We start from the raw sequence: 144,179 nt of genomic DNA, 5'->3' as shown, positions 1-144,179 counted from the left end.
CCCTTTTTGTGCACTATGCCTCGTTGGCGTACCCGAGCCGCCCGGATCCATGACACAAAATCCTTTTTGGAATTTCTTCAAAACTGGTTAAATGTCAAAGATAATCTTAATATTTTCAAGATGTTAAACTTGGTGTTGTCATGTAGGACAAAAAAGATGTAATATACAATAGTATAATTTTAATGGCCGAACAATTTTGTCATAGGAGCAGATTCTATGGGTCCAAACCATTATATGTAGCTTTCATGAATGAACTCTTGAATTTTGAAAAAACATTGAAATATATAAAAACTAAACAAGCCTTGTTTGTTTTCCAGTTCTTGCATAATTTATTGTATGAATAGGCCCCCTTTTATCTTTTTCCTTTATTTTTATTTACTTTTATTTCACTTTAGGTATCTCTTTATTTTTTGTTCATTATTTACTTTGGTCTATTTGTACCTTATTAAGATGGCATATTCTATTTTCAGATCTTTGTATATGCTCAGTTATGTGATGTAATATTATACTTGAGAAATTTGTAAGCTATATTGGGTTGTTCAATAAAGTTTTCTAAAAAATATATATATATATGTATACTTGCTGTAAACACGCTTATGCATCATGGTCGCCATGTGTATTTTGCATTTGTTTGGTGCGTAGGTTGTGCACATCATCAATAATTACACCTGCGTCTGCAAGATGCAATTTTGACATGAATGCTAGGGGTGGTCATGTGACCATGATGACAGGAGACCTCCAGTGTCATGCGTAGTTGTGCGTAGTGCTGTAGCAAGTATCTGTTCGCGACGCAGCCGGTTGTGTACGTGTACGCTTGCCTTAGAGGCTCATACTAGCTCTTGTCTGTGTGCTTTAGTGGTATTATGTTACTTAGTTCATGTAAATGCTGCTTAACGCATCAAAAAATACAGGAGAACCTTGTGTTTTGACTGGTTGCTTGTGTGTATTGACACTACGTAGTTAGTGCACACCCGCCTGTAAAGCAGTTTAATGCTACTGACAGCTTGCTTTGAATTTTCCAACTCGAAACATGTATTTCAACTACGATGTTTTCTCTCATCTTTAGTTCAAAATACAATTTCAATCTGCACAAACTGATTATACATATAGAGAGAAATTAGAATTTAAATGTGTTCTGTTTTGTTACTTTATCCAAACTCTGTTTCATCACTTGATGGTAGGGGTCTTTGGATTGCAGATACCCTCAGTAAGACTTGTTCTCTGTCCACAGAACCAGTGGTAAGCTGGGGCCAGTAAGACAATGTGATACTCCCTCCTAGTTATTGCTAGACTATACTGACTCATATACAGCATCAGTAAAAACATAACCTAGTCAGGAACAGAGGTGGATGGAGATATATTTGATTTGCAGTCTGTAAATTCCAATCAAACGAGAGTCACAAGGGCTGAGAAATAACGGCTCATCCTGTTCATAGACTCTACACTGGAGCATTCTTCCACTGTTCTTCCTCACAGAAACAACTGAAACAACAAGATGTTTCTTTTAGCATAAATATGTTGTTGGGATAATTTAGACAAAATGCATCTTACTTAGTTTGTCTGCTTTTGGTTTGAATTAAAACTCTGTTCTCCTTTTCACAACTGGAGTAAGAGGACGTCTTCCAGGGTGAATTAGTTCTTTAGGCTCCTGTTGAAAGTTTTCAAAACTAAAGGCACTGCAACTATCCAAACATCCAAGTTCTTTTACATCAAAGAGTGGACATTGTACACCAAGCCTTCCCTATATAAAAATTGCCCTTTTTCCACAAAAAACACAAATAATTTTTGCACATACGAACTGTAGCACTGAGTAAATCTTGGTGAGACAAGCATGCATAGAGCTACTGTACACTAAAGGCCCTGAAATGCTCGAACAGCTGGTCTGGAAGAATTCCTTTAAGAACCACCTTTCCTGTGTACAAAGCAAACTGGCGAAATTCTGTTACCTTCCATCTTTCAAGTTCTTCCAAACCACGTGGCTTCCTTGCAAAACATCATGGCATAGCACTCCTTAGCTGATTTAATCTATGACTAACTTTTATCTGCACAGGACAGACAGTCTTACTGTGGAATGGCCTCTCGTTCACAGGAACAGCAATTTTCTTCTCTGAAAGTCATCAGTCTGCAGCTTCAGATTTGTCACCACCTGATATGTCATTCTACCAAGCCATCTTCCCCTTTGTGTACATCTATCACAGCCATAATAACCAGAGTACTGCTTTATACATTTCACCATGGCCTTTGCCGGGGCATCACAAATAATGCACCAAAGGTGTACTGCTAGATTTCTCCCTTCCAACTTGATTCCAGTTTCTTATAAATTAGCCAGATCACGAAATGTATCACTAATGAAGTCCATAGATATAGGTTTTGATGAAGTCACTGCAAGCGATAATGGAAAGACAGACACTGGATCAAGAATTCAAGATCAATAGAGCAGAAAACTGGCCAGAGGGCTCAGTTGTTGTTTTTAAACAGTGGTAGCCCATCCACATTTAAAGAAATATCCAAAGTATTCAAGGACTTTAGCATGGCTGAAGGGTCAGACTGCAAATGCTCCAGGATTCTTTCTGTGACATCAAACTTAACATATTCTACCCCTGACACATTTTGTATTTGAATTGCCTGTGTGTTTCCCATTAATGTTCTTGCGGTGGTAGGCAGATCAGAATGTCCATGTTTTACCAGTACTTTCAGAAGAGAGTCAACTGCATTGTGCTTGACATTAAACATAGCCACCCATCAGGCTAATTCTTCCCTCAGAGAACTACTGCCTGAATAATGTCCTTCACTTAATGGTTCTGAATCGCTCACATCTGCAACATTATGAACTTGATCTTGAGAAGGAAAATCATGACAAGAAGCAGTTTCTAAGGTACTACTGTCAGAAATGCAGTAAGCATGTATGGGTCCTGAAACAAATCCAGCTGTCCTTCACCTAGTTCACCATCACAAATCTTGAGAAGAAGGAGGTTAACAAAGAGGTCAAAAGAGCCATAAAAAATGCCAAGCTGATGTACAAGAACAAGGTGGAGGAGAAATTTGGTCAAGGATGCCTCCGCTCAGCCTGGCAAGGAATTAAGAATATGGCCGCGGTGAACACTGCCCCCACCCCCCCACCCACCCAGGTGGCAGGCAGCAGCCCAACATCCCTCCCCAAGGACCTCAACTCCTTCTTCTCCAGGTTTGAGACAGACAACACCTCCTGCCTCAGTGTGGTCACCTCCTCCCTACAGCCTACTGGAACAGATCTCACTTTCTCCATCGAGGAGGTTGTGAGAGCCCTCAAGAAGACCAAGGAGAACACAGCACCGGGCCCAGACAATATTAGTGGCCGTGTTCTACGTCATTGCGCAGAGCAGCTGAGGGGTGTGTTTAAGCTCCTGTTTCAAACATCAGTAGAGAGCTGCACAGTTCCCCAGCTATGGAAGCATTCCACAGTGGTCCCCATCCCCAAGAAGTGCTCAGTCAGGGCTCTCAATGACCTTAGACCTGTGGCTCTGACCTCACTTGTGATGAAGACCATGGAGAGGGTCATAAAGAAGAACATCGTCAAGGTGACTAATGCTCTGATGGACCCTCTCCAGTTTACATACCAGGCAGGTAGAGGGGTTGATGATGCAAAACTATTCATCATGGACACCATACACAGGCACCTTGAACGCCTTAACACCTCAGCTAGACTTCTGTTTGCTGACTTTTCATCAGCATTCAATACTATGCAGCCACATATCCTTGCAGAGAAACTATCCTCCCGCTTCCACCTGGATGACCAGCTACTTCTGTGGATCCTAGATTTTTTAACCAACAGAACACAGAGAGTGCTGGTTAACAACATCTTCTCCGACCTCTCCTTCTCCTCCACTGGCTCTCCTCAAGGCTGTATCCTCTCACCTCTACTCCTCATCCTCTACACAGATGACTGCAGGTCTTCCCACCCTGACTGTTATCTGATCAAGTATGCGGATGACACTGTTCTTCTGTCTCTCCTCTCTGGTCCTTGTCACCACCATAATGCAATGCTCCACAAGTTTGTGGAGTGGTGTGACCACGCCTCACTAGAGCTGAACGTGGAGAAGACAAAAGAGATGTTGGTGACCTTTTCCAACAAGCAGAGGGAACTGGCAGCTGGAGACACTAGCACAATCCATGGGAAGACTGTGGAGCTTGTGGAGGAGTACAGATACCTGGGCACTATCTTTGATAGTATGCTCAGGTTTGCCTCCAACACTGAGGAGATTTTAAGGAGATGCCAGCAACGGCAGTATCTCCTGAGGAAACTCAGCAGCTTTGGAGTCAGCAAGAACATATTGAGGACATTCTACTACTCCTTCATTGAGAGTGTCATAACATTCTCAATAACCTGCTGGTTCCATGCCACCACTATGCATGACAGAGCCCACCTGCAGAGGACAGTCAAAGTGTGCTCTAAAATAATTGGATCACCAGTCAGAACTCTGTCCTCCTTCTGTGAGCTGCAAACACTGAGAACAGCACGCAGAATCCTACAGGACTCTTCACATGTGCTGTTCCCAGCATTTGAGTGGCTTCCTTCTGGGCGCCGAATCCGCTGCCCGGACTGCAGGACTCAAAGGAGAAGAGCCACTTTTGTTCCAAGGGCTTTTCAACTTTTGAACTCGAAGCCACTATTACCCTCTGCCTCTATGCACTAAACCCCATAAAGCTATAACACATTTCATTCCCCACTACCTACTGACCTCCCCATTTTTGCACCATATGTTAATCTGTTAATTTAATTACTTGCACCTTATGTATATATTGAGAACTGTATATTACGTATTTCTTTATTTTTATTATTATTATTACTTTATTCTGATTTTAAAATTTTTATTTATTTGTTCTATTTCTTTAATGTCTGGTTCTTTGTCTATGCAACACTGCTCTACGTGCCTCAAATTGCCCCTCGGGGACAAATAAAGTTTTTTGATTTGATTTGATCAACATCATGGTTGCTTCCACAGTCAACAAAGTTATTTCTTCCATCTGAAGTGCGCACAAAGTGGGTTTTTTATGTGATCGAGACACTCTTGCCCAAACCCGATTATATTGTCGTTTCTTGTCTATGGTTGGAAGGAAACAGACCTGAATATTTGTCTCTGAAAAAAATGACATTACTACCACATAAGAAATTTAGTAATAGCAGTAATTAAATCATAAGAATACATTTTAATAAATGTTAATGTTTTTAAAAGCTTTGCTTTTCATTTGTAAATATGATTGTAATGAAAAATAACTTACATTCTCAGCACTCATTTTCTCCTCAAAATGTGTCTATATGTAGAGAACTTTACAGTCTAACATAAAAAAGAGACACAATAAATACATAAAAATGGCCCCACATTGCAATATCCTTAAATAAAAGGTTATCTATTGCAGTTCTATTGAGCCATTTTCAGCATGCCTAGTATACTTTTACACGAGATGGGTCAGATGTGGTGAAGCATTCAATAAACCCAATTTGTGCTCTATGTGTGTGTGTGTCTGTGTGTGTGTGTGTGTGTATATATATATATATATATATATATATATATATATATATATATATATATATATATATATATAGATGCATTTCTGCAAGAAAATGCCGTGACTGCTCAAGTTATGTAGCGATAAATTAAGAAAATTAACACATCCTGAGAAGTGTCCTGCGACTGGGAGTAACCAACAAATACGAATAATGATCAATTGATTTTACCTGAACGACAGTGAATTTATGATTTATTTATAGTGCCCATGACATACAGTATGTTTACAATTCTTTATTAAATCTGGCTAGCAGATTGATCTTTTGGCTTCACAGAATAAAAAACGATGTGGTGTTGTCCCGCTAGTAAGTGCTGACAAGTTTCACCCTGGGCCCCAGCAATATTAGACAGAAGTACATCGTTTATGGAACAAATTTTCTGATGCAGAAATATGGAGACACATGCAAAAATGCATTTAATGTACCTGACATACAACAATAATTCTGCTCAGTTTTCCTCCACTGCATCTCTTTTCCCAGTATATATATACTTCGGCTTATCTCCTAAGTTAGCGCCAGTGTTCTGTCATAAAATCCTACCTATCAAGACGTGCTATCGAGCCTTTCTGCGGCATGTGCAGTTCCACTGTCTTGGGATTAGGGTTAGGTTTTATGGGTTAGGGTTAGGGTTAAGGTAAGGGTTTTATGGGGTTTTGGGGGGGTGTTAGGGTTAGGGCTATCTATTAGCACTACGGTAGCATATATCGACAGAACATATTCGTCAGATGAATAATATAATTAATTTCATCATTGGCATTACCGCATATTTTAGTCACATTTTTGTTTCAGTTATCATCACGGCAGGCCATAGCTTCGTCAAAGAAATTAAACTCAAGGTGATAACAGGTATCACAAACAGACTTGAGTGCAAGCAAATGGGCTCCATGGAAACTGTACAATTTTACTTTCAAATCTGTAAATTCCTTAAGGTTTTTCCTTAACTAAGGGAACCATTTAATGGATTCTGTGCAACACCCTTAAATAAATCCCTTAGCTAAGAGAAATTATACCTTAAGTGTCATATTTAAGGGGAAAACTTAAGGTGTTTTGCGCAACCGGCCACTAATCTTAATCTAGCTGTCTATCGATGTAATAATTACATGTGCATGACATGCGATGTTGGTATTAATATCGCACATCATCCAGCCCTATAATATATTACAGTAATTTTTCAAATTCAGTGCAAAATACCGTGCCTTGCGTTGTGACGTCATTCGGACCAGTAGCAGTTTTTTGCCAGTGGATATACCAACACCTTAAAGTACTGTATTTTTGGTACCTTCTTGAAGCCCCAGAAATATGGTACCTGGGGCGATAGAATAGCGCCCTTTAGTTAAACAGTGTATTGGACAGCTTTACAGCGCTGTACATTTTGTATGTGCTGTACATCCTCTGCTATGATCCAAGCTTCTTCTGTTAACAAGTGTTGTAAGATTTCATGCTACCTATTGAAACGTCCTACTGTGAGGTACTGCGCATGCGCACAATGAAAACACTCCCCTTCTCTTGTGCGTTAAGCACTGTTCATCGATCCATCCTACCTTGCATTGCAGTTAGAGCTGTCTTGTGTGATTTATCTTATTTGTGGGTTTTTCAACATTCATACATTTTCAATAATTTATTAAATTAATTTAGCACACTTTACTAACAGTATCATACTGATTTACTATCAGTGTTTTGTAGGCTGTATGTCAAATTACCTGCCATGAGTTCTGTATATAATGTGTCAGTACTGCTCAAATATTTATGACAGCCGGGCAGGTCAGGTCAGGTTGGAGAGCATGCGCTGATGCAGCATGTTGCCGCACCCACCACATGGTGAAACTCCTCAAGATCCCAGCTGGCGACCCCCCCAGGCAGATACACGGTCCACTCCCACACAAATGGCCTGACCTCAGCAATGAGGATCCTGCAAGTCGGATCACCCTCAGGGAAACGCGCCACATAGCCGTAGTGCCGTAACTGACAATGCAGGTAATGTGCCTCATTCCGGACTCCTCTAGCAAATTCTCATTCAACAGAAAGTCAAACCAGCGGTACCTAAGGATTCTCTGAAGAGACACTGTACCGGAGTCCAGTCTTCATCTCAGCTCACTGGATAGCGTCCATGTCTCACAGCTATACAGCAAGACAGGGAGCACCAGGACTCAAAAGACTTGGACCTTTGTCCTCTTACAAAGGTATTGGGAGCACCACACACCCCTTTCCAGTGACCTCATGAGCCCCCATGCTCTCCCATTCTGTCTGCTGACTTCATAGAAAGAGTCACCAGAGACATGAATGCCGAGGTAAGTAAATCTCTCAACAAGGTCGACATTCTCCCCACAGACAGACACACTACTGATGGCTGTGCCTAAGAAGTCATTAAATGCCTGGATCTTGGTCTTTATCCAGGACACCCGCAATCCCAGACACTCAGACTCCTCACTCAGTCTCTTGAGAGCCCTAATCAGAGCCTCCATTGACTTCGCAAAGATCACAGCATCGTCGGCAAAGTCAAGATCAGTAAATCTTCACCAACAGATCCCCCACAATTGCTGGACCCCACGACCCTGTCCAACATCCAGTCCATACAAGCATTGAACAGAGTAGGAGCAAGAACATACCCCTGGCAAACCTGGGAATTAATTGGGAAGAAGGTGGAGGTTCTCCCTCCACTCTGCACTGCACTCACAGTACCAGTGTACAGGTCAGCCACTTCTGGGGGATCCAGCAAAGTCTCAGGATGTCCCACAAGGTAACTTGGGCGTAAAACCAGACTGCTCTAGTTGCCGACTATGGAGGGCTAAGAGTGCCAAAATTAAATAAATAAATACACCAATAATTAATTCATTAAATGTGCCATGAATTGTTTAAAATGGGAAATATAAAGATAAATTATTACTTAAATGTGTCATGAATTATTTAAAATGGGAAATAAAAATATCCTTAATTAAATGTGCCATGTATTATTATCTACCATTAGAAATAAAATCATTATTAATTAATTACATGTGTCATTTACAATTATTTCGTTATTTATTTAATTTTGCCACTTTCACCACATCATGCATTAATTTTATCTGTCACTGCGGGTCGTCAACCGAGAGTAACATCTGATTGGTTACCCTGTACAGCAAGTCAAAACAAATAGATCCCAGATAATGGATCAGTACGGGACCCGTCAACATACTCTGAGACAATAGATGACAGTATTTGTTTTTACATTGCTACCTATAATAATCAAGAAGAAGAAGAATTTCACAACGGCCTTAATTGAGCGATATAGGTAGGGGTGTCACTACCGAAAATATTACACCTACCGAAAATGTAACTTCCGCTACTACGCATGCGCACGCTGGAATCGCATCACATTTCATCGTTTGTTGATTTTTGGTGATAATGTCGACAGAGAGGAAAGAGAATTAACAGGATAATGATGGAGTCCTTCGACTTTAAAAGATTTTATTTCGCATTAGGCCTTTAATGCCAAATGTGCTTCAGAAGGAGCGACGTTAAAATACAGGGTATGGCCATCAATTTTACAGTCAAAGGTGACATTACTTTAATGTTACCCAATTCGATGTGCTGTGAAGTTACTTAAACTAAGCCTGCTTTTTTTTCTCCTTAGTCATTTCTTTTTTTAATTGTATCAGTGTAATTACTACACACTCGTGTCAGTTATGGCAGCTGTGTCTTGTGGTGCTAAATGAAGCAAATTATATTTGTTTCTGATAGACGACCGATTGTTTTACAGTGTCTTGGGCCAAACCGCACAACATAAACATTGTTTATGTTGTGCAAATAAAAGTTCTTAACTATTATTTTGGTGTGATTTTTTTTTAGAAAATGTTGTACATATATCACAGCCCCTTGATAAGCAATATGGGTACACAAGATTGATATACACCCCAATTTTATTACAATTTCTAAAGAAAAGGCATCTATTCAGCAATACCATTGGGAAAAACCTTATGTAAGATTACTGTCAGGCACTAATAGCAACGCGCACACAGATGCAAATATTACAATCGGCAGAGCAATATGGTTTAAATACCACAATAAAGTGACGGCTGACCTACAAATATAAACATCAATGACCCATCTCACAATACGTGACCAATGAGTGATGATACACGACATGGCTGGCAGATGAAATTTAACATAGACAAATGTAAGGTACTCCATGTAGGGAGCAGAAATATAAAGTACAGGTATTTTATGGGACCTACTGAAATAAAGGTAGCTGATTATGAGAAAGACCTTGGTGTGTATGTTGATGCTTCCATGTCTCATTCTCGCCAGTGCGGGGAAGCAATAAAAAAGGCCAATAGGATGTTGGGGTATATCTCCAGGTTTGTGGAGTTTAAGTCAAGGGAGGTAATGCTAAGATTATACAATTCCTTGGTGAGACCTCACCTAGAATATTGTGTACAGGTTTGGTCACCATATCTTAAAAAGGACATTGCGGCCTTAGAAAAGGTGCAGCGTAGGGCCGCAAGAATGATTCCTGGTCTTAGAGGAATGTCATACGAGGAAAGGTTATTTGAGCTAAATCTGTTCAGCCTCAAGCAAAGGAGACTGAGGGGGGACATGATCCAGGTCTATAAGATTCTAACAGGTTTGGATGCTGTTCAAATCTTCAGCATTATTTCAAATACAAGAACTCGTGGCCATAGGTGGAAATTAGCGGGAGAACATTTCAAACTGGATTTAAGGAAGCACTTCTTTACACAGCGTGTAGTCAGAGTATGGAATAGTCTTCCTGATAACGTAGTGCAAGCTGAATCCTTGGGTTCCTTTAAATCAGAGCTAGATAAGATTTTAACAACTCTGAGCTATTAGTTAAGTTCTCCCCAAGCGAGCTCGATGGGCCGAATGGCCTCCTCTCGTTTGTATAGTTCTTATGTTCTTATGTTCTGTTCTTATGACATCCATGCCCTGAATCACGGTCTGCCGCAAAATGTGAATACATGCGCCGTATTGGGCCTGGTCCATGATTGGTAGCGCCATGTTGGAAATGACACAGCTTCAGACCAAAACAATCGGCTGCACAAGATCCAGATAGATCATTGTTTGTCCCGCCTACTGACTTTGATGGGTCACACTGACAGATAAAATTAATTCATGATGTGGTGAAAGTGCCAAAATTAAATAAATAGTGAAATAATTGTAAATGACACATGTAATTAATTAATAATGATTTTATTTCTAATGGTAGATAATAATTCATGGCACATTTAATTAACAATATTTTTATTTCCCATTTTAAATAATTCATGACACATTTAAGTAATAGTTTCTCTTTATATTTCCCATTTTAAAGAATTCATGGCACATTTAATTAATTAATTATTGGTGTATTTATTTATTTAATTTTGGCACTCTTAGCCCTCCATAGCCGACAAGCAAACAAGTGATCATGGATCCTGTTAAGGATGCCCTTTTATGACGCCACATCCTTATAAAGTATTTTAGTCTATCGAAATTGACTACCCATGTATTTTGTTAAGGTAAGATGCTCTGGGATGAGTGTCCTAAAGCCTTCTTAACGTTACGTCGTTTGTAAGTTCATTGTTAAAAGATAGAACTTTTAACAGCATTAAGAAGACTTCAGGAAACACAATCCAGATAAATTATTTCATTCTATTGAGATGTGCTACCTGTAGGACACTGTTAATACAACCTCATAAAGTATTTCAAACTGTTATACTATAGGCCTACATGCCCTAGTAAATCTATTCTCAGTCGCATTATCTGGGTGTCTTAGTCTGACTAAGAGAAATACGATTTAGTACGATTTCAGTCAGGCTAACATGTTTACATATACTATAAAAGTACAGTTTTAGTCTAACACAATAATTAAATTTTCTTAACGTGCATGTAAATGTAGTGATTGGTTAAACTATGAATAGGCCTGTCCATTAATTCCTGACAGAAGCAAAAGTTTATTAGAAAGAATTAAGGTGAAGGGTAATAAAAGTAATTAGTCACACTAATATTTTGCTTGTTCTTCTGTGTTGCCATACAGTGTTACAGTACTTTGGCTTGTCTGATGTAAGTGAACAGGTACTATGAATTTAATAATGGCATCAATGTGCAGTGCAGTTTTAAGTGTTAACTGCTCAAGAAAAACAACAACTTGGCACAGTAAGGTGCGTGTTTTAGGGTATCCCCTATATAATTTTCGATGTCCGTCTCACCCTCAGAGACTGTGCAGCACAAGCTCCTAGAAAAAATGCGGTATTTAATGTATGTACAATAACAGTTTCTGTTGCCCCTAATTTAAAAAAATAGTAATTGTTTTTACGCTTTTCCTAAATTACCTTAATATTTTTCATTGACATTATTGGTTTAAATCACGTATTTAAAAATAAGTTGCTCACATTGTTATGGAAACTTTCCCTCTCGTCTTATAGTGCTTTTGAATAACAGTGATTGAAATGACATCTGCTGTCAGGAAGGGTCTCAAGGCACTGGGTCCAGAGTATAACCACCCTTTTTATTCCAAATGTAACTTTTTTTTCTGTAGGTGTGCTGTATTTGGTTCCAGTTAATCATTGTCAAGAAGATACACACTGGCCACACAGTTGCAGCACATTTGTCTGCTGTACCCTCATGCAAATCCATCCATCCATCCAAATCTCCCATTCCATCACATTCCATAGGTGCTCTATTGAAATTTAGTGACTGTGGAGGCCATTTGAGTACAGTGAACTTATTTTCATGCTCAAGAAACCAGTCTGAGATATGAGCTCTGTGACATGGCACGTTACCCTGCTGCAGTAGCTATTAGAAGCTGGGTACACTGTGGTCATAAAGGGATGGACATGGTCAGCAGCAATACTCAGGTAGGCTGTGGCATTTAAACATTACTCAGTTGGCACTAAGGGCCCCAAAGTGTGCGAATAAAATATTCTCCACACCATTATACCACAACCAGTCTGAATTGTTGATACAAGGCAAGATGTATCAATGGTTTTATTTGGCTTACACCAAATTCTGACCCTACCATCTGGATGTTGCACCTGGTGTGGTCTTCTGCTGCTGTAGCCCATCTGCTTCAAAGTTGGATGTTGCCTTTCTATCACCTAGAGCCAGTCTGTCCCAGACCATCAACAAGGCATTTTTTCACAGAGAACCACAGCTCACTTGATGTCTTTTTCTTTTTCGGCCCATTCTCTGTAAACCCTAAAGATGGTGAAAATACCAGTCGATCAGCATTTTCTGAAATACTCATACCAGTCCATCTAACACCAAGAACAATGTGACCTTCAAAGTCACTTTAATCACCTTTCTTCCCCATTCTGGTGTTTGATATGAGCATGACTTTGATCTGCATGATTTTATACATTGTGCTGCTGACATACAGACAGGTGAGCAGGTATACCTAAAAAATTGGCCAGTGAGTGTATTTCCAGTCTATCTGTTCATTTACTCTGTAGTTGGTGGTGCAATCTGCCAGGGGTCCAGTGATCTTCCCAGTGTGGGTTACCACAGCAGCAACAAAGTTTTCTCTGAGGTGCAGGAGAAGGTGCTGGCAGAATATTTGACTCAGGCGGCAGACCTGTATTATAGACTGACAGTATCTGGGCCCACCAAGCCTGTACTCCAGGGTTACCAAGATTCATTTGTCAGCATTGTGACCAATTAAGAATACACACACACATTATTTTTATTTGACTTGGATGTTTTTTTGCTCAGATGCAATGTAGTAGAGTATTGATTAAGCATACATACCATTAAGAAAGTTTGTTCTAGCACACTAGTGGATATATGAGTTATGGTCGGTCTTCAAAAACTTCTTTTTGAACCATATAGCACAGTGTGGCCAGTGTTTTTGCTTCTTTTGTCTAACTGTTACAATTTACTGCAGCACGTATTACATCCTACCCATGTAGTGGGGCAGGTTGTAACAAAGGAACACCATGTATTTGTCATGAACTCACCAGGTCTGTGATATTCTTGCAGAGGTTTGACTTGGTGCAGTTTGTAGCAGACAAATGTGGGTACTTAATATAAACATGTAAATCTCTAGCTCAAAAATTCAGGTATAGCTGGTAAAGCAAAAAGTGTTACAACCATACCCGGTCTCCCCTACGCATTCCCCGTACACGCGCGGCAATTCCTTGTTGTAGCAGCGCAAATGCCTATTTATTTTATGTGCGTCCACGCTGTTATGACGAAAAATTACCCTGCATTTTAACATTTATGTGGCTAATTTGTAGCTAAAATGCACAGTGAGCCGATCGCGGCCGAAAGTCGCCGACGACCTGCATAAGATCGTATTGTCTGTTATGGTACGAATGGGCATCCGTGACAACAGCTTGATTACTTTTGAATCACATGTACTTCTTTTCTCAAACTTCTTTCCAGCGCTTTAACGAGTGGCTGTGTTTTGACGTCTTCTAAAAACACTTCTAAAAAATGGAGAGAAACGAAATTAAAGTCATCAAGATCAAAATAAAAATAACAAGCAAGGAAACGGAAAGGATAGATCAGACGCGGAGGAAGTGTTACATGCTGAAGGTAAAGCCCTAGATTAAGAGACTATTAGAACACTTGAGTTAGAATATAACATGTGTTATGCAGAAAAAGGCATCCCTGCCGTAGAATGCATGCCAGTGTTCTGACAAGTTGAGCTTTTAGGGTTTTTTTGGGGTTAGAGTTAGGGTTTTAGTGGTGTTTTGGGGGTTAGGGTTTTACGGGGTTTTTTGGGGATTAGGGTAAGGGTTAGGACTATTGATTAGCAAAAAGTGTTACAACCATACCCGGTCTCCCCTACGCATTCCCCGTACACGTGCGGCAATTCCTTGTTGTAGCAGCGCAAATGCCTATTTATTTTATGTGCGTCCACGCTGTTATGACGAAAAATTACCCTGCATTTTAACATTTATGTGGCTAATTTGTAGCTAAAATGCACAGTGATTTCTTGTCATAACAGCGCGAATGCACATAAAATAAATACTACGTACAAGACATTGCAGCGCGTATAGCTTTAGACAGCGAATGATCGAGTTGGCGTTGGCGAAGGATTTTGAATTCGAGACAAGTCTATACACGTATAGTATATGTATACAACAGTTTTATTACCTTGAAAACCCTGCAGACTATATATTTACAAACTGCCCCAACGCTTTTCATGTAGCCAGTTTTAGGTTTAAAATGGATTAATTTAATAGATATTCGCCGTAAGATTTCTTGCTGTGAGCGTTTCAGTTTGAAAGCGTGAGTGTCACGCCAGATGCGTCAGAGTTGGCAACCCTGCTTACGGCCGAATCGGACCTACGACCGGTCAGTCGGAGCCGATCGCGGCCGAAAGTCGCCGACGACCTGCATAGGATCGTATTGTCTATTATGGTACGAATGGGCATCCGTGACAACAGCTTGATTACTTTTGAATCACATGTAGCCTACTTCTTTTCTCAAACTTCTTTCCAGCGCTTTAACGAGTGGCTGTGTTTTGAAGTCTTCTAAAAACACTTCAAAAAAATGGAGAAAAACGAAATTAAAGTAATCAAGATCAAAATTTAAATTAATATCAAAATAAAAATAACAAGTAAGGAAACGGAAAGGATAGATAAGACGCGGAGGAAGTGTTACATGCCGAAGGTAAAGCCCAAGCCCTAGATTAAGAGACTATTAGAACACTTGAATTAGAGTATAACATATGTGTTATGCCGAAAAAGGCATCCCTGCTGTAGAATGCATGCCGGTCTTGGGTTTTTTTGGGGGTTAGGGTTTTAGCGGTATTTTGGGGGGGAGGGGGGGGTTAGGGTTTTAGGGGTGTTTTGGGGGTTAGGGTTTTACGGGTTTTTTGGGGATTAGGGTAAGGGTTAGGTATATCGATTATTACTACGGTAGCCTAACTCGACAAAGTAGCTCAATTCGTTTCATATCAGCGACCAATCGGTCATTTACAGACAGGCATGCATTCTAGGACAGGGATGCCTTTTTCGGCATAACACCTGTCAGTGTGGCGGGAAGGTCGAATGGTGCTGGTCGCGGTCAGTAGGATCGCCGCCGGTGAAGATAGTTAGTGGGGGAAATATAGGTAGACGCCTTGTGGATTCATTAATGCGACACAATTGCCGGCGTGTCAGACCATTTTTATTGTGGGAAGGATTTGGTTCACGGCCGTGCTTTGTGGACTATGGCAAAACTCTCTCTGCCAGTTAGCTGACCAGACTCTATCGGTGGCTCTCGTGGAAGATGGGGAAGTGCCCTTTTTAAAGTTCTTTGTGTATGTATGTGTGTGTTTGTTTTAGGATGGATATTTGGGCTCGTGCAATATGGCGTGCTAAGGGAGGGGGCTGGACGGAATCGTATATGCTGCGGCTTAGGAGGAGGGGGAGGTGTTTCGCATACACTACAGTGTGAATTAGGACTATTGCTGGCTTGCTTGTGGATATGCCTGTAATATCCACAGAAGTTCAATACAATATCAATAACCTTTCCTTGTCTTTAAACAGAATACTAATGGGCTATGGCCAGGGACGGCGAGGCACGGACTTCGAAGGCTCCGGTGACCGGCGACCTGAAAGGGGCCAGGGGCAGCCTCAGCAATCCGCCAGGAGTAATGGATTAATAATAGGCTATGGCCGGGGACGGCGTATTAATAGAGATGTCGTTTAAGTGTTGGTAGGTAAGTTAGATAAGCTAAGGTAGGTAAGTTAGATAAGTTGACTCTTCCTGCCGGCCCCTGGAGGATGGGCTCCCCCTTTGAGTCTGGTCCCTCCCAAGGTTTCTTCCTAATAGGGAGTTTTTCCTTGCCACTGTCGCCTATGGCTTACTCATTGGGGGCTTTGGGTGGGGATGCTGTAAAGCGCTTTGAGATGGTGTAATATGATATCGCGCTATACAAAAATAAATTTGTTTGTAGATATGCTAGGATATGAGTTTTACAATAAAACGTATATTTAATATTTAACTGTGTCTTTGTCGTCTCTTTTGTGCTGTGTCCGTCTTGGTTTGAAAATCTTGCATCGTTAATTTATGTTTGGCACTCTCCTAAACGTCAATAAGAGGAGACAGAGGAGTGGGAGGAAGGAACGGTTAAGTAAAAAACAAACAAAAAAAAGTATCAAAATAAGTGTTGCCTTATTTTAATTTCAGCTTTATTACCACCTATGAGTTAATGGCTGCCAATGTTTGTGTTAAAAGTGTGTAAATAAGTTTAACTTCGGTATATTACTGAAAAACGCGCCGGCTTCTGCTTGCTGTCATTCGGCAACATATAGGTGTCATGATTGCGGGCGGCTCGGGCACGGGAGCGAGGCATCAGGCACAAAAAGGGGCAGACGACCCACTGGCGGCTCCGAGAATTTAAAAAAAAAAAAGGGGTTTATTAAATAAAACAGAAAACACTACAAACACAAAACCAAAAGGACCACGAGGGGTCAAACACTAAAAGGGGATTAACAAACACTAAATAACAAAACCTAAATACACATCTAAAACTGGGAATCTCTGACATAACAACCATCAAACGCAATCAATACCAACCAACCAACAACAATGAACCACTGAAGAACTAAACAGAAGCAGGAACTAAAATACTAAAGGGGTAACGAGACTAACACAGGACAGGTGAGACTAATTAACAAAGACCAGGGAAACAGGGCACAGGTGAAACTAATAAACTCAAAGGAACTAAAAACAGGGAAACTAAGAACTAACCAAGGACACAGGGAAACAGAAACCAACACTAGGGAATTTAAACAGGTAAAGACACAAGCAGGGGCACAAGGAACAAAACCAACTACAAAATCAGACACAAGAACTAAAGAAACTCAAATGAAACACTAGGGAGCAAAATACAAAAACAGGAGGTGGGATTCAAACACAGGACAGAAGGGTACACAGACAACCCCATGCTCAACACATTGAGCCATATGACCAGACAGGTAACAGGGGAGAACAAAGACTGACATAAAGGACGGGATGACCAGCAACACCTGCTGGTCAAACGGGGAAGGGACACGGTAGGACCACAGCAGGGGCTGACCCTTTCTATAGGCGACTCTTCTGGTAAGTAACAGGTAAAGTTGTCATTTAAAGTAATGCTAACGTGCATTGCCAGTTAGTAATATTTTTACTGTGTCACCTTACGTCCTTTATAGTTGTAGTACAGTGCATTCTGAATCCATCCTAGCTATAGCTAATGTGAACATGAAGCAGTACTGCCTTCCAGCTTGGGGATTCCCACCCCAGTCCACAGCCAGTTTTCTGCTGGGGCTTTTGCGGAGGGGTTGGTTGCAAATGCAAACGATTCCTTCATGTTCGTCCGTTGTGTTCAGATGTTAAAATAAAAGATAACTATCAAATTCAATGTTTATGTCCTATTATACAAGATAAGACTGTAAAATAATTTGCCATGCATATACTGTATGGATGCCATGCAATCAGAGCATGATCAAGACAGGGTGTGAGTGGAAAAAACACAAATGTAACAGTATTTGAGGGAAGAGTGGGAAGGAGGGATATGTATGGAGAAGGAGGTTCCTCGGAGCTCCGAGATGAGTTTTGCTGTAATAAATCTGGAATATAGCTATATAACATAGTTTTTGATAACCCCAGCATTTGTTTTTTAGGCAAGAATGGCAAGCAGATCAGAACTGGCCAGATTTGATGCTGCAGCTTTTATTGAAAGACAAAACTAAATTGAAAAGTGCTGAAGTTTGAATGACTGTGTTTATTTCAGTTATTTCATACCGAGCTCAAAGATTGGTTTCATCATACAAATACAACACACATAATGTTCACTTGAAATTACTGAAAAGTGATAGCAGAATCAGAGGGTCAATAAGCTTTTAAGTAATAATGTGGATTGTGCTCGGGATAGAAGCTGCACTTTGTGTTGAAGAAAAGTGTAGATTTTCATTTTACAAAATATGCAAATTAATTGTAATAATATTAGATGACATTAATTGCATGACTAATAATACTTTGAGAAGAAAGTTTTGCCATTATTATTTTGCCACTATCATTGCTTCTTTCAGTAAATTATTCTTGATGCCCCCAGTCGGTAGCCCGTGTATGTAAATATGTGGGTAGGATGATGGTTAAAACCCCCCGATTCATGTGCAGCATTTGATCACAGCTGATCGCATTCATGCTGGAAAGAGTCATCCCATCTTAGCAGAGTCGCTGCTGAAGCTGTGTGTGAGCTTATTCTCCAGGTCTGGCTAGTTTTCGTGTGGCACCCCACACTTCTGTCACAGTAGATAGTCCTGCCTGACCTGCAGCTTAATCAATGAAGCAGCTCTTTCCTTGCATCTAATTAATGTAGCAGCTGTTTACTTGCATCTATCACTGAAGCAGCTGCTTCCTTCTATTTGATCTACTATAGTAATTTATATATAGTGTTTCCTTTGCTTTTGTCAGTCTCTGCCCTAATTCCCAAGTTTCTTGTGCAGTTTTTCCTGATATCTCTGCCACAGCTTCAGCTGCATTTTTTGCAGCCTCTCCTACACTGTCTGCTCTGGCTGCAACTTTGGCTCCTTCAACCCCCCTCCTATAGCTCCTGCTGCAGCCAAACCCCCCGCAGCTGCACCCACTATTCCTACTACTGCTCCTACACCTAATGCCCCAACTGCCCCAGCTTCTGCAGCTGCTGCCCCTAATGCCCCAGCTCACTCTCTCTCTTGCTCGTCTCCTGATCTCTGACTCCTCTGCTTTCTCTCCTCTCTGCTCCATCTCTTCTTTTTCACCTCCATTTCTATAGCGTCTGCTATTACCTGACACCCTTCCAGTCATGGAACAAGGCTGGCCTTTGGTCTGTCTCACCTGTTTATTTTATGGTTTTATTTAATCTTTAGCTTTTGGTCTATCCTGCTTGTGTCTTGTGTTTTCTGTGATAGCATGACATGGCACAGACAAGGAAGAGAGTAGTATAAAGTCCAAATTCCTAGCATTTCGGTTTTGATTTTTTTGTCAGGTGAAAGTCTTTATGACCAGATATGTCTGTGAGAAATTTGATCATTATTGGTGACTGTTTTGGTACATTAAGTTGCGTTAAGCCTTTTTACATTAAGCCTTTTCCTTATAATGAGCATCAATGGAGGGGAAAACGCTTAACGTAGTATAAGGTCCATATTCCTAGCATTTCGGTTTTGATTTTTTGTCAGGTGAAAGTCTTTTGACCATATATGTGTGTGAGAAATTTGGTGATTATTGGTGGTTGTTTTGGTACTGTGATGAAGACTGTGATCAAGTACCTGTACAGACTCTGTTTTGGAAGGGGGGTGGTTAATTGATGCTGCATTCACTCACTTGGAGATAATGAGACTGAAGTTTTAATGGGGGGAGGGCTGACGTTCAGGGGAACGTGCCAGAGAAAAGGAAGCAGCTTGCGGGCCGCTGGGTTAGAGAATCTGTGGATCGCTTTGTGGCGTTCGCGGTTGGCTAGCACCACCGGCACCGAAGAATCCGGGGATCACTTATTGACTGGGAGGAAGATAGTGGGGGGGGGAGCTTCTGTAGGTAGCCGGGAGAGAGTAGACGAACACCAGCGGAATTACCTCACCTGCTTGGTGCTTACATTGGGCGTACGCGTTGCAACCAACACTGGCTTGGGACCTGCTCTTCAGCGAGACGGCGGGGGACGACAGGGAAGTTTTTAATTCCTTCTGTATTGTTTGTGTGTGTCGTGTGTGGGTGGGGGGCTGTAGCGTCGGCCATCGCGGCTGCAAGGGTTTTCTATACATTTCAGAAGTCTGTCTTTTATCACATGTGTATCTTCCTGGTCAGGATTGCGATGTTGATTGATGTGTAGACTTTCTTATTGGTGCCGTAATGCTCGAAGGGGGAGAAGTATTGGACTAATTTAATGCTGAAACCGGTAGATCTGAGAAATGTGTTTATTTATTGTTTCTATATTTTTATACAGTGTTATTCTTTTTATTTTCTATATTTTACTATTTTGACTACTCATGCTTTTATATTCTGCCTCATATCATTGCTTATTGTACTTTCTGCTTTGTCTTGCTTTGTAAAGCGCATTGAATGACCTCTTGTATATGATAATGTGCTATATAAATAAACTTGCCTTACCTTGTGCTGTGATGAGCTTGAATGATTTATTGAGAGCGGTCAGGCTGTCCTAGCAATTTCAGCCCAAGAGCAGACCCCAAGATGCTGAAATAAGTCTCCAAAAATCTTAAAATGTCATCACGGGACATACAGGAATCTCTTGCCACATTTGATGTCAAGGTACATGCATCTACCATCAGAAAGAGACAGCACAAGTTTGATTTACATCGGAGATGTGTAAGAAGGAAACCCTTGCTGTCAAAAAAAGAAATATCAGGGCACGACTGAAGTTCGCCAGAGACCACCTAGAGAAAGACCAGGACTTCAAATTGAAATTGTATTTGTCACATGCATCATCATACATAATTCAATTGGAATGCTTAATACTTGTACAATTTGCTTTGGACAGGTCCATCTAAAGTTGAGTAATGTGGACACAGTAACACAGGACATGTTAGGTGTAAACCAAAGACAAGTTTTGAGCAAAAGAACCTCATACCAACTGTGAATCATGGGGGTGGAAATGTCATGGTTTGGGGCTGCTTTGCTACAGCAAGACCTGGCCAGATGTTTAGCAGCATAAGTTAAAGTAATAAATAAGAAAAAAAGAACAAAACACAAAAAGAAACAGCCATCCTATTACGAGTGTCTGAGTACAATGAGTACAATATGTCAGTCTGAGGTACTGTGTGTTTAATGGCCTGCACTAAGCATAGAATTGCATAAAAGACAGCCATTCAGGGGGGTGGGGGATGGGCGCATTTGGCTGCCTGTGGGTAAAAGCTTTTGTTCAGTCTCTTTGTTCTTGCTCTGGTGGACCTGTAGCATCTGCCAGAGGGGAGGGGGGAGAAGAGGTAGTGTCCAGGGTGTGAGGAGTCTTTGATGATGTCTGCCGGTGTAAATATCCTTGAGGGGGGGGTAGTGCCATTCCGATCACCCGCTCTGCCGCCCTAAGTACCTGCTGCAGGTTCTTCCTGTCTTCCTCAGTGCAGCTACTGAACCACACTGTGCAGCAGCAGGTCAGGAGGCTCTCGATGGTCGAGCGGTAAAAATTGATCAGCAGTTGTTGAGGGAGGTGGGCCTGACGCATCTTCCTGAGGAAGTACAATCTTTTTTGTGCCTTTCCCACCTGGTGAGAGATGTATCTGTACCAGGTGAGGTTCGCAGAGATGTAGACCCCTAGGAACTTAATTGAAGCTATTTATTTATTCATTAATTTAAGACTAAAAGCTAACATTAATCCACTATGAATTCATCGTATCAAAGGGTGCTTGATGACAATGTGAGATCATCTGTCCAGAAACTGAAGCTGAAGTAGGGGTGGACCCTGCAACATGACGATGACCCAAAACATTCCAGTAAATCTACCAAGAAAAGATGTTGAAGAAAGAAATGGAGAATTCTGGATCAGCCAAGTTAAAGCCCTTATCTGAATCTTATTGTGATTGTGATACTGTGGGGTGATTTGAAATGGGCCGTGCACGTGAGACACCTTTCAAACATCACATATCTTAAGGAATTCTGCATTGGAGAGTGGGGAAAATTTTCTGCCAGCGATGACAGAGATTGATATATGGTTTCGGAAATATCTTATTGAGGTTATTTCAGCCAAAGGGGGACATACTAGCTACTGTATTAGGGCATAGGGTGTCCTAACTTTTTCTTGAGTAGGAATTGGCATCTGTTAATTTCTTTTATTAAATAAGTGAATTTGTTTCTTGTTTTTGCATAGGTGATGCAATTACATCACCTTTATCTACACATATAACTTGAAACAAGATTTAATATGAATATGTTGATCTTTCTTAATAAAGTACTAAATATTTAATGGGTGTCCTAAATTTTTCACTTGACTGTATACAATATGATTATACTGTAAAACTGATAGCTAAACGTTCATACGGCAATCGCAGAGATAAACTAGTTGTTTTAGCGCTTTATTTGCACACTTTTACTTACACTTTACATAGCACCCATCCTCTGATTCAGGAGCACTGCAATCTGCAAGCACAGTACACAGGGATTAGCCTTTTCTTTCGCAATAAATAAGTGCATGTCTGACATACAATTAAAAACAAATTCAAATGGAGCCCGAAATCCCTCATCCTCTGATCCACTCTCAAAGATGGATTTAGTCAAAACAGAATGAAGCGCTACTGCCTCAGCAACTTCATGATATTCCCTGGAAAGGATCCGGGGGGCTGAACTTGTCCAAGGAATTCATCACTGTTCTCCGTGTACCAGGAGTAGGCAAAACTGACTTTCTTCATGATCATCGGTTCCTTTTTAAAATGAAATGGAGAAATACACAGTGTGCAAAATTCAATCTGTGTTTTTATAATCATGTTTATAAGCACTCTATATTTCGTGATCAGCTACAAATTGACCAAACGGCACAATCTTATATTGTTCAAATACACTCTGAGAGAGACAGTGATCAAGTACGTGTTTAACGTATTGTACCGCGGGTGCTGTGCAGGTTGGTCTCCACTTTTGCATAATCCTCCTTGTTATATGGTGAAGTGCACAGTGTAAAAGACCGCAACCTGTAGCAAACAGGGGCGAGTGTAGAAGGGGGGCATGGGGTGGCACCCGCCCCGAAATATGCTTGGCCCCCCTGGTGTCCCCCATAATGCCATTGGTGAAAAATACCGTCCATCCCCAGCATCATTTTATCAGAGCGCTGTCATTCACTCCCTGGCAACTTAACAATGTCGGTCATTGGATCAGAGCGCTGTCAATCATTCCCTGGCAACCTGACAATCCTGGTCATTGGATTTGGGCGATATCGCTATCTGCATGTTTTAAAGAGCGGACTTTTTTTCAAACAGCAGGGACACAACTTCACTACAGATATGCAGTATGTACAATCTCAGTTTTAAAGTTCTAAATATATGAATATGTGAGTCGTCCTTTTTCCATGTTGCAAAATTATGTGCGTAAAGGTGACTCTGATGCGTATAATAGCTTATAAAGCTGAGCTCCTAAGAGAGACACGTTGAATATGTAGGTAATTTGCTAACTTCTGCAGTCTAGTGAAGAGCGCTGTAACTTTATTGTTTAAAAGATTAAAGGTATAATCGCTTTTCCCAAGAAAGCTACAAATAAAGTGGTAGACATCGAAAGGTGAGGTTTGAGAATGTTATCTTAGCGATCTAACTGCATTTTAAAATACATTTGAAGTTGAGAACAAATGAAGAACACACTGCAATGTTTGTTACAAATAAATACTGTTAAATGAATCATTCATGCCAGAGATTTTTTTAATAGGCCTATATATAAAATTGTTCAGTTCTGTCCATGCATCCATCCATCCATCTCCTACCTCTTTTCTGGTTCGGGTCACCGAAAAAGACAATCAGGAGAGCAGTGTCTTGGAGTAACATCAGTTGAGCAAAAACACAGCTGCCTGGGACAAATACAGCAGGTACAAGAAATGTCTGTGGGGAGAGATGGCTTGCTGATTATGTTGATATTCTCACTGAGAATATGAAATATGGTATCAACAACAGACCTTTCAAATTTGGGGATGGTCATTGTAGTGTTTTCCATTACCCATCCATCAATTATCATGACCACTTATTCCCCACTGGGGTCACAGGGCCTATCCCGGGAGGCACAGGAGGTGCAAGGTGCACACACTCACAGGGCCAATTCACATATGCCAATTAACCTATACTGCATGCTTTTGGACTGTGGGAGGAAACCAGAGGCCCCAGCTAAAACCCACACAAACATGGGGAGAGCATGCAAACTCCACACAGAAAGGACCTGGGATCCAACCCACTCTACCAAAAACCACTGCACCATCACGCTACCATAGCTTTCTGTTAGTAAAGTAAAAATTCCTGCAAAACAGTGGCACAATTAGGTGCCAAATAAAGAGGGTGTCCCAGTAGACATTCCCTTACGTTTAAGTAAAACATCAGTAAAAAAGACAGATACTATTGTAGACTTTAGAAATGGGGAACCATTACAGCTTCAGGTCACATCCTCGGGACGCTACTGTATCATAACAGTAAGATAACAGTACTGTATCATAACACTATCATAACAGTAACATAACAGCCAACGAAAGCCCAGAGCGTGATGATAATGTACTAATAATCAACATAGAGAATTTGGTAGCTCTTGAAAAGCAAAAGGTCTTACTCAAGCATCATAGGCAGTTTGGCCATGCCTCAGCTGAAAAGCCACACAAACTGCTTTTGAGTGCGGGCAACAAATATCAAGAAAGTGTCACCATTCTGTTAGACATTGTAAAAAGTGTGAAACGTGCATTAACTATGGTAAACCTAAATCTAGACCTACTGTGGGGCAACCAAAGGCATTCAGTTACAATTAAACTGTGCCTTTATACTTGTATGAGCTGGAGCCAAATGTGTGGTATCTGCACATAACAAATCCAGTGAGATTGTAAAGCATTTAATTTATTCCTGGACTCCTGTTCTTTTGGTGATAATGGAGGATAATTCAGTAATGAAGCATTTAGAGACATGTCTGAGAACTTTACTGTTGAAGTGAAAACCGCTGCTGGCCACAGACCCTGGAGAAATAGTCTTTTAGAATGACACAAGCAGACTTTGAGTGAAATGATACTTAAAGTGAAACAGAGCAACCAATGCAACTTGGAGACAGCTCTAGATTGGGCATCGATGGCAAAGAACTCTATGTACAGTATGTGTATGGGTACAATCCATATCAGCTTGTATTTGGCCAAAATCCAAATCTTCCTTCAGCACTGACGGACAAACCACCTGTACTTGAAGGAATGACTAAAAGCAGTGCTACATGCCACAAGGAAAACTTTAACACAGGTTGAATGCTCTGACAGGATTTGTAGAGCTCTGTGGAGACAACAGACACAGATGACAAATATGAGACAGGGGACAAGGTTTATTATAAACGAATGGACTGTCCTGAGTGGAAAGGACCTGGGCTGGTAATAGGACTAGATGGTACTGAGCTTTATATCAGACATAGGGGTTCCTATGTGAGAGTACATTACACAAAACTGTAAAGTGAGTGTAAAACAAAATGGAAAAGATGTCACGAGTCAAGAACAGGCCACAGAACAGCACTGGAAATACTCAGTGTGATAGTACCATGAGATTGATAATTAGCAGGTGATGGAGGTCCAGGGAAATGAAGGCCGTAATGACAGTGAACTGAAGATGGGCATATTACAAACCAGCCAGTATCGCTGACACAAGTGCATCAGCAAACCTATCTCAGTCTGGTAATCTTCATACTGAGCCCCACGATACAACAAAGTAATATTCACAGGATCAGGAGAATGATGTAATGTTTGTAATGCATCATTTGATGCAGCAAAACTGAACTTGATAATTGGAAAAGCAATGCTATGTTTGCTGATGTCTCTGACAAAGGCTAGAAGTGTGTCTGCACCAGATGGGTATGTATTCTAAAAGAAACTGCAGATGGCATTGTACCCAAGGCAAGGGCTGCTGCAAGAGGTTTTGAAGAAATGCACACTAGTGAGATTCCAACAGACTCACCTACATGTGCATCAGAATCACTCTGGATGCTAATGGCTGTTATATGCCAAGAAGAATGGATGTAAGATCTGCAGGGTAAATAACTGACACATGATGTCTTCATTTGACTACTACCTGAAGCCAACAGAGATGGTTTTTTGTAGAAGCTAAAAAATGGGTCTGAATTGGCCGATGCCTCTTTGTACTGATAAAATAAAAATAGAGATTAGAATGTCACCAGTAGACCCTGCAGTGCTTTACTCGTTGGATGATGACTGTACAGTGACTGGAGTGATTATCTGTGATGTCGATGAATTTGTGTTCACAAGGTATTTCTTTCATTCATCCATTGTCAACTGCCCCTGTTATACTGGACCGTTTTGGACATTTTTCGTAGTGTTTATTGTTTAGTGTCGATTGTTAGAGTTGTACTTTACGATTGCTGTCAGGGAGCTTTGGGAGGGCTTTGTGCATGTGATTTTGTTACATTGTGTTTTTATACATCTGCATTGTTGTTTAGAGTATGTGAACATTATCGTTTTTCAGTAATAGGATCTTTTGAAATTACATGAATGAAAATATAACCCCAATATGGGTGCACTCTACAAAAAAAAAATCTAAATTCTTATTGTGAATGTTCAAGTCTTGGTCTGGATTAGGTCTTGATTAAAGGTTTTGATCATGGTCTTGGTTGGGATGGGTCTTGATCTTAACTTGGTCTTGGGAAGGATGTGTCTTGATCTTGTCTTGACCTCGAAACAGAACACATCTTTGACACTTTTTTAATTATGTCTTTGAATTACAGTTTCATGACTTTAGTAATTGTCATTGTTTATGACCAGTAGGTAAATAAGAGAGATTTGGTTGTCCTAAATAATTGTTTTGGGACATTAAGCCTTTAGCCTTTTCAGCTTATTTGTTTTCATCCAATGGCCAATGAAAATATTTTGTAGATCATTAAATCCATGTTCAGTAAAGTGATAAAAATGTTTTTCAGCACATTTTACAGAGATGCCTTGAGTACAAACTGCATCAAGAGAAACAGCTTGTTCAATATCACATTTTAATCTCAATCTCTTTCAATAAAAATGCAATACACAAGACCCTCACAAAATATCACAGTTATTTAGCCCTGCTGATAAAACATTTAATTCATAAAAATTGTCTGCTTGTTAGACAACATGTTTAATACCGATTCACCCAGAAATTCATGAAGACTCACCTGATTTATTACTGTATGAATTATTATGCAGTATATGCGCGAATCGTAACAAAAACATTACCAAAAAAAATCACATTAATTTTTAAAATTAATATCACTTAATTTTATGCAGGGAGGGGAGGGGTGCAAGTCTACAAGTGTGTGCAGTTTGCATGTTCTCCCCATTTTGTTATGGGGTTTCCTCTGGGTACTGCAGTTTGCCACCCCAGTCCAAAAACATGTTAAGGTGAACTGGAGTTACCAAATTACCCGTAGATGTGAATGTGTGAGTGAATGATGTGGCGTGCCCTGCGATGGATTGGTGCCCCCTCCCAGTGTTGGGAAGACTACTTTGGAAATGTAATTCGTTACAATTACAAGTTACTCTATTTAAAATGTAATAGTAGTGTAACTATTTCAATTACTATATGAAAGTAATGTACCTGATTACATTTGATTACTTTTTGATTACTTTTCTAAATTATGAATGAATATTCTCAACTGTTAGCCATGATTAACATGATTATAATTGATCAATTTAATAAAGATACCAAACATACCATATAATGATCTTAAACAACGGGTAAGAATAGATCCTCGCTTCATACTCAGTGAAAAACCAGATTCCCTCAGTGTAACAAGTCATAACATTAATGTTACATAAAATATACCTAAAATGTCAAAAAAAAATGTTAAAACTCAGCCTTCAGTTATTAAATTCTAATGTGTGTTCATAATATAAACTTTTTGGGAGTCAAAACAAGATAAACTACGAGTGATTTGACCACTCTGTGACGTTTCAGGATTACATTATGATACAAACATTTTATGTACTTGCGAAAATAAATGGTTACATTTTACTTCTGATCTGAACAGTTCTTGCATCAGACAGGATATGAAATTTCAGCTGATTGTGTAATCACAATTACTCTGTCTATGTCCATTTTTTCCAATCACAAATCACAGAGTAGCCTAAAACAGTGTTTTCGCAGCACCGTAAAATAAAATGGGTTAGCAGAGTGGTAAGGCTGAATCGCCCAGGGGCTAGCTATAGTTAGTGAATTTTCAAAACTCAACACGACATAGCATGTCGGGAGTGCTAATAAGAGACCTAACATAAATTACCAATAACATTAGCATATTGAAGGAGGACGGTACATTTTCTGTCAACGGGATCAGAAGTGCCAGTGTGGCTTTAAAGCGCGGTACACACTTCGCGATTCATTGTGGGGTTTACGCATGCTGTCGGTGTTTACATTTTGTTTTGTTGTCCTATGCGCCGTATCTTATGATATGGACATGGACTGTTTAGATGTCGACAACATCTTTACAGCCGGTAAACACGCACTGCACTGCACAGTTAAATTTGTGCCTTTTTCTGTAATGTATCGGAACTGTTTTTTTATATTTCCAGCAATGGAATGCATTCCTTTCCTTGTCTGCCACCGCCTGCAACAGAAACTCAGACCGCTCCGGCAAGTTAATTAGCAGAATTGGCTGCATATGTAGACGCCACAGGATAACCAACCATAAGCATCGAATAGGGGGATTCAAACTTTCGGCTGTGGAGGGAAATAGAAAGGGAGGATGTTTTGCATAAGAAAAACATGAAAAACAATAAAAAAAACTGTTATTAAAGTATTAGCAAGATTTTGCATACAATCTTATGATGTAACTAAAATTGTAATCATGAATATTTCCATAAGTAACTGGTGTGTATTCGGGTTTTCGCTGCAACGCCCTAATTAGATCACTAATTAGAGAACTGATTGGCTGAAGAGTCCTCACACCTGGGTTTGAACAGCTGACTTACAGGTTATCCCAAAAACCTGCATACACACCGGCCCTTGGCGGATAAGATTGGCCACCCCTGACCTAGATGGTACTGCATCGATCCAGTCACACAATTTTTGGGAATGTTTCAGTTTTTAGTTATGAGAAGATAAGCTTTTTTTTCTATTTTCGCCCAGGCTGAGATGTACGTTGTAAATCGGTTTTTCTTTTGACACTCGACGCTGGTGGTATTCATCCGATGCTGTTTTGTCGTTCTCCTCATCAGAGGTGGAAATTTCAGGTCCTGAAAGTAAAAATCCAGACCATGATTTTGTTCCAACCAATCAGTTGAGTACTGTACTCTGTGACTATGGTTCTTTATACGCAACTGGTTGGTTGAAACAAAATTTTGATCTGGATTTGTACTTTCTGAACCTGAGCTTTCCACCCTACTCCTCATCTGCCTCTCCCCAATTTCACAAACAAATGGAAGTTAAAAAAAACTTAACAAACTAACATTACCTCTATCTGGTACGGTAGTCAAGGAATGTGGATGTGAGTGTCAGACTGACAGCCGAGGCGACTGCTAGGTAATAAGGTAAGCGGTCATATTTCTGCTACCAATCATTTAAAAGTATAGAGATGGCCTATCTTTATATATACTGGATACTGTTTTACCGTTTACAGACAGAATTGGACATATAAACGAAATTATTTTATTTTTAAAAGAACAACAGTGGGGGAGGTTTTATTTGAAACTATGCAACTCAAAATTAGAAGTACATTTTCACAAAAAAAAAATAAAGAAAAACGGGACAGGTGGCAAGCCTATGGATGGATGGATAAACTTTACCGCGTTACGAATCATCAACGGCGTCGGAGGGTGCTGGCAACTGCTCATATATAAAGGTCTATTTATTGGGCGGGTGAATGAATGAAGCCAAATTTAATACTGGGGATACACAACCTCCTCCCCAACAGTGAAAAAGTGCGCAGTGTCGACAATGACCTTCTTCAAGTGTTGCGCACTGCCGCCGTCTGGCGATTGCTTGAACTCATTACAACAATATGCAGTTCTACTAGCTTTGATATGGAGCGCAGTCTAGAGTTGCAATCATTCCTTTAAAAAGATTACGGTTGAACCGAGCGAGTGTAAATACGTTTAGAGTGTGCATGGTGATATGGGAAATACGAGGTGGAATACATCCTGAGGAATTTATTAGATACATGGAAGTGAATTTTGCATATTATAATGACAATTTCACTTGTTTACTTTACAACCACTTATCCAGGTCGTAAGGTGGAGTGGTTCTGAAGTGTATCACAGGAACCAGGGCACAAAGCAGAGGACATCCTGGATAAGAATTCCATTACTGTGCACACAACACACACAAACTGGCAATTTAGAAAGATCAGTTCATCTAATCACATATGAAACCATAATTTGCAGGGGAATCATGCAAAAAACATGCAAACCTGACACACAATGCCTGAGGTGGGAATTGAATCCAAACCCTAAGAGCTGTGAGTATTCAGTGCCCAAGACATTTGTGAGTGTCAAATTTGAGAAACGGGGCATCAAAATGAACACAGAATTGCACCACTCACAACACTTGTGCTACTACAAGTGTATGACCTTTCACACAAAGCTGGAGCTGGGGGGGGGGGGCAGGACATATTTTAGGGAAAAATTAAGGTTGTGAGAACAAGGACAACTCCGTTCAGAAGATCAGGTTGTACTGGGATGGTGAGAAGTTAATGGGTCAGAAGGACTTAACGTCATACTTTATTTAAGCTCTTTAAACTTTACAGGTGTTATCAGACACACTTCAGTTACTCAGTACTGCAGCAGTGCAACAATGGTTAATCAATTAAACATGCAACCTTAAGGTCACACTATAGATTCCAGTTGATAACTATTGCGTGTTATATTAACATCTAATTTTCATTCTTTCTTAATAAAAAAAAAAAAATTAACATTCATAAGACATTGAAAATATTCAGAGTATTACAGTGGTTAAGTCAATATAATTTCTCTGTCCACATGATTTCATCAGTGTCAGTGTCTAAGTGTTAGTGTCCTCCAGCTAATTAGCAACACTTTTTCCCTCTCTTTCTTCTGTCTCTGTCTCTCTGAGAGTTGAAGTTGACAGTGTCTTTCTCTCTCTCGCGCTCCCTCTCCACACGGATCTGACTCTGTTTCTTCGCCCTCAGGACCATATGAGTGAACGCCATGAACATCTGGAAATACACAGAAACACAAAAACAAAGTTTTTTACATAACAAAGTGCTTTACAGACATTTAGAATAATGGAATCAAAGTAAGCATACAAATAAGCACAGAAAATTAAAAATAGAATCAGTTTTTTTTTTATTATTAAAACTAAACCAACCAACCAACAACATTTAATAATAATACCAAAAATGTGGGACTAACCATCCAGGGGACTTTAGACCACCCTCCCTGGTCTCCGTAGGGGACCACCCTCTCTAGCCCTTACCTCACTGGGGACTCTAGCCCCTACCTTCTCCCAAATAAATGAATAAAATAACTTTATTATAATACATACATAAAATAACTGATTATTCTAGATTATTATATGCAATGTGGAAGAGAAATCAACCTAGTTTTGAAAGTACAAAGAAATTCAGTAGCTCTCATGTTTTCTGGGAGAGAGATCCAGAGTTTGGGACTATAGTGACAAAAAAAAAAAAAAACTTCATGTCACTGCTGTAAAACTTATGGCAAATACCCAGAATCCTGTGTGTAAACAAAATGGTTTTGTTCTAATACGTTTTCCCTTTAAAATAGTTAGGAAAATACAAATCACAAGACATATATGCACAAGCTCCTTCTATGCAACGCTGCAGTCATGAATGGCCCTTTTGGAAAATAAGCTGTAAGCGGCTTGTAAGAAGACAGATGTCATCACCATTTCCCCAGGAGTAACATTTCAGTTACCGTTGTATATGCTATGCATAAGGTTTTGATAAGGAGATTAATAAATGCTATGACTGCTTAATCAAGGCTCACCTCAACTTCACATCTGTTCTTGAACACTGCTGTGCACAACAGAATTTTTATTCACAGGCCTTAGCAACCTAATATTTTGTGATCTTATTTTCTATATTATAACTATATAAGGCTGTATTTTTGTATTTCTTATTTTTTAAATGTAATAGCAAGTTCTGGAGGGAAAAAAATACTTATGTAGGTCAGATAAGCCTCCCTTTAATACTGCTGATATAAAACAACTGACTGGCAGATCACTGAATGATGGGTTCAGTGGTAAAGCCACACCTGAGGACAAGATAACTGCGGTGGCGGGGGCCCGGGTACCTGGCCGCTGTGGGGATCCCAGGGCGGTGTTGTTGTGGCCTCGCACACACACTGGGAATCATTCCATGTTAACCTGCACACTCATACATACACTCACAGCACACAAACATACACACATACACATATGCGTACACACACGTATGCGTACACACACACATACACGTATGCGTACACACACACACACATACACGTACATATGCACACGCACACACACACACACACATACACACACTTTCATATCAACACACATACACTTAGAATGCACACACACACATAGACATGCGCGCGCACACACACACACACACACACACACACACACACACACACAGGAGAGCCTAGGGCTCTCTTCCCCTATTTTATCCCTCTTTCCCCTTGTCTGGGTGTGTGTGTGTGTGAAAGTTGGTGTGTGGCTTCCACTCCCTCCTCTCAGATGCAGATACGGGTACGACGATATTTAGACAGTGTTCCTGGTGGTCTGCTTATGCATATATATTTATTTTCTTTCGTTGGTATTAACGTATTTAATTCCAGAAGTAGATACTGGCACAAGCACATTCCCATGTCATAATGGTACCACTGGTTTCTTTGTGTGTATACTGTTTGTGTGTGTCCCTGGATCTTATCTTTCAGATACAGCAGCTGGTGTGATGATACGGTGTAAAGCAGCAAGATGCAGAAGCTGTCCTCTTATTACTCTTTCCTTTTTGTTCTACTGTTTGTTATGTATTATTTGTCTCTCTCTCTCTCTCTGACCCCCCTCCTTATTTTATTTTTATTATGCATTTATTTATTTTTCTACTTCCTCTGTCTCTCACCCCTTTCTCTCCTTTCTCACTTTCTCTATCTCTTTCCCACTAACCCCCCCTGTCAGCTCCGGCTTTGTGGCGCATTGACATAAAAATGATTACTAAAGAGTATACCTCAAGTAACAAGAGGAGCTTAAATCCGAAGCTCCACTTGTTCAAATAAAAGTGTTGGCACAATAAGGCACCCAGACTAACATCCTGCTTGCTAAACTGCCGGACACGACAAGGGGAAAAAAATAAAAATAAAAAAATAACTGCAGAAACCAACTTACTTCTTCTACATTAATGTTTTCCTTGGCGCTTGTTTCAAAGACTCTCACACCAACAGATTCCCCAAAGCGCTGAGCATCCTGGGAATCCACCTGCCTTTTTGAAGGGTCATCATTCTTGTTTCCCACTTAAAAAGCAAGCAAAAAAAAACACACTGAATTTTCTAGAATAATCCCTTCTTTTCAGATCAATACATTATATTTCAAAAGCAAAAGCTGATTAATGTCCGTTATTGTTATGATTGTTGTGTCTGTGTCCTCCCCCCTTTTTTCTTGTATAATCACGGTAGTAGGGCGGGTGAGTTCGCAGTGGCCACACTGCAATTGAATATCTTTACACTGTAACTTTAATCTAAAATAAAGTTGTCCTCTGAAGAGGGGGGTGGTGGTGGGGAGAAAAAAAAATACATCACATCGCTTCATTGGAAGAAAAAAAATAAAGCAAAAGTTCACCTAGGATCTTGCTGACAGTGTCACAATTTTGAGAGATCTCATTCAGCCACCTCTTGACATTTACAAAGGACTCTGGATTTGTGACATCATAAACAATAATCACACCATGAGTGTTCCTATAATACCTAGAAGAGCAAGAAAAGAAGAATCAGTCGTAAATGAAAGATGACATGAGTTTGCAAACTGAGAACGTGCGTTTAAAAAAAGCATGAGAACAATATGAACTCCCAGCCTTTCCTATTACACAATGTAAAGCGATAGCTTCCTTTTTTGGTTAAATGTTTAAAAGTTGTTTTTTCCCTTTGGTTTTTCTCACAGTAAGATCAGGGAAAATTAAGAAAATACTTGTTTCTTTTATATCAGTTTTTCTAACCCACGATGTAAAGACATGAAGATGAGAAAAACATCTGGACATCAATGCAATGCAGAAGAATGGCAAATGGCAAATCAGATTTATTCTATATTGCATGCCCTACCCACTCCAGAGGTTTGTCTACAAAACAATAAAGCCTGACTGAAATTCCGAGCACATCATCAGAACAGATTTAGGCCAACACATCAGAACACAAGTGAAGAACTAATACTCGCTAATAGGGAAAACCGCGAGAATTTGTTCCACACCTATAGCTAAGAAATGCATATTTAGTTATCCTATTCACAATACAAAATTACAGACAATACTGCAATTACAGGCCCTAAGATTTTTTACTGAGGGATTATAAAAGGAGTTGAGAGTGATTACGTGGAGGTGATTGTTCTGAACCTCTCCTGTCCAGCAGTGTCCCATATCTGCAGCTTGACTCTCTCCCCATCAATGTCCACTGTGCGGATCTTGAAGTCGACTCCTATTGTGGTGATATAGCTGCCTGGATAGAACATACATTGACAGGACTGCAGGCAGTATGGTGTCTAAGCAAGAGAGGAACTTAAGAATTTTTGCTATACCCAAATGGGCTAGATCAGTAAAAATGTAGTCCAACATGCACTTCCTTACTAGCCAGTGGGCTAGTATTCAGTTTCTGTACTCTCCCTTCATCTAAATGACCCCCCTCAGGTGAGTGGGTGAGCTTAATTTCCAGCTCTGTGTCTAAGGACGTACTTTTGACCTGAAGGTTGGAAGCTACCCCTGGATGAAGCCCTATTGGCGCTTCCTTGTCCAAAGCATTTAATTACTTCACCCTTTCATACAGCTGGGTGTTTAACAAAAATGATGTCTTGCAATCATATATAATCCAAAAAACAAACAAGAGATTCAATGATTTATATACCATTGAAAAACAAAAGCAATATTTTAGACTACAGCCATGTTTCCTGCATTAGAGCTGATGGACGAACAGGGACTTAATAATCACCTGAGAAAGTGTTATCTGCAAATCGTAGTAACAGACTGCTTTTCCCCACATCTGAAAAGGACAAAGAACAGCAACAGCAAATGAAAAAATGGATAAAAACAAGTATCAGCTAATAAAACTATCAAACCGTTTTCTGCTCTTTGCCTAGAGTATACTGTGCCAAAGTACTAGTTTTACTTCTTTAAATTTTTCCAGTATGCTTTCTGAGCACAATACATACAAACATTTACAAATGTTAGCCAGAAATTAATTGATATGACAAAGCAGCAAGGAATGATACATCAGCTACTAAGACACTAGTGGGTAAAATTTTTAAAATTCAACAGAAAACAACATTTAATGCACTTTAACAAAGTTAACTTTAATCTATTATGCACAAGATGGTGAACTCTTGTAACTTTTTTGTAACTTAATGACAAACTAAGAACTAAGCTGATCTGGAATTTCTGCTAGTTAAGTTGCTGTGCTTGTTGCCATGCTTAAAATAATGTTAGTATAAATAAAACACACTAAAGCCTAGGCACTAGCCTTGTGACACAATAAAAAAGCTTTAGCATTAATAATTCTGCCCCCTTCAACATTAAACTTGACCCACTCTGCTTATACCATCTAAATTTACCAAACAATAAAAACCAATACAAGAGTTCCTACAAACTCCAAACTACTTCACATGAAAGGGCTGTATTCACTCCCAGACGTAAAACACTAACTGGAGTCTCCAATGATGAGCAACTTGAAGAGATGGTTGTAATCCTTAGTGGCCATTCCCCCTCAACAAAGACAGTTCATCCACAGAGAGGAATTCCAGTTGTGTATGATTCCAAATCCAGTGCCTCCTGACCTCCAGTTCAGACTACTTAATCTACAGCCCCATGCTACAATGGCAATTCTGCTTAGCACTCAAGTTGTCCATTTCTGTGCATTCCCAAAACACTGCTGAGAAGTGCTACTTCCTGTTTTCTGTTGAGGTAAATCTATTGCATTTTCTCCACATCCACGTATTAACTTCCCACGCTGCTTTTCCCAGTTTCAGCAAGACAGACAAAGGTTCCAGTTATCGCATAAATGTGATCCATTGAAATTCATATGCTGCTTATTCCAGTTACGGTCATCAGTAATTTGTCCAACAATACATCCTAAATTCTCCAGTCTTCAGCTCTTCCCAGCTCATACCAGTCATCCAGGCCTCAAGGTTTTCAACCAAAGATGTGTTTTCCACATATCATTCAACTTTGTAAGTGGAAGAACTGAAACTCTTACATTACATTTGTTTTCCTGTCATACCAAAAATAAAAAGTGCGTTTTAAATTCCCAGCAGTTATTGTACATGAAAGTCTAAACTTTTATCTCTCTTCTTTGTTTTCTCTTCTCTTTCTCTCCTTCTTTTGACTTCAGTCATCCTACAATCTCTGGAATGATCACAATCTCAGCGACCCCGAAACAAAATGTACTTTAACAGGCTTTCTTGTCTTCCTCCATTCCGGTTAACAAATGGTTAGTTCCGCGCGTCTTTCCTCCACTGCAGGGCGGATATGGATGAAATCGAGCTTCTTCTTTCGCTCAATTTGTCAATCCCTCACTTCTGTGTTTCCTGGACAAGTATAACAAGCCGATGTTAGCACTGATAATGGTCACTGCAGGAATGCAGAACAGATATGATCACATATGTATTTAAAAAATATGGCAACCACTGGGTAACACCAGAAACATTTTAACTCTCGGTTCCTATTTTGTAGGTCTTAACCAAACGTCGCGATAAACGAACGATTTCTATTTTTTGTAACTGTTGGCAATAAAATACTTTAGGACAAATCTGTGCGAACATGACAGGCTAATACTGCCATTCTGTTAGAAAGCAAAGTTAACGTAATGTTTAAGTTAACACGGCAACAGAACTTTTTGATGTCGATCGTCAACTAGCAACACTACGCACGTATTTTCCTGCCTGGTATTAAGTCAAATAACAATACATCGTTCCGACACGGACACCGAGCTGTTCGTTAAATATTTAACAAATGGCGTTACTGAGGAGACACTTTATAACCTTTCTTTAGAAGTAACACTGCGGTCGTCGGTACGTCACCGTCCGGATAAGAGACAGGAAAGCAGCGCTGCTTTTTCGCGTAGGACAGTCGGGAGAGGCCTGCGGGGAAGTTCGGGCTTCGGGGAAAAGGCAGAGCGGTCCGTAGAAGGACGCCGCAGGCCACACCTGAATGCCGAGTCACTCACAGCAACCCCTGGCCGCCCGCCTGATCCCTCCCTCTTCCCCTCAAATCCCTTCCTGAGTCAGGCTTTCTTCTGAGCCCTGTTCCACAGTCCAGCTGACCACTCCTCTTCCCTTCCCTTTGTTTTCCCTTGCTAGTCATATTCGCCACTAAGCGCGTCTCATTATTGTTCATATGTAGGCCTCTGTGATTAAAGTGTAACATTTATTTCAAGAGCATTGCACCTCAAGATTTATATTGCTTAATGCCCTGACACGATCATCTTTTTAAAAGAGCGTTGTATTTTGAGGCTTTTTATATTGTTTAGTTTATGCTTTGACTATTTTCGATTTTTTTTTTGTTTAGTTTAATTTTTTGGCGATCTGTTATAAAAAGGGGACAAAATATTTGCGTCATTCCTTGTTTGTTACACCGGTTACTAAATTTCATTTCTTCTCAACAGTAAAGTACTAAACTGACAAACACTATACGATGATTAATGTAACCAGGGCTCCATTTGTGCCGGATTCTACCGGAACGCGTTCCTATTCCCATTCGCGAATCGCATGCTCCCCCCCTCCCCACGAAATGTGGCTGTAAAAAGTTTACTTACAAGTAACCACCTAGTCGGTGGGGAAAGATCCTGCAAATTGTCATGTAAGTGGAATGTGCAATAAATGAATGGGTGTAGTTTCGATCCAACATGTCACAACAAAGACTCAGAGCGTTCAAGTAAAAAAAAAAAAAACATTAACTTTCACATTGCCAGGTGATCCATTCAGTACTAATAAATACTGAATGGGTTGGTGAGTATGGGACTAGTATGGAGTAGAAGCCAAGATGACAAGACTTTCTGGGAAATACAGTGCTGTATTACTAGTTGTTAGGAGCCAGTCACTGAAATGTGCTAGGTCCCTGTTGTAACTGTTAGAATTTTTCACTATTACTGCACTTTATGCCAAAAAAAAAGCGTTTTGACTAGTAACTGTTGATGGGGGCCCTCTTGACTTGGTTCCCGGCGGCTTTGACTGGGGAGTTGGGGTGGTGAGGTATCGTTTTATTTCTTCTTCTTCTTCTTCTTCTTATTATTATTATTATTAATTTTCATTTTGTTTTGTTTGCTTTTCTTAGTTTTTTATTGTGCGACAATCAGTGTGGTCTTTTTTCTTTATTTCTCCCTCTCATACTTCTTCCCTCATCCTTGTTCTCTGTCTCCCCTAACCTCTGCTTGTTGTCTTCTTTACATATATATGTATAAAAACTTGAAATTGAAATAAAAAATAAAGCAGTCCACAAAAAGGGCGTGGGGGGTGGTGGGTTGGTTGAGGGAATAAAACAAGAAAAAAAGAAAAATTCATATGCTACAAATTATGTCCAGTCTTCAACAAATTTAGCACAGATGATCTTCGGGCCAAGCTTCACAAAACATAATGATGGAAGAGGATTAGGGCCACCAGGAAAATATTATTTGAGTTCTGACTTTAATGTCAGAATTCTGACTTTTTTCTCAGGATCAAGACAGGAGTATAACAACCAGGAAATGAGTTAAGCAGAGGGGGTCTTCTGGGTCCCAGGATGTTGGGCAGTGAACCAGGGCCTTCCAGGTTCTGAAGGGTCAGTGGGAGCAGGTGGTGCCCGGAGACCCATAGAGCTGGGACTGAAGGGTGCTCGCCAATTCTTTTATGCAGAATTGTTCAAGTTCAGTCAGATTCTGTGGTGAGCAGCAATGGGCTGCTCTCTGCAAGTGCATCCACAGAGTTTATTTTCGATTTAAGTCAGGGCTCTGACTTGGCCACTCAAGGACATTCACCTTCCTATCCTTAAGTCACTGTGTTGTTCTTTTAGTGGTATGTTGTCATGTTGGAAGGTGAATGACCTACTGTACCCTTCTTCAGCTGTCTAACAGAGACGCGCAGGTTGTCCTCAAGAATTTGAGTGTACTTGACAGCATCTATTTACTCTTCAATCTTGACCAAATCACAGTTCATGTTGAAGAGAAACACCCCCACAACATGATGCTGCCCCCACCATCGCCCAAGTGTGTTTTTGCATAGAACAAACGAGACTGAATGATTGTCAATTGATGTCAGGTGGGGAAAGTAGCCTAGTGTTTGATCTGGCATCTGATTGGTTGCTCAGAGCAAGTTTAGATTGGTACATTCTAAGAGGCTGATCACTTCACAAAACCAGGTATTTCACTAATTTTAATAATTGTTTAATAATTGTTTTAATATTTTTATTTTTAATGTTATTTTCACATTGGTAATGAGGGCTATAATGTGTGCATACACCTAAAAATTGGACTTATTACTACTTTATTTTACGGGGTGTAATATGACAAAAGGTATAGATTTTCTATGGGTATGTATAAAGGTCAGGCATTCTACACTCTTGGAGCTGTCACCGCCAAAGCTTCTGTTCTTAATTAAAAACTCTAACAAGGGCAGTTTATGTACTGTGATGGTGTTCTGAAACCTTGGCAAGGAAAGGTAGTTTTGATATAGGTCTAAATGTCACAACCTGTCTGGTCTATCCCCCGTATGGCCAGCAGGGGTCACTGCTGGCCCTCTGGAACCCTCTTAATTCTTCCCAGATGTATTCTGCTCATTATCCCCAACCCTAATGTGGTAACTCTAGAATTGTGTTAGTCCCTCATTAGTCTTGTATATATGTGCTTCCTAGTCCTGTATTCCCCAGTTCTGTCATTGTTCCCTGTCATTGACCCAGTTCCCACCAGGTCCGCAGAAGGACCTGTCCTATTCTCTGTTTTATACAAATAAGGTTCCCATTCATGGTTCTTTCTGCCTTCCCTCACCCTTGAAACCCAATAAAATTAACTCTCAAAAAGCCCCAACAGCCTGTACCTCTGCCCTAGCTTTGATCATCTGGCTGACTGGATAACCCACGTGCCTTGGATCAAAAGACTAAAGGGGTCACCACAGCTGCAGGATCCACCGGAGCCACCTTCCCTACTTGCAGAGGACTTCAACCTCCTTGACAACCACCTAGAGTGGAGGTGTGATCCCATAAAATGTTGGATCCCTGAGGTCAAAGCGCTCCTCCTTGTATGCGAAGAAAGTGCTGTCAGGACTCACCCCAGACATGGATCCCCAGGAGGTGGAGAAAGTCTGGCATCTAATGAAAGAAATGCAACTGCTATTTGAGGGAGGGCAATGTCATCTTCCAGGTCAGCCCACCGCTTCTCCACAGTGAGACACGGTTCAGCCCTTGGCTGTCCTTCAACAGGGTTTGGCTCCACCCACTGGCTTCCCACAGGTTGAATCTGCTGTACCGTCTGCCGGCTTCCAGCAGCCAGAACTCACTGTTCTTCATGCTGCTCCCCACCGCTTGCCACAGCAGTCCAGCATGCCGGCTCCCTGCCCTTGCTGCAGTGGTCCAGCATGCAGCTACCTGCTCTGGCTGAGGAAGGAACAGGCAGAAGAAGCTAGCTGGGCACGCATCTCCAGTTTCGCCTGAACTTCTGCAGCCAGAGCCCATCTATGTCAGATCCAGGTCTATGTCTATTTCGGTGGCTGTGTCTCGCCTAATATCCCACAGGAAACCTCAGTAGACACAACTGTAGCTTTATTGGTACCACTAAGCACCCTGATTGCATCCTGCTTGCCTCCAGTTGCCCACTGCTGCACCCTGTTTTCCTGGCAGTCCCTTGGTGTTCTTTGTACCTGCGGCGCTGTTGACTCCCGTCTCATCTCCTGGCTTCCTGATGGCACCCATCTTGTCTCCACCTCGTCTCCAGGTACTCCGTCGGTACCCACCCCATCTCCTAGTTCCTCAGCGATACCCTGGTCACTGCCCGGCCAACTCCCTGGATGCTGCCAGATTGGGTTGGATAAACCGTGGGCCCCCGCCTCTGCCCGAGGCATATGCCAACCTGGACCTGAAGTCCTGATGCAGCCACCGAGGGGGAGATGGGGCCACACTATGTCATCTGTGATTTGAAGTCTAGTCAGTCGATCAGTCGACATGATTTCACTGGTTGTAGAGACAAATTCAAATAAACTGGGTTTCAGGGATTAATGGCCTTATTTATGGTGTTAAATAATTATTTACAGTCATAACCTTTGTGAAATATCATATTCTAACATCCTTAAATGTGTTTTGATATGTAACAATATATGCTTTCATAATATCGTAGGACGTACAGTATGTTATCACTCCTTCTACCATTTAATCAAAGACATACGTTTTCAGCAGTAACAACCCTTGTTGAATCTTCTCCAAATTTTGCACAGATGATATTCAGAGAAAGCCTCCTGAAAGTTTTCTGACAGATTTTTTTATTTCAAAATCATTTGTCCGTTACAGCCTATCAAATTCAGCAGTGAAGATACCAAGCATGAAGTGGACTGATATCTTGGCCTATCTTTGGTCAATTGACATGAAATTTGCTGTGAGTGCAAGTAACCATACCTTTGACAAAATAACATGAAGTTGTTCCCATTGCAACCATGCCCTGGTAGTCTGCTTGGTCCCATTTTTGCTGCTTGCAGTTATATTATGTACTTGTCTTTCTTTTTTCCCCATCAGCAGTCAAAAACACAACAGCTCTTTTACATGAATTTGTTTTTAGCTATTATTATAATTTAAAAAAAAAAAAATTTCAGTTCTACAATAATTCCAAGTGATATTTAACAAAAACTCAAATGCATCTTTAAATCTTGGAAAACTGTTGCTTGACCACAAAAAATGTCATAATTTTTTCTCCTTTCAGTACTGTTACTCAGAACCACAATTATTCTTCCTGCTGACACATTCTTGATTATGAAAAATATGCTTATTTATACAAACATTATTTATATACATTGTGATTACCAGTCTTCTATTTGCTTGATATTTTTGCACAGCAGAAACGGCAGAAAGTATAAACAATATTTATGTTTCTTTTGTCATGCTATATTGAAATTACTGGGCACAACATCGCAGTTTTTCTTCTCTTCATTTATTCTATAAAAACACAAATATTCACTATAGATATCCAGATAACCCAAAAAGAGATTTGGGACATGAAAGCTGTACCCAGAGGACAGTTGCTTTCATCACGCATTTGTGGTTTGGGACATTTCATCCAATCAACTGCTACAGATTTGCTAATTATGGCTTCATGGTTCATTTCCCCATTCTTTAGGATCCAATAGGAATTTCCTTTGAAGAAATACAGATCTCCTAAGAAGCAGGTGAGAAAAAGAAGCTCATTATCACATTAGGAACAGAAGATACAAAGGAATGATTTTATATATTATTATACATAATGTGCCTCAGGTTAGCCAATGTGAGTGTCTTGTTTTTATATCATAATTATTTGTTTTACCATCTCCCCAGCTTATGACACCATCAGGGCCAGAGGGCACTCCTTTCCAGAGGGTTGTCTCACGGGGGTATTGCCCATCCATATTTCTTCCAATCTGCCTTTCATCATCAAAGCCCCAAAATTCCCCATTACTGAACAAGTATGTCTTCCCATTGCGTGCCCACACGAATGCTGCCTCCACTCTCTGCACATTTCTCCCATCAGATGTTTGCATACGCCATTCAGACAGTGGGTGTGGGTAACCAGGAAGAGATATGGTTTCTTTGAAGACCCAGTACTGATTCCCTGTACACAGAAAAAGACAATCTCTTAGTGATATATTCACAAATGTGAGATGCAGATTACACAGTTATTCATAGAATGCTGCTTTCTCACCTATAAAAAAGACAATGTTGCCGTCACTGGTTCTCTCATATACGGCATCAATTTTGTTGGTTTCAGGTGGAAGACCAATCCAGAAGTTTTTTATCAAAGCTGGAGTGAAGGACATTAGCGAACCTGTCGGCCGTACCCGCCAAAAATATGGGCCTAAAAGACAGTAAGATGAATGATAAATGCTAAAATGAATAAGCCGGAAAAAGTATGATAGTGAATATTATTTTCACAGGTTCCTTCAAAGCCCCAAATCGTGAAAATGCTACTCATGAATCTTATATTTTTACATTCGCGAAGAACACACTACTAGTAGGTTACTTTTACCTTTGAAGAAGAATACCTCGCCTCTGATATTGACCACAGCATCAAACCCCCCCTTACAACGATCAGGAAGGGAGGGGTCTGGGCTAAGGAAGGGAAACATGGACAGGGAACCACTGGTCAGCACACTATACACAAGATACAAGACAGCAATATAAACAGACTACAGTCACTTTTACACAAATTTTAACAAACTATGCTTCCAATGTCTTTATTATAACAGGTATACAAGTTCTTGACACCACTGTTGAGTTGGTAGTTATGTGATGTATGTGATGAACGTATTGTGCATTTGCAAAGAAAACTTTGATTTGTTTTATTAATAACACTGCTCACCGTTGTGTTGGTTTTGATGGGGGAGGATTGGGCTGATGTGGCCGATCAGGAATAGGAGGAATCCTGGGATCAGGTGCGACTCTGTCATTCCTTTTCCCTTTTGAGAATCAAAAAAGAGCCAGCAAATATTATACATCTTATTCAATCATTGCATGTATATGATGATGATATGAGACAAAGAATCAGTGTGATCAATATAAATTGAGTAATCAGAGTGTGAAGTACACACTGGGTAACAGACAAAGCCTTCCAATGTTTGGTAGCCCCATACCGTATAGTGCCTGGATGCCCAGCATGTCATCCTTTGGAAGTTTGTAACTATTTATGTCTGTTATTGCTCCTTGGTAATACGGCATCATAATGGACAATTCAGTGGATGAATGCGAGAGTCCCAAAGCATGACCAAACTCATGGACAGCCACTGTAAAGAGGTCAGTGCTGTCACTGTCACCTGAAAGAAATTCATGAATTTAGAATGTTTATACACACTGCATAATTTAATGTGTCATATTGTACCACAAGCATAACTCCAGGGCTATCATTCAAATAACCTGGCTATTGTCTGGACATTTTATACATTTATTTTATACACATTTTTAAATTTAGCAGATGTTTTTGTCCAAAGATAGATAGATAGATAGATAGATAGATAGATAGATAGATAGACAGACAGACAGACAGACTGACTGACTTTATTAATCCCTCGGGAAGGTTCCTCCGGAAAATAGCAGCAACAATACACCGGCATAAAAGTACAGTTACACAATAATAAAGTAATAAGTAATACAGTAATAAAGAGTAATAAATAGTGGTGGGATCATAGTAATAATGAATAATTATTGCACAGGTCAGTTAGTAAAATGTCCTTATGTCCCCCCTCCTGTTCCACTTCCTGCCCCCCAGTGAGGAACTGAACAGTTTTGATGGTGTGAGAGACAAAGGGATTTTTAAGTCTGTTAGTCCTGGATTTGAGGAGAAGCATCCCGTCACTGCGCATACTCCTCTGGTTATTAATGACACTGTGTAGAGGGTGCCTGACATTATCCATAAGGGCCAGCAGTTTGTTCAGTATACAAATCAGGATCAGAGTGACTGGCCAGCAGTGATGCAAAGACCTGACCCACGGAGCCACACAGGGCCCCATTTGTTAATATTCAATGTTAGTCCCCAAACAGCATGGAATTATGTGTCAGGAGCTGTCTTTGATAAATGTATTTTCATATATTTTCACTTGTATACACAAGTGTGGGTTTATAATGTATTTTTAGTTTTATATATATATATATATATATATATATATATATATATATATATATATATATATGTATATATATATATATATATATATATATATAAACACACACACACACAGATATCCATCAACCTGTGTCCTATCGAGTAATGTCCAATAATACTTATGTCCCACAAGAGCCTTAATAAAATTAATTGAGAGTTATCCGAAGCAGACAGTGGATTTTAGCGGATGTATTTAACCACGTGTGTGGCATGGGGCAAGAACCAAAACAAACCAATTGTGCAGCCACTATAAAGGTTTAGTTAAATGTGTGTGATATCGTGTCTTATGTTATACTGGCAGTTTGACTTGTGGACAACTTGTACTCACAGACTACCATAAAGCCTATTACATTAAAACTTTGGGTTAAAGGGCCAGTTCACCCCAAAACTAAAAAATATATGTTTCAGAGGGCTTTATTGCTAACTATCGAACTGGATTGTTCTGCTCGGAGTTGCCTAGTTTTGGAGATATCGGCTGTAGAATTGTTGGACTTCTCTCAAATATGATGGTAGTCAATGGCATTCTTTCTGTGGTGATTATAGTGGCAATACATTTGAAAAATTGAACAGCAATATGTCTTACTCGAAATCCTGACCCAGTTAATTCACAGACTCCACACACCAATCATATCACTGCGCAGAAGACATTTCTGGGTTGTTTGTGATCATATCTTCTGCACAGTGATATGATTGGTGTGTGGAGTTTGGTAGAAGGAAATGATTTGTACATTAAACTTCTCACTACAAAGTCCATGGATTATCTTCAATAACCAGTTCATGATTTTTGGTAAGAGACATTGCTGGTGAATGCATATTTCTGGCACTTTATTCACCACAGAAAGAATGCCATTTGGTCCCATTATATTCGAGAGTTTGACCAAAGTGTAAAGGAAAAGCGTCCAAGGAATGCTCAACATACAGTATATGTGGGACCTCCTTCAGGACAGCTGGAAAATCAATCCAAGAGACAACCTCATGAATCAGATGTAGAAGAGACAGTAGGTTCAGTCAGTCCCTGGAACAATTGGGATTAAAGGCCTTGTTCAAATGCCCAATGATGGGGTCACTCTGCTGACCACAGGATTTAAACCAAGAACCTTCTGAGTCCTAACCTCACAGAGCTACTCCCTGCCAACAAATACATTTTTAAAACACTTTTTTGGTCAGTACATAATTCCATATATGTTATTTTATAGTTATTTTATAATTTTATAGTTATTTAATAGTTATAGTATATCCATCCATCCATTATTGTGACTGCTTAATCCCCATTGGGGTTGCGGGGGACCCGCAGCCTATCCCAGAAACAACAGGCGCAGGCGAGAACCAGCACACCACAGAGTTATAGTATATGTTTATTCTAAAATGCAATAGAGAATAGTACAAATAGACCATTTTAAGGGTAGGTGTGTCCAAACTTTTAATTGGCACACACACACATACAAATAAGTTTGTACCTCCAAAGCTCCATATTTCATCATCATCAAAGTGCGTGTCTCCTGCCATTTCATGATTTGAGGGAAAGAATGCATGGGCTAAGGTTCCTCCTTTGCCATCGAAGGGGTACCCATCCTGATGAAAACCACTGGCAAAATACACCCTGATGTCCCCTTCCTCTTTCAGATCTCTCTTAGAGTGGAAGTTCAGTGGGATGACATCACTCCATACTCTGAATGCCTGACTCAAGAGTTGCTTTACTAATTGAGGGTCAAGTTTTGATGAAGGAGACGGATAACTGTTGAGACTGAATAGGAGAAAACATATGAAGAAATTGCAGCAATGAAACAAGAAGAAATTCTTTAAAGTTATAGCCGTGCACGCAACATGAGGATACATTGTTATTTAGCTAGTACAGTCGAACCTCGGTACAACGTACCCCGTTTATAACGTTTACACCAATACAACGTTCAAATTTCAATGTACCGAATTCGCGTAATGCATTATTCCATTTGCCGGTATCGCTTAGAACGTATACCTTTACAGCGTAAACTTCGATATAACGTATGATTTTCAGAGGAAAATAGGCAAACTGACCTTCGTTACAACGTACAGCCTCATCTTCCGAGCGCGCGCACAATTCAGAATCGGCTGTTGTCGGCCATCTACATCGCTTAGCAACGCCTAACTCAATGAACCTATCCTCACGAAGCATTCCATGCCGGCCGGACTCCTTGCATGCAGCCCCAGTTTTTTCATGGTTTTGCATGGTGTCATGGTATCGAAATTTATTTCAGCCAATTGAATCATACAGGTGCATAATTTCGGTTTGACATTAGGTTACAGTAAGGCGATTTGAACGATAAGCCGGCAGTGGATTTTGCGTTATGTCGGCTGTCTATGAGTAACTGATATTAAACTAGTTTGAAGAATATAGTTCCTATTCAGAATAGGAACTATATTCTTCAAACTACACAAGCTGTATGCCATAGTGTCAACTTGAGGGGTGTTTTCTAAAAGTTTTTTATATACATTTTGTGTTATATCATTCATTTTGAGGGACTTGGTTACAACGTACTATGGTTATAACGTACAAATTCTTAATGTCCCCCGAGGTACGTTGTAACGAAGTTCGACTGTATTGTGAAAAAGGTGCACCAGTCCGATATTCAGATTGGTATCGGTACCGATCCCTACCTATTAGACCATGGGTCCCCAACTCTCGTCCTGGAGAGTTACATTCCAGTAGGATTTCTATCCTATCTGGCTTCTGATGAGCCACACCTGTTCCTGTTATTTACCTGGTATTTACGGCAGTTGTGTATCGGAATTGGATCGGAACTAAAAAAATGTGGTCCATCCCTAATAGACACCATGCAGGTTCTCAGGTGTTCTCAGAAAGGGCTGTATTACAAATGACATCCTGAAGGTGACACTCTTATTTTCATGAATGTAATCATGCTATACAGACCTCCAAGTGATGTCAGTTTTATGCCAACGTGACCCTGATAACACATATCTTTTTCGTCTCCTCTTCCTCAGCTTATCTTCGGGTCTCATTATGTCAGGGAGAGAGCAACGTGGTGTAGACATAAGGCGGACAGTATCTGCATCTAGGACAGAGATAGTCATAAAAAGGATGTCAGTGACAATGTTAGTATCATTTGCTAACAAAAATAAGCATTTATGTAGTGTACTTTGAGTATACATCTGCACATGTTCAACAAGTAATATAAAGTTGGGTTATATGGTCTTTCCATACAGTGGGAATGTGTCCATCAAACATAACAAAACTTTGATCACCTTCATATCAATGCAGAAAGAGCAGCAGGAGAATAAAACAAGACATAACTGAAGAAGGGCAAAAATGGGGAATTGGAGCCAGATAGATACAGGCGGTATGGCAGGGAAACAGACGTACCCAGTATTCCAGTCACTTTCAGCCCAGCAAAGCTCTGCATCTCCTTAAGTGCTTTTTTAATCTCGTCCATTGTCTGAAGCATCCCTGTGTGGGGATCTGGAGGGGGCAAGTATCCATACCGACTAAGCCAATCCTGTAAAACAAGATCATGTGTCGTCAAACCACCATATAATCAGGAAAGAATTTTTGTGAACCTGTCAGAATAACTTGAAAACAGTATTCTTCCAAATCCTAACAACATGTCTCCATTTCCTGCAGACGCTAAAGAAAGCTGGCCTCACCCTCCTATCCTCCTCACCTTTTACAGAGGAACCATAGAGAGCATCCTCTGCAGCTGCATCACTGTCAAGATCAGTAAATCTTTCTTCACCAAAGGATGCTCCACAACTGCTGGACACCATGACCCTGCCCAACACCCAGTCCATACAAGCATTGAACAGAGTAGGAGCAAGAACACACCCCTGACAAACCTCAGAATCAACTCGGAAGAAAGCAGAGGTTCTCCCTCCACTTTGCACAGCACTCACAGTACCAGTGTTCAGGCCGGCCATGGCATCCAGTAACTTCGGGGGGATCCCGTAAAGTCTCAGGATATCCCACAGGGCAACTCGATCAACCGAGTCAAACGCTTTACGAAAATTGACAAAGGCTGCAAAGAACCTCTGCCGATATTTGCACTTGTGGTTGATGAGAACTCTCAATGCAAAGACACGGTCAATGGTAGACTTCTTAGGCGTAAAACCAGGCTGCTCCGGTGGCTGACAAGCAAGCAAGTGATCATGAATCCTGTTAAGGATGACCCTAGCAAGGACCTTACCAGGCATTGAATGTAATGTTATCCCCCCCGTAGTTGTCGTAATCCAGGCGATCACCCTTCCCTTTCCAGATAGGGAGTACAAATCCTGTTTTCCAGTCAGTTGGGATGATGCCTGACTCCCAAATGGAAGCAAAGATTTTTTGCAATGCCAAGAGAACAGCCTTACCATCAGCATGGAGAAGTTCACCCCAGATACCACAGATCCCTGCGGCCTTCCCTACCCCCAGTTGATTCACCACCCGTGCAATCTCAGTGAGACTGGGTGGTTCACAGCTGATTGGAGGATCAGCTTTGAGATATCCAACATCCTAGCTGGAGGGTCAGCTTTAAACAACTGCTCCAAGTAGCCAGCCCAGTGGGTCACAACTGCAGTGTCATCTGTAAGGACCACTCCATCACCCACCCTGACTGCAAGTCTCCGAGGAACAGATTCAGATGTGCATAATGCTTCAATTCCTCTGTAAGCAGAACGTGGGTCACTAGACCACAGATGGTGTGACACCTGCTCCCAGATTCATCTAACAAATGCCCCCAGAGCCCTCACAGTTGTCCATCTCAGTTCCTAGTACAGACAGGAGTTGCTACCAAGTTGAGCACTGCAACTCCTCTCGCTAATATCCAGGGTGCCCTATGAGATGAAACATATCCTTCTGGGAAGACTGAGAACACCAACACAATCCTCGGTAACCTTCAGGGTATTATCACGGAAGGTCTCCCACATCACATTAGAGTCAGCAGTTGCACAAAAGTCTACAAGTTCCTCACACAAATTGTATGCAAACGCATGCATCAAAAACAATTTGATCTTGGAGTCTGGCCAAGTCCAGCCTCATTCTCCTAGTAGGTGGTAGCCTACTGGATCTAAGCTGAATTTTCAGAGTAGCAACAACAAATCTGTGGTCAGAATTCACAAACTGGGCATGTCTGTAGACCCTGCAGTTCTGCAGGAGCCTCCAGCATCTGCCCACGAGGATGTCATCGATCTCCTTCGCCACACCACCAGTACCAAGTCCAATGATGCGGCTCTGGGCATTGGAACCAGGATCCAGCAACCCACAGCCCCTGACCTTTCGCAAAGTCAATAAGCATAGAGCCACTTTCACCCCGGACCAACACAATCCTCATAGCCAGCCCTGTTAGTGCCAGTGGTTGCAATGAAGTCACCCATGACCAGAGGAGTGTCACCTCATGGGCACCCTTCAACCACCAAGCGAAATTGCAAGTAAAATGTCTCCCTCAACAAGACATCACTCACCGTGGTGGAAGCATATACTGAGACAAAATACAAGACACCCAAGGAGTACCTGAGTCTCATAATACGCTCGTTGAAAGGAGTGACATCAGACACCATCAAAAAGAGTCGATCCACTACAGCAACAGCTACTCCCTAAGTATGGAAGCCATCAGACCGACCAGGCCAAAAGTAGGTGTACCCACCAACAGAGATCTGGCCACTTCCCGGTCTGCGTACCTCAGAGAGTGCTGCCACCGAAAGGTGGAGTTTATGAAGTTCCCCCAACAGCAGAGGAAGATGATCATCTTGCCGGAGAGACAAGACGTTCCATGCGCCTTGCTTGGGTTGCCTCAAACTGGGTCCCAAGTGCTGCCATGCAGCAGGCGACGCCTCAGCACCACACCAGCCCTGATCCCCAATAGGCCTGACCTTATTAGCTCTCCGACAGTTTCAACTTGTCCGGGGATGGGGTTCCCGAAGGCTTTCCCCCATCCCCTTCATGGTGTGTGCAGTCTTCCTGCGGGCGGTTGCAGCAGAGCTACTCCCACGGAGAGCAGAAGAGTATCGTGCTTGTTTAAATTGAGCAGTTGTGAGCTGTTTTACGGTGACTGGAGTGCCAATCCCACCACCAACCCCCAAAAACTTTCCCTGCAAGTTTGAGTACTGCTTCTTGGGCCAGATGCATTTTAATGTCATACCCAGGTTGCCAGACGCAGAAGAATATCAATGAAACAATGTTTTGAAACGTTCTTTCAAAATCTTTTGTGTGTGTGTGTGTGTGTGTGTGTATATATATATATAAATAAAAACTTTTTATTTAACATGTTGTAGTTTTCTTAAAAGTACACATAACTTAGATAAAGTACACTCACAATTTTCAGTGGCAGATCTACTGTGTAACCAACTATGTAGCCTATGATATCTTTGATGACTGGGATAACACACTGTAACAACATATTGCTTCTGAGAAACACGAGTGCTGTGAACATTTTATTGCTTAAATGTGCACGGTGGGGGCTTAAAATTCCTGTGTCTGAAAAGTTGCTAAAAAAAATCCTGCTCCCAAACACTGAACACTAACTGGCCCTGTGGTCTGATCCTAAACTTCACTCTCACCTGTGTCTGCCTGGAGATTAAGGTCCGTGGTATGAAAACAAGCTAGAGTTGCTTGCAGGTTGCAGACATATGTATACTATGGATTAAGTCATGAGTCTTCAAGTCCAACTCAAGATTGAGTAAAAATTCACCAGAGTGTGTGACAAGACCAAGCCCATTCATATGTGGACTCAAGACTGGATTCAAGTTCAAATCCAGACTCATGCACCACAATATTCCTATATATCCATTCATTCTATGACTAATGACTTCTCTATTCGCTGCTCATTATATGATCTTGCACACTGATATACTACTATACTGTTCTCCACACAAACACTTTAAACGTTAGTCTTTTCACATAAACCAATACAACTTTTTCCTTTCTTGAATATAAAGAGCTAAAACACAGTATGCTTATACATATTTAATAAAACGTGTTCATTCATAACATAGTAAATATCATTTGAAACTGTCTGACTAATATGAGAGCTGGGTATAAACATAAAATGGTAAATGATTCTATGCTTGAATAATAACTGTTAGCTGCTTGCTAAATGTTGAAACTTCAGATGTTGAGGTTTACAAATACTGAGTGAGAGCAAAACAAATTGTTGTCTCTTTTGGTAAAGGAAGTTCTGCCTGAAACACACTGTTTACAACATGCTGAAATCTGAGTTATTGTTATGCAACAATAGAACTTGCTGGATGTGAAGTCTTAATTACGGTAACTTTTTGGCCTTGAAGGGGGCATGTCAAAGGTTACAAAGCTTTTTACTTAGCTCGATTATTATGTAATTTCTCATTTTGTTTTACGTGGCCCTTACCAGGTTTTTAACATTACAGTGCAGAAATACAGCCAAAGGTATTTTACCAGCTGGAAAATATATCCTTTTCAAATGCACATTAAGACGTGAAAATAAATTGATGCTTTCACTGTGAGTATTTGGTTTACATGGTACAACATGAGACAAGATCATAACCATATGTAGTCTTCCTTGTTTTCACCACAGTATGGACATTTATTGTCTGTTGTCTATTCACACATTTATAGTGTTTGTTGTTCTTAGTACTGGGGTTGGCTGAACAAAGAAGTGTAACAATGCACTTCTTGCTCACAGGGTAATAAAACTTCTTGAATCTTAATTTATGAATGGAGACCAACAATACACTGGTAAAGAGTGAATATGTGAAATGAGGTTGCCTGAAAAGAAAACCAGACACTTAACGTGTCGTTTATGGGCAGGACCAATTCGTATTGTGCCAATACAACATGAAAGTACCTGAATCAGTCTGGATACGGTTTCTCAGTGTCAATCAGAAGCCCAGATATGGGTGTTCACAGAAGGGTGGTGATGTAAACCAACGGTATTGTGGTTAGCTTAGCCTTTGTCCTATGTTAGCTTTCTGTTTCTGTGCCAACTCGTGTCTTAAATCAGCCATAAAATGCCATCAAAACAATTATTTATCATCCAATTTGTTTCTTACCTCTTGGTTACCTTGTTAGGCTTCCTTATCCATGAAAAGATTGGTTTTACTATTTTTGGTGTGACTTTCTGGACCTTTCTTTTGACAGCATACCTCTCATTTTCAATAAAAAAAAATAACGGTAAAATAAGCCTCAAGAGAATTATATAAACAAACTGAATTGGTATTCAGTTCATGGTATCTTGCCTTACAACCCCAACACCAGACTGGATATAATCTTGACCAGAGCATTTATAATTTAGTGAATTATTTTAATTTTATTTTGTTTAAATAGAGATTCCTGACAAAGTCAAAAAGCCTTGATGCAGGACACAAATTTATGTGGTGCTTTTATGCATTGTAAACTTATAAACGGGTCGGTGCCGACCCTAACACCATAGCAAGGTTTTAGCAAGCAAAAAGTCACACAGCACTATATAACACAAAAACAGCAAAATGGCAGTACAAGAACAACAAAGTTATATACTGTGAGAACCTAAAGCACAAGCATGCCATATCACTGCAATTTATGGAATATATTTTTATATCATTTTCAAAGTTTGGTTAACTGTTTTGCATGTGCTGGCTAACAAGATGATCACATACACATAGTTTTGGGTGCACAATTATTATAGTGGAAAACTATATAATCTATTTTGACCAACAAGACTAAAGTAACTGAAAATTATGCCAAGTGATGGCAATTGTACAAAACCATATATTTACTAAAACATTTGGCAAAACCATATATTTACTAAAACATTTGGCAATGTCTGTAAAACAGTCAGAAATTGTGTTCTGCTGTGCAAAAGTCACATTATGGATTACACTTACATACTTACATTACATATTACTTCAGTTTGCTACATTAATTTCATATGTCTTTGCTTAGTATGATTATCCCGCTGTTTCACTCTTTCAATTTTATGACTTCAGTATATATAATGTCAAGTTTCTGGTAACATGACCTTTTCCCCAAAACCACATAGCCTACAGTACATGCCATTAATGCAACCCTACTCTCATTATACGTAAAAGTGGGCATATTGATTTCCCATAGTACTAACACCTAGTGTTTCAGCGTTGGGTTTTAAAAAGTCCGCAAAAAGTTTAATTAGGGGGAATACTCACCACGCCTTGTGTATATTGGTCCACTGCTGGAGCAGCGAATCCAGCAGATATGACAACCACAGATATACATGTTACGTACCTTATGGTAGCAGTGGTACTCATATTCGGAAACATGCCAGGCAGTACGGCTCCTCTCTTTTAATCAAATCGGAGCAATTGTGGTGGGCGTATCCGCTTTCTTTTTTTGTCTTTTCATATTTTTAAATCATCGTCGTCATCAGTACAGGTACTAGTCATGAGTGATAGCGGTGACAATACTATTAGTAAGAAAATATGAACAAGAACGATAATAATAATAATGGGGGTGGTGGGGGGGGGGGGTCATGGAGGGGTCGATTACTTGGAATGTCGAGAGCTGCAGGAATTGGTTCCCGGTTATTACTAAATTATTTAATCTGTTTTATAGTTTTATAGCTGTTATTCGTCCCATTGAGAGATAGTCTATTAACAGCTATTGTGACATTGATAGTTTTTGCCTGTACTTTCAGTGTATTTTAAAGTATTTATTTATTTATTTGCTATGATCAATTTTTGTAATATTTGTGAATATGACTGATGGGTGTGAAATTTCCTAAAAGGTAGGAGATGGAGATGAGGGAGTGGAATACAATGTCACAAACATTTGGAGAGTTCAGCTATTATATAAATATTGTTAGAAAGTTGGATTTTATTTTTAAGTGCATTCTTAATTTGGAAATACTGTAAAAAGTGTAATTGGCGATGTCATATTATTGGGTTAATTCATGGATGGTTAAGGATAGATAGATAGATAGATAGATAGATAGATAGATAGATAGATAGAACCTGTATTATATGTAATATATATATAAAACCAGTAGTATATATTTTATATTATATTTATAATCTTTAAATAAGTTGTAAGTGCACTGGTAAGATGAATGTCGTAATGGCCTATAATGTGACTCAAAGATCTAATTACGTACATGTGGGCATAGGTTCTTTATGACAAAGATGTATATAAAAACACTGGATGGATCTATGTCTATTTTTGCGTACTTTCAAAACAGTAAGTGCTACGTAAGAGATGTATGATGATTATAGCAGTAAATCACGTGACAGCGCTTTGCACAACACTTTCATAAGTGCTGTATTTCATGGAATATCCTTTTTACAAAACTGAGTTATTGCAAACTTCTCATGTTTCTCCTTTTACTAGAGTGTAAAGCAGACAATAAGTAAATGAACACAGAGTAAAGACAGACAATTATATATAAATACAATTAGGGGAATGCAGAGACTATTGCACTAGCAGATTGTGAAGTCTGTGGCTGCCAGAGGTCAAAAAGTAAAATACTTTGGGCAAAAGGGGAATCAACTCTTTGAAGGTTAAAAAATTTTATGAGGCCTTCAGTCTAGGGGAGGTAGACCGATGTGCGTTGGTGATAGACCTTGTGGAACAACGGAGCAAAAGTCTTTAATTTTGGCACCCATTCCAGGCCATTGGAAGCCATCCTAGATTCTCTACTCCAATGGTATTCAAACTAATTTTTTTCTCCATGATTCCTCCAAATGTCAGAATTAACAGAAGAACTTTCCCACTGAAAACTTGCATTATGTTACTAGTCATAACAGTTCGATGTATTCAACACATGGTACCTGTTTTGCACATTTTAATTAGTTACCATCAGAAAATGTGCACAGGCATATAATGTGTTCACATTATTTTTAATATTTGTGAAACTTGCAATTTCATAATATAGATCTCTTCCCAGCTCAACCCTTCTCAACACTCACAGATCTGTTTCTTTCCCTCACCAGAAATGTGTGCAAATATTATTTAACAATTAGACAGTTCAGGTAAACGCTTATATTCAAAATAAATGTTCAGTTATGACTCATATATAAGCCTTTAGTTAAACATTAACTAATCATTTACAAAACCTCAATAAGACATGTAGTTAATGATGAACAAATCATTTACAATTTTTTAAGACATTTACAAGCAATAAGCGTGTACTTAAGGGTAACCTTTAATATAGGTTTGTAAATTATTAAAAGGGGAAATTGTCACAAAGCTGTCACCTATAATGCATCATAAATACCTTCATAATGTCATAGTATTATTTTGCTGATAAACCAGTCAAAAAGCTAGCTAACTGCTTCTGGTAGCAGTGAGAGAGATGTTTGTGCCTTTAAGAACAGCGGGTGACATCATCGCCGTGAGCTACACGTGGTAATCACTGTGAATGCACGGCCATGTAAGCGCCATTTTTAGGCTGCATTAAAAGTTGAGAGTTTCGGTGTAACATGCATATACATGGTATGTTTCCATGGCTAACAAATGTTTCAGTGCTGTTTTGTTCCTCTGCTGGACTATTTCACAAGAACCAAAAAGAAGAGATACAAATTGACTAAATATGTATGGAGCCCTGGAAGGGACATGGAGGGAGAAAAATGATGGTTAGGAAAACTGAAGTATTTCAAGTGTTTAACAACTACACTATACAGGCAAATATATAGGGACACAATTCTTAATCACTGAATTCATGTGTTTCATTTAGACCTATTGCTACATTTATATAAAATCAAGCACCTAGCCATGCAGTCAGGTTTACAAACATCCTGAAGAACTCAGTGAATTCAGGTGTGGTACTGCCAATGGGTACAGCTGTCATGGGAATAGTTTTATTTTCTTGATATTTTGGAATGCCCTTTCTAAGAAATAGTTTGTTTATTAAGAAGGGTGTTACAGGGTTGTGCTGTAAATGTTTTGTAAATGTAGTTGAATAATGATGATACCTGCTGTTTGAATTATTGAATCATGGTGAATCTCTGATGCACGGTAGTCATGTGATCAAGGTAACTTCAATAAAGGTACGAATGTGTCGAGGGGCCAGAGGGAGCTGTACTTGGAGGGAAGCGGTTATGTTAAGAGGAGTTTTGGTGAAATATTAGACAGCATAACATCTCCCAAGTATCTGGGCAGAAAGTGCACATGGGGTGTTGTTTTTGTTGTGTATTCTACCATTGTGTAATGAATTTATTGGATTTTTTAGAAGCTATGTAGATCTTATCCTATGAAGGATACAGCCCCTGAATTGTGACACAACTTTTCAATGGATGCAATCACAATGACATATGCCTACTGTGATGTCATGTGCATACCGTCTACTGCATGCTATGTCTCATGCTAATGGGTGATACTTTCAAAGTATTTGTCTCTCATGTGGTAGATGTTGCAATGAGATATGTGCAGGGTATTTAGCCTCCACCCACATTAGCGCCGCACGATATATAATTTCAGCATTGTTATTGCATGTATGCATGCGCAATAATCACATCACAACAGGAAAACTTACACATTTTCCCTGATTAATCTACAAGAGATGTCTATGTGATGTAACTTAAGTCTTTTATAAGGGTTTTTGGATGCATGGAGTTTGTTGCTAGTGAGTCACATGCAGATTATGCATGCACAAAGAACCACCAATCACAATTAGGGCTGGGTGACATGCAATACTAAAATCAACATTGCATGTTATATATATGCAATTCTCACATCACAAGGACCACAATAGTCAGCTGGATTGAGGTCAGGTTTTTTCATACCTTTATACTGTCCATAGAGCAGTATTTTCAAAAACAATGTTATTTTGCAATAAAGTTCCAGTATTTTGAAGCATTGGTGAAATTGGTGTGTGGAGGGATTGTTTCATTAAAACATTTTAACTCTGTCATAGGAAACAAACCTTATCAAGCTTAGCAGTTTTAATGACTGTTTCTTCTCAAGATAATCTATCAAATGTGTAAAAATCAATTTAAAGTTTACCACCACTGCTTTTGCATGAGCTCTGGAATTTTCCAGTATCATGCAGCCCTAACCAGAGGTAATTTCAATCATGAAAAATATAATAACAAATGTTAATTTTTTTCCATAAATAAGCTAAACAAGCTAAAAATAGATCTTTGAAAATAAAGCTGTGATGAAATGTATATTTTCATTTACGAGACGGAACTGAAATATTAACTTCTGGACTATCAGATATTCAAAATTCCCCTAACTCACATTAACATATTTATTTATGTATTTGCACTTTGTCTTGAGTTTTTGTGTTTTATGTGTGTGCACTTTATATGCCTTGCTCCTGTATGCAAATGAATCCCCCCACCCCTAGATTCCTTCAGAGCAACAGCAATGTATTACTCAGATGGCCCGGATGTTACGCCCTCCTTCCCTTATAACCCCTACTCCTCCCACACCCCTCACATCACAGTCTGTAGTCCCCCTACATACTCTCCTCACCTCTTGAAAAAAGTCTTTATTTAAAGCCCAACTTGTTTAAAGCCCAACTTAGATTGTTTTTAGTGTGACTTGTCTAAGAGTAATCAGGTTCACAAGATGACAGTGACACTGCTGCAGTCTTATTGTGAATGAAATAGGCCTATAACTGCCAAATATGTAATAACTGCCAATAACGTAATCATTTTTCTGTTGGTAATGTTATAAAAGTTGATAATGTAATAACTGGCCAATAATGTTATACATTTTCTGAACCAATAACATAACTTTTTGCTGATAAGTTATTACATTATTAGCCAGTTATTACATTATCAACTTTTAGTGTATTAAGAACTGATTCATTTAGGTGGTGGGCCCACATGTTACCCCTTCGGGTTATGCCTGGCCAAGCCCCATGGGTTGAGGCCCGGCCACCAGGCCGGGCAGAGTAACATCCTCCTTGATTTTCTTCATCATAGGGGTCAATATGAATCGCACTTAGTCTGGCGGCTAGGACCAATTTGCCTTGGGAGACCCTACAAGGGGCAATTGCCCCCAACAAGATAGTTTCTAGGAGCATCGGGGCAAATCCCTCCTCCACGATAAGATGGCAATTCATGGAGGGGACTTAATGTATCGATTAACAAAAAACTAAGTGTTAGTTACATACTGATCCCATTTCATTCATTCATTATTAATCAATGATAACAGTTCATGTATTTCATATTTGTTCAGTTACATTTGTACTTGAGTAGTTGACTAAGTTACTAAGTTACTTGTGTCCCCTCAAGTAAAGTGTTACCCCTATCCTGGGGACTTTTAAAAAGATCCATCACATAATGTCAGTGTTACTGTGTACATTAGAACTATTGTCATCTGCAGCTCTCCCAGGAGTGACCATTTTGAGTCAAACCGTTTGCTTTCATGGAGTCATACTTAAAAATATCTTTAGTGTCCATTACGACATAGCTGGTTGAATGTGATACATGATAAAGACCAAAACAGGAGGGTAGTAGGCGGCAGGGCTGGTCTATTATAAGGCATCATAGTTCTGAGAAATTAATAAGAAAAGCAAGAACTTGCGTTGGTTATACTTTTGAGTTTTGACAGGAAGCAATAGACAGACCCATGCTAATACTTGCTATTACTTTACGTAAAGCACTTTGAATTACTGTTATTAGTGGCACATGCATAATTATAGGAGACTGACCAATCAGCACACAGCAAGAACTCGGCGCTTAAGTGAAATCCATGTCCTTTTCATTTAAATAGCTGAAATGGTAGTTTACAAACATTGTTGAACCTCATTGTGTCCTTCCTGATATGGAATAGGCACCCTATTATTCCCAATATGTCATTTACATTTAAGTGGTGCCTTTAGGGTGAGGGCTGTACTCAATTAAAAAAAAAATCATAACCAGCCTTTAGTAAAGATGTTCATTTATTTATGGTGTTGTCCCATTTACATTGCATACAAGTTTTTATGACCATCTCTGACTGGCTAACAATTTATGCTAATATATGGTGGTTTTACCAAACTCACAAAACAGCAACACTATGGTCTCTAACGATAGAGGTCATAACATTCCCACCCTTAAAAAGCAAATTGCTGTCGTAATTCAGTTTTGATCGCGCAACTTGGAACACGTGATATGGCGTCAGTCACCAAGATTTAATTTCCTCTTTTTTCTAAATTAAGTGCGCTAGACATAAGCAAGTACACTGGTACCTCAGAACTTGAACTTAATCCGTTAAGAACTCCGGATCGAATCCTAAAAAGTTTGAGTTGTGATCGAATTTTCCCCATAAGAAATAATGGAAAACCAATTAATAGGTTCCCAGCCCCAAAAAATTACACCTAAATATGTTTTTTTTTTTTTTTTAGCATTTAAACACAAAATGAATCGGATAAAACAAGAAGAGCATATACTGTACTAAACACATCTAAGCACATTTATCAAAACAGTAATTTGTAAAATAAGAAAATAAGTGTATCCAAACAATGTGTAAAGTTTGTTGTGTCCTGCCCTGAACTTCCCGCTCCTTCCGTGCGCCACGCCCCCTCGTTAACCCCGTGTGGAATCCCCCTGTGATCAGCTGTTTGTGGTTGTTGTCATTAGTCCTCTGTATTTCCTCCGCGTTTCAGTTTGTTTCCCCAGTCCGGTCATTGTATTAAACGTATTAATGGTTTATTATTAATATTAAAACAATGAATAAGAAGTCTTTATTTTTAAATGTATTTTATTATATAATAATAATTACTGTTACTGTATATCATTGTCTAAACTCTAAACATATTTTTACTGTCTAAATATATGTATTCAGCTAGTGTAAACATGCATGATGCTATCACAGTGAATGCGAGGCTGAGACTGAAGCTTTACCCTTTGTTTCCGCTGAAAGACGTGCAGCGTGACTCATTTCCCCACGCATACAAGTTATCTTAGGTCGGCATTCACGGTTTGACTTCTGAGATTCAGATCAAGCTCTAGGTAATTTTCGAACTGGTTGGTTCAACTTTTAAGAAATTCGAGTTCTAATGAGTTCGAGTACTGAGGTACCACTGTATTTACACACAATTAAGTATAACAAGTATGATATTATGCTTTTGGCACCTGCCACATGATGGGCTGATTAGATATTTACAAGAAAAAGCAGGTGTGCATGTGTTCCTAGCGGCCAGTGAGTGTGTGTATATATCTTACAGTGAAAGCATTAGCCTAGTGCTCTTCACTGCATTTTTCTCACTACTTTTCAACACTTTGTCACTTTGTAATTGTTAATCCGAATCATGAGCAAAAAACCACAATGGATAATGAACACTGTGAAACATGAAAACAAGAGGCTGATTTGCAAATTTTTGGGAGAAGGAAGCACTGAGCATGGGACATGTGCTAGGCTGGCTCTGAGTATATTACACTGATATATAACACTGCTCTGAAATATAACATGCGCTGTGATAGGCCTAGACCAGTGTTGCTTAACCCTGTCCTAAGGGGTCCTCTGGACATTTTTGCCACCTCCCACCTCCCAACCAATCGAGAACAATGAATACTTAGTACAGGTATGTTGAACTGTCTGGGCACCCTGAGAAGTGAGTGGAGAAACACTGGCTGAGACAAATGGCTCTACCCACAGTACATTTAGTGAATATTTATGCACAGAATCCCAGGTATTTCCATTTATATATTTGTGTGTCTGTATGCATGATTTTATACATTTTTATATCATCCAAATATGCCTCACGATTACTTATTGCAGCTAGCACATAATTCATGAATGCAGGTGCTATCGTCATGGAAAAAGTCATAACTACATTGTGTAAAATTATCCAGGGTGACACAGGTTAAAATGTCACAACCACAAGGTGTCATTGGTACTTACCAGTACCTTTTAGGGGTGGTACAGTATGTGGCACAGTGGGTTAGGACAATGTGCCTTTGATCAGCAGGTTGCAGATTTGGCCCCCTGGGCCAGCAGACTGATGTCTCCATTGGGCCCTTTACCCCCCGTTATTCCACGGTTGCTGCATCCCGCTGAACTTGCTCTCACCTGTCTAAGACTGCAAAAAGACAATTTCCACATGAGAATCAATAAAGTTTCTATTTTAATAAATCCAGTTTATTGACGTGATGAGAAAACCACCATTATCAATGCAATCCTTCATCACAAACAATGGAACAATCAAGACACATCACAGCTTTTTTTTTTCCTGTAATTGGTACAGAAACATGATCTACCATCCAAGTTTGGTACTAACAACCATGGAGAAGTCCGAGTACTGACACTGGACACAGTTAAACCATACTCAGTCTGCATAATAGTTTGCTTTGTAGCATTTACATGTGTGTGTTTCTTGAATAGAGTATATTGACCAACATCAACTGTCATACTGAAGAACAGTGGTTTGAAGTGAGATATCAAAGATCTTAAAGTCTCATTGTACAAATGACTTGTATGTACGTGGCCTTTTATATAGCCTGACTCAGTCTTCAGTTAAAACATCATATGCAAAATGAGTGTTATGCAAAACAAACAGATTCTATAGCACCTACTAGCATCAGTTAGTAACGGTAACAGACCTTTGGTGTCCGATGCTATTGGCACAAGTACTATCACTCACACGTCTGCCCAGGACAGATGTCTGCCCACATCTGATTTCACTGCTTATACAGAAACATTCAAGCCTTTGTCTTTAAAGTACAATGATTTTTTTTTCATGAGTTGACAAAGAACAGACTCTAACATGTCAAAATCAGCTTATCAGCCAGAACAGAAGCATGCGAAATCGGAGTAGCTATTCAAGTACACAACAATCCCGTCAAGTATACAATGCTTAAGTTCTGTAACAGTAACTTGCTGAGTTACTCGAAACATGACTTTGCTAGTAGTACGCTATATATCAAAAAGGATGAATGCTTTCTGAGCAAATTCCACAAGAGTTTGATTTGTAGTTTTAACATGGTTACTAAACCTTTCCTAAAAGATCTCTGGGACCCATCCATAAACATCAATCACAATGACTTTAACGCTGTAACATTGTAATAGTCGAAATGTTGCTCCAAAGAGAAGAAAGAACACATTTCTTGTGTTTTCCTGACTAATTTACATTGCAGCACAGGAGTTCTTCTTTTGGCTATCTTAACAAAGGTTCATTGTTTTTCCCAAGCATTATAATATAAGCCCATATCCATCTCTCTGATTAATGTCTACTTGCATAAAACTCAGGTGGAAAGGCAGTCAAAACAGATGATGTAATATTCCACGATCCAGCTGTTGGTGCCCCAGCCTGTACGGCTTGAAGTTCAAGCTGCCACATTTCCAGATCCTTGTCTGCTTCCACCTCCTTTCCACAAACACAAAGGGACTGTGCTTCATACTGTAGGTGCTTCAATTCCATGTCAAGCTCCATAAGGCAGATAGCCAAGACAGGAGCAGATTCCAGAGGGTCTACCAGATCTATCCCAGCTTTCACTGCTGCCACTGCTTACACTTCACCAAACACAACTCTTGTTGTTTCTGTCATATGTCACTTAGGTACTATCCATTAGTCTTTGCTGTAGCAGTGATTTTATTTGTCTCTTGGTACTAGAATGCATCACTGAAATGTTGAAAAGTCTGCCAAGGAGTAGCAGGTCTTCCTTACAGCAATTCTGAAATTCCTTCAATGAAGGCAAAAATCGCAACCTTTTCCAGGTGGAAGCTGTGATGGCGGTTTACCGTGGCCACAATAATCACCCACTTCAAATTCAGCAGGATCAGTGACAAGCCTCCAATTTATGTTATATATACATACCAGTAGCATGCGTGTCTGTTCCGTCGGGTCCTAGGTAAGGCCATAATACGAAAAATGGGTTCCCAGCTGCCAGTTAGCAGCACACTTAGGCTAAGTTATAAAAGCAATATGTATTTAGAATACAAAGAATAATAACCAACAGCAAACAATAAGATTTGTGAATCCAGGTATTGGCCCTTCTCCAAGCAGCTAGCCCCTCAAACTCAATACAGAAAATAATTGCAAAACAACAAAGGTCTTAACAGTTTGTAAAAAGAAAGATCAAAAATAGACACTAGAAATACATGCTATATTAATTAAAATTAAAAGTGTAATGTATACTTATTAGACTATCTATTTGCAAACATAGTCTGTGTTTTGATACATTTCATGTATTAATAAAATCGTGTTGAAATGACACTTTACACTTCTGCATCTTTTCATTTAGAGCAATGTAGCGGCTTGCTGGTTAGCATTATCGCCTCACACCTCCAGACTAGGGTACACCCTGGATGCAGTGCTAACATATTACAGGGTGTGTGCATGCACGCATGCCTCCACCCTATGGGCAACTTAGAGTTGCCAAGCAGTTTAACTCCATATCTTTGGAGGCCCAATTGATCCAGAATTAACATTTTAACCTATCTTTGCTTATTGCCGCCCAAACCAATAACCTGGTTTTTTTGTCCAGGAGATGGAAGTGGAAATTAGAGGGAGAACATTTTAAAACAAATTTGAGGAAGCACTTCTTTACACAGCGTGTAGTTAGAGTATGGAATAGTCTTCCTGCTAGTGTAGCGGAAGCTAAAACCATGGGTTCCTTTATATCAGAGCTAGATAAGATTTTAACAACTCTGAGCTATTAGTTAAGTTCTCCCCAAATGAGCTTGATGGGCCGAATGGCCTCCTCTCGTTTGTAAATTTCTTATGTTCTTATGACTATTTTGTATGTGAAAAACAAAGGTCTTACTGTGAACCTTTGGGTTAGTAGCAGGCCATGCACGGCGCAATGCATGTACGCCCTGTGTTTCTCCCCACGCTGATGTAAAAACAGCTTTCGTCCTCTTTCATTCCTCACCAGCATTTTGTTAATCCATCTCCACTCCCATACCAAAGTAATGTCCCTAATTCTTCCTCTCCTTGTGTCACCTGGTTTTGTTACAGTGGGGTTAGTGTTTGTGGTTCAGTGGGTCAGTTGGTGAGCTCTCTGTGCCTCTTGTCTGAAGGCTACTGATTTCAATCCCATGCTCAGAAGAATGTTCGCATTGATGTTTTGCCCATGGGTACCTCCAGAAATGCTGCTTGGGTGCCAGATAAATGGCTGACCCAGTGCTTGGACCTCTTGGACAAATAGCCAAAAAGCACCATTTCAATCCCAAGTATTTTTTTCTGGATATTGATTTGTTATCAGATCTGTACACGGTTAAAATATCCACAAGGTATTTTAAATAACTAGTATCTCCTTCATCAGAGAATTTCCAAATTATTCTCACACCACAATAAAATTCTACATTCAAATCCAGCATTCAGTCTGAGCAATCAGCAGATTCTGTCATGTGGGATGCCCTTTAAAATAAATAATGAAATTTTTCATTTACATACAGTACTGCACAAAAGTCTTGGGCAAAATTATGTCTAAATGATTTTCCTGCTAATGTAACATTGATTTCAAAACCTCTCCTGAAATCAGCCCGGTATTTGCAGCAGCTATACAATACACCAATGTGTTTTTGACTCGATTGCTACATCATTTGTTTGACTAAACAACACTTAGTTGAGTTACTTAACTAATTAATTTAAAAATGAAAAAGACATGGCTTGTTTTACAATAGGTAAGTTAGATCAAATGAAAACTCACTGATCACTTTATTAGGAACATGCATTGTGTATCATTTGTCATGTGACTGTGGTGTAATGGATAAAAACATGCAGGAACTGCAGTTCATGATCACATGAAATGCTAGAATGGGGGAAAAAATCATCATTTTAACCACAGCATTGTTGGTGCTAGTTGGACTGGTTTGAGTATCTTGTATCTCCTGGGATTTTCACACACAACAGTCTATAACGTTACTCAGAGTGCCATGGAAAAACAAAAAACATCCAGTGAGTGGCATTTCGTCTTCTTTATGAGAGAGATCAGAGGAGAATGGCCAGACTGGCTGGAGCTGACAGAAAGGCTTCGGTAACTCAGATAATCACTCTGTACAACCATGGTGAGTGGAAAAGCATATCAGAATGCAGAACACATCAAACATTGAAGCAGATGGGCTAGAATAGCAGAATACCATGTCTGGTTCCACTCCTGTCAGCAAAAAACTGAGAGCTGAGACTTCAGTGTTTACAGGCTCACCACAACTGGACTGTTGAAGACTGGAAAAACATAGCCTGGTGTAACGTAACTTGATTTCAGCACACAGATGCCAGGGTGAGAATTTAGGATCAACAGTATGAAACCATGGACCCAACCTGCTTTGTGTCAACAGTCCAGGGCCCGGTTTCTGGAAACCTTAATGCTACGTTGTTCGTAAGTTCTATGTTAAAAGACAAAACAACATAGCGTTAAGAAGGTTTTGAGAAACTGGGCCCAGGGTGGTGGTGGTGTAATCTGGGAAACATGTTCTTGCCACACTTTCAACCCGTTAATAGTAGGGTTGGGGCCATTTCAGAATGCATTCATCAATTCCAGTCCAAATCAGTAAATGGAACTGGAGTTGGAATTTAAATCTCCCTGAAATTCAAATTCAATTCCAGTTCTATTCCCCATAGTTTTTTCCCAATCCCAACTCCAGTTCCATTGATTGATTGACAGTGTTGGGTGTAACGCGTTACAAAGTAATAATTTAAGTAAAACGTTACTGTAATAATATTACTTTTTTCAGTAACTAGTAGTGTAAGGCGTTACTCGTCTGAAAATGGTAATATTATTACAGTTTTCCCGAGCTAGTTACTTGCGTTACATTTGCCAGTAGCACCTTCATCACACACAAGGCACACAACACAGAGAACAGAAGGGAAGGGGAGGGGGGCATGAATGGAACAGTGATTGGTCTGGGTTTGGCACGAGGTATCATTTACCATCACCGATTGGTCGACACCCGGCAGCCGGCAGCAGAGCGGCACCCGCAAAGACAGATGGGGAAAAATGGAAGCGTCAACAACGGCAAGCTCTTTTTCAGAGGAAGGTTCCCAGCAACAGAAAGCTAGTTTCGACGGGTGGAGATTCAGTCATTATTTTGAATATGTTCAACGGAAGGAAAATAACTTGACGGTGAAGTGCAAACAATATATGTTTGGACTTGTTATAAATTGACAATCAAATTGATTGATTGTTTGCACTTAACAGACGGTGTTTGTTAAACATTGAGGAAGTTAATACTTGTTTGTACTTGATTGCACAAGTACAGTTGTTTGTAGTTATTTGTGCTAGACAGTGCCAGTCTGTTGTTGGTGTAATAAAGACCCTAAAGAACACTCCTCCTTTGTATGTTCTCCCTCCATCTGATGCATCTCAGGCAATTATAGAGTAATTAAGAAATTTTTTTTAACTAGTAATATAACTAGTTACTTTCTCCAGGGAGTAATAAAGTAAAGTAAGGCATTACTATTTTTGAGAGTAATATGTAATATGTAATATATTACTTTTTTGAGTAACTAGCCCCAACACTGTTGATTGAATTGATGAATGCATTCCGGTATGGCCCCAACCCTAGTTAGTAGCAATCAATCATGACTAGAATGCCACAGGAGTATTATTGCTGACCATGTGCATCCCTTCTACAGTGGTACCTCAGTTCTCAAACTCATTAGAACTCGGATTTCTTAAAAGTCGAACCAACCAGTTCGAAAAAAAAATTACCTAGAACTCGGTCTGTATCTCAGAAATCAAACCGTGAACGCCGACCTAGGATAACTTGTACAGGGGGAAATGAGTCACGTGGCATGTCTCTCAGCGGAAACAAAGGGTATCGCTTCAGTCTCAGCCTCGCATTTGCAGTGATAGGATTGTGCATGTTTACACTATAGCTGAATACATATATTTAGACAGTAAAAATACATTTAGACAATGATGGACAGTAACAGTAATTATTATTATATAATAAAATACATTTTAAAATAAAGATTTCTTATTAATTATTTTAATATTAATAATAAACCATTAATACATTTAATTATAATAATATTGTCCGGGGATGGAACGAAAACAAAGGCGCAGACGTCAGGGTATCTGGGAATACGGGGTTTAATTACAGGTAAGGCAGGCAAAACGCAGACGGACAATACAATGACCGACTGGGGAAACAAACTGAAACGCGGATTAAATACAGAGGACTAATGACAACAACCAGAAACAGCTGATCTCATGGGAATTCCACACGGGGTTAATGAGGGGGTGTGGCACATGGAAGGAGCAGACGATTGGGGCAGGTCATATAGTTTTTTTTTAACTTTACACATTGTTTGGATACATTTATTTTCTTACTTTACAAATTGCAGTTTTGATAAATGTGCTTAGATGTGTTTAGTACAGTATATGCTCTTCTTGTTTTATCCGGTTCATTTTGTGTTTAAATGCTAAAAAAAATCATATTTAGGTGTAATTTTTCTTATGGGGAAAATTCGATCAGAACTCGAACTTTTTAGGATTCGACCCAGAGTTCTGAACGGATTAAATTCGAGTTCTGAGGTACCACTGTATTATACTGTATTGTATTAATAGACAAACAAAAATTTACCCATCTTCTAATGGCTACTTCCAGCATGATAATGCACCATGTCACAGAGAAGAGTTCATCTTGAACTGGTTTTAAAACTTTTCCAGTCAATGGATCTGAATCCAGTAGAACACCTTTGGGATGTAGTAAAATGGGAGATTCACAGCATGGATGGGCAGCTAACAAATCTGCAGAAATTGCATGGTGCAATCATGTCACGATGGACCAGAATCTCAAAGGAATCAACATCTTCTGGAATCCATACTCTGGAACACTAATGAACAAAGGGAAACCCTACCTAATAATGTGTAATGACACACAGTGCATTGAGCCTTGCTGCATATGGAGCTATGTAGCTGTGGATTGGACTTGTTAGTCCAACACATGTAGATGCTTGACATGTACCTCAGCCTATATGATGGGTTCGATAGGACCACGTGACCTTTTTCCATTGCTCCAAATTCCAGTTCCATTGCTCATGGGCTGATTATAGGCACTTTCGATGGTGGACAGGGGTCAGCATGGGCACTTTGGCATGAGGTTACACAGCCCCATACCCAACTGGGCTCCATGCACTGTGTCGTGACACATTACTCCCATATCCACCCTCAGAATTATCTGCCATTTGTGCCATAGTAGCCCTTCTGTTGTTTTGCATTGCATGAGATAGCCCTCATTCACATCTGGCATCGATGAATCCTGACTACCCAGCACCCTGTTGGTGGATCATGGTTTTTCCCTTCTCAGACCATGCTCAGAAGGTTCTCACCACAGCTGACTGTGAGCACCCCACAAGCCCTGCCTTTTCAAAGATGTTCAGACCCAGTCGCCTGGCTGCAGTAGTTTGGCTCTTGTCAAAGTCACTCAGGTCTTCATCCCTGAGCATTCGACATGTTAACTATGAGTACCAAATGCTAGCTTACAATACATCCCAGACCTCCCACACCATTTTGCCCACCAAGTCAACATTATTTACTTGTGATTCTTTTTTTTTTAGGGTACCAATACTTTTAGATGCATCTATATATATTCATAATTACAATTCCAGGTGTCGTGACAGTTGCTAACCTTCATTGCCCCTAAAATCAGTTATAAAAAAAAAATGAGTCAACAGGAAGTGTTGTTCTGCATTCTCAGTGAAAAAGGATGAACGCCACATACCACATCCTCTTACTTTCACATGCAACCCAGTTCCTTGCTGCCATGGAATTGTCATTTGCTACTGAAACTTGGGCAGGGTCTGCTCTTGCTGAGAAAATGAAGATTTGCTGTGAAAGTTTCATTATATGCATTTTACTTATTGTTTTTATTTCAGTGGATGAAGTAAGACGTAACTGCACATGCCTGACATTTTACCAATTGATTTAAAAACTCGAAAGAATGTAATTAAGATTACAAGTTATTTTGAAACCATTTAATTTACCTTTACTAGAACGTAAACTATAAATTCTACTGTGTACTGTGTGTCAGCACTACATACATCAAGTTACATTTAATGCAAGATGTAGATTCTGGGAACTTCAGCTCAGAATCCATTTTACCTCCTAATGTTGGGGAAAATAAGCTGGATAAGAGCTGCACATGTGCTAGCTATGGGGGGAAGAAGAGATACCCAGCTAAAAAGCAGAGTAAAACATGACCTGCTTTTGTAATGGGTAAGTTAGATCAAATGAAAAGAACAGTGTGTAACAAATGAGGAAACAAGCTTACAAATTTTCTATGAACTGCATGACATGATTTTAAATAGATATGAGAGGAAGAGCTGACTTTTCCCACGCGTCAGTAAATGTGCACTGGTGAAACGTAATGTGGATCAAATTTACCACTTCTAAATATACCGTAGATAATTAAAACATTTTTGAAGTGACTGGTTTGTTTCCATGTTGTCTTCACGCCTCCATGTTCATGTCTCCAATGTGCATGCAAAAGAAATTGACTTTGAACAAAACTCAAACATAGTCATGTATCATATTTGTACTTTCACACATTGAAAAACCACACCTAGGCAGAGTTTCCAGCCATCTGAGCGAGCCATCTTTATTATTGGTGTAATCAGCCACCCTCTCTGACATACACAGAAAGAGGAAGAGACAGCACAAGTGACAACAGAAAGAGCTTGGTTCTATTAAATTCATGCATATATCGACATTTTTGTTCATTACTTTCTAACATTTGAGCAATGAAATTCAGGTAAGTCATTTCATCTGTTACAGGAACTACCAGGGAGATTGTGAAACAGAATTGTGACACGGTCAATTGTGAAATGAAAAAAGTATCAGTGTACTGAGTAAACAAGTTTCAAGTTACACAGAAAACGTGTTACAAACCCTGTATTTAAACATTGAATTAATTGCTTTCTGCATTAATTGTGAATTTGTGGCACATTTTGAACAGCAATATTCTGGGGTATTTCTCAAACTGCTTTTTCACCACATTGTCGCACATCTCCTGTGTAGCTTTAGCATTTAAATTATTGTGAAATGATTTTGCAAATTGATTCCGTGAGATCTAGTAGCCTGAAGTCAGGTGTTCCATCCTCAGTCTGCTGGAGATACTTTGTGTGCCATATAGACACATTTTTACCATTAAGTCTATGATGAAAATCTCACACGAGACCCAGCATCAGCTTTTATTTGCCCCTGATATATATGGTGTACTAAGGAGGTGTCTTATGGATGCAGTTATATATCAGGACTGTTTTCTCTGTAGGCTTTTTAAAGTTACTGGTGTCTCTGAAAAATATCCTCCATGCACAGATGCTATATTTAAAGGGGTATCTTAATTTAAGCAAATGTTGGTATGGTGTAACTTTCAGTGTGTCAAGTAGTTTGTTACTTAAAACTTTTGCAAGAATATGATTAATATGGAAAATCTTTATTTTAGGGAGTTCTTGTGTTTACATGCATGTTTGATTCATTTAAATTAGACAATGCAAATATGTCAGTGCAGCTTACATTTTTAGTGATATTGTTTTGTATTTTCTAAACTTTTAGATATAATGGAATAAAACGTAATTAAATGATGCTTTGCCATTTTTACATGTATGAGTATAGGTATATTTGAATACTTCTTTCTGCATGTGTGCATCTTGCGTTCCTTTTTTGAGACATATACATACTGTACATACAGGTGAAAGTGGGGGTTCAAGTAGAGGGTTAGGCATTTATCTGATGCCCTTGGAGCATTTTTCTGGGGTTTAGGGTCTTGCTGAGGGGTCCAATAGTGCTGTGGCTATTCTGTCAAACTGACGATGATAGATTAGACATTCAGCAAAGCTTAGCTATATAAGAGGTGATCCAATGGCAGTCTCTCCAGTTAAAAGAATATTCCTCTGTTCTTTCTCTCAGTGGTCCAGTCTAAGAAGAAGCTTTAAAGAGAGATGTGATGGTGAACTTAGAACAGAGAAAAGCCTCGGAAAGAGCACCACTGTGGACACTGTGGAAGCAGGACTACTAAGGGACTTTTAAGGTACATCAAAAGGAGAACACAACAGACATTGCAGTTTTCATATACAAACAACCAAGGCTCTGTTTATTATTGATGAAATCTCATTTTTTTCCATTTCATGCAAAGATGGCAGAAATATAAATTGCATAAAACCATGGAATGATTCTAATGTGAAATGCAATAAAAAGTCCAACAACTGCAGGGTGGAAAAGGAAAGACAGAAATCAGCCTGGTTCCCCAGTTTCATTTTTACAAACAAGGAAACTTTGGAATGACCGAATTACAAACAAACTAATGGACAAATGAATAAACCACCTAATTGATAAACTGTTTTGAGCTATCATTAAACAAGTAGTCCTACTTGCCATATAAATAATGCTCTAGGACTAACACTTCTTGGGCTGAGTTGGACTAATTTCGACGAGAGGGTAAATGTTCTCTCAGATAAACCAAAATTTGGAAGTCATATAACTGCTACGTTTAACAATTCTTTGTTACTTCAGCTAGTGAGAAACCATTAAATCAATCAATTCTGTAACCACTGTATCACAGACCTCAGAAGAATGTTTATTTCAGTACTTGTCTTGACAACACCCTTCCTCTTCATAAATTTTCCTCCACTCCCTGCTCAGACCTTCATACCCATAACACAGCATCATAAACCAGCTTTGCATACCCAATCACAACTCACAAAATACATGCAGCGTCCAAGTACAGTGACCCAGCATCTAAGTATGACCTTACCTCCAACTGATACTGGTGTCCTAACTCACCTGGAAACTTCAAGCACACCTCTGTCAGAGTCTAAAACCCTGGAAACGACCATTCAGCCAGTTCCTGAAATAACACTTCTACCAATTTCAAGAACTACTTTATCTGCTTTCCAGTCTAGACCACAAATTAAAACTTCAACTACTAAAAATTACACAACGTGGCCCATCACAACAAGTAGGCCTCAGCATTTTAAAACATCAGATTCTCCAACAAGTGGACATCAGCATTTTAGAACATCTGATTCTCCAACAAGTGGACGTCAGCATTTTAGAACATCTGATTCTCCAACAAGTGGACGTCAGCATTTTAGAACATCTGATTCTCCTACAAGTGGACGTCAGCATTTTAGAACATCTGATTCTCCAACAAGTGGACGTCAGCATTTTAGAACATCTGATTCTCCAATAAGTGGACATCAGGATTTAAATATATCTGATGCTCCTAAATACTCTGTCTCCTTGGACAAAAAAATGCACAAGACTGATGCAGATAGCACAACTGCCACTTTCACTGTAAGTCAGATTCAATCCACAGTTTCCAAAGCCAATCACTTGAACTTGTTATGGGTCATAATTATCACATTTTTTGTCATTTGTATGGGTGGAGGAATTATATACACCCTTGTCAAGCTCAGGAAGAAGAAGCGCAGTGAAAATTTGAGGACTAGCTTTCACAATGGAGGAAGTTACAACAAAAAGAAGAAAAACCCAGTGAACGATGCCTGGGCTGGCCCTATGCCTGCCAGTGGAGAAAAGGAAATGGAGGAGGGGGGAGAGGAGGAAGAGGAGGTGCAGGAGAAAAGTAAAGAAGGGGACGAGGAGCAGATGATGCTGAGTACTTTCACAACAATCCAGGAAGGGAAGGTTGAGGCACTAGGAGGAAATCTGGGAGAGAATGAGGCAGACAACAAGGAAGAAGTGCCTCTGTTACACAGCACCAAGGATGGCGGGGAGAGCAACCCCCTGACAGCCTCCCTCTCCTCCTCTCTACTGCCCCCAGTGGGTGACGGTGGAGAGGGTGAGCAGGATGGTCAAGCTTTCTGTCTTACTACAGCTGTTTAAGAATAATGGAGTGAGCTTGTCTCTCATCAAATGAAGACCAATTAATAAATGCAGGTTTCAGATTTGACTTGTCTATATCCCAAAATGTGCCGAAACTTCCAAAGAAGCCTTTTCTGTAAAATTTTTGTTCTTCTCATCAACAGACTTATTCAAAGATTACAGAATTTTCCTATGAATGACCCAAAAATATATACTGTGTGTGTGTGTGTGTGTGTGTGTGTGTATGACTCCCTAACTCCCATGTACTATATATATATATATATATGTGTGTGTGGTGAATCACCATTGCTTAAACAAGTATAGTAGCAAACTATAAAAACCGTGTTTTCAAACAGGTGTCAGACAGTTGTTTTTGGGGAATTATTTGTCAATTATGCTCAACTAAACTCTTTTTTGTGTGAATGAAGTATTTTTCTACTAAAAGGCACAATAGATAAAATTTATAAAATACTGAAATATCAGAGGTTAACCAAAGCATGCTTGGGAAAAGGCAGAAATAGGAGTTCAACTGCATGGGTCATCATGGACATAAGTGTGATTGTACAATATAAGATGGTTATTACAATCGTATTACAAACTTCTCTTTAAATTATTAAATCTACATGGGAACTGTACAAAGAAAAACTATTACATGTCTCTTAAAAAGCTGTGTTCTGTGATGAGGCACCTGCTGAAAAAGAATAAATTGAAACTTGATCGGTTTGCATTCAACCTTTTGAGAGTGATGTGTTAATCAGAAGCTCTTCTGATCTAACATTTACTGAAATGACTGAAATACAGCAAAACTGAAACAGCTCTTGACAGAGTAACGAATAACTCTTAGAGTCATTTCTAAGTTTTTGAATAGGTCACCATATCTTGGAAAGACAATAAAATCATGTTCTCATTTCCAAACTGCACCTAGCAAACTCTACAGACACCTGAACACAATAAAGAATACATAGCCTGTGCTCACTGGGTCCACAGCATTGTCGTTGTTTTCTTCCAACATCAAGACAATTACTGAATTGAATGTGTTGTATGTATTTTAATATATTGTCAGTCCATACATCCATCCTTCAATCATTTACACAGTACCCGATTGAGGTATTTAGACACTTTACATACAATTTATTTACAGTCACATATCAGTGGCATGATGGCTCAGTGGGTAGAACCTCACACCTCCAGGGTTTTGGGTTAGATACCCAATCCCAGCAATGAGTGTAAGTTTGCATGTTCACCCCAGATCGCCTGTGTAAAGTGATGCAGCACGGTGAGCAGAGTCTCTAAATTGCCCCTAGTGTGTGAGCCCTGTGATGTGCTGGTAGCCCACCTAGGGTGATCTCTGCCTCCTGCCCTGTGATTTCTGGGATAATGCTGCAGCACTGTACTGAGTAACTGGTTCTAAACATGTGTTATATGCCTATGTTACAGATTTTTTGACGGTGTCAGGGAATAATATTCTGTTTCCCCAACAGTATGATTCTGATTTCTCTGATTTTTTTGACCGTGCAGAAATGCCCTGTAATGTATTTTTCACATTAATTTCACATTTTACAGTCAGTTATTCAAAGCCGTGTTACACTGAGCATGGAGACAGTGCAAGGATATATCACAGGGCAACATTCACTCTATAAAGAGTGTGAGTTCATTTGGGGACACATATACACTGATGGAAACTGAAATCTAAGCAGAAGGAGGAAACGCCCATTAAACATAGGGGTATCGCACCCACAACCTTGGAAGTGAGGCCACAGCATTACCCACTGAGCCGCTCTACTGCAATATATAAAATATGCCATCTCAGTTTGTGAATGCAGTATCTACATTAGAAGTTTTTGTATAAAAACATCAATACTATTGCACAATAGTAGAATAACAAATAACAGTTAAATGTGTTAGGAGGATCACCATCTATTTCCCTTGGTTGTTCCAGTCAATTCATGTCAGTTCAGAAGAAAATTATTGTTCTACCAGTCCTCTTAGTTAATCATACTCAGAAAGATTTTGTAACTGGACTATCTTCTCCTGCAAAGAAGCAAAGAAAATGGAAAAAAAAAGTCAGAGACAGCTCTATCGGTTTTAAAAAAAAAAAAAAAAACACTGAGAAAAAAAACCATTGTTCTCAGTGTTCCAATTCAGACATCCTTTCAAGAACATTGGAGACACCTTGTGGTGAAAGTTAAATTCCTGCGAATACACTACTGCTTTTAGAATGTGTATTAAAGAATGGTGTAAGAGGCTTCAAATATGTTGCTTTCCCCTTTGGATTATAAAACAATAAATAAAAAGAATAAATCAAATGTGATATGAGATTATAAACATTCTAAATTGTTTTGGGTTTTCGCAGTGGGGTTTTTTCAGTTGTAAATGTACAGCAGTGATATGCATTAATAGCAAATTTTGTCAGATAGGTTAGTTGGGAAGTGTAGGTGTGTATAATGGTAATGTTAAATGACAAATATTAGATGATATCATACTGGGCCTATATAAGTTGTGCTTAGCGTTACGTACATTCCTGGAAATTAAATGGCAAAATGACAATCAATCATATAAGAGAAAGAACGGCCTAGGAGTACAAACCAAGGCAATGCACAGGAAGTAGGCGGCGACTCACCCATCCACCCTGACTTTGCACCAAGGGGACGAATTTTAGCATGTAGCGTTCTGCATAGCCCTGCATCCTCTGTGTGCCGTTGGCTGTCAGGATCCGCCGGGACGCCTCCATCGTCACCGCAATGTGGGACAACGTGGTACTGTCAGACTGGGTGGGCACTGGACCCTCGTTTTCATCGGCAAACATGTCGAGCAACTTCGCAAAGGATGGATAAGAGAGACTGGCCAGCGTCGATTTCAGAAATGGGTCTTCTTTGATCTGTGAGGGCAAGTCGACAGGATTGACAGTCGATCAGGTATAATTGCTTCTGTTATGTTTAATCACAGTAATTAGTCATGGGAGATGCAGATGGTTGGCCAAAGAATTAGATTTTCATACCTTCTTGTTAATGGCATCCCCTTGCATTGATAAAATATCAACTAGTTGCCTCACAGCGGCCTCCTTGTCTTTGCCTGGAGAAAGAGTAAACCCAATACTAAATACAAAAATAAGTCATTCCTCCCAGATAACACGACTGACACACCAGTCACAAAATATTCTGCTTTAAATCTGAGGTACTGGAGAGCCATCATTATAGACCACAGCTGAAATACCTTTGGAAAGCAAACATTGTTGCTACAAGACAAGGATCATCGGGAATCACTATCTTTTACAGCAGAAAACCTACTTTGCGAATTAATTGCAAATACTGTTGTTTAAAAACTCTGCCATTTTATCTTTGACTTCATACATATAGCACTGCATGGTATTGGATCTTTTAGGAAAATTACACATTTATGTAGATGGATTGATAAAAGTAACTGCAGCTGTGGCAATGAAACATAAGCAAACTTTAATAACTCCGTTACTACTGAAGTACAAATCATTAGCACATCATAAACATATAGCTGCTACTTGAGATAAAAGAGGAATCACGATTCCATCCATCCATCCCCGCTTAATCCAAAATGGTGTCGCGGAGGGGACCAGAGCCTATCCCGGGAACAAGGGTTCGCAGGCAGGAACCAACCCTGGGCAGTCGCCCAAACACCGCAGGGGGCACACACACACACACACACACACAATTACAGAGCCAATTCAGACTTGCCAATCAGCCTGCCCTGCATGCTTTTGGACTGTGGGAGGAAACCAGAGCCCCCAATGGAAACCCACACAAACACAGGGAAAGCATGCAAACTCCACACAGAAAGGACCCAGGACCAAACCCAGGAACTCTAACCACTGCTAACCACTGTGCCACCGCGCCGCCCCAGAGTCACAATTCATTAATGATAAATTAACATGAGCTTAACATGTAGCTAAGAATTAGTTTGTTGTTAATTAATGTATATGTAATAACATAATACTATATTATTTGTGCCCCCTCCTGTAAAGTGTTCTCAAACTTAAAACTGAATAATTATTTTATACAATTAACTGGGGTGATTTAGACTGAAAATAAAGATAAATGTTTATATATTATATATTATTTATGTAAACTCTATCAAATTTTTGATTATGTGATTTTAATATAACGAGATCTAATTTATATTTCATACAATTTTTCCATGCTATACCCAGCTAAAACAGGCCCACTAGGACCTTCGGCAAAGTGCTGGTTGGTGAACATCTGACCATAGCAACAGCATTAAAGTCACAGTAATCATTCTCACTTTCTGCTGTGATTGTGGGCTGGCTGTCCGAGGAGGGCCATGCTGGTTTGGTCACAATGTGTTTCTGAGCAATTTTGTCCAGGGTTTCTGCCACGTCTTCATAGAATTGAGGAGGGTGAGATGAAGGAGAGTGTGGAGAGGCACTAGCCGGATCAGTAGGTTTTTTGAATGGCGAAATTGCGAGGTTACTGGGCCTCTTAGGGCGCGAGTTCTCATCGTGTTGATCTTCTTTCTTGGACAGTCGGAATTTCCGTATCAGTGAAGAGAAGCCTGACAACTTCTTTTTTGTCTTTTTGTCCTTCCTCTCGCTCTCGTCGTCCGAGGAAGGTGTGGATGCGTACCCATCTTCTGGCTGGAAAAAATTGAGTGGCACACATAACCCTACAGTAGCTGAAAACACATTAATAAAAGTATCATAATCTGTCATCAACCACAAATATCCTACATTTTGACAATTTCAGGTTTTGCACAAATAGTATATAAATACAGTTTTAGAGGTTATTCAAACCATAGAAATCTAGAACTTACTTCATGCTTAGGTAACTTAGACTTAGTACTAGAGCGGTGGCTGTTCTCAGAATCCTTGAGCTTGGGTAGCTCTGGTTTAACATCTTTCTGCATTGGTTCCACTTTCGGTTCTGCATTTGGGGTATCCTTCTTCTGATGCACTGACCCTGCGAGGCGCCGGCGACGCAGTCTCTTCTTAATTAGGTCCTTAAAGCCATGTTTCTTCTCCTCCGCATTACTGATCTTCTCATCAAGAGAGTCCCAGCCATCGTCCACCCACCTCTGGTTCTCCTTCTTACTCGCACTGAAATGGATGAGAACAAAAAGATGAACATCTGATATTAATGAGTCTGTGGGCAAGAGGGGAATGGCACTATGGCCTAGGCAGAATTAAGAGCTGAATAAGCTTCTAATTTTTATACAAAGGAAATGAAACCAAGATACAACTGCAATCTATTCTGAAAAATTCAAACCAAGAACATATAAATGTATTTTCTACATAAGAGAAATGAGGAATATACAAATGTATAAACCTTTATGCAGAGCATTTCACTTGGCAATAGACATATAATTGGTGTTGCCCCCAATCAACTTCAGTGCACCTCAGTATATAAGCTACATGTCTCTGAAACTCTGCTTGACAGATGTTGACACCATTATTCCATGAAAAATCCATCATCATATGTTTTGTTGATGATTAACATCTCATTTGGGTCGAAATCTATTCAATGTGACAGCCAAAGCATATAATCCATGTGATTTCCATGACCATGCACCACTGTGTTCTCATACGCCGTGGATGGTGGCATTGCCATCCTGAAAGATTGCACTCTGAGCAAACATGTTTTAAAGACCACCTATGTCTGAAAACTTTTTTGCCAAAAAATTGACCAGTGAGGAATGATATTGCATCTTTTTAGTAGCCAAAATAAACGGGTAAGCGAACCTGTCTGGAAATTACATATCTTAGGCTAGACAAGATAAGATGCTGGCTGCTTAATTCAACAGTCAAATGTGTGTGGAGGCATCTGCTTTCATTACATTTTCCATCCTTTTTACACCAGTGTTTTATTTCTATTAGCCATTACTTGAATAGAAGAGTATATAATGTAATGAGCTATGCAAGCAACACTGTGAATGCGGTGAGGATAGCAGACTGGGAAATTCTGTACCTGAACTTGCTGCTGTCTTTGTATGCACCACCAACCCTCCCAGGGCGCTGGGAATGAGGAAGGGTGAGAGTTTGCCGAAGAAAAGCATTCAGCACCAACCGAGTGTCTTCCTTGGCCTCCAGCAGAGAGATGGAGTCACCGGGAGAAGGGGAGCTAGACATGGGAAAGGATGTAGGCTGGATCTCCACTGCTGACATTACTGGGAAAAAAGGGGATTATTAAAGCATGAGAATCACCAAATACTACTTTATATGGACACTGCAGTGATAAACATAGAAAATGACATTTTGTTGAAAACATCAGCTGAGCATACTGATACCAATTCTGCCTTTGCCACTTAGGAATGTTACATCCTAGAAAAAAGAAATGATCTAGAGTGACTACAAGGTATTAGATATTTTGAGTTTCCAGAGCTGTACAATACCACATGTGTCACCTGCAGTGGAGGTAATCCCCAACTTGGATGCCATAAGGTACCACTTCCTTTTATTTTTCCTCACATTCCTTAAGTAATATCACAAATCCAGAGGACCACTTTCTAATTACTATATAGGAGTATACTGTATATCTTCTAGTTTTCAGTCATTCAAAGCAATCATTCATCGCTATTAATAGTGATCAACCGCTCCCCTGAATATAAACATTTTCTGACAGCACACTGCCTCCATGAACAATAATATGGAAACTGACAGCAGGGTTTACGATAATATTTCAATAGATACGCCAAACAATATTGAGCACATCATGCTAAACCACTCCAAGCCAAAATAATTACATACAGTGGCTGAAAAAAACTGCCAAAGGCAACACTTACCCCTAAATTCAAGCCCCATCTGTAAAATATTTGTCATTTGGCTGTTGTAATAAATATTAATTGTAATCTAAGATTCAGCACTTAGCCAGGGACAAGTGCACTGACAACAAGGCAGAATTGTTTAAAAACGAATAAGCCAAATGAAATAAAATTTCATCCATTTAGCAGTCAATTAAAATAACAGTGAATTATTGTAACATTATAAGAAAACCATTCTACCTGGATCCCAGACAAGTCAGGTTAAGGTCAAATCAACTAGAGTATCATTCTCATCATCCATACAGAGACAGACAATGGCTCAAGATAACGTTCCCCTATGTCCACTGTGCAACAGACAAACTAAAAAAGGAGTTATAAGTGCAAAACTCTTGGTGATAAGACATATCCAAATATTTCAAGGATATTTTTCTAGAGGAATGTTCATGCCATTCACCTTCTAATTGCTATTACACACCATGGGCAAACTGGAAATGCCGATTAGGCATAGTCTTTGGACTATGGTAGGAAACCCTCCAGACACAGAGAGAACACTGCAAACTCCACAAGCACAAAGTGGACATGGAATCCAAATCCCCAGCCCCCAAGGTGTGAGACAGCAGTACTAGCCAATGAATCACCATGCCGCTCCACAACAAGTAATACGGTATCAAATTTAATCATGAAATGTATTTACCTAAATAATTTAATGGTTCAGATCTTATCCAGGTAGGAAAAGAGGCTGATTGATCTAAATATATGAATAGCATTGTACTATTTTTAGGAGTGCACAAAGTAAACAATTTTAAAGCATAATTTAACAAACAAACAAGCACAAAAACACAAATTACACAAAAGGAGTTTTACAGAAAACCTGATTATCCAAGGTTCGCAGAGCAGATAACTGTACCCAGATCATGATGCTTCTGAAACAGCAGACACAAACAGCACAACTGGATCCAGTCCCCAGTCTGCTGAAGGCAAGCTGTCATTAACACTCAGACATCAGACTCACCTGCCACAGCGGTCAAGTGTGTTTAATGAATGCTGACATTTCGTCAGTACGCGGTCTCATTGGTCTGTCTCTGTCGCCCAACAACACACACTACACTCTTAAGAAGCAGTGCAAAGTTTTTTTTTATTTTTAAAGAAGTTCGGCGGTGTTGTTTTTTTTTTGTTGTTTGTTTTTTGCTGTGACTGCCGTACATTTGCGTTTTGTATACAAATCCATTTAGAGAGAGCAATATAGATCACTAGAAGTTCACTAACTTCTACAAAGACAGATATTAACATAGGATTAATTCTAGAGACTATGTAATACTTTTTAGTGCAATATAGCCTATATTAAGACTTCATAATTGTAATTGTACAGTTTTTCAGATTATCGAACTTTGAACATTAAAGAGTGTACATTTTAGGGGTTCTTAAAACACAAATGCAAGCACATCCACCTCAAAAAAACGAAGCCGTAGCCTACTCTTTATGACCAGATCCATAATTACTCCCTAAAAAGCTCACTCGCTGCAAAAAAAGGCATCCACTGTACCCTGTACCAGAGTAAAACATGTTCTCCGGCTGTTAACTATTGTGATTTGCGTAAAATACTGTGGTTTAAATCCACATGATGAATCCATAATGGTTATTCAGCTGTTCAGTTCGGGATAGTCCAGCTAATAGCATCTTTATCTATTCAAGGACAGCATATACTGTTAATTGCACGTACAGGTGAAGAATTTACTCACCTAGAAGCTATTTATAACTTAAGCTCGCATAATTACAACAACAAAGAGCGTCATAGCGCGTGAATTCTCTCTTTCAGTTCAAACCAGTTTTTAATCACTTAAGTTAAATAGATCGGTTAATATAATAGAATCAAGCCAACATTCAATGATCGTTCGCGTAATATTAATTTGGCATATGACAGCCTTACCTGAACCTGGGAAAAATACAAAAAGATGATTAAAATCGCTTGGGGGAGGTCGGATGAGCTCCGACGTGAAAGATAATAACTGGCAAAACAATGTCCCCTTTCTAGGACTGTCAAGATCCAGTCAGTTGCACTGTAGCTAATTCAATGCAACTGTATGTTGTCAGACAGGATCTTCAACTATAAGCTGTTAGACACACGTTCTGGCATGTAATCTACAGTTTAATCGAAACGGATCGCAGTTTGATCCTTTACGATCCACGACCCAAAATGAGTTAATTACTAACCTGAGAGTGTTTCGGTGAAGCAATGTGATCCAGGAGTCGAGGTAGCCTTATATGTCTATATTATAATAATAACCACTTGTTCCGCATTGTAAACGTTATGAAGTTATGAAAGACATGCTAGAAAACGAGATTTTCAGATGTATACATTTGAGGTATCTTCGCGAGCGAAAACCAAGTTAGGCACAAGTTCTGGTAAAGTCGGAGCCACTAAACTTTTTTTTAAATCGTGTTTCAATCAAGAGATTATCTAGCGAAGTATCGATATGTATTAAACTACGCAGGCTGTTCTCCGAGCACATGTCCTACCTTCGTCACTGCCACTTTTTGACTTATTCCCCATTATAAACGATTAAGAGGGGAACTGAAATAAATGAATTTCCCAGCAATTTCTCGGATTTACAGTTTCCCTTTCGTCTCCTGCTTTCAGGCTCTGCGCATGTCAGACATGGATCCTGTTTGACCGCCTTAAAGCGGCAATAAAAAGCGTCCCGTACGCTATCTGCCTCTTAATACAGGGAACTCCATTTGAACCTTTAAGGGTTCACAAAATTGTTTGTTGAAATGAGACCGATACATGTATCACTGTAATGGTTCGAGAAACCAGCTAAATATTATGTTAGTATTACAGGAACACATGTGATTAGCACTTTACAAACAAAAATTAATCACCAGACACAACATAATTTTTGACATGTAGTGTTTATTAGTAAACATAAAGAATAGCATTGACAATCACAGAAAATGTGAGAAAATACCATGATAACCATAATACCACCACAAATATATCTGTTGCCTAATCTCTGAAATAGTACTGATCCCTCTATATCGTGTAAAACCCTCAGCCCTGCCCCTCCCAAGCTCTGTCCAGTGTCCCTGGAAAGCTAAACACTGGTACAAGGATTGGGAGAGACAGGATAGAGTGACTGAAAGAGATCAGGCGGAAAGAAGTAGGATCGTGGTTTGTTGTCCGTTCGATATGTTTCAGAATATTAACCCTGGAACCTGAATGTGATATAAGTATGAACTGCCGAAATGCAGCTGAAAATTAGGTAAATGCATAAACATTAATTAATAACAACAAAAGTGACAGCAGTGTGATAACAGTACTTACTTGGTATTTACCAATTGTGATGGATTTATGTTTTTTCCATGTCTATACAACAAGTACCTGTACATGTATGGCCCATGATTTCCCCCTTATCCTTTTTCAGTTGCTGTTACTCCCTTTCTGCACTTACCTGAACCCTTGTTCCTCAACTTTTTTCTCCATGGTATTTTATTGAAGGAGAGACACAGTGTTGTCTCTTAAACAGGCTGTTGCACTGTTTCTCACATTCTTCCAAAAACTCTGCTCTGTCCTCTCTATATCTCCTGTTCTGTGTCTCGTGAGCACATTATCTATCTCCCCCTCTGGCTTTATCTATCCCAGAATCACAGTTGACCAAATCTAGGCCAATAGGGAGAGTTGGTGGGTGAGGCCCTTCCTTTGTGACAGGAAACAACAACACACAAGACAGAGAGCGAAAGAGAAGACTGTTATGGAGTAGGAACATGAGTTTTCAAACTAAATGCGTGGCAGTGCTTTGATTTTAAGGCAAAACTGGAGAAATTCATATAAATAAGTTTTATGAATGGCTAGGTGTGTACAGCATCCAAACAGGCATTTACACATTAATTTAACTGAGATCTTTACAGGTATGAGTGTAGGAACCAGCATGAACAGATGGACATATATTCCCCAATATTTAGATTCATTCATCTCCTCAATAAATACACCTGAAATATTTTAATTAAATTTCCCACCCCCCAATATCAAACTCTCTTCTTCACCATCTTTTACAAGCTATGCCAAACTATAATTTAGGAGATATTAACTCAATTGAAATAATGTGAAATGTCAAAGAAACATTTGTTAGAAATGGGATACTAGAGGGAGTCGGAACAATTATCAAGCTAGAACACAGATCGGAAGAATAGACTCTATGTACAAACAGATAAAATGAATTTCAGGGCCGTCTGTTTGCAATAGAATCCAGAGGGAATAATTCATATGATTCCCTTGCAGTAATCTACAAAGAAGTCCAATTTTCATTATCTTTTTCAATCTCAATAATTAACTGCACAGGTTGTTAGCCTCAGCTCAAATGATACTCATCATTTTCCTGTTGCAAATGAATTAAGATAGAGCGTCAGATACATACAGGAAAACAAGAACGAAGAGAGCATATATCAAAGGCAGTAGAATATATAAAAGGAAATGAATGTAGTGTATATGTGTGGCAAAAAAATATTCATAATTTTAATAAACTATTGCAACCATATATTGTAAATCAGTATTCCTACACAAAGAGTAAGCAGAACTGAGGAAGTGCAGAGACCGAAGCTCCAAAGGAAAAAGGCTTTGTGGACGCATTGTGGTCTCCAGACTCATGTGGTAACATTTTCATTGTTAAACATTTAAGATGCTTTCCATTATGTGTTGTCTCTTCAACAGACAACAGGGAACTTAATGAAAAATTAATTAATTCAGTCAGTCAAAAACCAATCCATCCACAGGAATGAAATCTCATGTATCTCTGTACTTGTCTTTCGGGAAGAATGTGAGCCTACTGTCATTGCAATTGCATGTTTGTTTTTACAGTATTTTCAGTAGAGATACAAAAACAGGAAAGCCTTACAGTCACGTAAGCAGGAAATACAACTGGAGATTGACTTAGAAAAAGTCTCTCTCCTCTTAATCTGCACTGTTATGAAAAGTAATGTAGTTAAGTTTATATTAGTCCTTTGCTTGTCATCCCCTTTCATCATTACTGACATTTTACTATTTAATACCATTCCTTATCTGAAGCATTGTACTGTCAATTACTTTGATAATTTCTGCTATTTTGTACAATTTAAATTTTAAATGATAGAGAAACTTCTGGTCGAATACATTTCCACAGAGTTAGACTTTTATTTCATAACTGTTTTGCAAAAAGTTTAACAATAAAAACACAAAAAACAAAGATTAACTTAGATCATGTCACAGTCTGACACACTTAACATGAAGCAGCAGTAACAAATAAGAATAAAATAATCAAATTTCAGTCAACAGGGAAAAAGTACAGTGGTGTAAAAAATATCAGAATCACACAGCAATGACATGAGCTTATTGCTAATAATAGTAGTTTTGCAATTCCTTTCAGTGACGACGTTACTGATTCTTATTGCATAAACATAAATATTGGCCAGACGAACCAAATGAAATACCACACAGGTGTAGATTCAGTGATGGGCAGGGAGGACACATTGAGAGATTTTTTACATATATATATATTACACACATATTGGATTGCAGAATTGACCCAAAAGTCCCCACCCCTACCCCCCAAAAAAATCCACATGAAAGCTATATACATGGCTTATACATCAATGCTCTGGAGAAGATGCTGCCAGAAATACTATCATAGTATTTTCAAAGCCACTTCCAAGCAGTGACATCTTCCAGCAAGATGAAGCACCGTGCCACACTGACTGCGAAACAATCCCTGGGAGCTAAGAATATCCGCTTGTTACCCTGGCCTGGGAATGGACCAGGTATGAACTCAGTTGAAAAATGATAGACAATTGTGAGACAACATATTGCTCCCAGAAAGCCATCAAACAAGGTCGTTCTCATTTAAACAAAGAATGTTGTTGGACCTTCTGTATCCAAAAATTCAGGGAATCTGCCTAAAATGCATGGAGAAAATGCCAAACAGAACAGAGATGCTGAGAAAGGCCAGAGATGGTCCAACATAATATTCATAATATTAATGATTCCAGTCAGAAGAAATGAACAAAAACTCTTTGTTTTCATGTTTCATGTCGATTTCATTTTTCACACCATTGTAAAGCTAACTGGCAAGAACTATACTGAAACCGCTAAGGAATAGATTGAAAATATAACATATTATTTGTGGCAAAGTTTAATCTCAGTGAGAGAAAATTATTTTTTTATGTAATCATATAATATATGATATGACTGGAAACATTATGTATAGAAATTAAGCAGCTGCAGCAAAACATATTTATCCAGTGTAAAGTTCACCTCTGGGTGACTGAACTTTGTTAATAAAGGAACATCCTTGATTCAAATTATTCAGTTTTTGATTGTCATTCGCTGTTAAAGATCCATGCTTGATTGTCATCATTGGCAGCTTTACACACTTAAGTGACTCCCTCAAGTATTTCAACCAATACTAATGATTGTCATTTTTCTGTTATAAAATATTTTTGGGTGAATGGAACTCTATTCATTTTTGAGTTCTTGCAAACCTGAGAGTCTCTTTTTTACTGGCTGGTGTCAGTATTTGGTTGTCATTGGCTTTTTTATTCTGGCTCATTGTTATTGACTGATTGTATTTTAAATTTCATTAATCATATTTTGTTAGGTCTATCTTCTCTTGCATTTGGCTACTTAGCATCAACAGATTTAGCAAGAATTTGAACATATTTTCTTCTTTATGAATAATTTAAAAAATGTTTTGCATCTGTCTGTTTCAGCATTTACTATTTTGGGGTCGACAGTGGTATTTAGTTTTAATATATTAATAAAATAAACTGAAGCAGTCAACAGCAAAAAATTATTTTCTTTCAAAATGTCAGTCAGTAGAACTATTTTATTTGCTAATATGACCATGGGATCTCAATTATACACAAAGAAATGTACTGAGTTACCATGAACAATATAGAAACAATATAGAAAGATCATCCATCATCTGCCTGTTTGCACATATCAACAAGAAACTCCTCAAAAGAGAACAGAGATGACTGTGAGCCAAGTCAATGTACTGATGTTCATCTGTAGTTACTGTCATGCAAAAATGGTAGTTTGAGCCCCCTACAAAAGAAGGAGTGTCAGATGAAGGAGGTCTGAGGGGAGCACCCTAATCACGTGCCCATCATAAATGCCACTCTGTCACTCAGCCGTAACATTAAGCCGGTGCAGAAACACACCGATTCTGAAGCACGTCCCGAGCACCGCTGATGCTCTTTTTACAGGTCGCGCTCGTGACAACCCTGTTTTTCTCCTTTCACAAAATTTAAACAGTGCAGAGTGAGGAGTACTTCACTCCAAACCATTTGGTTCCCAACTCTTCCAATATCAAGCCTCAGTTGACTCAAATGTTGACAGATCCCAGTTGTAGAGGAGTTGGCTCTTGTAAGTCTTGCCATATTTTACAATTTAATTTGTCTTTCTTATCTTTTATAATAATTTGCTGTTGTGTACTTCCTAAGCCTGTTACCATTTGCATCCCAAAGACATTCAGTATCTGTATCAATGAACGTGCCAACCCATGACAAATAGAGCGACAAATGCCTTAAAGAAAAAACTTTAGCTAGTCTTTTCATATAGACCCAAATAAAGCATTGATACCACCCCAATTCCATTTTCATTCCATGTGAATAGAGCTTTAGAATTTAATTTATTCAGTTTTTTAACAGCCACAACGTGACAAATTAAAAATTTATATTTAAAGTAGCAGGAAGTATAGGCCTTTTGACCATGTAGCAAATCCATATACAATGAACCAATAACCATGAGTGATACGATTAAAAAGCCAAGGTCAAGGTTTACAGCTTCTAGTGGCATAAGCACAGGAGCCCAAGCAAAACTACAGTATTTTCATGCAGTGATCAATAGAAAGCCGGCTTTTAAAAGGAGGAGTTTTACTATTTTTGCATAGACGAAAAAGGGATTGTTTCTCGCTTGTCGTTAAGAAGAAAAGTATTTTTCAGAATACATTGGATCAGCTACACGACACGGCCATATAAATTCACTGATTAATCATGAAATTAATTCCAGTTTTGCAGTCATTTTAGAGGAATACTTGATTTTGCTGAAACATTCAAATCAGTTTGATTTAAAACCATTTGGCTGGCCACCTGGCATGTGTAACTGTGCTTCTATTCCAGTATTTGTACATAAATGCATGCATGAAGCAATTCTATATATTCATACCCAGAAATGATTTATTAAAAGTTCAGCTGGAATTCAACAATTAGTTAGTAACCATGAGGCGAGTTCATGGAAGTACTCCATGTGTGTTAAAAATATGGAGTATGCATTAAATAACGTGGACATTGCATTAAAGATGAGCTTGTTCAATTTTTTTTTACATTTGGAATGAAATATATTGCTCATATATGGCCACAAATTTACTGGGGGATATTTTTTTTTAAAAGAGTTACTTTCGTTTCTGTAGGTTAAATAGTAAAGCAAAACTTGATCTGTCAACCTCACAGAGGACTGGTGGTGGATTATCTATTTTCTATAACTTTTTCCGTGAAGAGGACTAGTTTTATGCAGAGCTGTGATTGTTGTATGAACACCGAATTAACCAGAGCAGGCTATTGGTTTGTGTTGCTGTGGGACCATCGTTCCCAGAACACAGCTATGAGGTTCCCCTGCCGCAGCTTAAGTTTTGCTCCCATTGTGTGTTTTGTCTCCCTTGCAGCTGAATTCCTCCACAGAGTGAGCATGTCTGTGCTTCTCTTTACTCTCACTGTGTATCACCTCCTGCATCTCCCTCCCTGTGTACCACTGTCCCACTATCCTACTGCAGCCTGGTCCAGTACTGACCCATATTCTGACCCAAGTTCTGTTCATTCCCAGGAACCTGGACCGGTACTGAGACTCCCGGAGAAATTAGACCTATGGGGAATGAAACACGGGCAACGTGTAAGTGAGCTACTTAGCTGCACAGTCATTGAACAGAGCAGATCCAGCAGCACGACTCAAACATCAAATAAACAGGCACGCTCACCTGTGCTGGAGTTGGCTGAGGGAGGCGGAGGCAGGTGAGGAGAGGGATAAGGGGGTGAGTCAAAGTTCCGAGGGGCAGAGGGGGATGAAGGGAGCATACAGGGGTAAGAGGGGGCGGATTGAGGGGGCACCGACTGAAGAAGAGACAGACAAGGTGAAGAGAGAGAAAAAAAAGACGTGGTGAGGATATTGTGAGAGAAGGACAGTAAGGAGATAAGATTAATGAAATTTAAAAGTTAGGTCTCTGCCTCTAATAATAATAATAGTAGCTATAAACAAATCTTCCAGCCATTAGTCATCTATGCCATTACCCAGGATGCGATTCCAGTGCCTCACCGGGCACATAACACACAATTTAGAGATGCCAATTAACCTAGCCGCATGTCTTTAGACTGTGGGAGGAACCCAGAGTATGCAGAGGAATCATTCGGAGCGCCACTGAAAGATCAGGCAAACTCCCCCTGCACAGAGCAGAACAGGAATCCATAGCCCCAACCCTAGAGATGTGAGGCCACCCACAAAGTCACCCTGACACCATATAAATATACCCCTTGTTTGAAAAACACTTCACAATAAAAGCTCATCAAAGCTAGTTTGAGTGTCAATGATGTTGCTCACTTTGTAAATTAGCTCACTCACCTTGGCAAACACACCTGGAACTCCTGTTAACTGTTTTCTGTTTTATTTGTCTTATATTATAAATCTTTTATCAGATTTAATCCAGAGTGCTCATTTCTAACTCTATATTAATTCTTCCACTCTGGTCAATGTGCACAAACAGACACCTCAGTTGCAGGTTGTGATCTCTCCGTCAAACATGTTATTCCGCATATCTATAAGGCCATGGGTCGATCATGGAACCATGCTTGTCACTGATGACAGTGGAAATTTCCACCTTTCTGACAGGTTTTTCAGCTGTGCTCATTCAATGGTCAGCCATAATAACCAGCTCAATTCACAATGTGATCAATAAGACTTGCTGTTATATCTACCAACAAAGCAACTCTTAGGATCTAAAATACTAAATACGAGTAGGAAATGCGTCTCTGTAGTTAATGTACCTGGGTGCCACAATGGTGAAGATGCTCTGCACTCAAATTCAGAGACTAAATCAGCTTCCTCTTTTAAATCCCTTTAAAAAAATCAGTTAGCCTTTTTATATTCCTTGTTTAATTTCTCTATTTATTTCGTTTTGATGTGTTTTATTGTTTAATTGTATTAAAATTTCATTTTATATTTTTATACATGAATTGTATAATTTATATTTCAATTTTTATTATTTTTATTGAAAATGCTTCGAGCAACGGCATAAAAATGTTTATAATAATAAAAATAATTATAATAATTATTATTATTATTGAGATTTTAATTTTATTCCTATCCAATACTAGAGATGTAATCAGCTCCTAAAATCACATTGGAATCACATGGCTGCAAGGTCTTTGCAATTTCCAGTTGAATCACAACATGTCGGAAAGACTTGCAGGACAGAAAGGCAATAAAAGCAGAAATCACCTGGACCCCGGAGAAGACTGAGAGTGCGCTGTAGTTTGAGAGGGACGAGTCGTTACGGTTCACCATGGAGCCTGAGGAACGGACAGGAACGCAAAGTGCAAATTCAGTGCACAGTCGCAGTGAAGATAGTGGCATATTTATAACTAATGCTGCCAAAATTCATAAATGAAGGGCACCGACATTACATGCAGGGTACGCTACAGCTCATACACACTGGCAGTGCGATATGAAATTAATGCAATTTGCACAATTCACTTGAAGACAGCAAGACCCATAGGGTAAACAGTGCAGTACAATAATCTGACAGCATGCCTGGAAATGCCGTCTCAAATTTAAATATAGCAAATTTAAATATTTAAACAGTTTTTTGGAGCATCTTGTTCACCACAGCTAGGGCATGGTGCACATTGTAAAGCAGCCATTATTTTAGTTAATAATTTGACATAACATTAAAGACATGTGGCTAATTAATATACAAATTCTGTAGCATTCAGAGCACATGGCACTATTTATAATGCATAAAAATGTGCATCATACATAAACTGATCATCATCAACAATTCATACTCAATTTTGTTGTATGGGGCCATGGCAATTAGCTGAGAGGAAATCTAAGTAGTCTGTATTACAGCATAAGAGGTACCATTAGCTTTCACGTCTTACAAAATAGAGAATAATTATTTTGATATCCTGATGACACAAGGGCCTCATAAGGCGCCTGAGCTGGGCCGTGAGAGGGCAGCTCAGGGCAGGAGCCGGGACAATGCGGACCTGAGTTAGCACTGTGCTGGTGGTGGTAGACTGCTGAGCCGAAGGACGCGCCAAGCGTGCCGTGGGGTCGGGAGCAGGACGTGCCGCTACCCGCCCGCCTCTGGTTGCGTAGCTTCTCCTCCCGCCTCCACTTAGCCCGTCGGTTGGAGAACCACACCTGTCCACCAATAAGCAAGAGGGGCAGCTGTAATGGTCAGCTGATGGTCATATGGCTCAGGATTTGCATATTAAATTGGGAAAGTATTGTGCTACACCCCATATCACAATTAGGTTATAAAACAAGTTATGCAGCTAGAAAAGTATCTTGGTAGTGGGGAAAGAAAGAAAATGAACCCAAAATGTCCCATATCCCCGAATGGACTGTGTAACTACCCTAACAGGTATGCTTGATGGATAAATAGCCATGGCGTTTTCAATACGGTTATCGGACGAAAAGCTTATCAAGAAGGTAATCCTGTACCTGGATCCGTGCTTCTGGAAGATCGATCTTGGCCGCCAATCTTTCACGTGCAAAAACGTCAGGGTAATGCGTCCGCTCGAATTCTGAGGGCAAGAAGCATTTGGTGGTGACCAGACCAGCTTACATGATGCATGAAGTTGTTGTCAATGCACAAAGAAAGATCTAATCCCAAGTCAAGTTAGTCTCCCAGGACTATCTAAGCAAAACCCAATTCAACCACTGGGCAGATCTGATAGAGCAGAAGAAGTTGGTCATTTTGACATTAATCTTTAGGATGGTGAAGGGGCGGATGCCATTTAAAAAGCAGCATAACAATATAGCATAACATTAGACAGCAATAATTTTGTAGAGCTCCAAATGATACCACAGGGAGCTCCTGTGACAAGTCAGCAGAGCAGGCATTGAACAGCTACTTTGGAAAATATGACATTGCCTAAAAAAAACTCAATAAATAAAAAATATATAACGGACCTTTCTCCAGAGCTTCTATCTGTTCCTGAGTAAAACTGGTCCTATTTCTCTGTAACTTCCTCTTGAGCTGCAGTCGAAGTTGAGACTCCTCTCTGTCGTCCCTTTCTCCCCGCACTCCTCCACCTACCCCCATTCCTCCATCCACTTCCACGTCACAACCTTCTGGCACGGCTGCAAAATGAGGAAAGACAAAGAAGATGACCGCCTTTGAACTGGACAGGTCAATCAAGCAGACTTTCACCAAGAGGCAGAAACTTACAGCAAAAAATTAGACGATTTAATATGCAGTGAAATAGTTACAGTATGAGTACTTATTAAAAACAAAAAACAACCAAAATCACAGATTGAACAGTAATTTTTATGGAGCACAGAGACCTGACTTTTCTTTAGCATTCTGCAATTTTGGCCAGAATAAGAAAAGCTTAAGAGCTCTGAGTCGGGGCTGATAAAACTCTTGCTCATATTTGCACAGATATCCATGTCGGTGTTGACAGAACTACTGACAGAACTATCCAGCTCAGCCAAGTGGAACCAGGTGCTTCTCACGCCAGTCACCAATGCAGTGATCTACGTCCAAGCGGGCAACGTAAACTATAACATGCACACAAGCACGCCTGTGTCTCCACATAGACTCGCTACTTTTGTTTTCTGCTGAGGAAGCTCACCTGTGTTATGCTGCGAAGGCACCGCATTCGATTCGTGGTACCAGTTGTTCGGTCCAGTCCAGGTTGACCCACTTTGTAGATTTAACATGGTTAATTTTTCATACATTATATTTAACCCCCAGCCTGAAAGAAAAAAAATCAGCACCTTGCCTTGACCTGTTACCTTTGACCCCTAACCCCTGTTCTCCCCGCCCCAAGTGGAGACCAACAGACCTGTGGAGAATGAGAAAAATAAAATGCGGCTTACTATTGTGGTAATGGCATTTTCTACTAGAGTAAGCTGGCACTGGACTCGATAAGTGACAGCCGGTTTCGGCACGCTTGCCAGCTATTTGGGAATTTCACCACATTCATAATGAACACATACAGCAGTGTGTGTCCTTCAATGCACTGTCAATATAACTAACTGGACATTATTGGCAGTGATTAGGGTCAAACTGGCAATCAGGCTGCTACAAACACAGAAAGTTCAGATGCATTCATTCAGAATTACTTACTTATGTTACTAAATACTGCTTTGCACAAAACCAAAACTATATATAAAAACATCATTTCAAAAAGTAAATATCAGAATTAAACAGTATCACACACAAACATGCAAATTCTAGCACTTCTGCCAAAGGTCAAGTTCTGTCCTGTTTATGCTTGTTTTTGGTACCTCTAACATTCTAACATCTCTGTACCATCCACTACTTGTTCAGTGCAATTCTTCACCATGCCACCGTCTTTACTGATAACTCTTAAAGTCCCTTCTTGCCTCACACATTCCTTGTCTCAGTTTCATCTTTTCTCCAACTGTCCTAATTCTTGACTGCTTCTAATATGCAAAATTAACATTAAACAGCAACTCACCAACTGATGGATTTGAATAAATGCAAGACAAGCACAACCCAGTTCTTTTTGCTCTCTCTTAGTGCTCTATTCCTGTTCCGCCTATGCCTGTCCGTCTCTCCCCTTGCTTTGTTGCCAATGGACTATACGTGTGCAAAGAGAGAAGAGATGCAGGGAGAGAGGAGAGATGGAGAGAGTTAGACAGGGCGAAAGAGAGGGAGAAAGGGAGGGAGGGAGAGAGAAAGAAACACGTCTGCGGGCATTCCTGTCCTCGGAGCGATGGAAAGAGAGAGAGAGTGAGAGAGAGAGAGAGAGAGAGAGAGAGAGAGGAGAAAAGAGAGGGAGAGACAGAGAGGGCAAAGGAGAGATAAAGTGGAAGAGAGGAGTGACACAGCGAGTCAATGTCAGTGTCAAGTTTGAACTTAATGCCAAAGAAAGGGGGAGGTGAACCAAGCCAGGGAGCAGTTACACGTAGATTAGATGTTCGTTAGTGGAAGAGAAATGTGGCAAATTCATCTTGAAAAGTGACAAAAGATCATTTCATTAAAAGAGAGGGAGAGTAGATTTGTAAATGGACAAAATACAGCAGAGCTACAGATCACTCCTATGCTGACTAGTTTTTAGTAAATTTGCAAGGCAAAGAAGAAGTGCCAAGCTTTGGTCCACATTTTCTTAACTTGCCACACTTTCCACTGAAAGTGTACCCTCCATAATCTCACTGTCCTTCTACTTCCTCAGCTTCTCTTTGCTCGGAGACCATTTTAAAAAGAGCACATAACTAATGAGAATTACCCAGAATTGCTGTATGCAGTACACGCATAAATTAATGCCTAAGGGTTGCATTTTTACTCACCTTATTTGTATTGCACATTTCTGAGAAAATTGAACTTTAGCGAATGGGGAGAGCCAGAGAGTCACTTAAACGACAGAAGCATCTGTTTGAACCAGCATTTTCAGTTTTGGTCAGATGTGGGGACATTTTTCATTGATTTAGGTGGCTATACATGTAGGTAATGCTGTAAGAATGAGAACCAAAACCAAGCTAGAAAGGTGAAACTTGGGTTTAATCAGGGGTGTATAATTGTATAATCATGGTAATATTTACAGTCAATGACCACATAGTATACTGCATATCTGAGCTCCACCATTAATACTTTATGCGCATTGCTGCGTACTGTGCGGAACGTTATGGCGATGTGACATACATGTATACTGTACACAACACATAATTATTTTGACCCTTCTGTCAGAGCAAGGGCAGCGTGATAACGCCGATTATCTATTCCCAAATAATCAGATGCAGGGAAAATGAGGTTGGTAAGAAGACATGAATAGCAAAACACAGCAATAAGAGGGACAACGGTATAAAAATATCTCTGTGCAGATAAAGGGAGATGGGGGACAAGGAAACGTGAGAATAAGGCAGGGGTAGGAGGGTGCCAACTTGTTTTATTTCCGGTTGACAAAATGCTACGCTCCCTCTCTCTCTCTTTCTCCCTGTCCCTCTCTCTCTCTGTCACTTTCTTCAGAGGATTGCCTGAGAGAAGGGGCTAAAGTGACAAACAACAGAGAGGAAAGAGAGAATACAAGTGAGAAAAATAAAGGAAAGATGAGAACAATATCCAAGATTATCTGGGTATATCCATACGCATGCAATTTCCTGTGTCCTATACAGAATATTTTTGTGCAAGCATTATTAGCAGCTTCCATATTTATATAAGTTTTTCTTTGGTTCCTTGAGGTCTTGCATTTCACATATTTACAGTGCAGTGTACCTTTCTGCATACGTGAGCGTGTGTGTGTATACGAGGGTGTGTTTGTGTCTGAGTGTGCCCCTTAGTGTGCATACGTGTGCACTTACAAAGATTTGTGTAGCTTTGGGGCACAATTTTTTTGGTCTCTTGTTAGTTTATTCCTGTCATCCTCTCTTTTTTACCGCTGGAAGGGGGGATGAACTGGGGGGGGGGGGGGGGGAGAGAGAAGTTGAGCGGTCACCATAGCAACAATGCCGGGACACATTTTCATCAAGTCTGTAAAATAAAAACAAAAAACAGTACTGGGGGGTGGGGGGGGGGGAGTGAGGGGGCAAAATGAATTTGCTTAAAGGGTGGCCAATGTATGAAGAATAGCAGTGACAGCACATATAGACAATATAAATGGAAATATATATATCGCTATGGTAAATATAGTCTCTGACAATCTCCAGTCTGTGTGCCTCTCTCAAGTTTCTTCCTCCTTCCTCTTGTTTCAAATTAGCAAGGCGCTTGCTTAGCCCCCAACCTTTGTCTCTTCTCTCCTCTCCCTCTTTCTCTCCCTTGCTCTCTCCACTGTTGTGTAGCCCCAGGTGACACTGTGACGCGTCCTCCCGCCATGCCTCCCTCTCTCACTCCCTGCCCCTGTCACCTTCAATTGCTCCGTGCAGCTGGATGCAGTGCCTGAGGCAAGGGGGGGTGGGTGCTGGTGGAGGAGTGTTGGGGGGGGTAGACTATGGAGCACACACGCACAGACAAGAAGGTGGAGAGGGACATAGGGGATGAAAGGGGAGCCCGGCAGGATGAGAGGGCTGGCGGTTCAGGAGGTGCCGATGCAACACGAATTGCCTTAAGTTGTAGTTTTTAAATTTGCGAAATAAGGCTGTTTCGATGGAAACATACGCCAGCGCTGGAGCGCTGAATGGCAAAAACAGAACTTGGAAACAGGATATATATGACTTAAAGTAATAACACAAAATCGGTTTTTAAGATGTTACTTAAACTGAAATAGCAAAAGTAATGGAGCAATGCTGAACTGTCTACATATTTTTTTCAGAAAAAATAATGAACGTTGTAATAAGTAACTGATGGATGCAGCATTTCATAAGAAAATGACTATATATTAAAGCAAGCGTACTGAAGATTTTCCTTGTATATTTAAGTCTAGTATCTCATCATCAAAGTCATCTAGCTAGAACTGAGCGATACCATACTTCCCACGATAAACGTAATCAGTAAAAAAAGAGTAGCAAAACTAATCTGTAAAATAAATACAGTAGTTTAATTAAAAGTGATAATAGGATAGTGTTTCGGTAAAATGATTGGCTTACGCCCATACACGTGACCCTGTTTTTTTTTTTTTGTCTTTGGCATCACGTCGTTCTATATCGATTCTTCTTAAGTTACATTTCTGATATCTAACACAATTCGACGAGTAAAAAAATCCCCACGGTATTTACACGGCGCACCATGTCTGTGATTTGTGTAATACATATAAAGGTTCGACTTCTTTCTTGAATACTTCATTAAAAGGCAGGTACAGTAAACAGCGGAAGTTTTCTGCTCTTACATTTTAAGTAAAAAATTCGACCAAACTCAGGATGTGGTAAACTTATAGTTACACGGATTTCCTTGACATTAGTTCTAATCATATTATATTTACTACATCATTATGATCATTATTACCATCTAATACACAGAATATCACATTGGATATTCATATATTTAAAAACCCTATTCAGTTATTTATTCCAATTGTATATAGCGCTACAAAACTTTTGCACTATCTGTTTATTGTTTGTCGTGTGTACATGTTTGCACTGAAGATGTTGCTCTTAATCTCATTATACATTTGTATAGTGACAATAAAAGGCATTCATTCATTCATTCATATACTTGATTGTTAAAGTTGCTGCTTTAAGGTGTTTATTGCGCAAAGGACATTTCGTTTTACGACATTATGGCGTGGTTTATTTAAATCGAGCTTGAGGCCGTAACCGGTGTTTACTATCAGCCCAAGAGAACAGAGCAGATGAAGGAGACGAGGATAAAAGTTTTTTTTTAATTTCATTTTCATGTGACTTATGTGGCTTTATATACTGTAAGCTATATATTATTGCTGCCTGTATGCCCTGAAAGCCGACCACGATATCCTTTATGTAAGCATACATTCAGTTAAATTGTGTTTATATGCGGTAGTTAAAATTAAGCCCACGGTGTGTGCGCCCGTTTGACATGGCGGATAGTTACCTTTTGAAACGCACTTATTTTATTGACGGAAAACATTTTCCGCGCTTAATCACATAATAAATGGTCTGTGAGATTTTGACATAGCAGTGTTACAGTGACTTGGTTTTAATTGCAATTATTGTAGTCAGGCCTTTCAAACTGTGTCCGTGTGTGTGTGTGTGTGTGTTTATTTTATACATTTATCGTGTTTTTAAATACCGTTTAATGGAATGAATCGTTTTCATACTGGTATATGTCAGATTAGATAAGTGATCATAAGCATATAATTGTAAATAGATTGAATTATTATTATTATTATTATTATTATTATTATTATTATTATTATTATTATTATGTCAAATCTATGTACTGTGGTATAACCTGGGGAGAAAGTGTAAAATGGAAAAAAAAATAGCAAACGCTGAAGACAGAAAATGAACAATAAAAATAAATAACAGTACCGGTAGGAATAGTAATAAAAATAACTGAATATCATTTTGCTATCCTCATATAGTACTGCTGTGGGTGTAGATCTAGCGCTGTGGGTGGTGTTTATTTTCTATATAGAAGACTTTTATCAGTTTACGTAACTTACAGTGGTGCCCGTATACAGTAGGTTGATATGCAGCGATTCCAGTCATATGTATCTTACTCAGGGGTACAGCAATACATCTGGAAATGCTTGAGAAACAACTATACCTCTCCTGCCATAATCAAAAATCTGTGGAAACATTGATATAAATTTATATGGAAATGGTGGCACCTTTTCACTCATATAGTCTAAATACATTTGCGCCCGCGCTCGTACTGTCTGACTACATTAGGGTCTCATTAATATGTCCGTAGTGGATAATAAATCAACAGTCTAACGACCAATTGAATATTAATCAGGACGATATTTAGAGTTGGTTACACACTTAATCTATTCAGCAGTACTAAATCGCTAAATTCAATGTCCATTCACTGTGATAGAAGTGGACAAAGCAGTAATGGGAGGTAAAAGGGTCACACAGGCTGTTAAAATGTCACATATTGAAATTTAAGCTTTGGAACTATGACTGACTCTTTTTTCACTAGATCAGAATTCTTTCTCAGCTCATACTTAAATGTGGTCCAACAGTTATTAAGTCATAGCCATATTAACCCATGAGTTTTTTCAATGTGTGGGTGTGTGATGTGTGTACCTTTTAATCACCCTAAAATGTACCAATATGCTGGACACACTGAATTCATTACACTATTAAAAGAAGGGTGTATTTTGAAATAGCATTCAGCTTTATTCCTTACTAGTTGGAGATACCTTGGCAAAGCTTTTGAACAGTTGTATAGAAGAAGTGTATTGCTATAATAAATCTATGCATGTTCTAATCCTGGTATATCCTGTTCAAGGTCATGGCATATTACAGTAATATAATGTTGAAGTTACAAATTCATTGACCAGTTTTTCTGTACAGCATCTTTCTGATTGTGGCTATATTCTACAGGAAAGAAAAGGCCATTCTATGTACCATGTACCATGTTTTCATATAAATGTTCTTTTTATTTGCAAGGTTTTCCTGCTTTGTATGTTAAGCACCCTAAGGCAACTGCATTGAAAGACAAAAACCTTAAAAAACTTAAAAACTCTGGATAAGTCACGAAGAGGGAAAATATATCTTACATTTCCATATTAAAGTGAAATAAAATAGTAAAAGTATAAAACTTGCAGTGATTTGATGACTTGCGTAGAAGAGTGGTACACTGTACCATTCTTTATGGGCTTTGTAAATAACATTACACAGTTTTCAAAGCTGCCTTGGAAAAAAGCTCTTAAAGTAGGTATAGGGAAAAAAAAACTCCAACGCCAACTGGCTACCCCTGGGCAGCTCGTGTTGTAACGATAAGGTTTTCTAGCCTTCACCTAATCTGAGACCTGAATGGGTGACATTTTTTGTGCTTTGTTATATAGTTGTGTCATGCACTGCTGCAACCTCAAAGTTCCACCCCCCCGCCGGGGGGGGAGAGACATAAATCCAAGGGCGCCTGTAGCTCTCAGCCAATTATAAGAGACAGTGTGGACAGACCAGAGCTGGAGTGCGGAGTTGTCCTGCTGTGCGAACGGGGTTTGCAGCATGGATGTCTGGAGGGTACCCCTTGAGCCAGATGAGCAGGGATACCATGTTTTAGGCTCTGTTTGAAATCTCTGTTAGCTTGTGGGTGGTGGAACACTATATGCTAAACCCTACAGCTGTAGGAATGTGGAGTCCTCTCCTGAGGTGAATTTGAGCCCATTTTCAAGCACTGATGACTCAAGGCTGCCATTGGTGACAAAGAGTAGCTGTAGAATGTCAATAACAGCCCAAAGGTGTCACCTCTGGCCACTCAGCATGAAGCACACATGTCACTAAGAGGAAGTGCTGGTGCTTTGGGGAACCGTACGACTCACTGCACATTCCCACAGGGGAATGTTCACATTGAGGAAGCTTATCAAGCAAGTAGTCGTATAGGGAAGGTGAGGAGTACAACCTTGCTGCTAACCAAGCAGCCTGTGTGATCTAGGAGCATTACTTTAATGTCCTATATGCAGGCTCAGAGCTTCCCTTTCCCAAGCAGAGTACAGCACTTCTTCGCAATGTGTGGTGCCCAAAATGAAATGACAGCACATTTTTATTTTTATTTTTTTACTTTTTGTCTGTTTTTAGTCTTCTATCACTGGTCATGTGCCACAACATCTCTTGTGACCTAAATCTAATACAGTAGGAACTCTCTCACAATGAACTAAATGAAACTTTTACAAACAATTCCTGTGTGTTATGTAACAAGTATAGGCCCTGAAAGTAATAACACTAAATCGCTTGAGAACGGACCTGGGGAGAAGCTGGCTATTTTTACTGGCCCGTGCCATCATTAAAATGAAGAAGAAAAAAATAACAGGTAAAGTCCCATGAATAATGACAAATACATCTACTACTTCAATACTGGCACGCAAAAATGAGCCTCTCCAAAAAAAGAACAAGTCTTCTATTGTAGCTTTCATAGGACATGAAAATAATCATTAAAAATGGCCCCTGCTGATATGGTGAAGCCTGGATTTGGCCCTCCACAGAAAATAATTGCCTATGCCTGCTTTAGAAAGATTTAGAGAATCCTAGCCACCTGGCTGGTGGCACAGCCTATACCTGGTGAATATAAATGTAAAGTCCTTTTCACACACTGCTGAATTATTGTTTATACACAGATGATAGTCTAAAGATGTCTAACCCTTTCACGTCACTGCCATGTGTAGGTGTAGCTTCCTTTTCCTCGGAAAAAGAATGAAAATTGTGCCGAAAAAAAAAACCTTGTCGTTAAACATCCGATGCTATAGGTGGCAGCATCACATATACGCAGCATTTACTAAAATGAGAAGACTAAGGACTAGCATATCATTTTTCTATTTTCTGTCCGTGCCTACTACCGCTGACCAAGGCTCGGTGTAAATCGCTTTCCATATCGGTTTTTAACTATAGCATTAGATTATATTAGATTTCTTATGTGTTTATGGGTTCTCCACAAAAATAAGCATATAATTGTTTAATAAATATAATAATACTTTTTTAGAAAAGTATATTTAAAGACGAAATATTTATGTGGATTGCACTTATAGTTTAATTTATTTTTAATTAATTAAAAAATAACTTGATAAACTATGGATAATGTTTCTAATCCGTTTCGGGCTTTGTTGCGGAACATTTTTTAAGGGTCGCTGTGTCGACGGAAGTATTTGCAGTTGCACATATTTTTGCAGTACGCTTAGGGAGAAGACGTACGCTCGCATCGTAGTGACTGTTTTTTTTTTCTGGGTAACCCTTTTCGATATAATAACGATTATCACATTAATGTCCATATTGTGTTTTGTATCAGTGCCACGGGGAGATAATAGGGACTAATATTTGTAGTGTTTTTGTTTTTACCTCAGTTGACGCATAACGATGACCCGACATGGGAAAAACTGCACGGCAGGCGCTGTGTACACCTACCATGAAAAGAAAAAGGATACGGGTGAGCACTTCATCAGTGTTTAATGTAGAACATTCATGTTCTCTTGAGCTACTCAGTTTCCTGTATTCGTTTCTTTTTTTCCTTCCCAATCTCCCAGCCGCATCTGGCTATGGTACACAGAGCGTTCGCCTGGGCAAGGACGCCATCAAGGATTTCGATTGCTGCTGCCTATCCCTTCAGCCGTGCAGAAATCCCGTCGTAACGTGAGTCTTACGGTAGTCTTGAGAATAAGAAAGTTTCTGCAATACCAGCTAGAGATTTAAGTTTATATAAGAATTGTTAAACGTCAATGCATTTCCCACATTTCAGCCCCGATGGCTATATGTATGAAAAAGAAGCCATCCTGGAATATATTCTACACCAAAAGACTGAAATTGCCAAAAAAATGAAGGTTTGTAAAAATGCGGTGTTCTGCTCTGTTTATTGTAGCACTATATGTACTTGCATGCTACATATGAATTTGATTCCATTCATGTAATGTTAAGAGCCATTGTCTCTCATCTTAGGCCTACGAAAAACAGAAGAAGGCACAGAAGAATGAAAATCTGCTGGAGTCACAGTCAGAGGAGAGGGAAAGAGCAGAGAAGTTCAAGACGAGAGAGAACAGCATCGTTTCCAAACCTATAAATCCTTTTACTGGAGGTGAAGTTATTGCATTATGTCAGTATAAGAATGAGTTTGGGAATGATTGTTGGGTAAGAAAGTGTGAAGTGTCAGAGGATTTACTCTGGTTGTTCTGTATTTTTTTTCCAGTCTCATCATTGTAGGTTATTATGTTTCTCTCTCCCTCCCCCCAGGGCAGTCCAAGGATTCGGGAGTTCAGAGTGGACCGAGTGGCTCTACAAATGGGCCCAGTAACAGTGCTGCCTCTGATGGATCCAGCACAAAATCTGCATTGCCAAGTTTCTGGATCCCCAGTCTGACACCAGAAGCAAAGCCAACCATGCTTAAAAAGCCTGTCAGTCAATGTAGATGGCCCTCACACTGCCGCTGCTTTACTGCTTTATTTACTAGACAGATACAATCTTCTTTCTCTTCTATATACATGAATTGCTACAGTTTCTGAATAACAAGTCACATATATATCACAGGAAGCTTAAGAAAACATGGAAATGCTTGTGTACCACCAAAGCCTTGACCACATGCCCTCGCATTTGTCGTTTTGGTTCAGGTCAAGACAGTGCTGTGCCCCATGTCTGGTCGGCCTCTCAAGATGAATGAACTGATTCCTGTGAAATTCACGCCTATGGACCCTTCTCTCGACAGAGTGGCCCTTCTTACTCGGCAGGTATATATGCCTGCTGACTTTTTTGTTTTTTAACCTTCCCATTTCCAGTTTCTGTACATACTGGTACACAATTGTACTAAATTTGTGGCTTATTGACAAACTTTAGATTGATTCTGTGTAGTCCATTCCATTGATGCTAACTATCAGCTGTGTTGTTCTAGGACCGGTATGTATGTGCTGTAACCAAAGACATGCTTGGAAACTCTGTACCATGTGCGGTGCTGAGGCCTTCGTGAGTATGCGATCTGTTTATAATTTATATGAAAGGATTCGATTTATATATTTTGGCTTATTGTTTTCTTTTTCCCCCTCATTTTTTCAGTGGGGTGGTGGTAACAATGGAATGTGTGGAGCGACTGATAAGAAAGGATATGGTGGATCCAATAAATGGTGAAAAGCTTAAGGAGAAGGACATCATACCTCTGCAGAGGGTGAGAGATCTTATGCATTTGCACATCTAGTGGATAAAAATGGAAACTGCAGCCAAATTCCAGCAAGCTATGTTCAAGAAGACAAAGGTCTCTTTTTGCATCATTACTGCCTTGTAGTATCAGATTAAAAGTATGTTTTACTTCACCTCATGCCTTTCAATCCTTTCCACTCATTCCTCATCACTCTCTCTCTCTTAGGGTGGGACTGGCTTTTCTGGGTCTGGAATTGACCTTACTGCCAAAGAGTCACGCCCTGTGATGCAAGTGTGAAGAGGAAGTTAGTTTGGCAAAGAAGGGGTGAAGTTAATACGGATGTGACTTATATGTACATATTTTTGTCATTTTTCTTATGAGATAGGAAAGCAAAATCTCATTCTTTTATCATTTTGTACCAGTTGTAATTTAGTGAAGAGGTGGTTGTATATTTGTGTTTCAATTTCTTCACACATTGTCTTTTGCCTGTCTCACAAAACACCTAAAAATAATCAAATGCCATGCAACACAAGTACAAACTGACTGAAACAATGCATGTTTTCATTAGTTGTACCAACATCTCCACAAAAGAGCCATTTACAGATCTCTTATGGGAACACCAAGTCATTTGTGTTCTTTTTTAACATTTATGCAAAATGCTTGATAAGTATTACAGTGATTTGAGGTAAGAGTAATTTTGCAAAGCTATGTGATATTCTTTTAGGTGTTTGCATACGTTTTTCCAGAAATATATGGCAAAGCCTCAACTTATTGACCTTTTGTGTGTTAATCAGGCATTCAGACAAATGTTATTTCTATGTGATATAAATTGATCTCATTACAAAAATTATTTTAGTTTAGCACATCTCAAAGCAAATTCTACTTCATTAACGTACAGGCTTACTGGCCTATGCAGTTTGTAAGGTTGCCTATAAAGTGAAATAAAAATGATTCCCACTTTTATTTAGTACATTTTCTGTGTTGGTGAAAGCTTTCCACATGCTTCTATAACCTGTTCCAGTATCAAACTATGTGCACTGTATTCTAAAGTGAGCTATATTCATACAAGTTAATATGACATCCATATTTCCAAAAAACAAAAAAGATTTTTACCAAAGCTGGATCTGTTCTGGTTATTCATCTGGGTGTTCACTGAAGTTTCACTATGCGGTACAGTACATGGCAGTTTTTAATCATGGCATTTAAACAGAAACTTTTCTGACAACTTTACTTACTGTTTGATATGTGTATATTGCTTTATAGAAAGTAAATGGACTGCCTATGAGGAAGCAATGCCAGGTTCTGCACTGAAGTTTTTAAATAAATGTTAATCCTTACATTTTGTGTGCTTCCCTGTATACCATCTTAATCACAGCCACTTCACACCATTTATTACCAAAGTAATCAGAATTACATTATAATCAATTATATTTTATAGTCTGTTGCTTCTGAAACCACAGTTGGCTGCTTTGTTCAACAGGAAAATACTTTTTTTTGTCACAAATTCTCATTTAACTGCATTGACATCAGAAAAACTATGCAAAGTGCCAAACCCTGAATTTATTTTAATGATCATTAATAAAATTCCCAGGATGAGAGTATGTGTTTTTTTCTTCAGTCATACAGTGACGATTGGGGTTCGGTGTCCAGGCCGCTCCTAAGCTTTAGCTATTGTCCTGCACAAAGATGAGGAAGGTGACAATTAATCATACAAACACTAACTTATACCTTGTGCAAGGTTTGAGGATAAATGATTCTTACTGGTAGAGCGATCTAGACAATTCATCAATGTAGCCCCCTGAAATAAACATAAATATTTAATTAGCTATACAGTCCAATCACAGGGCCAGATATAGAATTCTGTCAGCTTACCGGGTTCACAAATTGTCTCACATATTAAAGGACAAGCTTGGCAGAAGTAACATGACTGTAATCGAAAAACAGATTTTAAGAGACATTAAAATAGCATAAATTTAAAGCCTTGAATGTGCTCTGATGTTCGAGCTTGACATGGGCATACACCTTGCAGCAAGCTTACCTGGCAGTGTTTGCAGTGCTCTGAGTCGTCTCCATCTTCACATGGGCATTTATTACAGACATCACAGTGCTAAGTGGAGGATAGCATAGAGACAGAGTCAATGCAGTGTTTGTGCAAAATAACAGTAAATGTGATTTCATAACTAGCTACTGGTCATTTTGGTATAAAAAATCCATCCATCCATCCACTTATCCTGGTCAGAGTTCTATCTTAAACAGCCAAATGCATGTAAAACAGGGACAGCCTGGATGGATTGCCAGTCTATCATAGGGCGCACACATGCTACAGACCATTTAGAGAAACCAATTAGTCTGATTCTCAACCTGGTCTTCAGGGAGCCCCAGATAGGCCACGTTTTTGCTCGCTCCCAGCTCCTGGTAGGTAGGCAGTGGGGAGGGACCAAAAACATGGGGGTCACTGAGGGCCGGACTGAGAAACACTGGTCTAACTGCATGTTCTGGCTGTACTTGGAAGAGACTTCAGGCCCCCTGCAGCCCTACTCTAGATTACCAATTGTAAGATGGATGAATAATTCTTTCTGAACCTGCAGCTGTTCTCACATACTTTCCACATAGCTATAGGATCAACAAGTCACATTTGGACATGCAGAATTTGGGAGCATATCTAAAGACTGAGGGTAGAAATCGGCTCTGTGGGTTAGGACTCTGTGCTTGTGAATAGGAAGCTGTTTGTTCAAATCCCATGGCCAGCAGAGTAATATCACCATTGGGCCCTTAACCACAATTTCTCCAGGCACACTGCTCTCTAATCCTCACATGTATGTAACTTTAAACAAAGGCATCTCCTAAATAATTGGAATGTAAAAAAATATAGAGCATTTTGAAGTCACACACTCATATTAGCTCTTGTTTTATGCCATTTTTGTACCATAGAAGCCAACTGATTCTTGGTGATCCCTATTTATTATAAGCAGTTACTACAGTAGAATGGATTATCCCATTGGATTCTTTGGGAAAAACAGCCAAATAGATACAATAATGTATTTGTTTTATTATTAAATTAGTGTCCATTAATGTATGTATTATATGCAGGCGATAACTTATGTATTATTCGCAAAGAATCATCCTCCTTTCACTTTGACAAGAAAGTGTTATATGCATTTCCTGCAGATACTACTCTGCATTGCATGGGGGGAGGCATAGTGTCAGACTATACGGCCCGCTCTGACAACTGCATTACTCTGAATGACTGACAAAGCAAGATGGAGCCATTTACTGGGTGAGATTAACACATTATACCTTACAGAGCGAACAGTAGCTACAAATAGATCCCTCCTGATAGTGTCCATGCACACCATTGTCCTCTCCATTGTCTTGATCGTCACTATGGAGAGCTGAAAAAATTAGTGCAGATGCATTTTTTCCAGACTGTAATTTGGCAGCGCAATTGTCAGATAAACATGGTGCACGGTTAGCACATGACATGGTGCAATGCAGCCCAGCACGCCTGGGAACATGCGTTCCTGACTGCTTGTGTTTCCTACTGCTCCATTCTCTCCCTGTTTTTGTACTGAACAAAGATAGCAGTATGTCTAATACTCTCTGACTTCCTGTCATTCTGGCACAAGAAGGCTGCTGAACTTCAGTGTTCAATGGGCGATTGTGTGACATAAATCACACTCTGATCTGGCACTATACTAAAATAGACCTATCCAATCCCTATTTTTATTAAAATCAATTGTGTTTTTGATATTTGCTGAAATATTTTCTTTAATTGCTTTGTTCGGGTATTAGACAAAAGTAAATAATGCTAAGAATTGTTTAAACATTGAGTGTAGCAATTGTGTTGCTCATTCTAAAAACGTATTTTTCAGAATTATTTTTACGAGCTTAGTAATAAAATTACCTTCTTGGTGCTGTTCATGGTCATCTCTGTTAGTAGAATCATCTCTATCACTGGTGGCATCACCTTCTTCATTACTGCTGTCATCACGGCCATCTGTATTTTGATGTTCATCTGTGATGTTATCAGTCCCATCATCATTTCCATCTTTCTCATGCTCTTCTAGATCATTATCACTGTGATAATCATCATCGTCATTATTCTCTCTGTCATCAGGTTCATCACTGTCACCCAGATTATCACTGTGATCATCATCATCATCATCGTCATTATTATCCTCTCTGTCATCAGGTTCATAACCGTCATCTAGATCATGATCATCATCATTATCATCATTATCCTCTCTGTCATCAAGTTCATCACTGTCATCCAGATTGTTATCACTGTGATCAACATCATCATCTTTATCGTTGTCATCATTGTCCCCTCTGACATTAGTTTCATCTCCAATATCCAGATTGTTATCAGTGTGGTCATCATCATCCTCCTCTCTGTCATCAGGTTCATCACTGTCATCCAGATTATCAGTGTGATCCTCATCTTCATCATCATCATTATCCTCTCTGTCATCAGATTCATAACTGTCATCTAGATTATCATCATCATCCACTCTGTCATCAGGTTCATCACTGTCTTCCAGATTATCAGTGTGATCCTCATTTTCATCATCATCATTATCCTCTGTGTCATCAGATTCATAACTGTCATCTAGATCATTATTATCCGCTCTGTCATCAGGTTCATCATTGTTATCTATATTATCACTGTGATGATCATTATCATCATCATCATTCTCTTTACTGTCAGGTTCATCACTGTCATCCGGATCGTTATCACTGCTATCATCATTTGCAGCGTATTCCTCATCACTGCTATCTTCATCATAATTATCATCATGATCATCACTCTCACCATGATTATATTCAAGATGATCATCTTGATCATCACTCTCAATGTCATCCTCAGTGATTCTTTTTGCTTTGCTGTCACCCACCTCATCATCCTCATCGGCACCATATGCATATTCCACATTTTCATCTGCACTGTCATGCTGGTAATTGCTTTGTTCTTCGTCTTGTGCCATGACACCTGGAGCCAGTGGTATTTGGATGGAACACAGAAGTGCAAGCAAAAGCCAAGTCATCATCTCTGACTAAGGTAAAGATATTAGCTGAAAGGGAGAAAGAGAAATTCACCACTACTGATCTCATGCAGGGTGTCAGCTCAACCAGTTAAAGAACCAGAATTCCAGAAGCCTGAATTTTCAAGAACAAAGTCCAGCAGTCCAAGAACGTGTTGACGATTATCTCCTGTCTTTGAAGCAAAAACTACTGCATTAATTAAAAAACTGGACTATTTTCTCTTACTGAGAAATATCTCATTACGAGAAAAAACAAGTTTAAGAAAAGACAATGATAACTAGTCCAGAACACAAAGCCAATATAATAAAGACAGCAGGCAAAACTGGGTGGGCGGTGCAGTTTGGGTGACTGACAGCAACAAATGCAAATAACTACGCTTATGCTGACCTTCACCCTTCTAGGTGAGGACAGAGAAGAGAGAGAAGACAGGCGAAAGACCTGAAGGTATTAAGCAGTTGTGTTGTTTAATTCAGTGGATTGGAATATATGGAAGGACGTGGAGGCTGCATTTTGCAGGAGGGTGAGGGAAGGAGACAGAGGTATGTTTATACAGGGAAGGAAACATTTTACCATTCAAGGTTCAAGCTTTTGTGGGTCACATGTACAATTGTACAGTACAATAGCAGTGAAATGTTACTGTGCCAAAACAGCCCCATCACAGTGCATAAACATATACGAATTTAATATATTTTTTTAAACGAGAAAATTTACTTTATATATGTTTTAACTGATAAAAGTACATTTAGTTAACCTTCATTGATATAGGACTATAACTGCTAAGAATAAGTGTCTGTAGTCTAAGAAAAATGCTCATATAAAATGAAAAACACCCTCTTTCCAGTCCATTTCACATCTGTGGGGGTCTAATAATAGTCACAATTAAATGGCACTGTGACCTAATCTACCTAAACACTAGATTCCATTCCAGATCTAAGTGTGATGTCATAAATTCCAAGCTACGACACAGCATTATGAGGCAAGGGTTAATGCTAACATTTGAATCAAGTGAGGCACTAGTCTTTGAGTCATCAAACTTGATTCAACCTGGTAAGACTTCTGAAAGTATGTCAAGATTCCCTTCACAGGTAAACAACCAAGCAAAAAAAATGTATAATAATGACACCTTATAATAATGACCACTATTGTAAGGCAAACACGCAAGCAGGCATGTACGCACACGCATACACACACACCGTCCATTCATCTCTACAGAAAAAACCCTAATCCCAACAATGATTACCTTAACCCCTACCCTTAACCCTAGGTAACCAAACAAAATACAAGACTTTTGACATTTATAGATTTTTATAAGATTTGCCTTCCCCTTGTGGGGACCAAAAAAATGGTCCTCATAATGTCAAAATGACAGTTTTTTGGTCCCCACAATGTAATATATACATAACCCACATACACATGCAGCCTAACACAAACAGATGGCATGTATAGAAACAGAAATACACTTCCATGCATAGTGATACTTGTACAAACTGTACTGGTACCAGCCAGCTGAGTTAACACTCCACTCCTCAACCCCCCACTTCTGAAATAGGTGCATATGAGCAAGGGGGGCAGGCAGGGGGGCAGAAGCTCTATTATAAACCACCCTGCCTCTCCAACAGTGCCAGTGAAATGTGAACTGTCTATTTTCTTACCACTGAAACTCTGCCCTTTCAATTGTCCTCTAAACCAATTCTATTACAGCCCCCTTTCCTGGTGTTGATTTTTTTGGTTTAGTCCTGTGTTTGTGTGGCCTTTTCCACACTATACATTATTCACACTAATTGTTTCAATACTAATTTTCACTTACCCACTTCATAATAATTACAAGCAAAAACCATTTAACTCCCCAAATAAGGACAGACCAATTACCTCCATTTAAGACGTTAACGTTAAAATAAAGTGTCCACATGCACAAGGCCCTAATGAGTCACACTCTCTAGCATGATCCACTATTACGTCATTCATTCTTTGCCCATGTGTTCCACACCAACGTTGATCATGAGACACAAAGAACAGAGACCTTGACCTCCAAAAAATGTGCCCAGTTCTCTAAAGAGGGCATATGTGAAAATATTGAAGAAAAAACAGTAAAGAAGATGGAACCAGGCTACGCTACATGCAAACAACTCATTTGAAAGGCTTATGTAAGAATACATAATGCTGAACTCTTCTGTCATCCCCAATCCTTGTTATACAAACAAACAACAGGCAACTTCCACAGTGGTTTAATAGAGTCAAACATGTATGTACAATAAAACAGTTTCTCACTCATGACAAAGACAGTTTTCCCTAACTGCTATTTATGTGCAATTCAATATAACAATTTCAAAATGTTTGAGGTTATCAAATAATCCCCAGGTCAGCCTACCTGCCATTTGGCCCATTCCCCAACCCCCCCACCATGTAACAAACAACATTAGATCAAAAAAAAAGACAAAAAAAAATAATAAGACATTTAGCAACGCACAAGAATGTCTTTAGCTGTCTTTTTTTTTTATAAAAAGTTTATAAAATTAAGACAGGAGTCCACCATTTCTTCTGGTTACAATAAGATATCCATTTGTTCGATTTTTCCTCCAAAAAAGGAAGATTTAATTTTGTGAAGCAGGAGATGGCTCTGGAGGCAGAATATATGAAAGAAATTTATTAGGAAAATCAAAGGAGATTTTTTTTAAGTTTCTCATTAGAATATAAGCGTAGACATACTGATACATTTTGGATGCAGCAAAGATATTGACAGCGTTATTCATGGAAGAAGCAGAGAAGGCCAGGTTACCTTTAAATGTTGGAGGTGGGCGTGTGATGCTGACCAAGTTGCTTTGGGACAACACCTCCACCATCCAAGAGAGGGCATTAGTGCAATAATCCAGCTGGGGGAGCACGATTATATAGTTACCACAATGCCTAGACAGAGTGCAGCTGCAATGTTAATTTCAGTTTTAAGTAAAGAATAGAAAGTTGAGATCTCTATTGCCTGGCCTGAAACATGTAGCCGTTTCTGACAGACAGACGGAAAAGGCCAAGTCAAACCTCATTTTCCAACAGCCTCAGTCTGCGATCATGATCCCGGATCTCTGTCACCTGCTTCAGCATGCTGTCCACCCTACACACAAGGAATACAAGCGAAAAACCCATATCATGCATCTGCAGGTGCACAAGACGAGCCAGCATTTACGTCAAGACGCATTAACGCCAAACTGCAGAAATGAAAGGCTGGCTGACATGATGCCGCATTTACAGTGTTCACAGTGACATGTAATTTGGCACTCTTTATCAAAATCTTTGTGTTATTAAATGCTTAATTATTAAAAAGTAATAATCCTTAAATTATTTTTTTTTTCATGAATTTAAGTCATTTAGTTGATTTATTTGAAACACCATAATTCTCCACTGGAGTCACTCTCCAGGGCAGTGCTTATCCATACACTACTGCAATTAAGTAATAAGCACAAATTACTTTATAAACAGAATAAAAAAATTATTTCATGAAACTACAGTCTTTATTGTTACATGCTAAATGATTAAGGTTTCTTTGAATATTAATCTGGCATTAATTTGGACATCTGATTACTGAGGAGAGTTCTTTATCAGCCAGGAAGTACAGAAGGTATTACTGAAACACACGGTCTGAAGGTACATTTTAGCTGGAATATTTATCAAAGTATTGCTATTTTTCAGCCCTCTATGAAATGGAGTGAATTAAAGTGTGACATTGAAAATATTGTTATACATTGGTATTATTTGTCTTTAATAATTAATTAAAATTTAAATATTGCACTTATATTGAATTCAAGGCCTACACCTAGGTCAAAAATCAACCACTTGTCTGAAACTGTCCACTGAGTATGATACTGTAGAGCAATATGAAGATATGGGGTGGATCATGTGGGTGATAATCAGTGGAAAATGAATGGCTATAAATAAGACATTTAATATAGATGTTCGATTAAACCTCCCATTGTTCAGAGTAGTGGTATTTTGTCTTTGTTGAGATTTGCATTCCTTCCTTATGACAGGATACAGCAGGTAAAACATTGCTGCTACATCTGATTTTGTCAGTTTGAGATCCCGGTATGAGACGTGGGAAGGAAAGCAGAGGGAGAGGCTGGATGCAGATCCCAGGACGAAAGAGGGAGTCTCATGTGAGAGAGACGCGTAATGTAAATACGATGAAGAGTCGGCGGAGAGAGACACAACCTTTAAAACAAAGGAGCATTACTTTTATCTTTACAAGTTCATAAATTCTTGTTTAACTGTCAATTGTTCAGACTTTGAAAAGTTCTCTGCAGATAAAACAAGAAAAAAGGAGAGTCAGTGTGAAGTCATTGTGACTAGCAGTAAGGGTGCAGCTGTGTACTGTCATACACGATGCCGGGCAAGGGGCAGTACTGGGAGTACTGGGAAGGCTGCGTTTCAAGTGTTTCTTCTTCAGTTTTTGCTTGTAATAAAAGAACTGCATTTTGAAATTTTAATGAAATTCAATAAGGTACTATTGTTGCTGCTATGTAAATAGAAAAATTGATAATGATAAAGTATGTCTTGTTTGTTCGTCTCTGAATTAAATACTGGCATTAATGTCACACCAGAGTACAATTTTTAGGACTACTGTATGAAGATATTTCTGAAACAAATATAGAAATGCAAGGGCTCACTTACAGTTGTTTTATTCAGATTAAAATATATGTATATTTAAATATATAAAAGCAGAGTCAGCCGGTTTCTGGAGCAACTGGGGGTTAAGGGCCTTTCTGAGAGGCTTAATGGTGACATCACTCTGCCAGCCACAGGATTCAAATTGGCGACCTTCCGATCACAAGGACAAGCGTGCTAAGCCACTGAACCACACACCACCCTCAGACTACAACTACAATTTAGAAATGATTTCATCCCACGCCGTAGTCACTCTGACGCCCTCCTCTCTAACCAGTGATTGGCAGATGACACCAAATTTCTTGCTCCCTCATCCATGACCCAGAATCAGCAAAAACCATACTTGAGCAAGCGAGAGTGCAGGTGGACCAGAACAGTAGTATTAAAGAGGAGCGTTACTTGGCGGAGGTGCGCTTGAGCCTCTCAGAATCACTTTCTCTCTGTTTCTTGTTCTGGGCGACCAGGAAGCCCTCCTTCTGAATGGACTCCCAGGTCACCAGCTTGTTGAACTTCTTGTCGTCCAGCTCCAGTGCTGAGTGTGGGAAGGCGAGGAGACCAGCTCAGGTCTTAAGCCTTAGCTTACACAAGCCAGGCTCTCAAAACCACACACAAACTCTCTACTGTCCATATTCTTTTTTATATAAATCATTCATCTCTTTTCACTGTCTATTCTGCACCACTGTCCCAGGAGGTATGATGTAATACTGCCTCTTGCTACCACTAATCTGCTTTATTAGTTAACGTGGATGCTATTGTTGTTCCAATAAAGAGGCTAATATCTGAGCCTCACTCATTTAAGCTTTCCTTTGTTTCTCACCAAAGTCCAGGACTTTCATTGAGGGAACCCGGCGGATATTCCTCTTGATGAAGAGGTGCAGGTGAGAGAGGATGATGAACGGAGGTGCCAGAGAGGGTCTTGAGTGGTATTCCTCGATCAGCCTGTAGCGCTGGAACTTCCAGTAGATGTCGCTGTTGTCCTGAACCTTGGTGAATGTGTGACTACAAGCAGAGAAAAAGACATCAAGGCAGAAATAAACGCGACATGAGCTGCACCTGCAGTTCTGTCAGTGTGCTGTGTCAGAGGCACCAGTGACAGGTAAATGAGCAATAGAGAATCCACCCTTGAATGAGGGAATTAAGATAATTACCATCACCAGTCTAAATTCACCAAGTCTTTCAAATTCGTACACCCATCTTCCACCAATTTTTCAATTCAGAGTTAGTCTGACCCCGTAAACGCAGAGCAAGGGAAACATCCCAAATGAGGTACCTATCCAATGCAGGGCACACAAACACTGTGCAATTCAGAGACACCCATGCACCTAACTGCATGATCTTGGGTGGCAGAAAGGAGGAAACCCAAACACTTTACTGGAAGGGGCACAAATATCTTAGTTACTCAGCTACTACTAAAGAACAATCCATGAACTAATATAGTTCCTGCATGAAATACATGATCCATTATGACAGATTAACCCATGAAGGAAAATGGGACCAATATGTAACTAACACTTAGTTACTGGTTCATTAACACATTAAGTAAGACTATACTGCTACATTATTTGTGCCTCCAAGTAAGCTTGGAGACAGGAGTAATTTAACATTCGCTCCTTACTCATGTACCGTGCACTTTATTAGAGCTACGTTGCATATCTATGTATTATTTTTTTTTGCTTTCTTTTCAGTATAACCTTACTGTTCCTTATTTATTAAATATTTATTATCATGGTGGAGTTGACCACCTTGCATTTCACTGCAGGGTACAGTCAGACTGTATACCTTGCATTTGACAAATAAACCCTTGAATGCTTGAATTAATACAGCATTGTGGAAGGTACTGACCAAAGTGGCAAATTTCTAGTAATTCAACGCTATGAAATGTGATGAGGAACTCACCCTTATAATATTAAGCAGGTCTTTTCTCAGCCAATGAAGAGGGAAAGTCTCAGTTTGATGTTTCACGCTGACGTACGCACACACTTTAACCAAGTTTTTCAGCTTTTCTTATTAGTGTTTAAGAGCCCTTTAGGATTTACACCTAATTCCTTAATAGAGGCAATTCTTGCTTTTAAAACATTATCTCAGAATTAAAGTACCTTTAATGTCAGATGCCATACCCCAATTTAGGAGATTTTCTCCATCAAACCATAATTCTTGCTTCTTTTCAGTAGTGGAAGTAACAAGAAAATACATTGCTGTATTTTGCCTACACATAAAAATTGCAGCTACTTTGTGGAGGTACCCCAAAATGTCCCAGTTAGTGGGGTATTTTTCTTGTTTGATAATTGGGTCTAATCTGATTCCAAAGCGCTGATAGCAGTAAACATCACACAGGGTTATTTTCTTCCATTAGTAAAATGAAGTTCACCAATCTTTACCCAGAAAGGAGCACATGAATAAAGATAGCAGAGATGTGACCTGAGATGTGCTACAAGTGCCAAACCAAGTGAGCAGCTAGCAGAGGACCAGCAGCGTACCTGAACATGGCGATCAGCAGGTTGATCAGGAGGATGTTAGTGACCAGCAGGTATACCACTAGCAGCACAATAACCAGCCAGTTGGCATAGGTGTCCATGCAGGGCTCAAACCCAGCATGGATGAGGGTCACATTGTTTGTACAGTTCATCTTTCCCATCTTTGCGGCTGACAATAGACAAAAACACCTTTTAAACAATTAATATCAGGTGGAGGACAATCTTCTACATTTTTGTTTACATTTATACACTTTAAGTATACAATTACATAAATAAAAACTCCGGTCACATAAAGCACATGTGAAAAATAACAATAATATTAATCCATAATTTATAGTTCTATTTTCCATTTTAAAGGAGTATCAAAGTGGGTTTTTGCTAATAAACACATATAAAAGATGCAATACCGTCTAGCTCCTCTAACGGGATTTGTCCAAATATATGCAAATATGGTCTGTAGAAAATGCGACGCAGGATCCAGTCTGGGCGGTGGTCATAGGAGTACAGCAGCGCCTGATTGGCTACTCCATACGCCATAAGCCACACCAGCAAGAAGAAAAGGAAAAAGAAGACATCCTTCATCTGAGAGAAAGGGTGAGAGTAGAAGCATATTATTAATGACCTATTACATCACTAATACCAGCTTTATTATTTACTAGAGGCTGAGTGAAAGCGTAACTATGCATTCAAGTTAATGCACTGAGCACATCCAAAGCAATAAAGAACAAAACCGCTGTGAGGAGTTACCCAGCATACAGTCTGGCTACAGGGCTGCGCACAGACCTTTCAAGGGGCAGAAGAATAAAAGGCAGGGTGGCTTAGGGAAGATTGTCTGTCAGTTTTTATGTGATCAATGGTTATCAAAAAGGGACATTGAGAACCTCAAAAGGGGGGCACTTGTAATTATTTGGGCAAAATGGGCAGGTACCCAGGCCCCACCCTTCACATGCCTGGTGGTCAACTGTGTCTAATAAAGTGATAATGATGGGCAAATTCAAAATTATTTTTATTTATATTTTTAATACTTACAAAATGATATACATCACAAATGTCACTTTGCACTGTTGCTCTGTAGAACTTTTGCAGTGTTACAGAAATCTGCAGCTACAAGCCAAGTGGTATCTGGGATGGCTATGATTGGCTACCTCTCTTGGAGCTATTCAAGTATGTATTGTGAGACCTGCTCCTTATTTGGTCTGAGACTTTGAATAGATGTTGCCTCTGACGGCATTCTTTTCTTTTTTCCACATCCCCATTCCTTACCATCTTGCCCACAATAATAATCTTGGGTCCCATCTGCTTATGGATTTCAAAGATATGGATGAGCCTCAGCGTGAAGACCAAGAAATCGAGGGACAGAACCGCCCGACCACATTCGTAGGACGTCTCAAACATCCTGAAACAATGATCAGGCAAAAGTCAACATATAACACCGCCATCCTTAATTGGTTGGCCAAAATATTGAATTGAATAGATATTTAGTGATTTAGTGATGATGTGATGATACCTGCAGATCAGCGCAATGATGAAGAGAGAGATGGCTGTGAGGTCACACTTGTTCCACACATCCTGAATGTAGAGCCTTATCCTCTGCGACACAGAGGTACTGGCAATAAAGAAGCTCTGACAATGGGAAGGAATGTCTGGTTACTACGGTTTGACGCCTGAACGAGGTTTGAAAAGCTTCTTATGAATGACTTAGACACTACGCTACACATCACTATCCTCGGCATCACTGTGAGGGTTCAAAGAAATGACACAACCCCCCCCCCCACCCAATCAGGTACCATCATACCTGTCGGATTTCTTCACAAACTAGAGTAAAGACCCAGAAGTACAGCACTAACTCCGTTGTGGTGGGGCCTTGGGAAGGGGGAGGCTTGAAGTCAATCAGTAACACATAGGCAAAGAGGAAGAGGAAAAGGAAGTACATGAGCACATTGCCGAGGAAAGTCGTGATCGGGGCGAACCAAAACTGTCGCCATCTGAACACCACATAGGGGTGCTTATAAGTCCTTGCTGAGGGCCCTGGAGAACAGGAGACAGGAGGGTAAAACCACTGAGGATAATACAGGTAATCAAGACAAACATAATAAGGCTAAAAGAGATTGTGAAAGGAAGTGACTTTAACATACTTTTAGATCTGAGAGCCCTGTATTCTTCAGCTTCTTCTTCACTGAGAGGCACAGGGAGAGACAGTTCATTAAAAGCAAGCTAAAACTGCTGAGCAGACGTTCTCAAGCATGCGAAACGTGTAGTAATGCGGAGATTACGTGGGCTTGATGTCAGCGAAAGAGAAGATGGTCTCTCCTTCTAAGCCATCAGTCTCCCATATATGGGGTATGTTTTTATCTTTGCAGTCCTCCTCTTGATCTCTCCTGAGGAAAAGGAGCAATGTCACACTGGAGACATTAACAAATGCTGTTAAAGCTGCACAGATGCAATAAACACTGAGCTTCATTTAGATACTGACCAGAACATCCATATGTGTGTGTGCAGGAGCTTTGCTTTTGCAGCTACATGTAATGCAGCAATAACACTAATTGGATGGTCCTGATTATAGTTGGAGGAAATGGGTGAGGCATGACACAACCTCTGTAGATGAATTACATCATGAAGGAATGTAACAGCCGGAATGATAACAACTACAACAGATGAATAAACAGGAACTACAGTAAAATATGTTATAAAAAGTGAAACTTGGTTTCAAGTCAAAAAGATGAATGACCTCGCTAGATTTCCAACTATCGAACACTGGCTCTATTAGTTCTATAAACAGATCCCAAATATATATCTAACAGTACCTGAACTATGTACAACTAAACAGCAGTTATTCTAAAAATACCTAAAAAGAAAGTCATGGTCTTGGGGTGGAGGGTGACCTGAACATAATGAAAACACAAACATTCCAGAAAAAAAATTATAATGAGATCCGAGATGAGTCAGTCCCTGTAATACATGAACCACACTTACTAACCGTACAGCAGGTTCAGTTAGAAGGTTTTTGGAGAAGTTGTACTTCATCTCCACCACAACTATTTTGGGTCATTTTGAAATGATCTTGAGATCAAAGTCCCTTTGTGTAATCATATGTATCTTAGTCTAAAGTCTTATTTCTTATAAGATTTTTCTTTAGATTATCTATGTTGTTTATCCCTTCAGTATCTGTTTATTCTCCAGCAGCCAACATTACAGAGTTGGGTGATGTACAATGAACCTCTGAAGAAATAAAATAGAGCTCTGAGCTTATCAACTCACCTCGTCCACAGCATACAACCTCCTCAAACGAGGAGGCCATGAGAAAAAGGCAATGAGCAGGACTCTGTCAGTAAACATGGCTCTTAGCTTAAACGATTTTGTCTAGTTTTTTTATGAGATAAATTTCACTTGCATCACGTTTTCCACTGCCATGCTCATTCAATTCTAAGCTATTTGTTATATATCACTGATTACAATTACTGATCCAAATCCAGAATTAAAAAAAAAGTATTACAGTATTCCAACGAACTCTTCAGAAGATTTTTCCTATTAGCCTGTAGCCACTTGCTTCTAAGACTGCTTTGAGATTCAGAAAACCCTCTCCTGGATCAACATTTTGAGGCCACATCAGACTTTTCCCTCACGATATGTCCAGCTGCCCTGCATCGAGGAACTAACTATAAGTCCATGTCGGCATGGAAGAATTAAAATATCACATTTTACACTGTCTGAATGCCACAAAAATACCAGCTAAGGAATTACAAGGCAGCGAGTAGAAGCTTGTGACCTGCACTAAGTTGCACTGCCCTCCCCAAAATCAATACTAGCCTAGTGTAGCATTGTGTCACTCTATGAGAATTCAGCCCTTTATGTTTGAAGAACATAAAAATACCCCCAAAATTTAAACCACTTAATAAAGTCCTGTGCAATAAACACTTCAAAAATCGTGTGCGACAACCATAAAGTAGTACATAATAAAGCTTCCATAAACAGTAATCTGACAGGCTGAAAATAATTTTAAAGGAATGTATATATACACACACAATATTATTTTCATTAAACATACACTCACCTAAAGGATTATTAGGAATATGGTGTTTGACCCCCTTTCGCCTTCAGAACTGCCTTAATTCTACATGGCATTGATTCAACAAGGTGCTGAAAGCATTCTTTAGAAATGTTGGCCCATATTGATAGGATAGCATCTTGCAGTTGATGGAGATTTGTGGGATGCACATCCAGGGCACGAAGCTCCCGTTCCACCACATCCCAAAGATGCTCTATTGGGTTGAGATCTGGTGACTGTTGGGGCCATTGTAGTACAGTGAACTCATTGTCATGTTCAAGAAACCAATTTGAAATGATTCGAGCTTTGTGACATGGTGCATTATCCTGCTGGAAGTAGCCATCAGAGGATGGGTACATGGTGGTCATAAAGGGATGGACATGGTCAGAAACAATGCTCAGGTAGTCCGTGCCATTTAAACAATGCCCAATTGGCACTAAGGGGTCTAAAGTGTGCCAAGAAAACATCCCCCACACCATTACACCACCACCAGCAGCCTGCACAGTGGTAACAAGGCATGATGGATCCATGTTCTCATTCTGTTTACGCCAAATTCTGACTCTACCATTTGAATGTCTCAACAGAAATCGAGACTCATCAGACCAGGCAACATTTTTCCAGTCTTCAACTGTCCAATTTTGGTGAGCTCGTGCAAATTGTAGCCTCTTTTTCCTATTTGTAGTGGAGATGAGTGGTACCCGGTGGGGTCTTCTGCTGTTGTAGCCCATCCGCCTCAAGGTTGTGCGTGTTGTGGCTTCACAAATGCTTTGCTGCATACCTCGGGTTGTAACGAGTGGTTATTTCAGCCAAAGTTGCTCTTCTATCAGCTTGAATCAGTCGGACCATTCTCCTCTGACCTCTAGCATCAACAAGGCATTTTCGCCCACAGGACTGCCGCATACTGGATGTTTTCCCCTTTGCACACCATTCTTTGTAAACCCTAGAAATGGATGTGCGTGAAAATCCCAGTAACTGAGCAGATTGTGAAATACTCAGACCGGCCCGTCTGGCACCAACAACCATGCCACGCTCAAATTTGCTTAAATAACCTTTCTTTCCCATTCTGACATTCAGTTTGGAGTTCAGGAGATTGTCTTGACCAGGACCACAACCCTAAATGCATTGAAGCAACTGCCATGTGATTGGTTGATTAGATAATTGTATTAATGAGAAATTGAACAGGTGTTCCTAATAATCCTTTAGGTGAGTGTAAAAGCACAATACTGTACCTATTTGTTTCATTTCAAGTTTAAAGGGAGAGTCAAAAAGTTGCATGGTGTTCTAAATAAAGCAAAGTGATTTAAAATCCACCTCCAGGCCTGTGAAATAACTGCGCATAAACAAACTACAGGAGAAGCCGAGGGAGATGCTTACTTGAAGGAGATGAGGTTAGTGTAGATCAGAGGTGGGATGAAGAAGGTGAGGATGAGTCTCCACATGTCAGTGCTTCTCTCCATATCACCCCACCAGATCTGAGACAGCAGGGCCTTACAGAAAGAAGAAAGGGATAAATTGGAACCTTCTAGAAATTAAAGTTAAAAGCAGCACAGCTTGCGTTCTCTCTCACACACACTCGTCCTGTACTACAGTCCACACCTGCACGCCATCATGGCTGAAGAAGTGGCGGGCGTCAGCCGCCATCGCCATCTGCAGGCAGGTAGCCCCACCCCACGCTGCCGACTTGGCAATGAGTAGCGTGAATGAGCGACTCTCACTGCTCTCGTAGCACTTTCTGAAGATGTCTGTAGAGAGAGATCATGATGGACCCTCTACATCATTCAGATTTAAACAAGTCTCCAATCTGAACAGATAATGTACTTGTAGCTCTCGATCAACATCAAACTGACTTATGTAAATCCAGATTTATGCAAAGAATATGCGAGACATATGAAGTTTACAGGAGTGTTACCTGAAAAATAAATATATTTACATATTGCTGGTATATTTTTCAGTTATATATTTTTAATAAGGTGTCTTGAATTTTATGGGGAGTAAATCTTATTTACATGAAATATATGTCTCTCACACCCCAGTATTGTATATTTCTGATTATACTACGGGACCGTTGAATGCTTGAATCTGATTGGCTGACGAACGTTCTGAGGTGTGCAATTATTTTCAGGGAAACGCACGGCGAACGTAGTTCCAGGCAGCTCTCTTGACCGCATTACAGTTCCATATCACTTCGCATAGTTAACTGTAATAACGGAAATTAGCATACAGTACCTATACAGCACACAGGACTAACAAAAACAACAACATGACAGACGATTTTCCGAAAGTAAATTTTAATATTTACGGTGAATATGAAACTTTCAACAACTGGGCTGCAGCAGTATTAGACAGTTCAGATGAAAAACAACATAAACGGAAGCGGACATCAAAGGCAGCCGGCAACAACAAAAGACATAAAACGATCAGCGAAGAACAGCTAGACATACTCGAGGGAGAAAAACACGAAGAAAACACCAAAAAAACAACAGCTAATGACGTTTTGGAACTAGCAAAAGAGTCGTTGGATGAGATGCGGAAGAAATAATCCTACTCACAATAGCGATTTAAGTAGAAAAACCGGACGAATCCCTTGAAATATATCATCTGATCGATGTCTTGAGGTGTGGCAACCGTAGTATAAGCGGAATAATTGACTCCGGACCGTTGAATTATTAGAAAAATAATGCACACCCGAGGTGCATCACCACCTCGGGTGTGCATTATTTTTCTAATAATTCATCGGCCCGTCGTCAATTATTCCTTACTTAAACCATAGTTTTGGACTTCTAAACAGTTGCATTTTATTGACTCTCATTCACTTGACATATCCTGGACAGAGTCTGGGGGTCTGGAGCCTATGCCAGTCCATCACAGGGCACAAGGCTGGGATACACCCTGGATGGGATGCCAGTCCACCACAAGACAGAAAGAGGGCACACACGCGTGCGCGCACACACACACACACACACACACACACACAAAGCAGAGGTAAGATGTGAACCCATAACCCTGGAGGTGTGAGCCATCCTGCAACCTTAGTTCCTGAAAATACCTTTAAGTACACTGTAAATGATGCATACAAATACTTTTTGTACCAGTGTAACAGACACATTGCAATTTCCCATCCACTCACCATGTGCCAGGTTCTCAAACCTCTGTGCCAGCTCTTTCATGGAGAGCTGAGCCTCTGTCTCGTCCTCCAGCTTGGAGAGCTCCCTCAGGATCTTACACCCACTCAGGGCAGTGAGCACTGACTCTTCTGCCTGAGGGAAACAAGGAGCCCAGATGAGGAGCCAGAGGAGGCAGCTTCAATAATGAAGATGATCTGCACTCCAATATCAATGCTACCAATGACTGTGCGCTTAATGTTTCAACCATGTCAGTGTCACTAATAAAAAAACAAGTTACTATATGGAATATTAATTTCTTCATATTTCTACACCAGTATCTAATGGAAAGGGATCTAACATTTTTGCAGAACAGGTAAAATCCTGCACCTGTGCTTTTTCAGAAAACAAACACTGTCACCACACGATGTTACTGCACATCCATATTTAGATTCTGATTAATGATCATCCATCATATTGTAGACGCGCCGCGCAGCCCGTATGTCATGCGAGCAGAGTTACCATCTCCCAGAAAAAGGAAGCCATTTCTCCGCGGTTCTGCAGGACAGCCCACATGAAGAGAGCAAGCCAGGGAGACTGGCAGCGCTGTTCCCGGTAGGCACATGTGCCCTGCAACAGTCTGCTAACGCTCTGACAGACACCAACCAAAATATTCCATTACAATGCATGCAAGATAATAGCACAGGTCTGTCAATCAAAGCCTGTATTTCTTTGAAGCACAATAAAAACTAAGTGACAATATTTTATTTTAACTTTTGACTTAACTCCTTAAAGCACAAAGATTTTAATTGTCATTATTCACAGGTGTGCCCCAAAGAGGTTAGAAACAAGCCCTAATTCAAGCACAAAAAGCACAATTTAAGCATTAAATATTGATAAGCAGAATGAAAAGGCATCTCTAAGAAAACAAAAAAAACATAAAAATGCATCACTTCCATTATGCAACTGAGAATAATTAAAACCACAAATAAAATAACAACAAGAAGGACAAAGAAAGAGAGCAAGAGACAGTGAGAGGGTGAGAGAGGGTTGGATTAGGTTCCAGGTTGTTGTACCTTGACAGCCCTTCTTGAGCTGGTGTTTTGCCCGAGTTCCAAAGGCTGATAGTAAAATGGCTGACACACGTCCCCTAATATGTCCCATAAGACCCGAGACACCTAAGAGGGGATTCATTACTCAACTATCACAACAAAACACATTACATACTCGATACCTCTCATTGTATTTCATTACATTAACTACAATCTCACTCCATAAGATGTTTTCATGCTTTTATCAAATACATCCATTATGTTTCCCTTCTCTCAGGTTTCTATGACAACAGATCATGTCCAATGTTACATTCTCCCCACTTCTACTCCTGCATTCTCCATCAATCTATTTCTACATTCTCCCCACTTCTATTCCAGCATTCCCCTCACTGATATTCCTGTATTCTCCACCCATCTCTTCTTACATTCTTCCCCACCCTCTCGAGTCTGACCCACACCTTCTCCTCTCCTTCATAGTAACTCAACAGAAGATGCATCTCCTCAAACTACTACAGCTAGTCATGGGTATGAATTGCCTATCGACATCAGCAGAGTTTGGCATTCCTGTGTATCTCTTTCGTCTAACCAGATTCTGACCTCGTACAAACTGAGATCTTTGATGGAGCGAGGTCCACACTGGGGGTTCTCCATACCCTGGGCGGAGGGCTTGCTGGAGTAGGGCACAAAGCCACCAGCAGACTGACGCTCACTCAGACGGCGCTGCAGCTGCACATAAAGCACTGAGCTGTCCGGCACGGAATGGTACAGGGCCTCCAAGCGGCCGTACGTCAGGTACTCCAGGATGTTCAGGCCGTTCTCCATGAAGAGCCGTACAAACTGCGGCTTATCATTCACCAGGGCATCTGTAAAGGAATCTTCCAGGTCTTCATACTAATGACATGAAGGTGATCACAGAGAACATTAAATTCAAATACACGCTTTGAGAGACTGACAGCATAATACTAGCACAGACAATGGATTCTATGCTAAAAGTAGAAAGCTAGTGCTGACAAAAATGACAAGAGATATCCCAAAGTGCTGTAGAAAATTATAGCTACTTTATGAGAACCTCATATTCATTTGTTCTTTCTCCAGTTTAAAGTGTTTTAAGAAATGTTTGGTGTTTATTAGAATGGTTTTACTGTTTTCTATATGTTGTACGTTTTATGTTTTTTCTTTTTGCCATTTTATTTTGTTTTATGCTTTTTGTTATTTTGGGTTTATTCATAATTTTATTGTAAATCACTTTGGGCAGTTTTTATTGTTTTTAAGAATAAATTAGGGTCATGACCTGATTTGTCATACACAGGCAGCTCACTACTGATGCAAGTAATCCATTCCACAAATCCTTACGCAAATCAGATTTTACACAAGTCAGATTTACCTTCCCATACCATTCAAGACACTTTTATGGCAAAAATCATGCAAGCCAAAAATATGCTAGTAACAGGTACTACAGAATACAAATAAAGGAAAATATTGTAAGTGTAAACTTACTTACATGCGTATGTTGCCTTTTTTCATTAGCACTTCAATAAACTCTATCCGTGATTCTTTTTTGCTTAAATCCGGATTTACTTAAGTCAGTTTTACCTATGAGCTGCCTGTATACTAACATTACCTTTAAATAGAGGATACATAGACAGATTTATCTAATTAGACCTATTCAGTATTATAGTCTCTTCTCAAATACAGAGCACTTTCCCTTTGTGTGCTTGGTGTATAAACATTACCTTCCACTGTATATCCCCGTTGAAGAGCTCACTCTTGGCAATGTCCACTCTGTTCCAGGCCACAGCCAGCTTCAGCTCCTCCGTATGTGGGCTGGCACCGTGGGAGCCTCTGTTCTTGCGAGCTAGAGGGAACAGCAACGATAAACCTGTCACACGGCCCTTTTGCTGGCAAGCCGGCAGATTTTCAGAAAAGACCCTGAAGAAGTCCAGGTTGGCAGAGAGGGCCAGCAGATAGCCCGAAGTCCAGGGCTTCTCTTTGAAGAAGGGCCCTGCTCGGATACCTCTGACAAGGACTCTGAGCAGCACTGTATCAAAGTCGTCCGGTCCGTCCTGCTCCCCATGGTACACAGTGATCAGCTCCCTGTTCAGATATATACTGAGAGCCTGGGGGAACAGAGAGTTGGAAGGGGAGCAACAGAACACAGAGATCTCACCCTTCACTTCAAGGCTGAATGATAAACCAGATGTAATAAGATAAAAAGCAGCAAATACAACCACATCTGAACTTCAGGACCATGACAAAGCAGTCAGGCCATGTTATCAGTCCAGCATTTTGTTTCACAGAGAAAGCAAACAGACCCTTTCAGTCAGCTTCTCCATGTTGCTCTCTTCGTCTGAAGGAAAGTGCTTCTTCACTAGATCTCCAACCTGATCCCTCAGCTCGGGGCTGGCTGGCGCTGCCTGCATTTCACTGGCTGCCGAGGCCAGTTTCCCAAGCATCTCGCAGATAAGATCGGCCACGCCGCCCGATCCCGCAAGGACCAACCAGGGCCCAGATTTCCGGAGGGACAGGTCTACTCGCTGAGAAACATGGGGTTACTGTTTGGCATCCACTGGAATTCAAGCACCCATTTCAGTCCGGCAAACCTTACCTCCAGCAAGGCTGAATCCCCTCCAACCAGCATACACAGGACTGGGATCTCAATGCTTCCACTCCCTGGCAGAGGAGTAGAGACATCGTTAGTTTCACAGCAAAATTTCACTTCTTCTCAAAATAGCTAAGAAATGAGACCTAGAGCACTCCTAAGGGGCTCAGCAGCGAGAACAGTCATCTCTGGCATAAGAGAGATTTGTTATTTTGTTTACTTAGCTGCAGAGCAAACTGTATTTATATTCTACTTATTGACTCAGATAACATTTATTCAAAATGTTTTCATCATATATAGATAAACTTTTTAATCATATACTTTTTCTTGTATATTTTCCAGATAACTGGACAAATTATGGTTTAATATCTAAACTGGATTAGATTTTTTGAAGTGTATAAAGACTGATCAAACATTTGAAAAAAGTATAATGTATTCCTCTTGTTGCATCACATTTATCACAATGTTAATATTAATACATCACATTTCATACTAAGGAACATCATTACTGTAATTACAAAACACATTAATATTAAAATAATACTCACAAATAAAGCAGAAAAATCAGTGCAACCACAGCGCTGATTGCATAAGTAGTTAGTTGTGCAATATTTAACTTTGGACACAAGGTGGCACTGTGCAACTCTAAGAGTCATTGCTCCCATGCATAACTAACAGTGTGAGCGAAGGAATTCATAATCATATATCAGGGAAACAGCATAAACATAAACACAAACCACAGGAAGCAAATTTAGTCTTGCATAATTGCTACTTAAATATTACCTAACAGTAGATTATGTGGCCTAAATTTTGGCCTAAACTTTTCCCTGAAGCCTCTCACCCAAAATGCCAGTCCTCTGATGAGAGATGTGGTCCTCCAAAGAGACCCTGAAGCCAGTTTCACCCCCCCTGCGGCCCACACTTCCGTCGTCCACTAGGAGGAAGGCCTCATAGTTGTGGTCCAGGCTGTGAGAGTCGTGTGACGTGTTCTGCACGTAGTACCTGGCCGGGAAGCTGCCCTGAGAGACAGCAGCGGAGATGACGGGGAGGCCTCTCAGCCGACGTGGCCGTGTGCATCGAGCATCATGCCGTGTGTGAGGCCAGGCGCCAGGCGGCTGTGCTACCTTCGGGTTCACCAGCTGCTGCCGGTTCAGCACGAGGCCCCAGGGTGCTATGCCCAGAGCAATGACCTTGGAATGAGAGAGAGAGGCGGCAGCCGCTCTGTGGTCCCTCACTGCCTCCCCAATGCACCTTGTCAGCCCCTCTCGTAATCCCCCCGTGATAATCCATGCCCCTGAGAACAACAGTGAGGGATAAAATGACAGTTCTTTTATAGTCTTCAACAACCAACAGAAATAGACAGAATGCCTATTTATTTAAGACGGAGACAAAGAATTTGACCAGATTTCAAGATCGTTCAATAATTCGGGGTTTAAGAAGTGGCTGATTTCCTTTGTTAAAAGGAACCTGTTACAGTCTGGAGCAAGATAAGGGAGGCCAGCATCTTAACAGCCAGAAATAGTGGCACTCGAAGTCTCCCTGGCCCTGCCAAGCTGGGCGCACAGCGGAAACCCCCACTGCGAGCTAATTTAGCCACGGCCCCCAGGAGCGACGCTGGAGCCCTGCCACCGCGCACAAGCCTTCTCATCACTCGCAGGAGGGGATTGTTTACGTGAGCGATGCTGCTAAAATCACTTCCTGTTGGTATGGCTCAATCTGCCAAGCTAAGAAGACAGCTCAACAACAGCTCGACACGCTGGAACACACAAAGCACTTGTCACGTGGGCCATATCAGTATACAGACACACACAGAGCCTCAGAAGGCACAGAAACAGGCAAGATGAAGGTTATGGAGTCACCTGTGCTCTGTGCAACCCTCACCAGCCCCCGCCTGAGCACCTCTCGGATCCAGCTCTTCACCTTCACCCTGCCCTCTCCGCCCACCAAGGACAAGACCAGATTGGGCACTGGCAAACCCCAGTGGGCGGTCATCAGGGTGTACACGATGCCTGGGGGCGTGTCACAGGACAAGCGCAGGAACTGGGAGGGAAAGACGTGGATGGAGGCGAGGCTTTAGCAAACTGGTGGCTCTCAGGCTAAGGCCACGCTGTAGCTGTGCAGGAATGTATGACTATGGCTGCATGCAGTGACTGACACACCTGCATGAACAGGTCATCGCACACCAGAGGTTAGTGGTTCACACTCAGATGAGAGCGATCTGTTACTAAAAGAAGGGAGAAGTTTTATACACTTCCCTGTAAAAAAACAAGGCCCTGTCTCAATCAAACCTGTACCTCAAATCCACACTATAACAAAGGAAAATAATTTGCTTTTAATTTTCAAAGGTTCTATGACAATGTGTTCTGCAAACATGCATGTACAGTCATGTGCCACCTGCTTTCAGTTCAATGTTTTTACATATCAGGACATTTAAAAATAATAAAGATTATCGGTCCTTACCAGGTTTAAAATTATTTTATTTACAAATTTAATTTAGGTGTGAAATAACATGCAACACATTCCTATATGTCATTATTTAGCAAAAATGAAGCCAAAATGGAGACGCCGTGGTGAAAAATTAAGTACACCTCATGAATCCATAGCTTGTAGAACCACCTTTAGCAGCAATAACTTAAAGTTGTACAGGAAATGATTACTGCATCAGCCTCTCACATTGTGGGGGAGGAATTTTGGCCCACTCTTCTTTACGACATTGCTTCAGTGCTTCAGTTCATTAAGGTTTGCAGGCATTCATTTATACACAGCTCTGTTAAGGTCCTGCCAAAGCATTTCAATCGTGTTGAGGTCTGGACTTTGTTTGATTGGGCCATTGCAACACCTTGATTCTTTTCTTTTACAGCCATTCTGTTGTAGATTTGCTGGTGTAGCTGGGATCATTGTCCTGTTGCAGGACCCAGTTTCGGCCAAGCTTTAGCTGTCAAACAGATGGCCTCATATTTGATTCTGCAATACTTTGTTATACAGGGGAGTTCATGATCGACTCAATGACTGCAGGTGCCCAGGTCCTGTGGCTGCAAAACAAGCCCAAATTATCACCATCAGGCTTGACAGTTGGTATGTTTGTGCTGATACATTGTGATTGGTTTTCATCAAATGCAGTGCTGTGCATTATGGTCAAACATCTCTACTTTGGTCTTGTCTCTCCAAAGGACATTGTCCTTGTGCTTTGTTCAAGTGCAACTTTGAAAATCTAATCTGTGCAGCCATGTTCTTTTGAGAGAGAAGAGGCTTTCTCCTGGCAACCCTTCCAAATAAGCCATATTTGTTCAGTCTTTTTCTATTTGTACTGTTATGAACATTAACATTTAACATGCTAGCTGAGGACTGTAGAGTTCTTGGGTTTTTTGCAATTGCTCTGAGCATTCCACGGTCTGACCTTGGGATGAATTTGCTGGGACATCCACTCCTGAGAACATTGGCAAATGTCTTGAATGCTTTCCACTTGTGAATAATCTTTCTCTGTAGAATGATGGACTTCAAATTGTTTGGAAATAGCCTTATAACCATTCCCAGATTGATGGACAGCAGCAATTGCTTCCCTAAGATCATTGTTGATGTCTTTCCTCCTTGGCATTGTATTAACACACACCTAAACATTCCAAACCAATAAACCAGCAAAACTTCTGCTTTTATTGAGCTAATCACATTTGCTAATGGTCAGTTAATCAAGTGCATTTGATTAGCAACATCTGGCTGCTACTTACCCTCTAAATTCTTATGGAAGCAGTATTCATTTTTCACACACTTCTTCCGCATTTTGGCTTAGTTTTTACTAAATAAACAATGGGACGGTGTAATACGTCATGTGTTGTTGTTCATCTGAGGTTGTATTTACTTAATTTTAAGACTAGATTATTTTTTTATGTCCAGAAAGATAAAACCTTAGAACTGAAAGACGGTGTACCTTCTTTCTCACGTGACTGTACATGCACGTGTGTTTCTGAGGGATGGGTTGGGCAGCTTTGTTGAGAGCACTAGTGAGTGAGTAGCAGGTATGTGGAAGCAGCAGATTCAAGCGAAACTCACAGGCAAACACAATGCTGCTACAACGGCAGCTACAACAGCTCCGATGTGTTTGTTCATTTTCTTTGTTTTTTTTTATGTACAGTAAGTTTGCATCTCTTCCCAACATGCCACTCTCTCCCCCCAACCATAACATGACAGAAATAATCCCTTCTTCATGTTAGTAAAAGTCTGGTGCTACCTTCTGTTTTTACTGCATATATATCATCTGCTAATCTATTACTATTATAATTATTATTATTGTCATCTTTAAATATTTTCGTAATATTCTGTTTTTCAGGATATTCTATTATTATACTGTGTACAGTGGTACCTCAGTTCTTGAACTCATTAGAACTCGAATTTCTTAAAAGTCGAACCAACCAGTTTGAAAAAAAAATACCTAGAGCTCGATCTGAATCTCAGAAGTAAACAGTGAACGCCGACCTAAGATAACTTGTATGCGCGGGGAAATGAGTCACGCGAAACAAAGGGTAAAGCTTCAGTCTCAGCCTCGCATTCGCTGTGATAGCATCGTGCATGTTTACACTAGCTGAATACATATATTTAGACAGTAAAAATACATTTAGACAATGATAGACAGTAACAGTAATTATTATTATATAATAAAATACAAAAATAAAGATTTCTTATTAATTATTTAAATATTAATAATAAACCATTAATACATTTAATTATAATAATATTGTCGTGCTGAGCGGGGACGAAAGGAGACAAAGGCGCATACGTCAGGGTATCGGGGAATACGAGGTTTAATTACAGGCAAAGCAGGCAAAACGCAGACGGACAGTACAATGACTGGACTGGGGAAAGAAACTGAAACGCGGACGAAATACAGAGGACTAATGACAACAACCAGAAACAGCTGATCACACGAGGATTCCACACGGGGTGAACGAGGGGGCGTGGCACACGGAAGGAGCGGACGATCGGGGCAGGACACTTTTTTTTTTTTTAACTTTACACGTTGTTTGGATACACTTATTTTCTTACTTTACAAATTACTGTTTTGATAAATGTGCTTAGATGTCTTTAGTATAGTATATGCTCTTCTTCTTTTATCCGGTTCATGTTGTGTTTAAATGATTAAAAAAAACATATTTAGGTGTAATTTTTTGGGGCCGGGAACCAATTAATTGGTTTTCCATTATTTCTTATGGGGAGAATTCGATCAGAACTCGAACTTTTTATGTATGTTTGTCTCTGCTCTACATACTTGTTACTGTATGCACTCTGGATCAATAAAATTTATCTTAATCTTTCACCTAAATGGAATTTATCTATATAGACTAGTTACACCTATAGTCCCTAGTTACACCTAGTCCCTTTACAGGGAAGGGGTGCGCTGTACTATACAGTGGTCTTATTGGGAAGAGGCAGGTGTAGAAGCGCATGAAGGTTAGGGTTAGGGGCGGCCGGAGAGGGGTACGCACACGGCCCTGCCGCCTCCCGGCTCCGAGGAAGTCCAGCTGGCCAAAGGCGTCCGTCGGCTGCTCTGAGGAGTGCTGGCTGCTTTCCCACCGGCTCACAATGGCTGTGCTAAAGTAATCCCCCACGGCCACTGCAGTGTGTGTCTCCCGTGAGGCTCCACACTGGCAGAGGGCCCCATTGCTGAGGGAGTGAGGAAGAGACCATATGTTACTATGGGGGAGGACCACTTCCTGCTCACTAACCTTTGACCCACTGTCAGTGCCTGGAGTACTAATATTAATAAGAACATAAGAACATAAGAAATATACAAACGAGAGGAGGCCATTCGGCCCATCGAGCTCGCTTGGGGAGAACTTAACTAATAGCTCAGAGTTGTTAAAATCTTATCTAGCTCTGATTTAAAGGAACCCAAGGATTCAGCTTGCACTACGTTATCAGGAAGACTATTCCATACTCTGACTACACGCTGTGTAAAGAAGTGCTTCCTTAAATCCAGTTTGAAATGTTCCCCCGCTAATTTCCACCTATGGCCACGAGTTCTTGTATTTGAACTAATGCTGAAGTAACTATTCGGTTGAACAGCATCCAAACCTGTTAGAATCTTAATGTTTTTTAAAGAACAGGCAAACACAATGCTGCTACAACGGCAGCTACAACAGCTCCGATGTGTTTGTTCATTTTCTTTGTTTTTTTTTTATGTACAGTAAGTTTGCACCTCTATCATTAATTAATGGTCTCCCAAGCTGCTACCTGTATTTGGTAACACTTTACTTGTGGACACAAATAATGTAGTATTATGCTATTACTTATGTATTAATTAACCATAAATTAAGTGTTACTACAAACTCGTAATTTGACTCAACTCTTCTTTGATCTCATGTTTGTTCATCATTAATGAATTGTCACACATCTTGTATCTCAAGCAAATACTATATTTTCGTATTACATCTGTTAATTATGTAAACCTTTATGAACTACTGAATGAACCACTGAAGGAAGTACTGTAGGAACAAATAATGAATAACACATGTAAAATACCAATTTCATGTTTGTTCATCATTAATGAATTGTAACATCATTTATCCCAGGCAGTTACTATATCTACTTATTCTGTAAATCTTGGCGAACTACTGAACGAACTACTGAAGAAACAAGTAATGAATAACACAAGTGAAATACTGATGTCATTAATGAAACATGACACATCTTTCATCTTAAGTAGTAACTATATTTGCTCAGTATTTATTCATGATTTGTACTTGGGTAGTAACTGAGTTACTACTAAGTATTTGTGTCTCCTCAAGTAATGTGTTGCCCTGTATTATCTCCTGGAGGTGTCAATAATTTCTCAAATTGCTGTATATTTCCATTTAACTCAAGTTAATAATGGCCTCAAAAGATTATCTGCCCATATTGGTGTTAAGGGCTGACATTGCCTTTAATTGTTCCGAGAAACTGGTGGTTCTAATATCATGATATGATATGTGATGCTTGTATCTTATTTTTTAACGGCCAAATTTCTCAGCTCTGTTTATATCTGTTTTGGGGAAACACAGAAGATCAAGGCCTTGTGATGTATTAATTACTTTAGGTTTTGATAAACTGACTGTGTTGTTCATGTATTTTGAAGGTTTTAATAATTTAACCAGCTAAAATTCAAACAGATTTTTTTTCTAAGAAAATTTTTATTTTTTTTTTGAAAATATGAGATGCTGTTTTTCAAATGGTGTGTATGTTTAATCCAAGAGTTAATGCCAATTCTTTTCTTAACAGTGAAAGTGATTTTGTCTGTATAATCATTATTTTCTAGTTTTTTTTCCACCGAAAAACTTTTGCAAAATTCCAGAGTTATGATGTTAATTTTTACTTGATAATTAATTCAACTTACTATTTAATCTCTGAAACTGAAGCTAACAGTGAAAAAATTATGGCTTCTACTGAGTCTTCATCCTGCATGCTAAACTATAGATTGAAATCTATTCAAACTATACAATTTATGAACAGTGTGGGTTACATTACAAAAGCTTATTAGCTAAGCAGTGTATCTTACCTGACATTAGGATAGTAGATAGAGAGGAAGTAAAAAATTTGCTTGCTTGTTTGCAAATCATGAGACAATACAAACGCAGATACACGCAAAATATCTCCACACGCAAACAGCTGAGGATAAATTTGAATTTCTGTTAACTCCATCTGTTGAATTTATCTAAAACAAAGCCTTTGCCAGAAACATCTCAAAGAGAATCACCGGGGCATCAATTTCAAATATTTTAAGCCACACTAAGCGAAACACTAATTTGATTGCTGATTGATTTGCTAAATGAGCAAATAAAGTTACCATATTTCATTAGCACACAGATATGGCACAAGGCAACAAGGCCTCCTTGATCGAGCCATAACAAGACAAACAGAGAACGCAGGAGATGAACTCAGTGTGTCACCTTGCAGCTGCAGCGATCAGCACGAGGTTCTGTGGTCGACCATTGTGTAAAATAACTGTGAATGACCTTAGCCAAAGTGCTGCCGGGCATTTCACATGTAACCAGCTGATACACACTGTGTAGCGGCCAGTGACCTGGGCATTCATACTGCAGCGTTATTGGGTTTGTCCTTAATGACTAACAAGTAATAACTGGCTACATGTCTAGAGTGCTGCCTCTAACTCAGGGTTGGTGTCATGTGGGGTATTCATCCCCCCAAATGAGCCATTGACCCCCCCCCCTCCCCAAAGAGAAAAAAACACCACCCCCATTTTAGTTTTTTAATAAATATTCAAACTATAACAAATAAACCTGGTGTCCAGCCCTCCTACCTCCCTGATCAACTTTTATTGTCACCACCCCAGATAGGATGACAAAGAACTAACTCAGTTAGTTCAAAATAAATTTGATAATAAACTATAACGTAAATAATATGTCTCTTATGTTTTCAAATAAACTCTTTTAATCTCTTAAAAAAAGAGAACCTCTGCAATACAACCTTAAATGCTTAATACAATCTTAAATTCACTGTAAGAACTTGAAAATAAGTGTGTGGAAATGCATAGCATTACCAAATATTTAATTTAAAAATAAAAGTGAAATCAAGTACCTTGTTTCATGTTATTTAAATGTTAAAAATTAATCTTAAAACCTCCATTCTCCATATTGTAGATGTACCCAATCAGATCCCAGTAAATATTCTCGGTGAGTATACCGATATGAGTAGGTAGTCATATGAGGCCATTAACAACTTCAGCTTGAGGTACAGAATAGCGCGTCAATACAACATAAATAAAAATACATCTACTTGAGCTCCCGGAAGTTCTTGAACTGGGATAAAAAATAAAAAAATAAAATGTAGTCACCACTGATATTACAGTAACACACTGTTCTTTAAACACCATATAAACATAAATATTCTTACATAGTGTTCTTACATTTTCATTGTTTTCACCTTGTACCAAAGAAACAACATTGCCCAGAACACACCCCTTTTAATGATAATATTAATTAACATATCAGGCAGGCTCACCCACAGAGGTCAAAGGTCAAAGAGGGGACTGTAAACTTCAAAAGAGAAAGAAATCAATAATTCCTTAACATCTGTCATCACAGTACATAAGCTGGACTAACAATGAACGGCAGCCACAAATACTGTACCTAAATGAATCTTCTACAAAGGTTGTACACACTCTCTTCTTGATGATTTTAGGAATCCAGCTCTGAAAAGGATAAACTGTCAATTGCTGGCGCGGTACTGCAAACACAATATATAACACCCATCATCTAACTGCTTCTCGTGGTCAAGGAAATGGGGGGGGGGTGAGGGAACTAGACTTAGGTACACTCTGGATGGCATGCCAGTCCATCACAGGCCACATACATGCACACACTATGCCAGCATCTCCTTGGATTAAAAAAATGGAATTTGAGAGTGAGAAAAAGAACTCACACATTTCTAGAAGCTGAAGAATTTGAGGTCATCGACCAAAATGATTACAGTTAATTTGTAATAAAAGTTAGAGACAGAGCAATTAAATACCAGTGGTGGAAGTGAAGAAGTTTTTCTGTGCCATAACATAGCTGTTACAAACTCATAGCTCCATAAAATGCACATCTTTTACATATACTATTTATAGGTTTTTTTGATGGATCTGAGTATACAGAATATCTGTACCTTTTCCATAATGCCCCTCGATTAGTACTTGATTCACATGTTAGATTTAGTATTGAGTTGGATGGACGGACAGTGGAAAGAATTAGCATTAGGAACACATGGACCCCTAATTGTAATAGTTGCTGGCTATGGGATTTTGCTGCTATTTCATTGAAGCAGAAAAAAGTCCAGCTAGATAAATGGGAAAAAATTAAAAGCTTGTTTTTGGAGAGAAATGTATGGAGATGGGTGGTAACTCTCAGAATTGCCCTTCGGAGTATAGTAGCTGGGCGAACAGAACAAGCGAAGAAAATGCAGCAATATCAAATTCATTTTACGCTGAAGGGCAAGAACAAAATTAGTTTTCTTCATAGCTTTGCTATAAGCAAGGTACGACTTTTCTCCTGATTTCCCTGTAAGCTTCTGTTCACCTCAACCCCCAAACTATGTTGCACCATCCTTACTGGCCTGAGGTGCGAACGGAGACGCGCATACTGTACGTGTCCTTACAGATTGTCCACCCCCCCCACCCCCCCACCGATCTTAAACACACCCCCACCGATCTTAAACACACCCCCGACTTATATTATCGGAAAGACGAACGCAAACACGACTGAATTTTATACTGTTTTAAAATATTGACTGGATTCACACTGTAATTGTCAATTTGGAGCTCAACCAAGAAAGGAATGGCATGAACTGACATTTAAAGATAAAATAATTTATCTTGTACAAAACTCGTTGTCATTCCAACTTAAAAATGCAGCAAAATAATAACAAGCGTTAGTAAACACCTAGCAGAATACCAAGAAATTCATCGACGAGAAATAAGAAAGGAAAAATAGCGCGTTTAAAAATCCGGATATCCAAGTTTCCATAACTATATTAGTTTGCCCTGCTTCTGACGGGAAGTAGTCACATACTTGGACACTTAACGCCATTTAAACCATATCTGCATATAACTATTCAAATAATCACGGCGTTTTCCATATGTTTTCAGTCTTTCTTTTAAGAACATAGGAACGTTCAAAGACTCAAAGTAAAAGAAAGTCCAGAAGGAGCGCCTTCGGTGCGATACCTGATCTTTATCCGTCCCTGTCGCCACACGCTTCCCTCCGCCCTCGTCTTTCTTCGCCTCTCTCATAATTCTTCGGACTGTATGCAGGCCAGTGTTGGTAAGTGTGAATGTGTCCTTCTCAGTGAAACTACTAAACACTCCGTTAACTGTTCTTCTGCAGTAAATATAGCCGAAGTCTGTTAGTGGCCTTATGCGAAGTGCAATTGCCGGTGTATAAAATGTGAAAGCGCTGGTGAGGGTGTGGTTTGACGCGGGCAGATAGGAAGAGGGAATCAAACAGGGACGAAAAATATAAACTTTTCACTGTCAAATAGACCAGATAGAAAACTATGACAGAATATATTTCTAAGCATGACACTGAGAAAGACAAATGAGTATATTTTATTTTAAATAAATTTTACTTCTATAAACATTGTTTGTTAACATAATCTCTATATACAAATTAGTAACCTACATGTCAAATTTGATCTCAAATTTTCCACACATTAAGGTCCACAGTTTTAATATTTATACTAATTAAACTTCTAGGCTATATATACACATCAGTTGTACAGGTGAGACCAGTCAGTTGTACAGTTTATAGGTAAATGCCGATGTCTGTATCTCTCCTTTTGGGGTTTTTGCACATGCAGTCCGCCATCCTTCTCCTGCCTCCCTTGCTTCCTTCTTATTCTTCTCCGTCTCTATAGCAACCCACACAGATCTGTGGAACATTCACTTTGCCACCTATCTCCCGTAGCCCTGGGGGTCGTTGGCCTTTCGTGACTCGTCCTTGCCGCTTGTTTTGCCCATCCGATACAGCGTGTTGGCCAGGATGTGGACCTGGCAGGTTCCAAGGTGACAGCCACTCCGGAAAGCCCGTCTCAGACGGGTCCGGGACTCAGCGCTGAGAGACAGAATAGATCGAGAGCGGAACAGGACAACAGCTCAGGATAAAACCCAAAGCAACATACATTGTTTAACTAGAATTCATGGAAGTAACAAAAGGATTCAGTAATTCATATGTACTGCCCAGATAGGCCTATCACAAACCTAGTATGAACCCTGCAAGCATAATACAAGGTCAGTAAGTGCTGAGTTTGTTTGTTGTAAGTCTGTATGAAGCACCTGTTGGTTTGTTGTACAGGGTCCTGCAAGCCCACGTGCTGGATGTCTCTTTTCAGAATTTTCTCTTCCCTCTTGATGGTTAATATCTCCAGTAAAGGCAAGAATGTCTGTGATGCGTTGCTGGATACAAAACTAAGAAAGAGTATCATTATTTTTAATATTTTTGTTATATATTTATATATTTAAATCTTTGTCTAAAAGTTTGTATTGTTCTGAGTGTTAAACAGCAAAATTGGAGATGAGGTGTGGAAATTGTTTTTGTTTGTGTGCAACAGGGCCAGTGTAATTGTGTGTATGTGAGTGAGTCAGTGTGTGTGTGAGTGTATCTATGTGTGTCATCCAGGTACGCATTACATTGTGGATATGAAATGTCCCCATAATGTGATAAAAACTTGTTATATTTACATTGTGGGGACAATTTTTTCAGTCCTCACAAGGGTAAATTCAATTTTATAAAAAGTGTAATCAAAAAACTAAAAATACCAAAAGACTTGAATTTTGATTGTTTGCTTATGGTTAAGGTTAGGGCTGAGTTGGGGTTAAGGTTGTTATTGTTGGGATTAAGGTTTTGACCATATAAATTAATGGACAGTCCCCACAAAGATATGAGTACAGGCCTTTTTGTGTGAGTTTGTGTGTATGAGTGCGTGTGTCTGAGTCTATCTGTGATCTATGTGTCTGTGTGTGTATGAGTGTATGAGTCAGTGTATGTGTGTGTGGGGGGGGGGGGGGGGGTTTGCATAGATCACATTTGGGGACCAAAACAACTTCTTCAGGTCCCCATTTGGATAACCTCAATCTTATAAAATCTGTGAATGCAATCAAAAAAGTAAAAGTGCCAAAAGTCTTGTATTTTGGTTGGTTGCTTATGGTTAAGGTTAGGGCTGGGTAGGGGTTAAGGATGTCGTTATTGGGATTAGGGTTTTTCCCATAGAAATGAATGGACGGTCCCCATTTAGATAGGTAGACCAACATGTGTGTGTGTGTGTGTGTGTGTGAGTGAGTGAGTGAGTGAGTGAGTGTGTGTGCATTATTCACATACACACTCATTCGGTTTGGTGTACCTGTGAGGGGCGCGGCTGAGAGGTGAGGCTGTCAGGAGTGGTAACCTGAGGCTCAGCAGGAAGAGCAGTGCCGCGCCTGTGGTGTGCATACTGTCGAGACGGCGCAGGTGAGGGGCGGCACACAGCTCACGGGGCGACACAGGGGAGGGACAGCAGAGGGGAGAGCCAGCACACAGCTCACGGGGCGACACAGGGGAGGGACAGCAGAGGGGAGAGCCAGCACACAGCTCACGGGGCGACACAGGGGAGGGACAGCAGAGGGGAGAGCCAGCACACAGCTCACGGGGCGACACAGGGGAGGGACAGCAGAGGGGAGAGCCAGCACACAGCTCACGGGGCGACACAGGGGAGGGACAGCAGAGGGGAGAGCCAGCACAAAGCTCACGGGGCGACACAGGGGAGGGACAGCAGAGGGGAGAGCCAGCACATAGCTCACGGGGCGACACAGGGGAGGGACAGCAGAGGGGAGAGCCAGCACACAGCTCACGGGGCGACACAGGGGAGGGACAGCAGAGGGGAGAGCCAGCACACAGCTCATGGGGCGACACAGGGGAGGGATAGCAGAGGGGAGAGCCATCACATAGCTCACGGGGCGACACAGGGGAGGGACAGCAGAGGGGAGAGCCAGCACACAGCTCACGGGGCGACACAGGGGAGGGACAGCAGAGGGGAGAGCCAGCACACAGCTCATGGGGCGACACAGGGGAGGGATAGCAGAGGGGAGAGCCAGCACACAGCTCACGGGGCGACACAGGGGAGGGACAGCAGAGGGGAGAGCCAGCACACAGCTCATGGGGCGACACAGGGGAGGGATAGCAGAGGGGAGAGCCAGCACACAGCTCACGGGGCGACACAGGGGAGGGACAGCAGAGGGGAGAGCCAGCACACAGCTCACGGGGCGACACAGGGGAGGGACAGCAGAGGGGAGAGCCATCACATAGCTCACGGGGCGACACAGGGGAGGGACAGCAGAGGGGAGAGCCAGCACACAGCTCATGGGGCGACACAGGGGAGGGATAGCAGAGGGGAGAGCCATCACATAGCTCACGGGGCGACACAGGGGAGGGACAGCAGAGGGGAGAGCCAGCACACAGCTCACGGGGCGACACAGGGGAGGGACAGCAGAGGGGAGAGCCAGCACACAGCTCACGGGGCGACACAGGGGAGGGACAGCAGAGGGGAGAGCCAGCACACAGCTCACGGGGCGACACAGGGGAGGGACAGCAGAGGGGAGAGCCAGCACACAGCTCACGGGGCGACACAGGGGAGGGACAGCAGAGGGGAGAGCCAGCACACAGCTCACGGGGCGACACAGGGGAGGGACAGCAGAGGGGAGAGCCAGCACATAGCTCACGGGGCGACACAGGGGAGGGACAGCAGAGGGGAGAGCCAGCACACAGCTCGGCAGCTAATTGGTTTGTTAGTAGAGGCTGCAGATATCAGGACTGTCAGCCTGCTATCAAAAATATTGATGCAATATGAAGTTCCAGTATAATTAAATTTAATAGTAAATAATTACTAAATAGTTAATAATTAATGATTGACAGAACAACGGTATACATACTCATGCATGCAAATAAACATATAATAAAAATTAAATGATATCAGAAGATATTTAACATTTAGCATGAATAGTTTTTTTGTGTAATGGTGAAATTGTTAACTTACCCTTTAATAAAAAAGAATTGCCCTACCCTTGCTTTGTTAAGTTTGTCTTTTGATTCCCCTTCTCTCTGGGTCTGTCCGTTTCCCGCTTCACTCCTTCTCTCTCAGTCCTTTTATAAGATGAACTAAAGGTGGGAGGGAGGGCTTTATGTCTAAGAATGGCTTTTTCCTCTGCCCCTCCTTGTTCTTTGACTCAACAATCACTATCAATGACCCAGTATTAGGGTGGTCCAAAATGAACAACTTCACACAGCTTTCCCTCCACAACCCTAATTTTATTCTTCCCCTTATTACAAATGTGTCTGCCAAATTTTATTATGATTGGTCATTATTTAGAGGTCGCTCAAGCTGGTAGTAATGCAACACTGCAACAGCTATATTGTATTGTGTAATTGTATGCAATAAAACAAGGAAAACATGCAGTAAACAGAATTAGAATTTCCATGAGTGAAAAAGAACAGAAGAAACATGTCAAATTAGCTGATACTATCTTGGATTAAGGTTGTCTCTGGACTCTTACTGTTATATATTGTCCCATAACGTTCTAATGTTCTTTATCATCAGTGTCGCACTGTTGCTGTCCCGACTCCTTTTTCAGAAGGGTAGACTTGGCGCAGGTTGGATATTTCTTTCTGTGTCTTTCAACCAAACGTAGGAGATACTGCTTCTGCTCCTCGTTCTTGGTCAGGGATGAATTGTATTGCTGCATCAATGCAATGGCTCTCTCTGCACAATCATTCACGACCTTCATTTTTGACGCTGCTGTTTGAAGTTCCTGGTACGAAGGGTCATCATTCCATTCTCTTGGGTCCTTAGCCAAGAAATTTTGCGCCTTCATCTTCCCATTTAATGACAGTACTTGCAATTAAAGAGATGATAATTTTTTCTTTCGATTTTACCCTGGAATTTTGGCAAATTGTCTTAATCTGAGTCCACAACAACCTTGTGGGACCTTGAGCGACCTCTAAATGTAGTTCAATTTGCTCCATATTTACATCATATCTTTGCTACATCTGATAGAACATATTTAAACTTGTGGAGGTGGGTTTTAATGAAATTCAAAATTTTCCATAGTGCCGTGGACCGCCCTACCCAGTATATTGCTAGCATTTAATTATCAATTCAATTTTAAACTCCTCCTCTTATTGCTGTATTGTACCCCTAAAATTCTAAAGGATGTTTCTGGACTAGATTTCAAACCCTTAAGCTTTGTATCCGGTTTACTTTCTTAAATGACGTAGCTCAACCTCTGTCATCATTCTTCTCGCCGCCTGCCTTTCTGCATTTTTTTTTTCCAGTAGGGATTGTTTCACTGAAGATTGTTTCATTTCCATCACCTGCAGGAAATATCGGCCAAAAATAACTCCATCTTGCTCACTGGCCTGCTGTGGACATCACAATCTACTCCTCAGTGACCCTCACTCTGTTACTGTTTTTCTTTGAGCCACTTGTACCTGTGAATGACAGAGACACTCAGTGTGCTGAGTTAGGACTCTGTTTCCAAGGATTCTTCACCAAAAACTGCAGTCTGACAGAAGGTTGGTTTGGTCCTAAGCATGTTAAGATGCTAGATTTAGTTATACTAAAACTTGGACAGTGCAGGAAAACATTATACTTCATATTACCCAACACCCTTCCAACAGACCAGCGAGAAACAAGATTGTTGGGCTGTTTTCTTTTCTCACCATGGCCCGGTTCCCATCTTTCTTGCCCTTTTAGTTTCCTCCCTGAATCCATTGTGCACTTTTCCTGCAAGAAACATCTGGAGGTGTTTGTCCGTCAACAGCATTTTGACTCGCTATGCTCAGAAATACATGTACACAATCAAGTGCCTACAGCAGTCAAAACTAAGCCAAAAAGCAAGGTGCATGGACCTAAAGTCCCATTATAAACTAAATAAAATACACGTAAAAAATATCAAACCGGAGATGGGATCCTGATTTAGTAGAGTTCTATAATTTAACTGGGTTAGACTGAAACACTCTTTTTTGCATCAGTCAATGCTAAAATTATATATGGGATTTAATCTTAGGTGAAATGTTTGTCTAATAGTGTCTTTAGAATGTTTTGTTAAATGAATCTTTGTCTCTTTGTCCTGATTTCTATCTTCTGTGATGTTGCAGATGGAAATGCTGTGATGCAAAAAAATGTCAGACTTGTCTGACAATAAAGTAATACCATCATCATCCTCATAACAGACAATCTTGAAAGATTGTGCTTGGTGTTTTCACTCTTTTCCAAGTAGAAGATAGCAGAAAATGTATATTTTCCATTGTTCTAATTAATTCATTGTGATAACCCATTCATGCATACTGTATGTATTAAGTGCCTGCTATTGTTGGTAGAGGCAAGAAATCATTTTAAGTAATTTATAGGCAATACTTTAGGTCACCTATTATGACCCCACATGGATTTTGAGTGAAAGGTAGAGTGGATGTCGCATAAAAATTGCAGCTGGTCTCGATCAGCAGTGCTGCAGCAAATGCATGGGCCATGCTAGTGGACTGCTGAAGCAGCTCACCAGTCCCGTGCATCCACCTCATTTTACAGCTTCCACCTCAATATTTCTCAAGGTCCAAAGACTAATTGACGTCATTCAAAGATAAGCCAAAACCTGGAGATGTAGGCAACACAATAGACACTTCAGCTCTCCTGAGGACAAAACTGATTATACCTTAATTACAAAAAAAAATTAATGTGTTTAATCCCATAGTATATAAAGTAGTTTTTACCACTTACTGGTTTCTGCTCCTCAATCATTTTTCAACGCTATCAATTTTTATTAAAAAGCAAAAATAGGTTCATAACTTTCTAATAATTTTAATATGCGTTTTTCAAAA

At 40.0% G+C, this 144,179-nt stretch overlaps 7 protein-coding genes and 2 long non-coding RNA genes across 17 annotated transcripts; 3 read left to right on the top strand and 6 right to left on the bottom strand.

Annotated features, from left to right (window-relative positions):
• Window positions 1-13,837: 13,837 nt before the first annotated feature.
• Window positions 13,838-16,454, top strand: LOC140591003 (uncharacterized). The gene is made up of 2 exons (XR_011991889.1): window positions 13,838-14,053; window positions 15,997-16,454. It is a non-coding gene; the product is annotated as an uncharacterized lncRNA (long non-coding RNA).
• Window positions 16,455-30,799: 14,345 nt separating this feature from the next.
• On the bottom strand, window positions 30,800-38,086 carry LOC111851356 (ras-related protein Rab-35-like). 3 transcript variants are annotated; one of them, XM_023826205.2, is made up of 7 exons: window positions 38,067-38,086; window positions 35,960-36,840; window positions 35,250-35,300; window positions 34,640-34,763; window positions 33,898-34,022; window positions 33,448-33,572; window positions 30,800-31,270 (listed from the first exon to the last, which is right to left on the bottom strand). In XM_023826205.2, the coding sequence occupies exons 2-7, from the start codon at window positions 36,012-36,014 to the stop codon at window positions 31,121-31,123; spliced, it is 630 nt and encodes a 209-aa protein (XP_023681973.1). In that variant the 5' UTR covers window positions 36,015-36,840; window positions 38,067-38,086; the 3' UTR covers window positions 30,800-31,120. The 3 variants fall into 3 exon arrangements, with proteins under 3 accessions (XP_023681973.1, XP_023681971.1, XP_023681972.1); XM_023826203.2 differs by lacking the exon at window positions 38,067-38,086 and adding an exon at window positions 37,294-37,544; XM_023826204.2 differs by lacking the exon at window positions 38,067-38,086 and adding an exon at window positions 37,333-37,544.
• Window positions 38,087-41,730: 3,644 nt separating this feature from the next.
• LOC111851252 (matrix metalloproteinase-25-like) lies at window positions 41,731-54,448 on the bottom strand. 2 transcript variants are annotated; one of them, XM_023825991.2, is made up of 10 exons: window positions 54,213-54,448; window positions 48,469-48,601; window positions 48,019-48,160; window positions 46,568-46,854; window positions 44,086-44,265; window positions 43,815-43,911; window positions 43,482-43,564; window positions 43,158-43,310; window positions 42,783-43,067; window positions 41,731-42,637 (listed from the first exon to the last, which is right to left on the bottom strand). In XM_023825991.2, exons 1-10 carry the CDS (start codon window positions 54,324-54,326, stop codon window positions 42,414-42,416), a joined length of 1,698 nt encoding a protein of 565 aa, XP_023681759.1. In that variant the 5' UTR covers window positions 54,327-54,448; the 3' UTR covers window positions 41,731-42,413. The 2 variants fall into 2 exon arrangements, with proteins under 2 accessions (XP_023681759.1, XP_023681761.1); XM_023825993.2 differs by having other exon boundaries at window positions 54,292-54,447.
• Window positions 54,449-70,329: 15,881 nt separating this feature from the next.
• Window positions 70,330-74,435, top strand: LOC111851331 (uncharacterized). The gene is made up of 2 exons (XR_011991828.1): window positions 70,330-70,632; window positions 71,790-74,435. It is a non-coding gene; the product is annotated as an uncharacterized lncRNA (long non-coding RNA).
• Window positions 74,436-74,736: 301 nt separating this feature from the next.
• Window positions 74,737-84,056, bottom strand: bcl2l12 (BCL2 like 12). 4 transcript variants are annotated; one of them, XM_023826147.2, is made up of 7 exons: window positions 83,897-84,056; window positions 79,655-79,853; window positions 78,504-78,786; window positions 77,976-78,327; window positions 76,702-76,775; window positions 76,324-76,581; window positions 74,737-75,734 (listed from the first exon to the last, which is right to left on the bottom strand). In XM_023826147.2, exons 2-7 carry the CDS (start codon window positions 79,849-79,851, stop codon window positions 75,693-75,695), a joined length of 1,206 nt encoding a protein of 401 aa, XP_023681915.1. In that variant the 5' UTR covers window positions 79,852-79,853; window positions 83,897-84,056; the 3' UTR covers window positions 74,737-75,692. The 4 variants fall into 4 exon arrangements, with proteins under 4 accessions (XP_023681915.1, XP_023681913.1, XP_023681914.1 ...); XM_023826145.2 differs by lacking the exon at window positions 83,897-84,056 and adding an exon at window positions 82,965-83,132; XM_023826146.2 differs by lacking the exon at window positions 83,897-84,056 and adding an exon at window positions 82,659-83,130.
• Window positions 84,057-85,675: 1,619 nt separating this feature from the next.
• Window positions 85,676-93,532, bottom strand: pax10 (paired box 10). Its single transcript, XM_023826047.2, has 7 exons — window positions 93,327-93,532; window positions 92,662-92,832; window positions 92,191-92,273; window positions 91,731-91,887; window positions 90,961-91,031; window positions 89,447-89,579; window positions 85,676-89,334 (listed from the first exon to the last, which is right to left on the bottom strand). The coding sequence occupies exons 1-7, from the start codon at window positions 93,430-93,432 to the stop codon at window positions 89,237-89,239; spliced, it is 819 nt and encodes a 272-aa protein (XP_023681815.1). The 5' UTR covers window positions 93,433-93,532; the 3' UTR covers window positions 85,676-89,236.
• A 7,994-nt stretch (window positions 93,533-101,526) lies between these two features.
• On the top strand, window positions 101,527-104,812 carry nosip (nitric oxide synthase interacting protein). Of its 2 annotated transcripts, none has more exons than XM_023826266.2 (10): window positions 101,527-101,591; window positions 102,075-102,157; window positions 102,255-102,360; window positions 102,467-102,548; window positions 102,664-102,799; window positions 102,955-103,115; window positions 103,329-103,445; window positions 103,607-103,677; window positions 103,768-103,876; window positions 104,075-104,812. In XM_023826266.2, the coding sequence occupies exons 2-10, from the start codon at window positions 102,088-102,090 to the stop codon at window positions 104,144-104,146; spliced, it is 924 nt and encodes a 307-aa protein (XP_023682034.1). In that variant the 5' UTR covers window positions 101,527-101,591; window positions 102,075-102,087; the 3' UTR covers window positions 104,147-104,812. The 2 variants fall into 2 exon arrangements, with proteins under 2 accessions (XP_023682034.1, XP_023682033.1); XM_023826265.2 differs by lacking the exon at window positions 101,527-101,591 and adding an exon at window positions 101,642-101,958.
• A 582-nt stretch (window positions 104,813-105,394) lies between these two features.
• LOC111851379 (uncharacterized) lies at window positions 105,395-109,231 on the bottom strand. The gene is made up of 6 exons (XM_023826264.1): window positions 107,754-109,231; window positions 107,147-107,241; window positions 105,888-105,956; window positions 105,722-105,776; window positions 105,611-105,647; window positions 105,395-105,525 (listed from the first exon to the last, which is right to left on the bottom strand). The coding sequence occupies exons 1-6, from the start codon at window positions 108,895-108,897 to the stop codon at window positions 105,507-105,509; spliced, it is 1,419 nt and encodes a 472-aa protein (XP_023682032.1). The 5' UTR covers window positions 108,898-109,231; the 3' UTR covers window positions 105,395-105,506.
• Window positions 109,232-111,101: 1,870 nt separating this feature from the next.
• Window positions 111,102-137,758, bottom strand: LOC111851298 (transient receptor potential cation channel subfamily M member 5-like). Of its 2 annotated transcripts, XM_023826064.2 has the most exons (28): window positions 137,504-137,758; window positions 135,930-135,991; window positions 132,291-132,468; window positions 128,673-128,853; window positions 127,938-128,107; window positions 127,655-127,832; window positions 126,820-126,884; window positions 126,527-126,748; window positions 126,229-126,331; window positions 125,948-126,069; window positions 124,812-125,105; window positions 124,239-124,340; window positions 123,685-123,813; window positions 123,189-123,318; window positions 121,658-121,803; window positions 121,436-121,548; window positions 118,290-118,394; window positions 118,152-118,192; window positions 117,812-118,044; window positions 117,524-117,639; window positions 117,280-117,412; window positions 116,424-116,598; window positions 116,020-116,185; window positions 114,360-114,541; window positions 113,942-114,074; window positions 111,923-111,995; window positions 111,669-111,762; window positions 111,102-111,509 (listed from the first exon to the last, which is right to left on the bottom strand). In XM_023826064.2, the coding sequence occupies exons 1-28, from the start codon at window positions 137,567-137,569 to the stop codon at window positions 111,484-111,486; spliced, it is 3,738 nt and encodes a 1,245-aa protein (XP_023681832.2). In that variant the 5' UTR covers window positions 137,570-137,758; the 3' UTR covers window positions 111,102-111,483. The 2 variants fall into 2 exon arrangements, with proteins under 2 accessions (XP_023681832.2, XP_072568785.1); XM_072712684.1 differs by lacking the exon at window positions 135,930-135,991.
• Window positions 137,759-144,179: the final 6,421 nt, after the last annotated feature.

This window comes from Paramormyrops kingsleyae, chromosome 5 (genome assembly GCF_048594095.1).
Source record: "Paramormyrops kingsleyae isolate MSU_618 chromosome 5, PKINGS_0.4, whole genome shotgun sequence".
NCBI lineage: Eukaryota > Metazoa > Chordata > Actinopteri > Osteoglossiformes > Mormyridae > Paramormyrops > Paramormyrops kingsleyae.
The sequence above is the reverse complement of the archived record's forward strand: the minus strand, read 5'-3'. Positions and strand labels throughout refer to the sequence as shown.

Excerpts from the sequence above, each read along its gene's own strand:
- LOC111851356 (XM_023826205.2), bottom strand. The coding sequence starts at position 36,014 with ATGGCCACTAAGGATTACAACCATCTCTTCAAGTTGCTCATCATTGGA. Across the intron at positions 34,023-34,639 it reads TTCAGAACAATCACCTCCAC|GTATTATAGGAACACTCATG; the intron begins GTAATCACTCTC and ends TTGCTCTTCTAG. Across the intron at positions 31,271-33,447 it reads AAAACATTAATGTAGAAGAA|ATGTTCATGGCGTTCACTCA; the intron begins GTAAGTTGGTTT and ends GTGTATTTCCAG.
- LOC111851252 (XM_023825991.2), bottom strand. The coding sequence starts at position 54,326 with ATGTTTCCGAATATGAGTACCACTGCTACCATAAGGTACGTAACATGT. Across the intron at positions 48,602-54,212 it reads ACCAATATACACAAGGCGTG|GATTGGCTTAGTCGGTATGG; the intron begins GTGAGTATTCCC and ends CTTGTTTTACAG. Across the intron at positions 43,565-43,814 it reads CCATCAAAACCAACACAACG|CCCAGACCCCTCCCTTCCTG; the intron begins GTGAGCAGTGTT and ends TCCCTTCCTTAG.
- bcl2l12 (XM_023826145.2), bottom strand. The coding sequence starts at position 82,998 with ATGGGGAATAAGTCAAAAAGTGGCAGTGACGAAG. Across the intron at positions 76,776-77,975 it reads GCCCACAATCACAGCAGAAA|GCAAAGACAAGGAGGCCGCT; the intron begins GTGAGAATGATT and ends CTCTTTCTCCAG. Across the intron at positions 76,582-76,701 it reads GGGATGCCATTAACAAGAAG|ATCAAAGAAGACCCATTTCT; the intron begins GTATGAAAATCT and ends TTGCCCTCACAG.
- pax10 (XM_023826047.2), bottom strand. The coding sequence starts at position 93,432 with ATGTATGAAAAATTAACCATGTTAAATCTACAAAGTGGGTCAACCTGG. Across the intron at positions 92,833-93,326 it reads GCCTTCGCAGCATAACACAG|CCGTGCCAGAAGGTTGTGAC; the intron begins GTGAGCTTCCTC and ends CTCATTTTGCAG. Across the intron at positions 92,274-92,661 it reads GATAGAAGCTCTGGAGAAAG|AATTCGAGCGGACGCATTAC; the intron begins GTCCGTTATATA and ends TCTTGCCCTCAG.
- nosip (XM_023826266.2), top strand. The coding sequence starts at position 102,088 with ATGACCCGACATGGGAAAAACTGCACGGCAGGCGCTGTGTACACCTAC. Across the intron at positions 103,446-103,606 it reads TGGCCCTTCTTACTCGGCAG|GACCGGTATGTATGTGCTGT; the intron begins GTATATATGCCT and ends GTGTTGTTCTAG. Across the intron at positions 103,678-103,767 it reads TGTGCGGTGCTGAGGCCTTC|TGGGGTGGTGGTAACAATGG; the intron begins GTGAGTATGCGA and ends TCATTTTTTCAG.
- LOC111851379 (XM_023826264.1), bottom strand. The coding sequence starts at position 108,897 with ATGATGACTTGGCTTTTGCTTGCACTTCTGTGTTCCATCCAAATACCA. Across the intron at positions 105,957-107,146 it reads GCTACTGTTCGCTCTGTAAG|CACTGTGATGTCTGTAATAA; the intron begins GTATAATGTGTT and ends TCCTCCACTTAG. Across the intron at positions 105,648-105,721 it reads TGAGACAATTTGTGAACCCG|GGGGCTACATTGATGAATTG; the intron begins GTAAGCTGACAG and ends TGTTTATTTCAG.
- LOC111851298 (XM_023826064.2), bottom strand. The coding sequence starts at position 137,569 with ATGAGAGAGGCGAAGAAAGACGAGGGCGGAGGGAAGCGTGTGGCGACA. Across the intron at positions 126,749-126,819 it reads GGGATTCAGCCTTGCTGGAG|CGAGTAGACCTGTCCCTCCG; the intron begins GTAAGGTTTGCC and ends CATGTTTCTCAG. Across the intron at positions 121,549-121,657 it reads TCAGCCATGATGGCGTGCAG|GCCCTGCTGTCTCAGATCTG; the intron begins GTGTGGACTGTA and ends TCTTTCTGTAAG.